Source organism: Heloderma suspectum, chromosome 5, assembly GCF_057233095.1.
Source record: "Heloderma suspectum isolate Gila_16-S chromosome 5, 16-S_ref, whole genome shotgun sequence".
Classification (NCBI taxonomy): Eukaryota; Metazoa; Chordata; class Lepidosauria; order Squamata; family Helodermatidae; genus Heloderma; species Heloderma suspectum.
The window spans coordinates 59,505,009-59,649,187 of NC_139462.1; the positions used below are offsets into that span (position 1 = coordinate 59,505,009).

Here is a 144,179-nt window from a genome sequence, read left to right on the forward strand (position 1 = left end):
TAGGACAAGACAGATACATTTTCCTACAAGTTCTTTCAAACGCCACCATAGAAAAACAGAAGCCTAATAATCTCCAGTTGCTCAAACACTCTGATGCCTGCATAAAATAATCCAATAGAAAAATGACATCAGTCAAAGCCATGTCCCATGTGGACAGAATGCAAACATTCACAATGACACAAGATAAAAAAAGCACACCAAATAATTATGGAATTCATGAGGTGGGTTTCTAACAGGCTTGACACCCAGCACGCTCAAGTTAGCTGTCCTAGGATCCATGCATCAGGAGTTACATCTGGGAAGTCTCCATTTTAAATTTCCCACAACACTCCAAAGTGATACTACATCAGGCGCTCCAGGGGACTGTGGGAAAAATAAAATAATGGTTTCCTTGCTGTATGCCACTGCTTCAACTTAAGCCCATGGCCAGGGCGGCAACCGCTGTAGGAGGGTACCCACCACATGGCACTTTGCCATGAGCCCCCACAATCCTGGAGCTGGCCCGATTCTTAAGGAGGAAAGCCAGAGACCCAACACGCCATGATACTGCACATGATGCATATTACAAAGAAATGCCATGTGGAAACAGAGAACTATATGTGGTAAGTGTAATGTCTAGATCAGACAGGAGCCATCAGAGATGAAGCATCACACACAGGGTGGGTTCACACAATAATTTTCGGCCACAGTAGCTTAAATAAGCCACTGTTGTTTGCAGCATGTGCTGGGTACCTCTGGGCACCCATTCCATAGCCCAAACCCCACTCATAGGTTGTTGCGTTATCTGAACCTGGTGAGGGTGGTTTGTTGGTGGGGTTAACAAACCACCCAGAACTTCTGGGCTGTTTAGGGTTGTGGGTGGTTTGTTAATGACGTCAACAACCACTCCTCACAGGTTTGGACAACACAACAACCTACAATCATGCGTTGGGTTATGGAATGGGCATCTATGGGTGCCTGCAAACCACAGTGGCTTATTTAAGCCACTGTGGCGGAAAATGATCATGTGAACCAGGTCACAGAAGTTTCATACCACCTCACATCACCTCAAACACAATGCTTTCCAATGGTGTCAGTTCACAAATATAACTGTGATAAGAAAACAAAAGATGTTAATCCATATGTGAATTAGCCACAGCTTTTCATGTCATAATTGTTATGAGGAGGATTACATAAAATAATTTGCTCTAATACAGCACAACACAAAACCTGTAAATCTCTCTACACATAACTCAAATGTTCTCTCAATGAGAATTATTTCCAAGTGAATGTGCTAAGGATCATATTAGAATTGTTGCATCACTAAATAAAATTATGCAAATTTCAAAGTATGCTTGGATAGAGCTTCTAATGTTAAGTTTCTGTATATGATAACTGCAAATTTCCTGAGCTGAATGGCAACTGACCCTGGTAAAATACAATACCAAACTCAAACAATGGTGATTACTCAGCACCTATCGGTGTAAGCTGTTGTAACTATTTAACTTTGTGGTATAACAATTTCCGGGTGGCAGCTCAAGGTTGAAGAGATTGTTCTGTAAACAAGTGTGTCGTTGTTAGTGAGAACAAGAAGTGTGCCATTTTTAGTGGAAGGATCAAGTAGCCTTTGGTGGGTGAGTGGAATCATTAAAAATTTAACAAAAGGAAAACAGGATATACTGCTTTCTATTTAATGCATCTCTGAAATTTAAAAAAAAAAACCTTGCTGAAACAAAATGGAAGGATCCCTGGAAGAGGAGGACGATAGCTTTACTAACGTTTCCTTGGCTGATGACTCAGGTAAGAAGACATAGCTAGCTTGTTTGTTATAAAAAATATAAAATATTAGGGCTAAAACTGTATTAAGCAATACAACATGTAACTTCTGTTGTCCGACTGAGTGTGCATGCATGAAAATACAGATCTCTTGTTCTTCATTAGTAGATATTTCTGCAAAGCACTTGGAGTAAACTTTGCTGATAGGTAAAGACTTGGGATCATCATGATCATTTACTTATTTGAGGCATTTATATACCATATCCTCAACTATGAAATTCTCAGAGTGGTTTACAACTGAGATTCAATATATATGTGGTGAGGCAGTGTCTGAACTGAATTTGATGGAGTGCACTAAAAATATGATAATGCTATTTATAAAAACTCAGTTGTTTGTCTTGAATTAAAAACTCCACCCCTGTTGCCCATGAATACAGACCAGCACTATGATATATAATGTAATAATAAATTAGTCACTAATATGAATTAGTCACTAGCCAGAATTAACTGACCCAGTTAAATTACAGGGATCAACATTTTAATAAATTTTAATGAAAAGGGTAAGCATAACATTCTGTGCTGTCTTTCCTGCCTCCTAAAAGTTTAGCAATAAAGAATGCTTGACTGCAACAAGTGTATGTTGTTGCCATGCTAACTGGTGATGATGGGCATTGAAGTCCGACACATACATAGGAACATAGGAAGCTGCCTTATACCGAGTCAGACCATTGGACTATCTAGCTCATTCCTGTTGACGCTGACTGGCAGTCTCTGACTAAGGGTTCAGGCACGAGTTTCTCCAGCCCTGTCTGGAGACACTAGAGACTGAACCTGTGACCTTCTGCATGCAAAGCATGTGCTCTACCACTAAGCTACAGCCCCTTCCCACATCCGGGGATTGAACCTGAGACCTTTTGCCTGCAAAGCATGTGCTCTTCCACTGAGCTATAGTCCCTCCCCACATCTGGAGGGCACCACCAAGTTCGAGAGAGCTCTTGTATACTGTTAATAAATTGATTCCAGCTGCTATAAGTCTGGTACAAACTGGGAGTTGCTGAAATGATGTGCAGAGCAATCCAATGCATGTAACTCTGAAATATGTCCCACTGTGTTCAAGTGAGTGTACTCTCTACTAAAGGCTGTTCTACATGAGGCTTTTAACCCACCACTTTACCAAGGCTTCTGCGTCTGGATTCTTTGTGGGATTAAGATCAGCTTCTTTACACATTTTTTTTCTGGGCTTTTTCCTTCTCTGTCTTTCTATATGTTCCATTATACAACCACTAGATGGCAACGTGGTATAGTGGAATTATGCAACTACACTAGGGTTTCATGCCACCATTCACAGATATACCAGCCTTTCCTTGTTAGAACCAGAGGCCACCTGATATATCTGAAAATAAAAAGACTAGAGATTCAGGGCTCTTTGAATATGGAAACATTACAGTCTAGATAGCAATGCATAACCACAGGTGCCTAGCAAAACAAGTAGACACTCTTGCCCATGAAAATGCACTATGCATAATGGCATATAGTTATGATTTGGATACCTCTTATGCCTGCACCACAGCAAAAAAAAAAAAAAAAAGGGGGAAATAGTTATTGGTTCAGAATGCACATGGTGGAAAACTGCACAATGCAGATAAATGTGCTTGAAATAAAACCCCTAAAAGTACCACCACTTTTCTACATGAGGCTGTTAATTGCTGTATCTACTTTTGGTTTCATCGCAGAATTGAGATCCACGCTCTACACAAATAGCTTTTCCTTTACTGCTTTTCCACTACATAACCTCTAGGTGGAGCTGTGCTATAACAGAATAGTGGAAATACACCACTAAAAACAGCACTTTCAGAAATCATACCCCATTTTCCCCATTCTAAAAAAACCCAGGGAAGTGCTCTGAAAAAACAGAAGTGAAACTGGAGGATCGCGACTTAGTCTAAAGAACCTGTAAACAACCATGTGTAAGGAATTATGAGCACACAATAAATGCCTCATGTAGAAAAACTCCAAGAAGTGACAGGTTACTAGCTATTACTATTTGCCAGTTTTGTGAGGGGGCAGCATCATGCAGAGCTTCTGTCGACAAAATATGGTATCATTGTAAAGATGACAGTACGTACATGTACTGATGATGCTTCTCACACTAGTGAGTGTATTGGTATTACATGAAAAAAGAACCTATTCCATGCAATTGAATAAATTAATTTCTATTGAAAGCAATGACAGCTGGGTTTTAGGAAATCTTAATTAGAACTTGGAATATGTTTAACTACGGATAATTAGTGCTGTACTGTGAAAACCTGCTGTTTCTGTAGGTAGAAGATAATACAGAGTTATGACACCATGAATACCTGGTCTGGCAAAAATGCTTAGAGAATGTAAGAAAAGAATTTACAGGAAAATAAATGGATTAGCACTGGTTCTCAGTTACATTAAAGTCAGCTTTGACTTCAGGGTCACTGCTGTCTTGCTCTAAAAAGAACCCACTCTCTTTGTAAACTGCAGTATGAAAATCTATATAGCTGAAGTAAATTATCTAATTATATAATGTGTTAATGAACAAAGAAGAACAGTAAAACATTACTGATGGCAATTTTTAAGTTATTCCAGAAACAGAATGAATTTTCTTAATTTTCTTTAAGCATCACTGAGTGGGTATTAATCTCTTGATGGGCTGCCTCAGAAAATACTACACTCAATGTACAGCACATGCAATTAGTACTACATTAGACTGAATTTTCCCTATGGAAAAAAAAATCCTAATGACAAAGGTCACCATATTTTTAGCTAGTCCTGCACCTGTGCTTTTAACAGCAACCTAACACAGAGCAACAGAGCAAGTGAAACTTCTAATGGTATAAAGAAATCTGGTCTGAAAGTCTTCTGCTAATTAATGTCTCTGTTAGGATACTGTTAAAGCTACAGCAGCCCTGCCAGAAAAAAGAGATTTTGATTTAATATCTGTATGCTGGTTTTGTACAAACAAATGTATGCCTCTCAGTCCCCGCCCTCCCTGAACTGGTGGGCCTAAATGCATTTTCGTTCTTGCCATGTTCCAGCCCTGTGCCTAATAAGAAGGGGAGCCTTTTCCCTAGGAGAAGATAGAGACAGGGAGATACCATTGCATTCATACCTCAAGGATTAGGCCTCAGTGGTGTTGTTTGGCTTTTGTCATACTCCAGTGCTGCAGCAAGGGAAAGAGGGAGACTTAGACCTCTAATGTTTCTCCAAAATACCTGCCTTTGGGAGGCACTGAAGGGGAAAGCAGCTGGGAGCAACCATACTGCAGGGAACAGTGCTGAGGTTAAAAAGGTGGGAAAACAGGGAGAGGAATCATGGAACCCTTTTGAGGCATCACTTAAAGACTGAGCGGGGATGTGCAGAACGTAGACAGGGATCCATTGGTAGATCTCTGGGTGATTTGGAATAGATCACCAAGGATTTCTGATTCCCAATGGTTTAAAAATAGGGAAAACAAAAAAGCCCTTTTCTTTCCTAAATTAGGCTACTAAAAGCAAGAAAATGGGGAAAATAATATATTTTTGGTGTGAAAATATTTGTGTGTGAGTTCCAAGTCTGGTACTAAAAAAAAATCGTGGGCTGATCATATGCTCAAAGGCACTTTGTTCCGTAATTCTATGTCTGCTTTTCCTGAGCCACTATTTTGCACCGGCTGGTGGACCTCAGAGTTCTAGTGAAAAACAAAGTAGATCCTGTAAGCCTAAAATCTGCCCGCTCCTGACTTACAGAACCTTCGCTACTCTCTTGGTGCTGGATGACATTTTGTGGCGGATAATGGCACATGGGTCATTTTTTGTTATTTATTTATCACCTTGTATATCCTGCCTTTCCTTCAAGAAACTCAAAGTGGCAAACAGGGTCCTTCCCCTCATAACACTCACCCGGTTTGCAAGTAACAGCAAATCTTGGGTTCATTTACCCACGATTTGCTGGCCACAAGTGAGAGCACGCCACCTCCAGTGCGCTCCTTACTTCTGCTTTCATTTTACAACCTATGATTGCCCCAGTTGTAGGTTTATCTCATGAGGTCTAAACCCGGGCACCCTGGGCTGTTTACGGGTTAAACAACCCAGTGTTAACCCAAAAACAAATCGTAGGATGTAACTGGTTGCCTAACAAAACTTCAAGTAGCACTATCTAATCCAATTAAATTGCATTACAATAAGTAGAATTAAATAACAATTCATTTCAATAATGCAAGTAATGGAATTGTAATAACATTTCAAATTAATTTCAAATACTCTGTGTCAGTTACTAAAAATAGGATAATCTCAATCAACTTTCAAAATAACAAAACCATGTAAATCTACCCAGCAGGAAAACAACAGCAAGACAACAAAATGTAGATAAATCAAGATGCCAATTTACCACAGACACCATCAGCATCAATCATCTCAGTAGGGAATTCTCAAAACCTGCAAGAGCTGGTCTGACAAACTCAGCTCTCACCTGAGGCAATAGATCTCAATCCCAGGCTATATGATATGCTGCCCTCACCCTCATCATAACCCTCAAAGGTGCAGCACCCCAAAATGGCAAATATTTTGAAGAGCAAATGCACATTTAAAAACTAACTAGAAACCCATGTACAAAAATTATGCCACATCCCACAGTATATGGACTAAACTTTAGAGGTAATATCTGCAGAGCAATTTATAGTGGTTTTAACTGGGGTTCCCAGTCCACCTGCAAAGATTCCTGGGAGCGGCATGTTCCCTTCCCAACATCACACTTACTCACGCTTTGATCTTAATTTTTTGTCAGCACTTCTGAAAGCTAGAGCTAGTGCTTGCAAGGGAAAGCCTACTCTTATATTTGCCCAGGCCCTAGGATCCGTGGAAGCTTTGTTTCCTGGGCCATTATGCAAATATAAGTTAACCAGCCAATGAGAGCTGGCCTTAGAACCTTGTTCTTCACTGACTTGAGAGAAAGCCTGGTAGCTTCTTGTGCTCAGCCGCTGAAGATGTACTGAAAATGGGCTCCCACAGATTTCAGTGGAAATGATGGGCCGATGATATCAAGTACTGAGTGATCACTGGGAAGCAGAGCCCTTAGGAAACAATCTGTTAGACGTGTGGCATTTCTCTTTTCTCAAGCAGAAGCTCAACTGAAAGAGTGTATACTGCTTAATGTGTTGGACAAAGACTGTGGGGGGAGGACACAAGAGACTGGGTTCAAATCCCCACACAACCATGAAGTTCTCTCAGTGATATTGGGCTGGTCACTACCTCTCTCTCAGCGTAATGTACTTCACAAGATTGTTGGGAGGATAAAATGGAGGAGGGAAATCTTTTTCTTGAAAAGCTGGGAAACAGGTATTATCTCTGGACCTAAACTGCATTGATAGGAGAGGCATTTATCGAAAGAAGACAGCTGTGGGCTGCTTCTGATGGTACATTTCCCTACTTGTGGTTTTAAAACTGCTGTGGTCAATTTGGCTCTGCATGCTAATTCTCAAGGGGGTTAAAGGATATTGCATCTTGTTCAGTCAAATGAAACCACTAAGCTGATTATTAAATTGTGTCACTGACAAACTTCAGAGCAATTTAAACATCATTCCATTCAAAACAGAGGATATGCAGGACATAGAAAGTGCAGGGTTGATGAGGTCCACCTCAGCAGACAAAAGGAAAAGAGGGAAGAAACCCCCAAAGAAACTGCTTTTGTCATATTTTTGTGTATCTACACATGCAGTGTAATTGCTGTGTTTTCCTTAAGCATTGAATTAAATCAACTGGAACTGGGAACTGGTGTGCTCTGACAATATCAATGAAGCAATGCAATGCCAAAGGCCTAAAATGACCTCTTGGTTGCTAGACTGGTGTTGCAACCAGGAGAGAAGGGCATTTTGTAGGGGGAGACATAGCTTTCCTTCATCCTAGCAGTATTTCACTAGACAATAGGAGAGTGTCACTGGCAAATTCCAAAGTCACAGCTATAGTACTGGATCCCTATTTGCAGGGATTAAAAAGGATTATATGGGTTTAAAAGGGCCTTTTCTGAAGGCAAACAGTTTTCAGCAGCTCTAATTATATAATCTGTATGACAGAAAGGGCGAAGATCAACTATAAATCCCTTCATATACAGAGTTACTTGTTCATTTTTATATAAACTACTGGATGGAGGATAATACAAAACCCCCAAACTTAATTTTCATGGGCATAGTTTTTGAGAAGTATCCACGACACCAGTGCAATACTTCTTGTGTGTAATATAGTGGGCAATAATATTTTGCAGAGGTTAAGTGCAAAATTTGACAGGAGTATTGTGGTGCCCTTAGCGCTCCTCCAGCCGGAACCATTCACACGGCAGGCTAAATGAGGCTCGAGATTGTTTCGTGCCACACGTATGTCATGGCAGATGCTTCTGGAGGGAAATGCTTATTTGGTTAGACCAGGAAATAATCCCTCTAATCCAGGGGCAGCTCCACCTTTTCTTTTGTCATTACTTCAGTGGCAGGCTGGCAGCTCTTCTTCACACGACACGTATTTCAACTATGGAATTCACGTCCACAAAATGTGGTGACAGTCACCAATCTATATGGTTTTAAAAGGGAGTTAGTCCAATTAATGGAGGATAAGGCTATCAGTGACTACAAGTCATGATAGCTGTTTGCTGCCTCTGCAGAATCACATGGCTTTGAATACCAGTTGCTAGTGAACAGTTATGGGAGAGCCCTTATGTCCTACTTATGGGCTTCCCAGAGGCATCTGTTTGGCCACTGTGGGGAACAGGGTGCTCACTAAATAGGCCTTTGATTCAGTAGGGCTCTTCTTAAGTTCTTAACTGATGCAACTGGCTCCTCAAGACTAAACTAAATTATATATATAGCATGCAGATGATCCTAACTTGCTTTTCTACCATCAAGTAAGCATGTGGGCCCTGATCCAGATCAGGACCAGCACAAGTGGGTGGAGAAAATTTAAACCTTCCCAGCCAGCCGCTCCCCCCCAAATTTGCTTCCTACCCTCAGCGTGCAGGGGCTAAAAAGAGGGGGAAATCCTCTATTGGCACCAGGAACCACACTGCCAATATAATGTATGAAGAATGTCACAGTATACTAAGCTAAATACTCATATGGCTCCTGTATCTCTCTGAGACCCATGATGAATAAATGTGACATCGTGAGAGTAACTGCCCAATTTTAAAGTAGCGCAATGTACTCTGGGGCTATCCTTGTGCCTAGTTCAAAAGCTGCAGCTGGGGCAAAATGAAGCAGCTAGGATGTTCTGTGGAGCACCTAGCTATACACACGTTACACTTGTATTAAAAGAACTCTTTTTATTGTTTCTCTTAATCTAACATTTGTTGTTGAAAGTTAAAATGTTTTAGTGCTGTACTATATATGCATTTTTATCTGTGTTTTTTAATTTTTGAATGTAAACTGCTTGGAGATTTTACTATATTAAGTGGTATATAAGTATTAATAATAAATAGTAAATAAAATTAATTAATTAATGTAATTAGTCATGCCCAAGCACATTGAAATCAATAGCCATAGGTGTAGGTGTGCTACTTGCATAGGATTGTGTTGCACCGCATGAGTACTTCTGCATTGGTTATTGTGGAAAACTGGATCTGTGCTGCATACGCTACAATGTAGACCATTCGCTATTATCCACAGTACATCTCTCTTCATGTCCAGTCACAATGCAGATGTGGGCATTTGTGGGACTAGCATGGTGTGCTCAGTCTATTTACTGGTAGCTGCAGTCTTAGGGTTCTCACAAGATGCTTAAGTGCTACTCCTAGAGCTACAACTTCTAAATAAGTAAGTGGAAAGAAGTTGCTGGACACCATAAATAAGTGCAAAACACCATAAATAACATGAGATGCAGGTCTTATAATTAAAGGAAACCTTGTAGAAACTGCATCACTTACATTCTACATTAGATTCTCTAATAGTGTGCACAATTCCCATGAAGAGGCTGATATAAATGTTCAGTTGGCCAAGGCTTCAATCTTAGACACATTCATCTGGAACCATGTTCCACTGAAACCAGTGCAAACCTAGTTCCAAGCAATGCCTGGGTCTCAAAAAGAGATTTTAAAAATTTGAATAACGGACCATCATCCCATATCACAAATGCACCCCATTTTCACAAGTGGTTTGCTGTCTGGCAGAGGGAAATGCTGTTAAGGTCTCCTAGAAATGTGGAACTAATTTAGCATGTCTTTTTAAAAACAAAACAAAAAACAAGTCTGGCTAATTAATTTAAGATTGGGGGTGTAAGGAATTGTATTACTACAGGATTTATGTTTTTACATACTAGGTACAACTGAAATTGTTTACCAGCCAATGCATTTGTGCCTCCCGTATCTAGACAGCAGAGGTCTCCCTCACTCTTATCTTTTTGGCACACTTCTTCTCAGTATATTTGCAGCATCTCTTCCATTCCGACACCAGGGAAGGATGCCTATGGTACAACAATATACTCCTTAAAAAAAATAGAGATTTATTTATCCTGATAACCATTGATATTTCTGACAGATAGTTTGCAAGTATATTTGGAATACAAACTAAAATAATAGCTAAATTGTGGGTTTGGGGAGAGCAGCATGGTTGAATGTTGGCGACAATAACAGGAGCAGCAAATGGAGCAGCAAATAATTAATTACAAGCCAGAGAAAGCCTGGGAGAACAAATGCATTTTCAGAAGGGGTTTGAAACATACCACATGTCCTGCCGCCCAAACTGCATGGGGGAGGGCTTTCCAGAGGGTGGGTGCCGCCACCAAGAAGGCCCACCTGAGATATTTCATGGCAACATTCTATTGGTCACAGAACAACTCCTCTGAAGATCTTAAAGCTCGGCTGGGTGTATATAGGGGAAGTTGGTCTGCTAGATAACCTGGTCCCAAGTTGTTTAGGGCTTTGTATGTCAACAACATAACCTTGAACATGGCTCTGTAGTTAATTGGCAGCCAGTGCTGTTCTTTTAAGAACATAAGAAGTTCCGTGCTGGATCAGACCAAGGGTCCATCTAGTCCAGCATTCTTTTCACAGTGGCCAGCCAGGTGTTATGTGAACACAGCTGGGTGTCCCAGTGAGCACCCTAGCTGCTGTATTTTGCACTAGCTGCAGCTTCCAAACCAGACACAAGGGCAGCCCCACATAGAGTGCATTTCAGTAGTCTAATTGTGGGGTTACCAGTGCATGGATCACCATACCTAGGCTGGCCCTATCCAGGAATAGGTGTACTTGCATCAACCAAAGTTGGTAATGGGTGCTCCAGGCCACTGAGGTTATCTGGGCCTCCAGTGACAAAGATGGATCCAGGACACCCCTGAACTTTGTATCTGTTTCTTCAGAGGGAGTGCAACCCCATCCAGAACAGGCAGATAGCCCAATTCCTGGACCTGGGAACTGCCCACCCATAGGATTTTTTATTTTTATTATTTATTATTGCATTTATATCCCGCCTTTTTTCCTCTTGCAAGGAACCCAAGGCGGCTTACATTATCCTCCTCCTCTCCATTGTATCCTCACAACAACAACCCTGTGAGGTAGGTATTGGGCTGAGAGTGTGTGACTGGCCCAAAGTCACCCAGGGAGCTTCCATGGCCGAGTGGGGACTAGAACCCGGATCTCGCAGCTCCCAGTCAACACCCTTGCCACTACACCACACTGGCTCTCTATCTTACCCAGGATTCAGATTCAGTTTATTAGTCCTCATCCAAGCCATAACTGTATCCAGATGTTTCCCAAATATGCTTTTGTTTTCCTGGATTATTTGTTTTCCCTTGTCCGTGTGTGGCGCAAAATGCTGACATGTTATTATATCTCAAACATATGTTTTCAAAAAACCAGATAACACTATACTGGTTACTTCTGAAGCAGTCTCAAAACAGCTTTTCACACAAGCTTCTTGGGGCAGCCAGCATTGGCTGAGATTTTTGCTTTGCAGTCAGTCCTAGGCCCCATCTACGTGGGGCTTTTACTCCAGTTCTACTCCACCTCCAAATTGATAGCGTCAGATGACGCACTGTTCTCCGTAGCTAGCCCTGCATTTCTTGCCCTAAATCTGGGGTTTTTTCAAACTCATTTTGTGTCAGATTTTCCTGTCAGAATGGCTTTTTGGGAGTCTGTGTGACCTCAGCTGGCTTTGGAGTGGGCTGGTGGAAGCGGCGCTGATTGGTGGAAGGGAATGTAGCGTGGGGTGGGGGGAGAGCAGAGGGGTAAACATGTCTACCTGGAATTAACTCATTGCCTTCAATTCCACTTTGCCAGCCCTGCTGTTTTAAAACTGTGCAGCTACGAAGGAGCACAACTGAGAAACGGTGGATGCCTGTTGATTCAAAGCTGTGCAGCTAAGAAAGGGTGATTGCCAAGATGGATGATTTTCATGAGCATGTACTCAGAAGCACTTAACTGAGCCCATGTTTGTTTGCAAGGGGGGTGGGGAGCCCATTGATTGGGCAGTTAATATACAGTCAAGGCCAGAAATATTGGAACAAGGATAACTGTTTTGGCAGTTGGCCTCTGTACACCACCACATTGAAGATGAAAGGAAACACACCCAGATGGGAGCGAAGTCAGGACTTTCAGCTGTAATTCAAGGGGTTTGACAAAAGTGGGGTACTAACCATTCAGGAAGGACAGCCAGTGGCATACACACACCCCCATCGTTGGTGGCTCATAAGCAATGGAACAAACCAACATCATTTCAAAATTCAGGATCGCGTTTAATACCTGTATGAAAATCCTTTGCAGTCAATGATTGCCTGAAGTCTAGAACCCATGGACATGACCCAATGCTGAGTTTCCTCCCTCAAGATGCTTTGCCAGGCCTTTACTGCAGCTGCCTTCAGCTGCTGCTTGCGTATGGGTCTTTCTGCCTTCGGTCTTGTCTTCAGGAAATGAAAAGCATGCTCTATTGGGTTGAGATCAGGTGACTGACTTGGCCATTGAAGAACATCCCACTTCTTTGCCTTCAGAAACTCTTGGGTAGCTTTTGCTGTATGTTTTGGGTCATGATCCATCTGCAATATGAAGCGGCATCCTCTCAGTTTGGCAGCATTTGGCTGAACCTGAGCAGAAAGTATAGCCCTATACACTTCAGAATTCATCCTGCTGCTTTTATCAGCAGTCAGGTCATCAGTAAACACCAGTGACCCAGTTCCATTAGCAGCCATAAATGCCCATGCCATAACACTGCCTCCACTGTGTTTGGCAGATGATGTGGTATGCTTTGGATCATGAGCTGTTCCTTTCCTTCTCCATACTTTTCTCTTCCCATCATTCTGGTACAAGTTGATCTTGGTTTCATTAGTCCAAAGAATCTTATTCCAGAACTGGGCAGGCTTTTTTAGGTGCTTGCTGGCAAAGGCTAATCTGGCCTGTCTGTTCTTGAGCGTTACGTGGTTTGCAGCTTCTTGTGAAGCTTCTGTATTTACATTCATAAGGCCGTCTCTTGACTGTAGATGTCGACAATGACATGCCTACCTCCGCAAGAGCGTTCTTGACCTGGCTATATGTTGTGAAAGGGTTCCTCTTCGCCATGAGCAGAATTCTGTGGTCATCCACTTCAGTTGTCTTCTGTTGTCTTCCAGGCCTTTTGCTGTTGCTGAGTTTGCCAGTTAATTCCTTCTTTTTCAGGATGTTCCATACTGTTGTGTTGGCCACTCCCTCTGTTTTTGCAATCTCTCTGATGGGTTTATGTTGTTTCCTCAGCCTAATGATGGCCTCCTTCACTTGCATGGACACCTCTTTGGACCTCATGTTGGGAGTTCCAGTGAACAGCTACCAAATGCAAATGTAACACTCAGAACCACCTCCAGGCCTTTTCTCTGCTTGATTGGTCATGGGATACCCAGGAAACAGGCCACACCTGGCCATGCAGCTCCTTGTCAGCCATTCGTTCCATTACTTACGAGCCCCCAACGATGGGAGTGTGTATACGCCACTGGCTGTCCTTCCTGAATGGTTAGTGTCCCACTTTTGTCAAACCCCTTGAATTATAGCTGAAAGTCCTGACTTCACTCCCATCTGGGTGTGTTTCCTTTCAACTTCAATGTGGTGGTGTACAGAGGCCAACTGCCAAAACAGTTATCCTTGCTCCAATATTTCTGGCCCTGACTGTATATCAAAGACAACCTGCTAGTCACTCTCCCTCCTCGCTGGGTCTGCACTTTGCTCTCAGTGCCTCTTGCATTCCTGCTTAGTCTCTGAGCGGCAGCAGCTACCTGCTTCATTGTCCGCCTCATAAATGTGGGTATGTGGGGTTTTGTGTATATGTGGAATTTGTCATGGACATTACTCATAAGCAAATCCTCCACTGCACTTGGTTGAACACATGAGGGAGGGGGAGCAAGCCTCTACTCATTGGCTGCCCTGTTCTTCAGTCGTGTCCGACTCTTCGTGACCCCATGGACCATAGCACGCCAGGCCTTCCTGTCCTCCGCTCTCTCCCTGAGTGTGCTCAAGTTCATATTCATTGCATCGGTGATGCTATCTAGCCATCTCATCCTCTGCCGTCCCCTTCTCCTTTTGCCTTCAATCTTTCCCAGCATCAGGGTCTTTTCCAGGGAGTTTTCTCTTCGCATTAGGTGGCCAAAATATTTGAGCTTCAGCTTCAGTATCTGTCCTTCCAATGAGCAGTGAGGGTTGATTTCCTTTAGGATGGACTGATTTGACCTCCTTGCAGTCCAGGGGACTTGTAAGAGTCTTCTCCAGCACCACAGTTCGAAAGCATCAATTCTTCGGCACTCAGCCTTCCATATAGTCCAGCTCTCATGGCCATACATTACTACTGGGAAAAACCATAGCTTTGATTATACGAATCTTTGTCGGCAAAATGATGTCTCTGCTTCTTACTATGCTGTCTAGGTGTGCCATAGCTTTCCTCCCAAGGAGCAAGTGTCTTTTAATTTCATGGCTACAGTCACCGTCTGCGTAGCCCAAGAAAATAAAATCTGTCACTGCTTCCATTTCTTCCCCTTCTATATGCCAGGAAGTGATGGGGCCAGATGCCATGATCTTCGTTTTTTTCATGTTGTTTCAAACCAGCTTTTGCACTCTCCTCTTTCACCCTCAAGAGGCTCTTTAGATCCTCTTCGCTTTCTGCCATTAGGGTGGTATCGTCTGCGTATCTGAGGTTGTTGATAATTCTCCCAGCAATCTTAATTCCGACCTGTGATTCATCCAGCCCGGCATTTCTCATGATGTACTCTGCATATAAATTAAATAAGCAGGGCGACTGTCAAGGGCTCCTTGGAGGCCTCTCTCAGTCTAATCCAGTAGCTAAGTCCAGACACAGACAAATTGATTCTTTTCAAAGCTTTATTCGTCTTTTACAACTTAACAACTCTACTGTTAGCAACTAGATATGAGCAGCAGAGTACTTATGCCCTACATTGGAACAGTTTGAAAGGGAATTACTGGCAGATCCCTGAACTTAAGGACTAGGGAGAGTCCCTCCCCTTTTCCCTTGGATCTTCTGGGTGCAGCCGTTGTTTGCGCGCCAACCGGGCACTACGCCTCCCTTCTGCGCCCTCCGTTTGGCGCCACTCTCTGCGTCGGCGTCGCGCATCCATTAAGTCTGCTTCCCACGCTCTGTCACTCCCAGGACCGCTATCTAAGCTAGGAATGCTGGTGGGAGGAATCTCCATCAGCTGTTGGCCCTGGGAAAGAGGAGCGCGCTCCTCTCCCAGGAGCGACCCCTCTTCCTCAGAATCAGAACTACTCTGGGATTCTATGGGCTCAGTGTCCACCCTGACAGCGACAATATGCAGCCTTGTCGTACTCCTTTCCCAATTTTGAACCAATCGGTTGTTCCATGTCTGGTTCTTACTGTTGCTTCTTGACCCTCGTACAGGTTTCTCAGGAGACAGGTAAGGTGGTCTGGTACTCCCATCTCTTTAAGAATTTGCCACAGTTTGTTGTGATCCACACAATCAAAGGCTTTAGCGTAGTCAATGAAGCAGAAATAGACGTTTTTCTGGAATTATCTTGCTTCCTCCGTGATCCAGCAAATGTTGGCAATTTAATCTCTAGTTCCTCTGCCTCTTCGAAACCCCGCTTGTACTTCCGGTAGTTCTCGGTTCACATGCTGCTGAAGCCTAGCTTGTAGGATTTTGAGCATAACCTTGCTGGCATGTGAAATGAGTGCAATTGTGCGGTAATTTGAACACTCTTTGGCGTTGCCCTTCTTTGGAATTGGAATGTAAACTGACCTTTTCCAGTCTTGTGGCCATTGTTGAGTGTTCCAAATGTGTTGGCATATTGAGTGCAGCACTTTAACAGCATCATCTTTTAGGATTTTAAATAGCTCAGCTGGAATACTGTCATCTCCGCTAGCTTTGTTGTTAGTAATGCTTCCTAAGGCCCACTTGACTTCACTTTCGAGGATGTCCGGCTCAAGTTCAGTGAGCGCACTATCATGGCTATCAGGGACATTCGGATCTTTCCTGTATAGTTCTTCTGTGTATTCTTTCCACATCTTCTTAATCTCATCTGCTTCTGTTAGGTCCCTGCCTTCTTTGTGCTTTATCGTGCCCGTCTTTGCACAAAATGTTCCCTTGATATCTCCGATTTTCTTGAAAAGATCTCTAGTCTTTCCCATTCTGTTGTTTTCCTTGATTTCTTTGCATTGTTCATTTAAGAAGGCCTTCTTGTCTTTCCTTGCTATTCTCTGGAACTCTGCATTCAGTTGGGTATATCTTCCCCTTTCTCCCTTGCTTTTCGCTTCCCTTCTTTCGTGAGCTACTTGTAAAGCCTCATCAGACAGCCACTTTGCTTTCTTGCATTTCTTTTTCTTTGGGATGGATTGAGTTGCTGCCTCCTGAACAGTGTTACAGACCTCCGTCCATAGTTCCTCAGGCACTCTGTCTATCAGGTCTAATTCCTGAAATCTATTCCTCACCTCCACTGTATATTCATAAGGGATATGATTTAGGTCATACCTGAATGGTTTAGTGGTTTTCCCTACGTTCTTCAATTTAAGCCAAAATTTTGCAATAAGAAGCTCATGATCTGAGCCACAATCAGCTCCAGGTCTTGTTTTTACTGACTGTACAGAGCTTCTCCATCTTTGGCTGCAAAGGACATAATCAATCTGGTTTCGATATTGTCCATCTGGTGATGTCCATGTGTAGAGTCGCCTCTTGTGCTTTTGGAAAAGACTGTTTGCTATGATCAGCGTGTTCTCTTGGCAAAACTCTATTAGCCTTTGTCCTGCTTCATTTTGTACACCAAGGCCATGCTTGCCTGTTATCCTGGTGATTTCTGGACTTCCTACTTTAGCATTCCAATCCCCTATGATGAAGAGGACATCTTTTTTTGGTGTTAGTTCTAGAAGGTGTTGTAGGTCTTCACAGAACCGATCAACCTCAGCTTCTTTGGCCTCAGTGGTTGGGGCATAGACTTGAATTACTGTGATGTTGAATGGTTTGCCTTGGATTCCTACTGAGATCATTCTATCGTTTTTGAGATTGTACCCCAGTACTGCTTTTCCCACCCTTTTGTTGACTGAGTGCTACTCCATTTCTTCTAAGGGATTCTTGCCCACAGTAGTAGATATGATGGTCACCTGAATTAAATTCGCCCATGCTTGTCCATTTGAGTTCACTGATTCCCAAGATGTCGATGTTCAATCTTGCCATCTCATGTTTGACTACCTCCAGCTTACCTTGATTCATTGATCTTACATTCCAGGTTCCTAAACAATATTGTTCTTTACAGCATCGGACTTTCTTTTTCACCACCAGACACACCCACAGCTGAGTGTCCTTTCGGCTTTGGCCCAGCCGCTTCACTCTTTCTGGCGCTACTTGGAAATTCCCTCTGCTCTTCCCCAGTTGGACACCTTCCGACCTGAGAGGCTCATCTTCCGGCATCATATCTTTTAGCCTTGTGATACGTTCCATGGGGTTTTCTTGGCAAGAATACTGGAGTGGGTTGCCATTTCCTTCTCCAGTGGACCACATTTTGTCAGAACTCTCCACCATGACGTGTCCATCTTGGGTGGCCCTGCATGGCATAGCTTATGGCTTCATTGAGTTATGCAAGCCCCTTCGCCACAAGGCAGTGATCCATGAAGGGGATTGGCTGCCCTGCACCTACACAATTGCTGACGTTCATTTCTACTTGCGGTTGGACTTGCCCACCCCACCCCAATGCAGCTTCAGTTCCCGTATACACCACAAAAGCGGGGGAATACAGCACTGTGTGCAACAGGGAAAAAGCCAATTCGAATCTGTGAAAGTGTAGATTTTGCCCAAATCGCTTCACAAACTGTTTCCATTTACTCAGCACTGGTTAGGCCTCATCTGGAGTACTGTGCCCAGTTCTGGGCACCACACTTGAAGAAGGATACAGACAAGCTGGAGAGGGTTCACAGGAGGACAACGAAGATGGTGAGAGAACTGGGAACAAAGCCCTATGAAGAGAGACTGAAAGAACTGGACATGTTTAGCCTTGACTGAACACTGAGGGGAGATATGATAGCGCTGTTCAAGTACTTGAAAGGTTGTCACAGAGAGGAAGGCCAGGATCTCTCCTCGATCATCCCAGGATGCAGGACACGGAATAATGGGCTCAAGTTACAAGAAGCCCGATTCCGGCTGAACATCAGGGGAAACTTCCTGTTAGAGCAGTACGACAATGGAACCAGTTCCCTAGGGAGGTGGTGGGCTCTCCCACACTGGAGGCATTCAAGCTGAGGCTGGACAGCCATCTGTCAAGGATGCTCTGACTTGGGATTCCTGCATTGAGCAGGGGGTTGGAGTCGATGGCCTTTTAGGCCCCTTCCAATCCTACTATTCTATGATTCTATGAGATTGGCCCCTAATCTACTCTCTAAATCTAGGTCTTACATGCTGCACAATTCCATGTTTACTCAAAAGTAAGTCCTACTGTGTTCAGTGAGGCTTACTACCACATAAGTATGTAAATGATTGCGTCCTTATTGGTTTTATTTAAAAGATGTCTCTACTGCCCATTAGGAGAGCTTCTAGGGCCGTTTACAAAAACAATACAAATAATACATAATATATAAAAATTAATACATATAAATTTTATTTATTACATTTTTAACCTGCCAAATAATCAAAGCTCTCTGGGAGGTATATAGATAAAAGCAAAATAAAACCGTCAGCAGCACAAAATAAAACCAAAAGGAAAATCAGCGGCAGAGAAAAAATAGTGCAAAAATCTAAAAGCACTACAACAGTTCTTAACGTTCCTGGGTAAGTGGAACTTCCAAAATCCAGGTAAACAAGATATTATATATATTTGGGATGCATCTATGGGAAAACTGAAGCATCTTTGCCCGATGCCCTACGAGCCTAATCCTGGCGCCCGACGGACCAAAGCAGGCCCCCGTCTCCTGGAGGACGCACGGCCGGAGAGAGGGAAAGGCTGCTGTTTACTCGCTCTCCTCCACTCGCAGCAGCGCGGGCGAGCCGGCAAAGACCAGGAATGCAGCCCGCAGCCAGTAGAATGACGACAAGGAAGCGTCGGCTGATGTCTCCCTTAGCTCATTGGCTGTTTCGCGAAGAGCCGTTGTCGCGAATGGTGGCTCTTTGAGTCGCCTCCCCTTGCGTTGTTTTCATGGAGCAAGGCGCGTGCGCTGCCGGCTGGGCAAAGAGAAAGCCGCGCAGGCGTAGTGGCCGCTTTTGAACTAGGCTAGGGCCGGGGTCCGAGGGTAACCGGCGCAGGTGGGGAGCGGTGAGTACGCGCGTGCACTCGCGCCGTGCAGGGGAGCAGGAGGGGAGAGGCCGGGCCGGGCGCGCGCGCGCGCTCCCCTCGCTGGCGGATTCCCGTGGGAGCTGGGCGGCTGCTTGCGGGCGGGAGGGGAGCCGGCCGGCCGGCGGCCGCGTGAGGGGAGAGCTTCCCCCGGACCTCATTTTCGAGGGTGTGTGTAAAATCGTATCTCTGTCGGGGGGTCGGCTTGGAGGCGCTTTCTTCTTGGGGTAGGCAAGGAAGGCTCTGGAGGGATCGCTTCTCCGCCTTTCTAGCCTCAGCGGTAGCCACACACTTGCCTCATCAGGCGGCTTTGTGGGTGGAATGAAAATGAGCAAACATGATCGCACGTATACAGCATTGCATATTGGGGGGGCCCAAACGGCCTGACATAAGTACTCGTCCTCCGTTTTTTGTAAGGGGCCTTTTTCCGTGGACCCGTGTATGTTCAAGGAAGGATCTCGCTCATTCCTCCTCTCTACCTGTCAGGTAGTAGGAAATACATCCCTTTAGAGCAGACACGTACTGAATTTGAAACCATGAATAATTTTGAAGATGCGAGTGTGAAATGTTACGCTACTACATTAATGTTATGTTTAGTGTATGTGAGTGTGATGTATAGAAATATATTACACTTATGATGTTGCAGTTCCAGGGCACCTTTTGAAATTAGCATGAAACAAGCTTAAGATGGGACCTAAAAACCACCGTATTTTTCACAAAGCCAGCTATTAACTTTGGGATTTACTGCTGCTGCCCATATTTAGCTAGAAATATCTAAAATAATGGAAATTTAAGAATATCGATTGTTTTTAACAAAGGTGTTCAAAGCATATAATACCTTGTAAGGCATGTCCCAGAAATGTTGAAAGAGGCCCTTGGGAAGTGGATATTATTGTTCTGTGCAGAATGAAGATGGATTTTGCTTCTGTCAGAAAGAGGACAGTCAGTTGTGTGGTCTGTTTCTAATTTATACTTTATGAATATAGTTTCATTTCTGGAAAATGACAATTTACTACTATTCCTTGAAATAGCAGCTAAATCTACAAAACCAGCATTTTCACAGCAACATTTTCAAGGCTTGGTGGCTGTTCAGTTTTTTATGTTGTATATGGTTCTCTGTATGTGCATACCATTAATACTGTTTTCTCCCCTTAAAGCAGAACACATCTCTGAAGAACAGAGCTCAAGAGTGGATAGGATCTATTCAACAATGATGAATGCGGATATGGATGGTAGAGGGCATTTTTACTACCTTTCTGTTTTCACTCTTGTGTATTGTAATATTTAGCTGTTCTAAAAATTATCTGTTTCTTAACAGCTGTTGAGGCTGAAAACCAAGTGGAATTGGAAGAAAAAACACGACTTATTAATCAGGTTTTGGAACTGCAGCATACACTTGAAGGTTAGTTTCTGAACTCAGAAAGGTAACTTAGGGCGCAATCCTATCTAGATAGGCGGCCGCCTCCAAACTTGGAGGCGGCCGCCTATCCAAAGCAGGGCAGGAGAAGTGCGGAGGGGTTTGTTCCCTCCGCACTTCTCCTGCCCTACATGTTCAGGTAGACCGCTGATTGCAGCTGTCTAGCCACAGGAGCATGGAGCGGGGAAGGACACATTAGATGTGTCGTACAGGCAGCCACGATCCCCCCTCCCCGGAACGCCCCCCGCCAAACCCCTTTCCATCCCTTCTGCGCTCCTTTTGTGAACGCGGAGGACAGGGATGCAGCGTGGAACTGTGGGGAGGTCAGTACCCGGAAAACAGCATATCCTATGGCCGTCTAACCGCTGTATAGCTGCCATAGGCTTGCTCCCTTATATACATGCAGAATTACTTTAAGGAATATTATTAATACAGACTGCAGACTAAAGATTTTAAAAAATCTGTTTTAATCTGATGGGACATACAAGCAGGCAAGAGGCTTCAGGATTGTGGCTGTGGGTTGTAGTCCAGAAACTGCATTAACTACAGATTCCATTGCTTTTAAGGAACATGGAGCAATACGCTACATTGGTGTGTGTCTGTTGTCTAAACCAGTGTTATGGGATGAAGATGGACAAGGTACTTGGAGCCTGCTATTTGTCTTCTCAATCCTTGTCCCTCTTGGCTCATAACATTGAGCAAGAAAGGGTTGACTGGCTGGATCCAGCAAGAAATAAATGCCCCCTTGCAATAGCAGGTAGTCCTGGCTGCCCTGCGAGAGGCAGTCATGAGACCGCTTCTAATCCTCCCACAAAAGAAACATTGGAACCCCCAGGATTACTCCAAATATTGGCTGGTATATAATATACCCTTCCTGGGAAAGGTGCTGAAACAGGTGATTGCTCTGCTACTCCAGACACTTTGGGATGACACTGATTTTTCTGGATCCATTTCAATCCATTTTCTGGCCTGGTTTTAGCCCAGAAACAACACTGGCTATCCTCATGGATGACCTGTACCGGTAAAAGGACAAGGAAGTGTGAAATCTGGATTGCTAAGCAGCTTTTAATAATATCAACCATGGTATCCTTAGAGCGGCTGTCTAATGTGGCAGTTGGGGGCACTTGACTCCCGTTGTTCTGCTCTTACTTGGATGGAAGTTTCCAGAAGTTGGTGCTGAAGGCCTATTGCTCTGCTGCAGATATTTCTAGTGCACCTCAGGGTTCCATTTTTGTCCCACCAGTGCTGTTCAGCATTTACATCGAGGGTGGGCACCCTACAGCCCTTAACATTAGCCCTCTGCAAACTATCAGTTCAGACCTCTGGCAAGATCAGTCTGTTATTTGGCAGCCTGCTGGGTAAGGATGGAGAGATTGAGAGGGAAAGAAGGGGATGGCAAAAAGAGAGGGAGAGAAGTAGCTGCACTCACTTTTGGCTCTGGACCTACCTACCGCTGGCTTCAGTGTCATCCACCACTAGCTTGCAGCCCCCAGCAGATTACTCCCCAAGGGAACGCAGCCCTTGAGACAGAAAAAAAGGTTTTCCACTCCTGATCTACGTGATACCACTGAGTGAGGTTATCTGGGTTTTTAGAGTGCGGTGTCATCAGTAGGCTGATGCCACCTAGCTCTTTCTCCTTCTCAACAAATTTAGATGAAGCTGTCGAGGTGCTGAATGTGTCTGGGGTCAGTAATGGGCTTGATGAGAGCCATTCCTGATAAGATGGAGATGCTGTTGGTATGTGGTTCAGCAGTGGTAGCCGATGCTGCTTTGCCTGTTTTGAACCATGTTCATCAGTGTCTGGGATCAGTAATGGGCTTGATGAGAGCCATTCCTGATAAGATGGAGATGCTGTTGGTAGGTGGTTCAGCAAGCCGATGCTGCTTTGCCTGTTTTGAACCATGTTCATCAGTGTCTGGGATCAGTAATGGGCTTGATGAGAGCCATTCCTGATAAGATGGAGATGCTGTTGGTAGGTGGTTCAGCAAGCCAATGCTGCTTTGCCTGTTTTGAACCATGTTCATCAGTGTCTGGGATCAGTAATGGGCTTGATGAGAGCCATTCCTGATAAGATGGAGATGCTGTTGGTAGGTGGTTCAGCAGTGGTAGCCAATGCTGCTTTGCCTGTTTTGAACCATGTTCATAGCCTGGGGCTGCTATTAGATCCAGCCCCGGGGGGCGGGGAGTGGTGTGCGTGGCATGAAGCTCCTTTCATCTGCTAAGAGTAGTGTGCTGGCTATGGCCTTTCCTGGATGGAGTTAGGCTGGTTACAGTTATTCACACTCTCATTATGTTCCATTTTGGTTAGTTGTGATGTGTAGAGCTTACAGATGTGAAGGACCAGAAAAAAATAGAAAGATTTGGGAGCGAAACCTTTTTCTCCAAAGGCCTTTCTTGTTTTTCTCTGAAAAATTAAACACTTGTGGATTATGAAATATTTTGTTTTAGAATTACAAATTAAAATATTTAAGGCAATGTGTTTATATATTGCTATCCAGCCTTTACTCTCCCCAAATGATTTCTAAAAACTATGTAATAAACTGTATATAGAAAGATTGCAGATGTAAAATTTTGGAAATAATGAAGCCATTGGTAGAAATGGGTTTGTTTTCAATCCTCTCTGTAAGATTCCCAGCATAATTATTTCTTCCATTCCTTATTGAAATTATTGATCTAATGTATCTTTTACTGATAGATATTTAGGGATCCTCCAAGTTACGTTCAGTTTCCCAGTGTGTGAGTAAAGTCACCATATCATAATATGGAAGAAAATGTACATTCTTGACAGTTTGGGTTTTGCTCTATAGAGTCCTGTGTTTCTGGGCTTCTTCTGGTTAGATGCGGTAACAGTCAATGTAGTTCTAATCTAAAACCCATATGTGAAAGAAAGAGTTTATCCCACTACTAGATGCTACAGAACAGCATGTGTGTTATCCCACCACTGTTGCTTGTTTAAAAATTAACTTTGAGGTCTGTGGAACTCACTACTGCAGTTTTTAATAAAGTTTTCAATTAGACTTCACCGCTAAGGAATGTTGCCTCAGCTGTAAAACCTTAAACTGCTGCCACTGGAATAAAAAGAAACTCGGAAGCCTGATTGCTATAGCATAGGCATGGAATTGACACTACCGCTGGCGGCAACCTTCCAAAATGAACAAAAAATAAGATATTTATGAACAGAAATTATTTACAAATGAGAATAAAATGTCACTTTTCAAACAGTTGATTGAGATTGCTTTAAGGTTCTAAATATGGCTGTTTACCATTCGTAAAAGATGAGAACAGGGGTCCCCAACATGGTGCCCACGGACACCTCTAATGGCACCTGTGAATGGGTTCCCAGCATGGTAGCTGCAGGCATCTCTCATTCCATTTTTAATATGTATATATGGATTTGTATGAAATGCATACAGCTTTATAACAATTATATATGGGCTTCAACAAAAGTGGATCAAACATCCAAATAAGTATCCATTTGAAGGTGGCGTCTATATGCCACCTTTTCAGATCCTGAAAATGTTGTAAGGTCTTCAGTCCATTGTATTATAAGAGGTGAATGTTTATCCTTCCAGTGTTATAATATCAGGCTTTTAAGAGTGCAGAGAATCCATTTTCGCTGACCATTTGTTAATTTCCATGGAGCAGATAAATAATTTAAAAGAGCATGTACATCAGTGAATATTAAAGACTGCTCCAGTACAAAAATTTTCTGTGTAATAACCTCCCCGCAAAAAGGAGCAACCACTGGACATTGCCAAAATATATGTTTTAAAGAAGCATTAGCTGTCTTGCGCTGCCTGCAGTTAGTTGAATTAGACAATCCCTTATTAAAGAGATGTTGCAGAGTCCAATAGACATGAAGCAAACGTTTTTGCTGAATAAGATGCAGCCTAAGATGCGAAAGGCAGATGCTAAAGCAGCGATCCACTGGTTAGGCTTTTTGTGGTAGTGCTTGCAGCATTATCTCAAATTCCCAACCATCCCCACAGATCCAAAAAGGTTGGGGACCCCTGGGGAGAGAGTCTTTCCCAGCTAAATAACGTATCATTTTTCCTTCAGACCAGATTTGCCTAAAGACGATCCCACAAAGAAGAACAAGTTTAGGAATTTCCCTTACAACTTCCTTACAAACTGCAACAGATGCTTACACTAGTCTTCTTCTGCCTCCAGTTCTTCTGACTTCTAGGATGATTTGATGTTTCAGAGGCTACTTGCTGAAGCTCCCTTTGGTCAGACATAAAATAGGAACTTAACATATATTTTATATAACTTGGTTTGCTCATAAAGTTGATCACGTTTGGTATATTAAATATAACTGTATAGTTTATTCAGGCAATAATTACAAATTTACTGAGTTTACTTTGAAACATTTTTAATTTTAATGATAATTTTATGAGGAAACCGAGCTATACATAGTGACCCGGGTTGCATGATCAAAACAAGTCACTGTGGTGTGCGCTGAGTGCCATTAGCCTAATTACCCGCCCAGTCTTGTTGTTGTGTCATCCAAACCAGGTGGCATGGCTTGTTTGAGGGGGAAACAGCCCTCAAATAATTCATGGCCAATATATTTTATGTTCCTAAAGCGGCCTTCCCCAACTTGGTGTCATCCAGATATTTTGGACTATAACTCCTGGCATTCCTGACTACTGGCCATGCTGCCTGGGGCTGATGAGAGCTGAGGTCCAAAACATCTTGAGGGCACCAGGTTGAGAAAGGCTGTCCTAAAGCAACAAAATGTCTTTGAACTGTAAAGAGTGTTCAAAAATAGGTATTGCATATTTTTCCAATTTCCCAATTTTCCTTTTTTCCACCCCCCCCCCCCCTCGGGTTTTCCATGGCTTCAACATTTCTGGAAATTTTGCTTCTCTAGTAGTGCTGGCGTTGAAGTTAGTTTGGAAATGGCAGTTAACACAAAATATGACAGCTAGATTTCTGACTGGGAGTATGGAACACATTTTGCTGGTCTTAAAACAACTGCACTGGCTTCTGGTCTATTTCCAGATACCATTCAAGGTGCTTGTCTTAATGTTTACAGCCCTATGGGATCAGGGTACCTTAAGGGTCACCTGCACTGCTACAGAGATTTTCTTCAAAGACTCTTCTCTGGATCCTCTCACTTTCTGAAATGAGATGGGCGGTGACCTGTGATGGGACCTTTTCAGTTGTGGCAGCTTGACTCTGGAATGCTCTCTCTGGCACCAAGTCTAATGTCTTTTTGGAACTAGATTACTGTGCCTGTTTTAAATAACATGTGTTGGATCCACTGGCTAAACATTTACTATACAGATGCCGTTAGAGTGTGTTTTCATGTGACTCAAAAAAAAATTCTTTTTAGTTAACTCCTAGAACAGATGCAGTGGTTTGTGTCTAGAGGTCAACTACTGAAGGCCTTAATTTGCCCTTACAGATCTGTCTGCGAGAGTAGATGCTGTTAAAGAAGAAAACCTGAAACTGAAATCAGAAAATCAAGTTCTTGGACAATATATAGAAAATCTCATGTCTGCCTCTAGTGTTTTTCAGACTACTGACACAAAAAGCAAACGAAAGTAAGGTGTTGATAACCAAACTATAACATTGTATTGCTGCTGCTTTTGTTTAAATTTTAAATTGCATAAGGCTACATGACTTAATACCCCAGTTTGTAGCATCATTGAGTATTTGAAGATTTAATGGCAGTTCTAGACTACTTTAAAGTTTTTAATGAACAACTGGACAGTGCAAGTCTGTAGTGTTAGTTTTAACAATGTGCAAAGGTAGTGTAGAGGAAATATTTATTACACAGTCTAAAGACAAGTAGAAACTCTGCTTTTTTGTTTGATTATCATATCACACACTGCCAAGAACTTTAAATATTGCGATTTTTACAGTGGTACTATTCACTTGCAAAATAATACAGTGTTGTGTAGAGTGGTGTGAAATCCTTGTTTGGAATGCATTATTTGCATGTCTTCTTGGTTCCAAAAGAGTTTGAATACATCCCCTTTCTCCTCTCCACCCTTCTCAATGCTGCTCTGAATTCTTACAAATGAAGGCAAATAGCTTAGCTTTTTTGTTAATACTATAAAGCAGATTAAGGGTTTAGTAACATGATTGCTTGCAAAATTGTAAAGGGGAAAAAACTGCTGCAACACCTGACACACTCTTTCAAATGGAGAAGTAACTTTTCAAAAGCAAACCTGCTTTAGAGCATATTGCACAGAAAGAGAGCAATTACCAGCCTTTTACAGTGCTGCTGTCTTTTGAGTGTCTTCTCCAGTTTACAGAAAGTGACCTGCATGGCAATACTTCTTTGCCATTTGTAACGGTCATTAATGGTAGAAATTTATCAGAAATAACCTTATGAACAATTAGTAGGTATCTTACAAGAATTGTTGCTAAAGGTGGATGCGTTCGTTATATATTCTGCATAATTCCCATCAATTGTCAGTAGGCTTTAGCTGCCAAGGATGTTTTGTCTTCCTGGATCAGAATAAAGTTAGGGTTTTCAGAGCATGAGGCATGCATCTAAAGTAGTATTAGCAGTTGTTAGAGAGGATGCCAAATGCCTTTCAACCCATTTGATGTCATTCAGTCAGTTTAGCCTCAACATGACGTATGAGATGTGTGAGTATACAAGGACGAGCAAGCCAAGTAATTACATGCATGTATAGTCCGCAGCCTCATGTCTGTGAATATATAAATTATGTGAACCAGATATGTGGGCAGACATTTCATGTTTGCAGCTTAGGTAGGTAAGCGGTTAGGAGACTGGACTGTAAAATGAAATAACTTCTCATTTGGTCTCTTCTAGCTTTGTTTGGGCTCTTCTTGTGGCTGCACCCTTACTATTGGTTTAAGGGGGATTATTTGATTTCTGTCCTAAGCAACAGGTTACTCTCCTCGTGGGCAGGTTGGTACACCTTTTTTTGAGATTGCATGCCCAGTAGGTCGAGAGCTCACCACAAAACAGTATTACAGTCATCAGTATTCACTCTTATGTAGCACACGTCAGTGGTTCCAAGGGTTCAAGCTGTCAGTATTATAAGTAATGAAACTGCCCTGTCTCTGCAGGTGGAAGAAAAACAATCATTTGAGGTGCAAGATGGTAGCTAAAACATTCCCATTACTGGCAATTAATAGATAACAAGCAAATTCAAGTCTTCTCTGCCGTTGCAGAGGTTTAGTTAATAAAAAGAATTGCAGCATCAAGGCAAGATGCATTTAAACAGACCAGTGTGATGAGCACTCCGGGGAATTGGCTTTCCAGCTTTCTACCTTCAGGGAGCGATTTACCCATGGACTTGTTTCCCAAAGAGCCTTTGTGCATCCAAGATACGAACTATGTTTTGGAGAGGATTATGGGGCATGCTTTGGAGTACAGGCTCGGTGTGGAGAGTAAGCCTGACTGGTGCCTTGTGTCAATTATCACTCTGTATGAACTGTGTGTAATATAGACCACATGCAACACCCTGCCCTTTCTAGTTGTGCATTGCAGGGGAATGCTGGCAGAGGTGGGTATGCTATCCACATGACTGCTCTTAATAATTGAGGAACCACAGTATCCATCAGACTAAGAGTGGGCAAACTAGTGCGCTCCAGATGTGTTGGACTACAACTCCAATAATCCCTGTCCATTGGCCATGCTCGCTGGGGCTTCTGAGAGTTGTAGCCCAGCACATCTGGAGGGTACTGGGATGCCTATCTTTGCATTAGAACATTGCCTGGAACACTGCTCTAGAGTCCTGCTTACATGGAGAACTCTTCAGGTGTTATGTGCCACTAGTTAGTCTTTCGGAGACTGTGAATCCTTGCTACTGAATTTTGAAAACAGGGTTAAAAGATGGAGTTGGAAACAAACTCTTCCAATGTAGAAATCCCCCATTTCCAATTTAAGCTGAGTTTGCGGTGGCTCTGCACTAGCCTGCCACCTAGCAGTTTCTCTTCTTTCTCTCCCCCCACTATCCCGCTTTCCTGGCTTATCAAGTTGCAAGGGAAGTGGAAGGGAATACAGCTAGAGTTGTTTCCTTGCTCAGCAGTGAAGGCTTTTGAGCATGCTTAGAGCCTCTGTTGCGAACACGCATTTTGGGAAGTGTATCCCCACCCCCACCCAAGCTGCTGAATGAGTAAAGAAGCATGAAAACCACCCACATCCATCTTTTGCTCTCCTCCCCTTCCCCACAACCTGGAAAACTTGGGAAGGGTCGTTGACAAAATGAGGAAAACCAGTCATAAGCAGATTGCCCCTTATCTAGAATTAGTCCAGAAAGAAAACTCTTCAGTCACGATTTGTTAGAATTGATTTCAAAGGCTTTGAATAATTCTTGTGTGGAGGGAGAGGAACAATCTGGCTTTTCTCAGAATCCTCAAGAGGGTGAGTTTTGCACATAACTAATCTCTGCAGGTCCAGTAGCAGCTGAGGGTTAGTAAAGGCTAGCAGTATACTATATACAAGAGATTGTTTGGCAAACACCAACCTGTCTTTCCATAGGAGCGGCTTCCCACACTTCCAGTATAGCCTTGAATAGTGCAACCAGCAGTGTAGGAAGGTGCTATCTAGATACGATTGGGTGGATTGTTAGTGTAATACTGAATTTTGGTGTCCTAGATATAGTTGGTACTGTGAAGGATCTCACTGTTGTGGCCTTTGTTCAACTAATTGTGCTGTTACTTCAAAACTTAACACTAAATAAAAAGCTTTCAAGTTTATCTCATTTGGTCTGTTTCTTTACAACCATGACTTTTAAAAAGATGCTAAAGTAGGAAATGACACTTATGGCTAAAGTAGGGTATGCTGCAAGTACTGCCCTTCTTTCTGTGCAGTTTGCATTAAGTAGGGTCCTCTTGTCCTTTCTTCATGTATGTACTTGTTTATGATCTCCCTACACTATACTCGCGTTCCTCAACCTGCTTTATATACTAGTCACCATAAGGGACCACTTTGACTTACCATTAAAATATGTAGAGCCAGTTCATATTCTTGTGTGTGCAGGGCGTTAAAATGGAATATCCCATTGCGAGTTGAAAATATGATGTAGGCAAACATCGCTGCCATAGGAATGTAAGTAGAATTCATGCTGATCAGAACTGCTGTATCACTTAAACTTCTACCCATTCTTAAGTAAGATCTCTTCCTCCTGTGGGGTAATGACACCATGTTTGAGATACACAAGGATAATCCTCTTCACAGCTCATCTAAAGGATCCAGACAAGCATTGTAAATTTATATATTCCAGCTTTGCTTGCAGCTTCCACTGGTCTCCTATTCAGGGAATTGATCCAAACATTGCAACATCGAATACTAAAATCATTCACTGAGCCCAGACAAGTATTATTCTGAGCAATAGAGAACAGACTAGCCCCCGCAAGACCCATAGGTGACTGGCCCCTACTTGACCAGTAACAGAAAGACTGCATTGTAGATTTGCAGCTAGTCATCAACCCACAGCTACCCTAACATTTTGTGAGTAGGCTGTCCATAATGGAGCAGGGAAGAGGGGTTTTTTTTAGCAGCAGCAGGCTAGGATTACATGTTTCAGGCACACAGACTTTAGTGATAGCATGGTTCTCTGAAATTACTTTGATGGGTAAGGAAGAAGGCCAGAACAGCTGCGTTCACACAACACACCCCACACTCAAGGTTGATTATGGGTTGTTGAACCATGGATTGTTGAATTGTGAGAACTCCATCATGCTAAAACACCATGGTTTAACCACAAACAACTGACAAAGAGAACCCATGTGAACTGTGGGTTGTTTGTGGTTAACTATTGTTTGTTAACACAGCTGGGAATATACAACACAGCTGGGAATATACAACACAGCAACCCACAGTTCAACAACAACCCACACTCAACCTTGTGTGTGGGTTGTTACATTGTGTGAACCCAGTCAATGACTTCTCACATGTCAGAGTTGACATCTATCCAGCATAGTACGTGCATGATACCTTCTCACTCTGTAGCAGAATAAGCCTTGTGTCATCTGAAAAATCAGAACAGTGCTATAAGAGTGGAATAAGCTGTTCTTTGTAAGCCACTATGGGAGCTATAAACAAAAAAATGAGCAAACTACTTGCCTATAAAGCTCAGGACTCAGCTAAGGGCAGTGTTATAAGACACACTGGCCTATTTAAATGGAGCGCTCTCACAAAGTACCATCTTCCAACAGGACTAGACAAGTTGATAGTAAATGCACTTACATGAAAGTAGAGAGGCTAAACCCATTTTCATACACAGCTGCTACCTCCAGTAGCAAGTAGGGAGACTTGCTAGCTGACCTTGCTTTTGAGGTAAAATAAACAAGCGTTTCTGCACAACCTGTAGTCTACTTCAGCTCACATGAGCTCCTTTTGTAGCCTGAATGCTCCTCACTTCTATTTACTGGAATGCACGCCAAGCTTCTTTTTTAAAAATGGAGGGGAAAGAGCATGACAGCAGAGTTCTATTGAAGCCGAATCTTCCAGCAGCAAAGTTATGCCCCCCACCTCATCTTTTACCTGTTCACTGGCTCTTGTGCTAATGCCATTACAGCAGAATCATCCTGCAAAGGCTAAAATGCAGCAGGAACTCCCAAACAGCTGACTGGCTCGATAAACCTGTCATGATGAGAATCCTCAGTGCCAACTACTTTGATGGTGAAATGTGTCAACAATGGAGCAACAGCATACAACCCAGTAAGATAGCCATGATGTCTGTTCCATGATTCTTTTACTTTCCGTTATATACAGTCTAAGGTTATATAGAATGTGTACCTTCTAAACATTTTTGAAGATAAAAATCCCAGAATTGAAAACTTTGGAGACACCATAAAATCAACGATTTATAGAAGCTGGAGTGCTGTTCTGGCCCTTAACTGACCTGTACTATTCTGGCACGTTGCTTTCACTATGCACAGTGAAGTTTGACAACTGTACTGGCTGTATTGCAGTACAACTAGTTTATTGTGAGAGGGAGTCCTTTCAATAATATAGAGGTTAGTAAGTTTTAACTTATGCAGAACAGATTATATTAAATATTTTTATTTAGGAGGCAATATACACTTTGCAAATATTTTGTAAACGGGTTATGCCATTCTGGCTTGAAACATGAAACTATAAAAATTGTGAAAAAGTCCCCTGTACATTATTTTACTTGAATATAGTTAACATTTCTGCATTTAAATGTAAAAACATGCTGTTTGATCAACTATAATGACAATGTGGTTCTCTGTAAAACAAAAACAGCAGCGACCATAACAAATGTCAAACTAACACGACAAATGAGTCCTAGGTAGACATTACAGTACAAATGGTTACTGTAATAAATAGGTAAAACGCAGTTATTGCATTCAGCTCATCAGAGTTGGTTGTCAACTGGTTCTACGAAAGCATCCTTGAGTTGATGTCGCAACTGTTTATTCCTTTTATTCTAAGGTGTAAAAACAATATATTTGTGCTAGAGCTGGAAAAAATATAACCCCATTTACATGAGCATTTAAAAAGGTAATATTTTGAAGCAAAAATTATTTCCAAACAATGTTTATCATCTAAATAACTTCAAACAATATTTAAAGTAAATCAGTCATATCACCATTTTTCTTTTATTCTATTAAGTAAATAAATAGTTAACTTCACAAGTAGGAGTGTTTCTTCAAAATAAAGGAAAACTCTGACAAGATTAAGAGGGGCTGAAAAGTGGTAACAATAAGTTGAGTTCAGTCTTTCAAGACTCAACAACCTGCATGCTGTCAGGCAACCAAAATAGCATGTCTGTGTTCTGTATCCAGGAACTGTCAATACTAGCTGGAAATAAGTTAGTCCTTGCGTACTCTTCTTTTGCGTACTGATTTTGCTGGCCCATCACCAGACCCTGTGCTTTCATCTGCTTCTTTCATCTGTGGGGGAAAATATGCAAAGTAGTTGTTCAAAATACAATATGATTCATATTCTCTACCTAAGTGTTAAAGTTTGCTTCTCAAAGTATTGCTTTTTTAAAGCTTCCCCCTCCCCCTGAAAGGAATGTACGAAAGTCACTTACATTTTCGCAGGGGTGATTTGTGGTGGGGGGGAGGTGCGCTGCACCTCCCCCCGAAATGCTAACCTGGCCAGCTCCACTCCGCAGCAACTCCACGGAGCCGCCGGCCAGGTGTATTTGCATGCGTCTGGAGCCTGCAGACGAAAATGGCGGCGGCTACAGCGGCCGCCATTTGCGATAATATATTTTGCCGTGATAGGCTACATAAATATTTACGTAGCCTATCACGGCCTCCGCAGGGACACAAATGGCATCCCTGCTTTAGCCGTGATAGGCTATGTAAGTATTTACGTAGCGTATCATGGCAATAATGAAGAAGCGAATGGCGGCTGCAGATGCGGCCACCATTCGCAAAGCAGCACAAACGGCACCAGGTAAGTGATCCGTTTCGTGCACCTTTCAGGGGTGGGGTGGGGTGGGGCAGGGGGCTTTGTTCCGCCATGGATTTCGGGGGGCTGAATGCACTGGCATTCGGCTTCACTGAGATCTGTGGCGGAATTCTCTGACATCCCTAGAACCTGATAATAAGGGAAGACACAGGGTGCTCTTGAACAGAAGGGGTCCCAAGCACTAATATTCAGAAGGCATTGTGCAACTATTCCATCATTTCTTCCTTACCAGATTTTCTGTGGTAAAAAATTCAGAAGTGGTGGATAGGGATGTTGTGAGCGTTCATGTAGGGGGTGGAGTCTGACAGCCCCCCCCCCCAGCTCCCCAGATGTCGCTTGCTGAGCCCGATGGGCGGTGATGATCCTTTCTCCCCCTCCCATTCCAGCTACCATGAAGGCAGTATCTTGACAGGAGGAGGGTGAGAGGGAAGCCCCTCTTGTTGTTCTCCTCCCATCAAGCTGCTGCCCTTGCCGTAGCTGGCCCAGGATGAGAGGGGGAGAAAGGATCAATACTTTCTCTCCCTCCCATCCCGGCTACTGCAAAGGCAGCACCTTGACGGCGGGGACGGGGACAAGAGGGGCTTCCCTCTTGTCATCCTCCCATCAAGGCCCTGCTTTCACTGTAGCTGGGGTGGGGAGAAAGCATTGATCCTTTCCGGCCACCGTTGTACGTAACAGTAAATATATGAAAATATAGAGCACCTTCTATGCAAGATGGGGCTTGTGTAAAATGGAAAAGGGCCATTTCCACAACATTAAAGGCCTCTAATGTTGTGGAAATGGCGCTTTTCGGCCACTGTTCTGCGCAGCAATAAATATACAAAAATATAGAGCCCCATCTTGCATAAAAGATGGTGGCTCACATGGAGGAGTGGACAGCTGCCGAGCCCTCCAGAGGTTCATTCAGCCTGGCTTGTGTGGGTGAGCGGCAGCTGCTTGAGCACCTGCCAAACACAAACTCCAGTGAGTCCGTCCATCCCTAGTGGTGGAAAGACATGGGAAGGCTACGAGTGGATGATGTCATCTAGACCCCCTCATAAAATTCCATGAATACTGCAGTACAACTGCACAATAAAATACTTTTCTGGAAGCACTCTAAGTCAAAAATTAGTCTGCTTTTATGAATATAGTTTCCTGAAGGCTTATAATCCTAAACACTGATTTTTTGAATGCAACCATGGGCAGTGGGGGGAGGATAAGGGTTGGGATACCTCCACAGCCCAACAGTTTTTGCCTGCATGAGACCCTTTCTGTATTATCATCTGCTGAGGAACTCCTCATATCTGCCATAGAATGCTTGCACACCACAGACAATTCTGGAAATGTTCTAGAACACCCACAACACTAGTGAGGCTTGCTAGGGGTGTTGGGATTCAGTTTCCTCACATGAGCCAAATGTTAGCCCCATTTTACATCCAACATTTTCCTGCAGCTGCTTATTTTAGGGAAGATAGGCAGTGGTTGGCCAACTGTTGTTCAGGGAAACTCATCTGCCATTGCTGACCTTCTCACTGAGGAACCCCTGATAGGGAACACTAGGATTCCTTGGAAGCAGAACCTAAATTTGAAACTATTGCCCTAACCCAATTCCTGACTTGAACAGACTATGCCAAGTAGAAGTACAACAAAACTGAGGTCTCCAAGTAAGAGCAACAGTAAATTGCTTTTATCAAAAGCCTGCAAAATTACTAGACACACAAATCTTGAGTAAAGCAATATAGGGTGGTTTAAATATAAAGGAAAATATCCAGATTTCAGCATAGAAATGGCAGCTATGTATCTCAAAAGCCAGCACAATTCTGTCTTCCGCTGTGTATTTTTATTAGTACCTTGGAGGAAAAATTGCCATTATACATATTGTTTGACAAGGCTGCAACACTTCACATCTCTCTCTGATCATTTTTGTAGATAGAACATCTGGTTCTAGGAAACTCACCTCATCCTCTTCTGAGAGAGATTTATTGCCCTCTTCTTCCAGACTTCCTTCAGCAGTTTCATTTTCTTCTTCATAATCTTCATCTTCACCACCTTCATACTCTAGGACACAAATCAGTAATTAGTAGGCTTGGCTGTGTGAATACAAACAACTGACTGGTTGGATAAACCCTTAATGATAAGAAGAAACCTCAATGCTAAGTATTGTGGTGGTGAAGCTTGTCAACAATGGAGCCACACAGATGTGCAATCTCAGATCCAGACTGGTAAAATATTGCAATAGATGCCTATTAGAATTCACACTGATTTCAAAATTTCTCATGATGACCCAGGTAAAATAGTGACTTTCACTTACAAATATATTTTCTGATCAAGTACCTATCTTACTATTAACTGGATAACATTCTGAATTCACAAACAGTTACAGCAACCAATCGTTTAAAAAGGCTAAGACCAAATCGTCTTGCTAATTTGTGGTAAATATTTAGAGAGCAATCTTTGTACATTCTTGTTGTGGGCTAAAGATATTGCAGTTATCTTAAGTTGTTTCTGCTGGGATGTCTTACTACTGCAACCCTTCATCCTTTCCTGTATGGATTTCCATTTGGTGGCAACACGAAGATAGGCCTTGTGGAATGATATCCTCTCTGTAGAAGGTCAGGCCTCAACACTGGCGAGTTTTAAGAGTTTATTGAAAATGTATATTTTCACTTCAGCTTCTCCCCAGCCATGACCTGTTTTTGAATACATTTCTAATATAGTACTATGGAGGGAGCAATCCTATGGCTGCTAGTCAGTGGCTAGATGGCCATAGAATATCTGGTTTTCTGGGAACCGACCTTCCCCCCTTCTGCACAGCCCCAGCTGTACGCTCACAAGAGGAGTGCCGAGCAGCCAAAACGGGGCGTGCTAGGGGGAGTTTCGGGATGGGGAGGGCAGAAATGCTGGTACAACACATCTTATGTGTCACCCAGCAGCCTCCTCCCTCACTCTGCCCTCCCGTGACTAGACAGCCGAAATTGGCTGTCTAGCCGCAAATGCAGGGCAGGAGAAGCATGGAGGGAACGATCCCCTCCGTGCTTCTCCTGCCCTGCATTGGATAGGCGGTTGCCTCCAAGTTTGGAGGTGGCCGCCTATCTGCATAGGATTGCACCCTTATTGTATTATATTCTTTTGAAAGCAACTTTGGGACTTGTGCACTTTTTTGCCCAGCCTCATCCGAGTCTGGGCGCTTAGGTTCTCAGCTCCCCACAAGCCGAGATCCACTGCAACCCCTTTATTAAAAGGACATATTTTTCCTTCAACCTCTGAGACTCGGGAGTTTCAACATGCCTCAAAGTTCAGCTACAAGAACAGTTTTCAAAGACCCAGGCAGAAGTATCTTTGCAATTCTATACTATTTTTCAGGACGTTTATGTACAAATCGTAGCCTCCCACTCTGCACCCTCTTTTTGATGGGGTGTGTGTGTGTGTGTGTGTGTGTGCACACATGTACAAATTGGATCTGATTTCAGGCTATATTTGGCCAGAGCCCCAGCCATTTAGTGTAACGTCCCTGGTCAACTAGTGGAAAGGATTATGGCTGGACCTCCTTTTGTTTGCTTCCTCTAGTTTCCTCTTTATTTCTGCCTCAGTTGGTCATGTCCTCCAGAGGATTTGGCCAAGCTGTGTTCCTTTGGAAAAGGGAGCAAAGAAGTTTGGAGACAGAGTGGACAACATGGTAGAAATTGGAGTGAATGTGCTTTGAGCTTTAGGTAACCTCCTTCCCCAGTCCCCTTTTGTTACTGTGACTGTACATCAGGATTATCCTGAGAACACTACCCCTCTTAAGGATAAACCTCAAACTCAGTCTTCCAGCACTTACCCCAAACCTTTCTTTTCTTTCTTCTGAAAAGTGTTACTTAACTTGTTACCTATTTACTTGATCTCCACCTCTCAACCACTTTGCACTCACAAGCCCATCCCAGATCAGCCAGGACCCTTCACATATCTCCATGGCCTAGCTTTAAGCACTGAAGCCACTGAGATAACTGGATACAGCACAGATTTTAATAAGTATATTCAAAAGCTCTTACCACCTTCACCAGCGTTTTCATTTGGTTTTTTAAGTTCTTCATCCTTTCCTTGCATCTCTTGTTCTAGTTCTCCTTTTGTAAGTGGCTTGGCTAAATCCGTTTTTTTGTAGTCCATATCTTCATCTGTTTTCTGAAACAGAAGGACAACTGTGCGAAAAGCTGATACTCAGCCTTAAGTTTTAAAATAAGATTTACAAAACGGTTGCGGTCAGTGAAGCATGCCAGCCAACTTCCTTCTTCTTTCTCCCACTACAATGGATTCTTAAATTGAAGACTTCTGGACAGAGAGTATGCAAGTATCCAGCAAATTACTCACTCTACATAAAAGGTAATTAAGATATCAAATGAGATTCTCATATACCTTGGATGGCCAGCAGAATAATATGCCCAATCCTACAGGCAGTGCTAAAGTGAAGATGTAAATAATCCAAAGCCATGGGCGTTCTTCTGCAGCAGTCACCAACTGACTAAACATACCAGGCTACAGATGAGGGAGGAAAAGAAAATACACATTTACAGAGCTTGCCCATGCTATGAAGTATTTTTGATTAATACACTGTCTTTTGAGAAAGTTTAGATCAATGAACAGATTAAACACTTTAACAGTTTTGAGCAAAAGTGTCAATGTAACAGAAACATCAGAACAGCCACATATCAAAGAAGCCACTATTTATATTATACCTCCTTGTACCTCCCTAAACCAAACCAATAAAGAACACCCAGAGCACACGGGCAAGAAGAGGACAATGGTAGTTTCCTCACATCTAGGGCTTTTTAGAAGGGTCTGCCCAAGTGCTACACCATCTGTGGGACTGCACAGAGAGTAAGAAAAGAAGGAATAATGACCAGCGTCTTAAGATAACTGCAAGGGCCAATGACTGAAGTATTTTTTATACAAAATTAAGAAATGGTATTTTGAAACAGAATTCACCATAACTTGGGACAGACTTCATGTGAACTTTGAAGCAGTCCTTAATACAATAATACATTTAAAAGCATCCCCTGTACTGAGAATTCCTTTCTTGCCATTTCTCTACATTCTTCAACCAAATTTTAGTAACATTTTTAAAAGTAGGCTGAAAATAAAGCTTGAAGACAATAGCACTGAAAGGAAAGGCATGCATTATGGTAAGAAAGCAATAGAGAAGGGCAAGGAAAACAGAAGCTGTTCAGGGCACTGAGGGAGGCCTAGACATGCACTAGAAAACCTGCTGAAAAATTTTTAGTTTATGAATCTTGAAGTGCCACAACTTTCACATTTCCAATCTTTTCTTCAAAAGCACAGAAAAGATAAAAAATGGCAAATATTTACCACCACCGAGTTTGCACTACTGCAGTAAAAACTGCAAGAATAAGGAACACAAATAGTTCTAGGTGACAGCACTGCTCAGAAGGGCTTTAACTGCAAGTGGCCAGACTAATTGTCATACAGTTACCATAAAATGCAACACCTTCCCCCCCAAACACACACACCTGTGGTCACCACATTATACTTGTATCTTTCCAGTGTTTAAATGCAGGCCATGTCTGCACAATGTTTCTTCCAGAAGAAAATTCGTAGTGCACAGTAGTGGCAGGTCTGCCACCAAATGAAGACCAGACTTTCTATATTCACAGATGATATAGCGAAGCCTTATAAAGGAAGACACGACGCAATATGGACAAGTTGCTTACACTGTTATATGAATCAAAAGAGAGCTAACCAAGCTAATGACACACAAAACACATAAAAGTAAACAAAGCATGCGAGCAGGGTTCTAGAATTGCTATCTTCACAGTTCTGTTGTGTTTCCTAGAAATTTCGGGCTTCATATTTCTCATACAATGGCTTTCAGTATGATTTATTAAACCAGCAATAATTTTCATCAGATGTACACAAAATATTCAGAACTAAGAAGTGCTAACCCAAGATAGCAAGAATTAAACATTAACTATATATGACTGGAGTTTTGAAAATGTTAGAACAGAAAATTTCTTGCAGCAAATGTTGTTTTGGGCAAAAGAGAAGACACTAAATCCTTACTTCATTAGCACTTGCAACCAATTTTTTGAAGCCCCAACCATCTGCTGCCCATCGATCAGCAACTTCTTTTTCTGAACAGATGATAAAGTTATCAAAGTAGATATCGGATGTCATAGACCAAAGCTCTAAGCCAATAGCACCAACAACAGTCATCTGAAAAGGATGAGAATCTTCAAAATAATCAGGATTACGGATTTTTTGAGGACTCCATATCCCCTGTAACAGAAAAAGCAAAAATACCACATGAAAATGGACATTTATTAAATATGCTAGCATGACAGGTTGAGTCAATTCTTCAGGAAAACTAAATAAATAAGTACAGTTATTTTATAAGTACAGATGCCACTTCTCTCAAAATCCCCCCCGCAAACCTGTCACAAAATTAAGTCTTTGATTATATACGGTCTATACATAACCAGCAAAAATAGTAAGAGAAACAAGATGAAATATTTTATAAATGCACATGCTTCTCTTTGTCTCTCCCACACCTACATAGTAGAGACAAGTTGTCAGCTGTTCAACTGAGCTATAAGACTCAATATCCAAAAATAAGATCATACTGATCTTACCCAAGCATACTGATGCTGAAGCCTTCTGGTCCAACTAGGGGCACCATGCATAGTTTCTCTCTTCAACCCAACAGCCAGGCTAGGGTTGAGTACCCACAATACTTAAACCCAAAACGTTACATCCTGGTGATTGGCTGTTTGGGGACAGGAAGCTGGATTCAGTAACCCTACTACTTCCCAAACAGCTGATTTCAGATTTTAAGAAGGGGCTCTGCAGAGCAACCCCAATTGTGCATTATCCATTCAACTGAGATATATATGTATAAAACTGAAAACACAAATCCGCTAGCTCATTCTGATTTACTTCCATAATTTTTTAGACAACAGCTTAGCCATTTATTTTTTTGCTACTGCAAAAAGGCCATTCTTTTAAGAATTAGAAGCTCTCATGTTACTTCAATAGGGTTCTTATAAACTAGGGCAGTCTGTCTTGGATAAGGATACTATGTGCTCGGGGCAGAAGAAAAGAAGCAGAACAGAATCCGTGATTACTGAACATTTGGGCTAAAGGTTAGAAGATGGTGGAAGTTGACTTTATCTATCCTCACACAGCCATTCCTACACCAGTGCTGTACTGGGAAGGGAGTACCAAGAAACACTTGGACTAGAGCACCCAAAACTCTATAAGGCATCATGTAGGCTGATGACAAACTGCCTATTTGGACCTTTTGGCCTGTAGTTCATCGAACATGCTAGTAATTGTTATGATCTGGAATTACATTTTCAGTGGCCACATTTGGATCATCATATCTCAACTTAATAAGCCAGGATATGAATGAGCATTTTGCCCAAGCACTCAGTGCTTTCGCTCCTCTGTACCATGAACAAACTAGGAAATCTCTAACTATAGCTTCCCATTTTGTCCAAACCAGGAAACTATGGTTACCAGCTTCAGAACAAGCCATTATATTAACCCAACTTCAAACTGTGGCTTAATGGTAACTATAAATGAAATAAAAGCTATGGTTAATTAGAGACTTCCTGTTTGATTGCTTGCACTGTAAAGGAAGAAGCGAAGGGACTGTGTGCGCGCAGGTAAAAGGCTCATTCATATCACTACTTATTAAGCTGAGATATGATCATCCGAATCGGCCAATGCTGATATAGCTAGTTTAATGAAAAGAAGAAATAACATTTACCTAAATAGTATTTGAATTAAACATTTCTAGTTATATTGGGTTGGACCTAGAGATATAAAATTTCTGGAAATTTTGAAGCAATGGAAAAAACCCAGGGCTTTTTTTTTTTTAAGGAAAAAATGTGGAAAACGGAAATATAAGCAATACTTATTTTTAAGTACTCCTTACAGAACTGAAGTCACTTTGTTGTTTTAGGACAGCCTTCCCCAACTTGGGTGTCCCCCAGATATTTTGGATTTTAGCTCCCATCAGCCTCAGGCAGCATGGCCAATGGTCAAAAATGTTGGGCATTGTAATACAAAACTTCTGGAAGGCACCACGTTGGGGAAGACTTTTTTGGGAACATAAAACAGCTTTTACATTCTTAAAGTTATATTATATATAACTTGGTTTGCTCATAAAATTACCATTATATTTACTGAGTTCACTTTTAAAAGTTTTTAAAGTTGTAATTACTGTCTTAATAAACTGTACTTTTAAATTTAATATACCAAACATGATAATATTATGAGCAAACCAAGTTATACATAACATACTATAGGTTCTTATTTTATGACCTGGTTCACACATAATGAGAAGCCACCATTGGTGAATTTCCCCAAGGGGCTTCTTCTTGTGGTGGCAGACAACATTTTGAATATTTGAGCTACAGTGGGGGTGCTCTGTGTAGCTTGTTGTTACGTGCGAACCTGGTGAGGGTGGGTTGTTGGGGTGGTTGACAAACCACACAGAACCCTAAAACAACCCATACGTTCTGGGTGGCTTGTCAATCAGCCCAAGAACCAACCCCCACCGGCTCTGCATGTAATAACAAGCTATGGCACATGCCCGCTGCAGCTCAATTATTCAGAATGGTGGTGGCTGCCGCAATGAGAACGCCCATGGGAAAATTCACCAATGGTGGCTTCTCATTATGTGCAAACTGGGCCTATGTCTGACCAGAGGGAACTTCAGCAAGTAGTCCCTGAAACATCTGAATCATCCTAGAATGCAGAAAGAGGAGGAAGAACTGGAGTCAGAGGAAGACTGGTGAACATCATCCATAGTTTGTAAGGAAGTTTAGGGAAATTCCTAAGCCTATTTCTGTTTGTGGGGTGGAGCTTAGAGAAAACTTATCCGAAGGAAAAGCTATTGAGATTTTATGTAGCTGGGAAAGACTCAGCTTAGGAATGGTAAGCAACCATATTTAATTTAAGAACCTTCAAGCAATCTCAGCCTATTATTTGAAGAGTAACATTTTATCTACTTTTGTAAATAATTTCCATTAATGAACATCTTATTTTTTGTTCATTTTGAAAGGTTGTCTCTAACAGTAGAGGCACTCCTATGCCTAAGGTAGAGAGGGTTTATTCTAGTGGCATCAGTTAAAAGGTTTTATAGCTGAGGCAGCATTCCCCAGTGGTGAGGTCTAATTGAGAACTTCATTAAAAACTGTGACAGTGAGTTCCATAGTCCCAAGCCTAAACATTAATTAAAAAAAAGAAGGAAGAAATACAGGTGGGACAACCCACATGCTGGTAACAGTGGCGGGATAACCTACAGTGTTGTTTTTTTTCCACCTATGATTTTTAGATTAGAATTACATTGACCACTACAGTACATAACCAGAAGAAGCCCAGAAACACAGGACTCTGTAGAACAAAACCCAAATTGTCAAAAATGCATATTTTCTTCCATATTATATTATGACTCTACTCACGTGTTGGGAAACTGAGCATGGTTTGGAGCATCTCTAAATGTCTATCAGTAAAAGATAATTAGATCAAGAATTTTAATAAGGAATGGAAGAAATAACTATACTGGGAATCTTACAGAGGATTAAAAAACTTTTTCCCTCATGGTTTCATTATTTCCAGATATTTTACATCTCTGGTCTTTCTAGTCTTATTACATAGTTTTTAGAAATCATCTGCGGGATGTAAAGGCTACTAACCACCAGATGTTTTCCTGCCTCCTGGAAAAGGTCGTCATACAAATATAAATATAAATATATATATTAAAAAGGTACAAGATGACCTTCATTCTATATTTTGATCACAAACTCAAGTTTTGGAGCACCAGTCCTTATGTAGCCAAAATGACACCATTCATACAGAAGAGGAAGATATTAACAAGTTTGGAGGAACCCCAAGTTTTGTAGAAGTATAATACACTTCATAAATAAACCTAAGCTGGGGGGAGGAGGATCCGAAACAACCTAATGAGGACTGGAGGAGGGCATAGCTGACTGGAAGACTGGACAGAAGCAATCCACACTTGTAGATAAGTGACCCCTATCCACATATACAATTCATTCTGCCCCTAAAGTTCCAACCTAGGTAGCATTCGTTATAGTCAAATCCAGTCGCTTAGTCACCTTAAGCTTTGGTTTCCCCCACCGCACAGAGTGGAGGGAAAAATTTGGTTTCTACTGTAGCTAATCGATCTGGTAAAGCAGCCCATAAGACTCTTAACAAAGTAGGTGGAACTCAACAGGATATATAACCTTTCGCTATTACCTGATAATTAGGGTTCTCTATCATAGGCGGCTTCCATTTCCCTTTATAATTTGGATTGCTTATCATGGGGCGTACCCAGGCTCCACAACCAGGTGCAGTCTCACACTTTGGGTTAGGAATCTGTGGAGCTTCCCATTCACCATCCATTTCCTCATCCCTGTTAGAATGATAAACACATCTGTTCAAACTCCTTTGTTAATTTGTAGATACACATTTAAATGATTTTCAAACTGCTCCCACTAGCTTAAAACAACAAAAACAAACCATCTCTTAGATTTCAGGACAACCTTGAAATGTTTCTGAAAGATGTGGCTACGAAGCAGCAAAATAATCCCCTTCTTACAGGTTCAAATAGCTTGAGATATAGTTCCAAAATAAAGCTGGTACATTAACCAAAAACCATGACATTTTATCTGCCAAGACCTTCAACTTTTAACACACTACTATGCACTGTCATTCAATGTGACATTCAACAATACTATACATTGAAGGAGATAATGAAGAAATAAACATTTGTGTCCCTAACCTTTGCTTTAGTAAAATCCACTGCACATTTATTAGCTTCTCCAATTAAATATGGGCTTTGAATAGTCAAACCAAATGCTGCCAGAATACTTTTGAGATCTAGGCCTGGAGTTCCTAGTTAGGAAACAATCTGGTAAAATAGCACTTACTGGCTAAGGATTACCATAATGTATTAATTATCACATTTTAAGAAATATATTTATTTTAAAATGTCTATCCCATTTTTCCAGTTAGTCTTCAAAGCAGCTTATATAGATATTTAGAAAAAGTACAAATATATTTTGTACTGTTTCCTGCCTCCCAGCTGAGCAGAGCAGAGCAAGCTGCTCCAGCTGGTCCAGGGACTATAGAAGCAAGCAAGCTCCCAGAGAGCGAGTGAACAGGGGTAGCGAACAGGAGTTGGCCAGGGGAGTTGCAGTGGTAGACAAGACAAAGGAGACAGAGGCTAAGAGGTAAGTGGGCTGCAGGAAGCCCAGGGGGCTGCCCTTTATCCTTCTGAGTGGCTGTGAGCTCACCAGGTGCTTCTGAGAGCTCCAAGTGAATTGGGGGTGTGTGGCCTGAGTGCTCCCAGCAGCTGAGTGGGCAGGAAGCTTCAGTCTGTTTCCTGCCTCCCAGCAGAGCAGAGCAAAGCAAGCTGCTCCAGCTGGTCCAGGGACCACAGAAGCAAGCAAGCTCCCAGAGAGCGAGCGAACAGGGGGAGCAAACAGGAGTTGGCCAGGGGAGTTGCAGTGGTAGATGAGACAAAGGAGACAGAGGCTAAGAGGTAAGTGGGCTGCAGGAAGCCCAGGGGGCTGCCCTTTATCCTTCTGAGTGGCTGTGAGCTCACCAGGTGCTTCTGAGAGCTCCAACTGAATTTGGGGGGGGGGGGTGGCCTGAGTACTCCCAGCAGCTGAGTGGGCGGGAAACTTCAGTCTGTTTTCCGCCTCCCAGCTGAGCAGAGCAGAGCAGAGCAAGCTGCTCCAGGGACTACAGAAGCAAGCAAGCTCCCAGAGAGAGAGCAACCAGAGCGAGTGAACAGGGAGAGCGAACAGGAGTTGGCCAGGGGAGTTCAGCAGGGGAGGTCAAGGGGGAGGCCCCTAACATTTTTTTTTATTTTTTTTCATTGTTTTATTTTTTTTCATTTTTTAACTAACTTTTTTTCATTTATTTGTCTTGTAACACACACTTCCACACCAGTGGGACTCGAAAAAGTAAGTGGACTGGAGCGGTGACTGTTAACCCTCCGGGGAATAAGAAAACATGAAGAGTTCTTGGACAGAATGGGGGAACTACAGCAGCAAAGGGAAGACCAGAAGCTTGAAGAGCAACAGCAAGATGAGGCAGTGGGAAATGCTGAGGTGAAGAAAAATGGAGTAGAGGATAATCCTTGGAAAAGGGTGACAGTTAGGAGAAGAAGAACTAGACGCCACTCTGCACCAGTGGAAGCAGTGGAGCTGTCACTTGCGGATGAGACTGGAGGACAGCCTGCAGAGGAAGAATCACAGGGGAACCTATATGAGAGTGAGCAAGAGGCTGAAGGTCAGTCAAACAGAAGCGATGAAACCCAGGCCTACAACAAGAAAAGAGAGGTAGTAGTAGGAGACTCCTTGCTGCGTGGGATTGAGACCCAAGTATGTCGCGAAGACCCGTGGACTCGCCAGGTATGTTGTCTCCCGGGAGGACGGATTAGAGATGTGACTGAAAAGTTGCCTGCACTCATAAAGCCCACTGACAGGTATCCCTTTCTTCTCATCCATGTGGGAACAAATGATACCACCAAGCGGAGCTACGAAGAAATCACGTCAGACTTTGAAGCTTTGGGGAGGAAACTCAAGAACTTTGGGGCCCAGATAGTTTTCTCATCCATCCTTCCAGTAGTTAGAAGAGGGATAGAAAGGGAACGAAAAATATTCTGGGTGAATGACTGGCTATGAAGGTGGTGCCGATGAGAGAGAGATTTGGATTCTGGGACCACGGGCTAAACTTCCTGGAAGATGGGCTGTTGGCAAGGGACGGGTTGCACCTCACAAAGGATGGGAAGAATGTGCAGGGAATGCTGATCAAATCTGCAGATGACAAAATTGGGCGGGATAGCTAATACTCTGGAAGACAGAAACAAAATTCAAAGTGATCTGGATAGACTGGAGCGCTGGGCAGAAAACAACAGAATGACATTTAATATGGATAAATGCCAAGTTCTGCACCTAGGAAAAAGAAACCAAATGCACAGTTACAAGATGGGGGATACATGGCTCAACAATACTACAAGCGAGAAGGATCTTGGAATTGTTGTCGATCACAAGCTGAATATGAGCCAACAATGTGATGTGGCTGCAAAAAAGGCAAATGCTCTTTTGGGCTGCATTAATAGACGCATAGCTTCCAAATCCCGGGAAGTACTAGTTCCCCTCTACTCAGCACTGGTTAGGCCTCATCTGGAGTACTGTGTCCAGTTCTGGGCACCATACTTTAAGAAGGATGCAGACAAACTGGAGAGGGTTCAGAGGAGGGCAACAAAGATGATCAGGGGACTGGGAACAAAGCCCTATGAAGAGAGACTGAAAGAACTGGGCATGTTTAGCCTTGAGAAGAGACGACTGAGGGGAGATATGATAGCGCTCTTCAAGTACTTGAAAGGTTGTCACAGAGAGGAAGGCCAGGGTCTCTTCTCGATCATCCCAGAGTGCAGGACACGGAATAATGGGCTCAAGTTACAGGAAGCCAGATTCTGGCTGAACATCAGGAAAAACGTCCTGACTGTTAGAGCAGTACGAACCAATTCCCTAGGGAGGTGGTGGGCTCTCCCACACTGGAGGCATTCAAGCCGAGGCTGGACAGCCATCTGTCAGGGATGCTCTGACTTGGATTCCTGGATTGAGCAGGGGGTTGGACTTGATGGCCTTGTGGGCCCCTTCCAATCCTACTATTCTATGATTCTATGATATAAAATAATTAAAGCCACTCAACAAACCAAAAGACAGAACATAACAAGACAGACAATACAATCATAAATAAAATCATATCTGGACCCTTCAGTCCAATTTGCCACAGACTCAAAGTTGGTGGGTTCCACAACAGACAGACAGTCTTACCAATCCTCTGGTTTTTCTGCATTAGGATCTGGAATATATTCTGGTTCATCATCAAGCCAGCCTTCAGGCTTAACAGCATCAGGATCTTCTATTTTGGGAGGTTCATCTTCATTCCTTTAAATTACAGATAAATTTTACCAGAAGATGGACAATACAGCAACAGGCTAGATGAAGCACAATAAAGTTCTTCTCAACCTTGAACTAAAGGGTTTATTTTTTCAGAGACACTAAGGTCATAATCCTACACATGTTTAGACAGAAAAAAGTTCTACAGCATGGCTGGCTGGGGAATGCTGGGAGCTGTAGGATTTTTTTCTGCCTAAACATACATAGGATTATGCCCCAAGTCTTTTATGCCTTTGAAAGTCTAAAAAATATAGTTGTGTAAGGTGACATACTACTGCATATTTGCATCACTAAAATGCTCTTGAGGCTCCTCAAGAGAACAATGCTATACTAGTATATCAGCTACAAGTCTTTACAGCTTGAAGCATTCTTCAATGGTCAATTCCATACAGTCAAAATGCAAACCAAAGAAAATCTGCTTACTATATAATAATGGTTACTTTACCTAAATAAAAGGAAGTGTTTGTATGTCCTTGATGGATTTGAAAACTGTACATCTGATTGTTTTGAAACTTTTAGGATTTGTTATACCTCTATCTGGGATGGTTTTAGGCACAGTGAAAATTTTGTCGCCATCTTGAAACAAAATGGCAGCCAAACCTTTAAAAGATTTACTGCTTCAATGGAAGTGACTGTTTCTATGTCCTCCATGATTGTGAAACCTAGATACCTGAAGCTCCAAGACTGTGAAACCTAGACACCTGAAACTTGGCATGCAGACTAAGGGGACCTACGTGTGTACACCTCAGGGTTGTTTTTTTAAAAAAGCATTAGTTATAATTAATTTAAATGTGTCTGTATGGTTGAAGCCTGCAGTACCATATTCAGCCACTACATGGCAGACTTTCTTAACCAGGACACAGTTATGCAGTTCATTCAGTTTGAAGACATGAGGAAGTAGTCTAAGGCAAAGAGTTATACGGCTGCCCCCTCCCCAATTCTAGGCAAACCCTCAGGGGAATGAAGTGGGCAGACCGCACCCTCAAGGGGCTATGGAGGTCACCATGGCAGGGGCTGTGCCTAGGGGCCAGGACAGGCATAATGTGTCCGACTCTGGCAGCTGTCTGTCTAAGTTTGCTTGAAGGCTTTGCTGTATCAAACTAAGGGCTGTTTCAGCTTGTGTGACGCCAGGCCCATGTGCTAGTTTGGCATAAAATGGAAGAGAAACAGCATAGGTTTCCTTTACCAGTCATCTGGTTTAACAGCATCAGGATCAGGAATTTTAGCTCTCTCATCCCAGTCCTCAGGCTTCTTATCATTGGGATCTTCTATTTCTTTTGGGGGATTCACAGGTGGAACCATGTCTTCCAGGAGACTTCCCTTGCTGACAACAGCTTGGTCAATTAACACTTCAAATGTGTCATCAGGTTTCAGCACTAAAATATAGGTTAATATTTTAATGAAGGGGAAATTATGTAAACATTAAAAAATTGCTTTTAGCATTTACAACAGTTATCCCCTAGAAATTGTTTTCACTTGCATGTTTATTCAGAAGTTCTATCCCACTGGGTTCAACGAGGTTTACTCCCTAGGAAGCATGTTTAGGATTGCAGCCCTATCTAGGAATTGCAAAGAGCTCCTGTACTTTATAATCAGGCATGATCCTCAAATGCTTCTCAGTTTTCTGTAACTGCCATCAGCATCTTTGTTTCTATATAAGACTTTGCTTTTCATAACTAGACTATCATTCAAAATGATCTAATTTACAGTTACTGTTAGAATATTACACAGGATAAGTTTCAATTCATTTTAAAAGAAATTTTAGCTACCTTAAACATGACTGTTGTCTCATTTAAAGTGAACACTGAAAGCTATTTAGTCAAACAGCATCAGTACTGCTGAACATAGAGTGCTTTCCAGAAGATCTGATGCATAAGATCTGATGTATCTTATACTATGTTTTATGGTTTGAATTGTTGGGAGCTGCCCAAAGAGCTCCAGCTATTGGGTGGTATAGAGATGTAATATCATTTCAAATGCCTTAAAAGGTACCCAGTGCATTTCAATCCTAAGCATACTTACTAACTTTTCCACTGAAGTCAGTGGGATTTAGTTCTAATAAGATGAAGTTGAATCCTGAAGAGAGAAAATGGGTGGGCGCTCCCCGGTCCAAGACTTGGGGTGTGTACCTCTTCTGGATGGAATTGCATTTCCTCTGAAGGAGTACGTATGTACCTTGAGCGTGCTCCTGGATCCAGCCTTGCCACTGGCATCCCAGGTGACCTTAGTGGCCCAGAGTGCCCATTACCAACTGTGCATGGTGTACCAACTATGCCTGTTTCTGGACAGGGATATCCTAGTCACAGTGATTAATGCACTGCTAACTTCATTAGACTCCTCTCATGTGCTCTATGTGAGGCTGCCCTTGCACCTGGTTCTGCAGCAGCTAGTGCAGAAGGAAGCAACTATGATGCTCATTGGAGCACATAGCTATACACATATTACACCCACATTAAAAGAACTGCACTGACTGCCTACTAGCTACTGAGCCACGTTCAAGCTTTTGTTGCTGACATTCAAAGCCCTAAACAACTTAAGACCAGAATACCGAGCTGACTGCTTTCTTCTATCCAAGATCTTCTGAGACAGCTTTACTGGTTAAGGCTATGTTTCCAGGTAATGGCATGTAAGCATTCTCTGAAGTGGCACCTACCCTCTGGAATGCTCTCCCATGTATGGTTCGGGAGGTGGAAACTGTGGTGAGGTGTACCTGCCTCTTGAAGGGGTATGTTTGTCTTTCCCTGACTTGTAATAGGTTATGTTACTGCCCTGTTCTACAGTTCTTGATGTAATGTTTTTAATGTATTTATTATTTTATATTATCTAAACATTGGATGTTGTATTGTATTGTATGTATTTTTGATGCAAACTGCTCAAGGTCTTAGGATACCAAGCAGTACAGAAGTAGCTTAAATAAATAAAATGGTTAGGACTCGGTTGTAGGTCTCTGACGACACAGCCCTATTGAGCTAACTGACGTTAGCGGCAATAGCTTTGACAAATTAATTCAAGCTGCACTATGAAAAGAAAAAGTGTGAATTTGATAGTTTATTTTCATAGTTAAAAGGTTGAAGCCTCTTCCTACCTACTTTAGTGCATCTTCACAATGGAGCATTTCAAATTAGGATTGACATTTGACTAAGAAGAACCCTGGTCAATTAATCAGTCAAATATTTAAGGCATGTAATTTTAATGGCTGTAACTGTTTAATAGAACAGAGAGGATTATGGTAAACACAGCATAATGCCTTCTGATAGTAGTGCTAAAAACCTTCCGTCCAGAAGTGCCCCCACTGTTCCATAGCTTCTGAGCATTCTCGGTCTTCATTGAGGATTATGGGGGGTGTTGCCCCCATAGTTTTTAAAGACTTGGGGGGGGGTACTTCTAGACTCCATGAGGTTCCCCAAAGCATGTTAAAACCTCCCTCTTTTGTGTGGCTATTGCCATTGGGCTACATAAGCAATGGCATTCTCTCCTCCAGATTAGAAATAGAAATATATAGAATATATGACTAGGCTCAAATAATAGGCCCTCAATTGATAATATCTGGCCATTCAGTTGACCACTGTCCCATCCATTAAGATTAAATGTTTATAGGGCTAGAGCCAAACTACAGATTCTGCTTTGACAGAATATAAACCTCACTGTGTTCACGACTAAATAAAAAAAGCTTATTGTAAAGGTTCAAAAGTTATCTTCAATTTCTGCAGTGAAACTGATGCAAAGATTTTTTTTCTGGAACTTTCCTGCTTTATACTATAGTTGGGCAAGTCCCACCCTTCATACAAATCTGCCTCTCAGTATGTCACTGGATGCTCCCTACACCAGGGGTATAGAACTGATCTTCGGGGGTGGGGGCAGAACTGTCCTCCACAGACCAGAAAACATCAGTCGGCAGCCTCTGAGTGCTGGCTGAGTTCCTTGCTTCACGCAAAGTGAGACTGCAGATAACAGCCAAGCTTGGAGGAATCCAAGGAGACTACAGAGGGTATGTTTCTTCCCCAAATCCTGAGACCTGTTTCAGATGAAAAGATTCTTCAAAGAGTGTAAGGGTGGGTCTGGGATGGTAATATCAGGTGGACAGGCACCACCATGGAGATGGGGCAACTTCTCTTCCACATTAGTATTCCTAGAACTGACAAAAATCTACTTGTACACCCCTAAGTATCTCAGAACTATGGATATAATTTGCCCTATCTTATTTTTTCTAAACTTAAAAATGTAAGAGTACCAAGAGTATACAGATGGGTCTTCCTGTCAGAGTAGATTTTTTTTAGGTCTACATCGGGGCGCTTGGCATGTTTTTCCTCATACTCTCCAGTTTTAAGATGCTTATGCCTGAAGATAAAATGTAGTTTGTAATCTTCTCCACACTTATCTGGTCCAAACATAATTGTGTATGATGTTTTGTCATAGAAGTATTCCTGTAGGATGAAAATGAGCATAGCATTTAGCCTATATACAGGAAAGCCCATTTTACTCCCCATTACTTTGGCACTAGTAGCAGCCTGATTATTTCCCTACTTTATGACAAATGACAACATGTGACAGAGTTACTGCTCTCAGCAATTATGAGATATGCCTCAGTTCCCTCTCAAAATGATGGGAACAATGTGGCAAAGGATACATAAAGGACAAACCAACAATTTTCAGGATGAGATCTAAGAAGATTAACATTTTAAGTATACTAAATTTATTTTAAAGTCTCCATCATGAAGACACCATCACTAATACGTCTTGTTTCTATGGTCTTTTGCGGTTTCCTCTCCCTCAATAAGTTACAATTTGTGAAAGTAGAGGAAGATAGCTGTCGAAAAGGCACATATATGCTACACACCTATGCATGTAACGGAGTACCAACATAATGTTTGAGTGAAAAGCAGCATATCTTCTTTAGAATCTTTGGAATGGAGATAGATGGAAGTAGCTATGAGGTGAAATTTTTAGCAGAAAAGGCTTTTCAGCACCCTTGCCCTGCTGTTTCCCCAGCCTAAAGTACCTTTTTCTAAAGTTACTTTTCACTTTAAAAATGTGTTATTGAGGAACAGTTTGTATGTAACACGCATTACTCCTAAATTAATCAATTATGTACACTGGTGTCAGAATTGTCATATTATTAGATATCCCGTTTTTTATCTCTGTACTTAACCTTTAGACCTTAATCCTCATTTTCTGGAAATGAATGTTCAGAAAGACTGTCACTAATGACAGTAATCATACACATGGATGTAAAGATAAGAAAATCCTGGGGAAAAAGTTGTTCTACCTGTAGCTGCCTTTAAAACTAAACTTTATTTATATATTACAGTATATACTACACAATGTGAAGTCTCCATCAACTTGATCTAACACATGCCTCAATTTCCACTGGAACTTCCAAATGTACTTAACATTGCAGGCTTTGTTAAAAAGAGTGTACATTAATAAAAATATTTTAATTGTATTCAAATAATGACAATGAAATCTCTAATATTTGTATTAGGTATGATATGGAGAAGCTATTAAACACCTGAGGCATAATCCAGTTGATCTGCCATCTATTCCACCTGCTATATGGGAGTTTCCCGCTGCCAATCTCCTCTCTCCACCAGCAGTTTTTTTGCAAGCAAAGAGTTGTGCTTGCAGGACAGCTGTGTGCACTTAGTGGCATGCATAAGGGAATGACTGGGTCTAATCCTAAGGATTTAAAACTAGTCATCCAAGCAGCCAAATCAATACCATATGATACTTCAAATTCTTGAAATGCCAGTCCAAACTTTTCTTGTACAATTAGGAAAGATTTGAATAATCAAAATCTTGACTCAACTTGCATGATTATTAAACAAAAACAAGATCAACATAAGCGAAAGTGAACTTACTGTTTGGGCACAATCCTATTGGGATTCTCATCACCCTCCTAACTAGGAGGCTGATGGGGATCCTATGGAGAGTGGGAGTAGTGGCTCAGGGCTCCCCCACTCTGCATTTTAGCTAGACGGGTGCTTTTGCCCGCCGAGCTGAGGTGTGGGGGAGGGAAGGAGGCTGCGGAGGTGTCTGGATACAGTGTAAGCTGGCCTCCCCAGTTTTCTCCCCTTACCCAGGAACACCCCTTTTCTGTCCTCTCTGAGGTCACCTTTGTGACTTTGGAGAGGCAGCCAGCGTGGTTCTCTCTGCACCAGCTATGAGTGGGAGCGGTGCTTGAACTCCTGGGTCTGAGCGCTATCTCTGACCTCAGATCCAAAAATCTGAACTATCCTTTGGGCACCAGATGCTGTCTAGGGGTCATATAATTGCTCTCTTAATATATTAACGGGTTTTTTAATGTTCCAATATTTTCAAACACTAACCAAATTTCAGGGTGGATTGATTGAAATCAGCAAGAAAAAAGTTTGCTTTAAAAATGTTCAATAAAGTTTCTCACTGAAACTTTTCCATATATTTCCTGAACAATAGTGCAAATCTGACCAATAAGCCACATTAATTTACAACTAAATAGATTATTATTTATACTGTTTCATTCTTACAAGCAGACTTTGCATCTCTTCATCTCACTGTGTATATTTTACATGCTTTCCTTTTTACCTATAGAGGGAGCATCTTTAAAAAATCCCCATGTATAGGGTTTTTCTTGTTTCCAGCACCCATAACATTTGAGGTTAAGAACACAATCCTATACAAATTTCCTCACAAATAAGTTCCATTGAGTTCAATGGGGCTTGCTCCCAGATAAGTGGGTACACGATTTAGGGATGTGTAAGAATTTTGTTCCTGTTCGCAAATCACACAAACATATCCCATTTGTAACCCCAAATGCGAATGCAAGCAGGAATGCAATTCTTGGGAAATGTTTCCAATTTCCCGAACTTGCGTTTGTGTTCCAAAGTGGCAATTCCGAAAACGTGCATGTGCTCATGCACATCCCCCCCCAAACCTGCATTTTTACGCTTTAGCCTATAGTGCACTTAAAAAAAAAAAGATGCTTGCTTTGAGGAACACAAATGAGGTAAACTGCGCTTGAAGGAGGAACACAGAAAACCTCAATAACCTTGAACATCACATGTTCGCCCATCTCTAATAGGACCGCAGCGTTAATATAAGAATGCAGGAAAATGCAGGCTGGACAATTTTGTGTTGCTCCTTTCTGTTTCATTCTGTCTTGGTTCACTCTTGCCCTCACAAAAAACAAAGTAGCAAACAAAAACAAAATGCCCATGACTTCAAAGCAAGGTTTGATAATTACTGGACTGAAAAAAAATCCAATGTACTTTTTTTTTTAATCCAACTAATTGGATTTTTTTAAAGCAGTTTTTAAATCCATGCTATAATATCTTTCTGCCCTAACTTCTCTGCCTTGCTCAGCCCAACTCCACTACCACATAAGCACAGAACAACAATTAGGGATGTCAGAGAATTTCGCCACGAATCTCGGGGAGGCCGAATGCCAGCGCATTCGGCCCACCGAAATCGGTGGCGGAACGGTCTGCCACCCCCCGTCCCTCCCCCGGGACGGGACTTACCTTGGGCGAATCTTCCTGGCAGCGGCGGCGGTTCGGCAGCAGCTGGTCTTCTGACTGGTTGCCACCGCCGCCATTTCCAGTAAAAAAAAAAAAAAAACGTGATAGGCTACGTAAAGATTTACATAGCCCATCACGGCTAGATTTTTAAAAAATACCGTGATAGGCTACATAAATATTTACGTAGCCTATCACGGCTGATTTAAAAGAAACCCCCCCCCGCGTGTACGCAAATGGCGGCGCCCATGGGCGCTGCCATTTGCGTTCCTTATTTTGACACGTCTTAGTCTATGTAAACATTTACACAGACTAAGACGACGAAAATAAGGGGAATGCAAATAGCGTAGCGTCTACGCTATTTGCGTTCCCCTTATTTTCGTCGTCTTAGTCTATGTAAATGTTTACGTGGACTAAGACATGTCAAAATAAGGAACGTAAATGTTTTTTTTCTTATAAATCAGCTGTGATGGGCTACGTAAACATTTACGTAGCCTATCATGGCTGACTGCAGAGAGGCAAACGGTGGCGGCTATGGCCGCCGCCATTTGTGGAGCCGGCCGGCCAGGATTCGGGGGGGGGAGGGATGGAGCAACTCTCCCCCCCCCCGGCCAGAATTTCGCCAATCACACTGGCGAAAAGGTAAGTGACTTTCATACATCCCTAATGACAATGCTATCTAGCCTGTGTCTTTGCACATACTACTTTAGTCAGAGAGAATGAAAGCCCAGAACTTTCAAGAAGCACAAGCTGTTAGGTTGGACAGAACCATTCTCATGAGACGAAAAACTGAAATTAATGCCCATGTTCAACTGGTACATAACTTTATTTTTATGAGACTGTTAGGGTTGGCGGAGAATTTCTCCCCGAAACTTCGGGGGGCCGAGCGCCAACGTGTTCGGCCCCCCGAACAAGTTTCGGGGAGAAATCCTCTGAACCTCCTCGCCCCCCCCCCGGGACGGGACTTACCTTCGCCGAATGTCCCTCCCGGCGGCGGGTCCGGTCGGCGGTTCAGCGGGTGTTCGAGCGGGCCTGCCGCCGCCGCCATTGCAATAAAAGAAAAAAAAAACGCCCCCTGATAGGCTACGTGACGATTAACGTAGCCTATCACGGCTAGATTTGCAAAGTCAGCCGTGATAGGCTACGTCAATCGTCACGTAGCCTATCACGGGTGACTTTAAAAAAAAAAAAAAAAGTGTGTACGGATAATGGCGGCCCCCATAGGGAGCCGCCATTCCCGTTCCTTATTTGGTCGCTGTAGTCTACGTAAATCTTTACGTAGACTACGGCGAAAATAAGGGCAACGCTATTTGCTGACTTTGCAGATCTAGCCGTGATAGGCTACGTTAATCGTCATGTAGCCTATCAGGGGGCGTTTTTTGGTTTGTTTTTTTTAACTTTCGCGTTCGCGGCCGGGTGAGGCGGGAAGCCTCCCCCCCGGCCTGAATTTCGGTCGGGGCGAGGCAGGAAGCCTCCCCCCCGGCCTGAATTTCGGCCGGGACGAGGCGGGAAGCCTCCCCCCCCGGCCTGAACTTCGCGGGGGGAGCAGCAAAGCGCCTCCCCCCCACCGCGAACGTCCTTCGAGGACAGGTAAGGGACTTTCGTCCACCCCTAGAGATTGTAAGTGTAGGTTTAGCATGTTTATGTTAAGATTTAATTGTTACTATTTTTATGTAAGAGAGAAATTTAATATTTTATTTGTGATGTTTAAAAATAAAAATAAAACTATCATTGACATTTTAAAAATCCATTTTTAAGCATCAATTTTTATCCACCCGGCCAAGTCCTAACTCTACTTTTGGAATGAGATCAGCAGACTGAGACAAGTAGTATTGGTTAGTATTAGACTGGGGATACCCAGGTTCAAATCCTCATTCAACTGTGAAGATCACTGAGTGACCTCTCCTATTTTATTGCCTTTTCGGTGCCAGGCAAAGACGGTTTAATTCTTAATTTTAATTCTGCTTTTTTAAATTGCTTTTGCAATTTTGTGGAGTTTTAGAGTTTTTTTGTAGTTACATTTCAAGTGTTTTATTCTTTCTTGTAAACTACAAGAAGGGCAGTAGAAAAAAATGTTTAAGTAGTAAATATAACAATTCAAGAAATGTATGATGACCATCCCACTAGTTATCAGGATAACCCGCTGAGTGCATGTATGTATGGGTTTACTACATAATATTAGCATGTTACATACAAAGACTGAAAACACCTAGTATTTATGAGCTCGTACCTTAGGGAGGAAGCACCTACTCGCGAATTCCATCATCTGGGACCAGGTGCAGACTTCACTAGTTTTCCTTTAAGTTCTGAGGCACAGCCAAGCAACAATAGCTAGTGCAAGTACACAAGGATTTGGGAGCTCTCTTTCCCCACACTGATACATGTCTAATCATACCCCTCTCCCAATTACTACATACCAGATTCAAGTCATCACTTTTGGAAAGAAGTTTAACATATGCACCACCACAATCAATGCCATCTTGAAAATTGACTTCATACCTGCACAACAGAAATACAAGAAAACTCTTCTGGATATAAGTGCTAATTAGATATACTCTTAGCTACTAGCTTCCAGTTACTTCAGCCATTGTGTACAACTCAGTATTACATTTTTAGTGGTCTCCTCCCCATTTGTTCCTATAAGGGCACAATCCTATGGGGATAGGCGGCTGCCTCTGAACTCGGAGGTGACCGTCTATCCAATGCAGGGCAGGAGAAGCACCGAGGGGATCGTCCCCTCCGCGCTTCAGCCATCCTGCATTCCAGTTTCGGCTATCTAGCCGCAGGAAGGCAGAGCGGGGCAAGCCGGACAACATGTTGGATGTGCCGTAGCAGCATTTCTACCCTCCCTGCCCCGGAACGCCCCCCGGAACACCCCGTCTTTGCTGCTCGGCACTCCTCTTTCAAGCACAGGGCTGTTCCGAGCTGCCTGTGAAGCAGCGTGCGTGCCGGGGGGGGGGGGGGGGGGTCGGTTCACCAGGAACCGACCTCAGAGCACGGGTTACGAGGTTGGTTCCCGGAAGCTGACATATCCTATGGCTCTCTAGCTGCTGACTAGCGGCCATAGGATTGCTCTCCCTGACCTAAAGAACAGTTTGCTTTTAAAGTTTGAAAGCTACACACAATTCCTACAGTGCGTTCACATGACGCAGAATCCTAATACAAAAGTTTATTTTGAAAGCCATTACAAGTGTGAAGCTATACTTACTGAATAATCAGGGGCTTACTATCAAAAATAAATGGCTGTGTTAACATAGCTGATATTGCATGATGCTTTGCTATTGATTTCAGTACCAATCCTCTGTCACCAGGCACCATGTTTTCCTTTAATGTTTCTATTTCCCATCTTCCTAAATAAGACAGAAAGAGAAATATAAGCAAAGAGCACAATTATGATGCAGTGAAAGTAATTCCTACATACAGTTAGGGCCAGAAATACTGGAACAAGAATAACTGTTTTGACAGTTGGCCTCTGTACACCACCACATTGAAGTTGAAAGGAAACACACCCAGATGGGAGCGAAGGCAGGACTTTCAGCTGTAATTCAAGGGATTTGACATAAGTGGGGCACTAACCATTCAGGAAGGACAGCCAGTGGCATACACACACACCCATCGTTGGTGGCTCATAAATAATGGAACAAATGGCTGACAAGCAGCTGCATGGCCTGTTTCCTGGGTACCCCATGACCAATCAAGCAGAGAAAAGGCCTGGAGGTGATTCTGAGAGTTACATTTGCATTTGGTAGCTGTTCACTGGAACTCCCAACATGAGGTCCAAAGAGGTGTCCATGCAAGTGAAGGAGGCCATCATTAGGCTGAGGAAACATAAACCCATCAGAGAGATGGCAAAAACAGTGGGAGTGGCCAACACAACAGTTTGGAACATCCTGAAAAAGAAGGAATTAACTGGCAAACTCAGCAACAGCAAAAGGCCTGGCAGACCATGGAAGACAACTGAAGTGGATGACCACAGAATTCTGTTAATGTTGAAGAGGAACCCTTTCACAACATCTAGCCAGGTTAAGAACGCTCTTGTGGAGGTAGGCATGTCATTGTCAACATCTACAGTCAAGAGACAGCTTTATGAATGCAAATACAGAGGCTTCACAACAAGGTGCATACCATTGGTAATGCTCAAGAACCAAAAGGCCAGATTAGCCTTTGCCAGCAAGCACCTAAAAAAGCCTGCCCAGTTCTGGAATAAGATTCTTTGGACTGATGAAACCAAGATCAACTTGTACCAGAATGATGGGAAGAGAAAAGTATGGAGAAGGAAAAGAACAGCTCATGATCCAAAGCATACCACATCATCTGTCAAACATGGTGGAGGCAGTGTTATGGCATGGGCATGTATGGCTGCTAATGGAACTGGGTCACTGGTGTTTATTGATGACCTGACTGCTGATAAAAGCAGCAGGATGAATTCTGAAGTGTATAGGGCTATACTTTCTAGTCAGATTCAGCCAAATGCTGCCAAACTGAGAGGATGCCGCTTCATATTGCAGATGGATCATGACCCAAAACATACAGCAAAAGCTAGCCAAGCATTTCTCAGGGCAAATAAGTGGGATGTTCTTCAATGGCCAAGTCAGTTACCTGATCTCAAACCAATAGAGCACGCTTTTCACTTCCTGAAGACAAGACTGAAGGCAGAAAGATCCACAAAGAAGCAGCAGCTGAAGGCAGCTGCAGTAAAGACCTGGCAAAGCATTGCACAAGGGAGGAAACTCAGCATTTGGTCATGTCCATGGGTTCCAGACTTCAGGCAATTATTGACTGCAAAGGATTTTCATCCAGGTATTAAAGGCGATCTTTAAGTTTGAAATGATGTTGGTTTGTTCCATTACTTATGAGCCACCAATGATGGGTGTGTGTGTATGCCACTGGCTGTCCTTCCTGAATGGTTAGTGCCCCACTTTTGTTGAATCCCTTGAATTACAGCTGAAAGTCCTGACTTTGCTCCCATCTGGGTGTGTTTCCTTTCAACTTCAATGTGGTGGTGTACAGAGGCCAGCTGTCAAAACAGTTATCCTTGTTCCAATATTTCTGGCCCTGACTGTATTTTGTCCAATTAATTCTTACTTGATCAACCTAGTTCTTTGGAGCCTTAATTTCCAACTAAAAACTTTACCTGGGGTCACACATATAACCAACATTTAGTGGAAGGATCACAGTTCAGTGAGAACACATGCTTTGCATACAAAAGGTTCCAGGTCCAATTTCTGGCATTTCCAATAGGGGCTGGGAAAGACTTCTGACTGAAACTTTGCCAGTCAATATAAAAAAATACTGAGCTAAATGGTCCAATTGTCTGACTCAATGGCCTGTTGTGAGCCACGGCGCATGCTATCCATGAAGTGTATAATCACTGCCCAATCATGACTTGTCATGCTGCCCAGGTTCAGACATGACAACCTGCAGCCGGGCAGTGATTATGTAAATGGGGCCTGGCAAGTGTCACGGCTTGCAAAAGCCACAGGGATCCTCTCTCTCCATGGAGAAAGCAACTCAGCCAAGTCGGGCACCTCCTTCCCACGCCGCTAGGCATTCCCCTTTGTGCCACTCACCCTCCCAGTGGAGGGTGAGAGCATGTAGGAGAATTCCCTAGTTATCTCTGATCAGATATCAGATACTTTTATTCATTCATTCAATCATTCAAAGCATTTCTATCCCACTCTTCAGTCAAAAGACTCCGAGAGTGGCTTACAAGAATCAATTATCAGAAAGTCTCTGTTCTCAGGTTCACAATCTAAAAAGACTTAAGACAGAAAGAAAGGGACTTGGGGGGGGGGGGGAAGCATGGAGGTAATGCTTGATTCAGTTGCCCAGATGGATGGGAATATATCAGTTGAACTCAGGTTTGCACTGCATCAGTTGTCCTTCTGGGCTGGCCTGTTCCTCTTTTCTTCTCTTCTGCAGTTTCTCTTCTTTTTAGTTCAAGCCTAATCTGTTTTTTCTCCCATCCCTTCAGGGCAAAATGTTAACTTAGACCGATTACTACGTAAATCTTTACGTAGCCGATTACTGCAAAGAATAGGGACGCAAATGGCGTCTGCTACGTCGACGCCATTTGCATCCCAGCGGCTGGAAGTCCGCCAGCAACCCTCCCCCCCCGGTCCATGGATAAATTGTCTTCCCCAAGACCGGTCCCTGGTGCCAAAAGGTTGGGGACCACTGTCTTAGACACCTTCTGGTGGCAGTTGGGGGAGGAAGGAGCCACCACTGGGAGCTAGATGGTGGCAGCTCACCAAGCTGTATTTACTTCTTCAGGCAAAATGTTCAACAGAACCCCTTCTGACTGCATCGCAATCAGGGCATGAGCAGCATGGAAAGGGACTTGGTGAGAGCTTGCAGGAAACTATGAACAGAACTCAATGAATGGCAATTGATTTCACTGGGGAGAATATCCCATGTACAGGAATCATGCTCAAGGCTACTAAAGAAAATGCTTTTGAGGAGGATGAGTATTTCAGGAATTCTGATTTCTTTCCCTTACTCAGTAGTATGTACAGATACACAATTCTGACAGACTTCCATACTGCTGACTAATTATCTCATGTAGGAGAACATACAAAGGCTTCTTAGATAGGCTTTCAAAGCATTAAGCTTAGAAATGAAAAGGCAATATAGATTATTCTTCCTTGTTACTTCTCCTTTCAATTTAAGTCCTACCATATTAGGTATTTTTATACCACTTTCCAGACAATTGTCATCACAGCTCACATCAGGCTTAAAAACAGAAAAGACATGGCACACAAGTGAAGGGGAGTGAACTGAAAATGTGAAGGTGATCAGTTCTTCAAGGCCAGAATGAAGTGGTGAGCTATAAGTGAACATTTATATCCAGTTCAGGCCAGGTTGATCTTCCCTTGCTAGTATTCTTGACTGAATAGCAACTGGTGGCCTTGCTCCTTTAGTGAATGGATGGAACCAGAGTATTCTTTCCTCTAGCTGCTGCAGTCCAAGGCCAACAGGCATCTGGAGTAGAGTGTTCTCTCTGGCACAGAAAGTGGAAGAGAGCTCCCTGCAGCAGCTCTCTCTTTGGTCATTGGAAAGGCCCTGGTTGGTCTCCCCCCTGACTTGATGTTATTCCTGGGAGGCAAGGAATGAGTCTCCAAGTAGCCCGTAATCCCTTGGCTGATGGCAGAAGCAGAGTGAATTCACTACTAATGCTTACAGCAATCCAAACATTCTGTTTACATTGCTGGTCAAAATATAAACCTCATGTTTTTGATAACATAGGGCCCAATAGTGACATGAAATGGGATACAGTGAACACTATCTGATTTGTCCAATTATCTAAGTTAACATGCCAGAGAATTTTTTGATCATCAGTGAATAACTTGATCAGTGAGCAACTTCATAAGTGGAATTCTTACAAGGAACAAACATAGTTTTACTAACAATATTAAAGATAATTCACCAGAAAGCTCTGAAAGCAGACACCCCAAAAGAATTTATACAAGGCACTCACTTATGAATTATGGTTTATGCCTTACCATCATATTTAGCAATATCTTCATCTGTATCCTCTTTTTTGGTCTGAGACAGAACCCATCTATTAAGAAAACAGCAAGATAAGGATCGTTTCTGCAAAGCAGAACAGGTTTGCTTAATGGTTAATTATTTTAATGTTTAAGTTAGATAGTAAATCAAGCTATTAATACAACTGTCACTCATTTAAGAAATCTTTGTCCTGGACTGTAAATGCAGCAGGTTTGGTGTGACAGAATTCTGAGGTAGAAGAATGGTCCATACCACTTCAGACTACAGTGGAGAGGAGATGCCATTTTTGAATGTTCCTCAATTTAAAAATCTTAAAAACTAGCAGGTCAGAGAGGACTGGGCCAGAATTTTCTGGTTGCGTTTAGTTCCTCCTCTCCTTCAACTGTCATCTACTAGCAACAATTCCATCTAGCTATAACTGAAGGAGAGGACCAATTTGGCTGAAAGACCAGATGACTTTTGATTCCTCCTCTCCCTGAATTGTTTCCATTCAAGCTGGCCACTTTAAGAACTATGTAACTTTAAGAACTAGTGCCTGAATTTGCTTAGTTTCCTCTTCCCTCCCAATTCCTTTTGGGTGATGTCTTTTAGATTGTAAACCTATGGGCAGGGATGGTCTTGTTTTAATCTGTGCACAGTACTTAGTACATTTCAGGCACTTTATAAATGATAAATAGTAATAATCCAAAATAAAGAATATCTGGACAAAGGATTAGAAGGATCACTTGCTGAGATGTAGTTGCCAGTCGAGTGTGATGTATGACAGCTAAGCTAAAACCATTCTATTTTCCTGGACTTTTAATGGAACTTTTTATATCAACTTCTAATTGATATTGATTATAAAAATATAGTTTCTATGATGTGATGAAATAAACTTTATATGCATTATATTGGTCAAGGCTAGAATATATTTCCCTTTTTAAGAACTAATGAAACAAAAGCAGTTCAAATCAGATATGACAAAACTATACCCAAAAGTTTATATTGCTTCCCAACATAGTAAAAAACACCTTAAATAATGAGATCCTGAATAGATATTTTGTGTCAAGACAAAACTAGCATTTTCCATTTCCTGTTTTGTATATTTAGTGGATTTCCCATTGGGTAAGAAATGGTTTATTTGCATTATAACACAATTCTCCCTCAAAGCAAGAACTGTGAACCCCTCAAAAAAAAAAACACACACTTTATTTCCTCCACAGTGTACAGTTTAAGGGAAGTATCGCTAAGAATGATATTGCACTAGTGCAGGGATGGACAACTGCAGGTGATTTAGAGACCATTTCTGGCCCTCAGACCTCCCCATGGACCACACTGGGAGAGGAGAAAAATATATATATATTTTAAATTGCCTGTTTGCAACTAAAATTCGGCAACAAGCCACCACATAGCACTCAGTAGTACTAAAAAGTTGTAATTTAACTTTCTAAGATTTAGCAAGCCAAATCAAGTGAAGTTTGACCTTTTTAGTGCTCCATAGCTTTTAACTGGCATCACCCCTTTAGTTCCTTTTTGAACTGCCAGTTTTATCTTTGCTGCTGTTTTATCTCGGATAAAGATATAAAGGGTCAGAATAGACCAATTTAGCTTCCCAGCAAGCTGAATTTTTTTTCCTTTCAATACTCCATAGCCACTATGGAGTACCATTTTGTTTCTATTTTTTTTTTCTACAGGGCATGTTGGGGGCAGCACGGGCTGCATGTGGCCCACATGTTGCCCACCCCTGTGCTAATGTAAACCAATGCTTGTGCAACATAACATCAATGCTTGTGCAAAGTCATTAGCACTACCGCCAGGACACCATTGGATACTACTCCTGTGCCGTCTTATTTCCACTGAACACCTTATTTGCCAAAAGCAACCAATTACAAGGATTCAGATTTACGGTCTCTTCTTGTTTATCTAAACTGCAAACATTCATGGATTTAATGCTTCCTTTTAGATGCTCTTACCCAGACAACATTGCATCATCAAAAGTTTCAGTAAAATACACTTCTCCAGTAGGCTTCGGTGTCTTGTACACAACCTACCAAATATTTATAAAAATACATTCAGAAGCAGAACTACCACCTTTAAGTGAAATGTATTAAGAGTTTTAGAGGCAAATTAAATTTTTGCACTTATTGTCATCAAAGAATATGTGACTGAAGTTTAGGTAAGAAAATCAGATGATAAACTTAAATCCCATTTGAAGTAAATCATAACTAACTTATTCCATTGATTTCAGTGGACCTACCTTAAGCATAACTAAGTCTGGATACAAAATATTAATTTTACTTTTATAGTTTCATTGTTGTAACCTGTAAACCTAGTTAGCCCAACTTCTTTATAATTGTGTATTCTGCACATGATGGATTGTATCCCATGTTAGTCTAACTTAAGCCCCATTTCAATGGGTCTACTCAAAGTAGGACTAACACTGGACACAACCTTAGATACAACCTCATGAACCGAGTATTTTGCAGTTAATTTATTAGCTTTAATGGTAGTCAAGCCCTGACTGATTATGTCAGAAGCTAGACTAGCTAAGAGGACAGAAATTCTAAATTCTACAAATGGGCAAAATACAATTTGCCTCTGCATGAATTTTCATTCTTCCAATACCTGATAGTTAATAATTCTACTAATGGAATGGTTGTTTTAAACAGCCAACTAATCCTTTAGCAACACACATTCAGGTGTGGTCCAAGACATTTTGCAGCCTGAAGCAGAGCAGCAAATGGCACCCCCACCTCCTAGCTCAATGAGCACAGTACTCAAAGCCAGTCAAATCATTTTGGCACCTGAGGCAGAAAATCCCACACGTACCCCTCCCTTTTCCTGGCAGCAAAAAAATTATAATAGCAAACCTATTAACTAACAATTTTCTGCCCTTTCATCACACTCAAAATGTTGAGCGTTGAGCAAGGGGTTGGACTCGATGGCCTTGTGGGCCCCTTCCAGCCCTACTATTCTATGATTCTGCCTGAGGCAGCCACCTCACTCTGCCTCATGGGAGGTAAAATTTACATTTCCTAGGTAAAATCAGAGTAGTCTAATATATCCTAGTAAGTGAAGCATTGTGCTCCTGATTGCCACACTATTTGATCATAAAATGCTCCCAACACTGTCTAAATTCAATCTACCATTCTCATCCTCACGTATTCAACTGCCCTTCTACATTACCTCTATTGCCAAGTACAACTGTCAGCAAAATGGAAAAATCAATGTTATTAAAAATGTGATAGTGGCATAAAGATCCATAAGTTGGACTGGTTCCTAAACATCTGATGCTGGTGCCAAAAAAACTGCGAATTTGATGGGGGGGGGGGTTAACCCTAACATATAGTAATTACCCAGCACTGCAGTTTTCCACTACCCTGTTCAAGTTGCTCCCAAGTAAGCAGCTAAATGCAAAACCCTGCCTATCAGCTCAAACCATTCTTGACTGCTGTACTACGTTTCCCAACCCAGGAAAAAAAAAGAGCTTTCTGGATTTTCTCATTTTCATATATTAAAGGGAGTGTGCACAATCCAAAGCTTTCCAGCAGTCACAGTACTCTGCTGTATATCCCTGTTGGGTTTCTGAAAGATGTACTCTAATACAAGAATAAGACAGCAGCTGCATGCAAGCGCAAAGAAAGTAATATGCCAGTATTATTGTACTGGTGTTACAACTCCTGTATATTTGTAACAGGCCTATGAATACTAGAACAACCCAATGGTCATAACTATGAAATACTATTAATTCTTAAAGCTTGCTAAATCTATGAAGCCAAGGACTACTATGGTACTTCAGAAGCTAATTAATTAAAGTGTGAACTTTCATAAGCAGTCTAATTCATAAAAAGCACAAAATAAACTAAGGGCACAATCCTATGGCTGCTAGTCAGCAACTAGACGGCCATAGGATAGGTCGGTTTCCTGGAACCAACCTCAGAGCCCACGCTCCAAGGTTGGTTTCCAGAGAACTAACCCTCACCCCCTCCCGCACTGCCTCATAGGCAGCACGGAATGGCCCTGCACTCCACTCTCGGAAGAGGAGCGCAGAGTGGCGAAAATGGGGTGTTCTTGAGGGTGTGCCAAGGCAGAGAAGTCGGAAATCAAGTATGACACATCCATGTCATCCAGCCACCCCTTTCCATGCTCCAACTTCCCACAGCTAGACAGCCGAAATGAGATGTCTAGCCGCAACTGCAGGGTGGCTGAAGCGCGGAGGGGACAATCCCCTCCGTGCTTCTCCTGCCCTTCATTGGATAGGTAGTCACCTCTGAGTTCGGAGGTGGCCGCCTATCCTGGTAGGATTGCTCCTGAAGAAGCATCCCATATGTTGCTACACTTTGGATCTACAGAAACAACACATATGATGTACGGTTGCTTTTGGAATATTAATCTCTTTTTAAGGCAGCAAGTGTGTCCTAAGAATGTGACAGACTTGAATGTACAGTAGATAAAACATGTTATATTTATACCTTTTTAAAATGGGCCAATGAGTTTTAGATTCTTCCCTCATAATCTAGTTTTTGAACATTACAAATACTATGGACCAGGACTTTATTGTTATGTTAAGAGCCAGATTAGGGCTCTGATCTTAAGGGTTCATCTCAGTTTGACTAAAATTCACCATGTGGTTTTGCTTCTCAAGAGAAGGTAGGGGGCACAAGCATGATGGATATTATCTTCTTTAAGCTAAAAGCAGGACTACTTTACCGCTAAACAGTATTTTCAAATAATCTGCTTGTCACAGGAGTGTGCATACACAAAGGAGAGAGTTAAGTACAAAAACAAGGTACCTCATCACTACCTTCTTATTATATTCTCTACAACCAAGATGACTACAATCAAGGTTGGTGGTGGTATATGATTTCTGAAAGTCAAAATAAACTGAATTACATAAGTTCATGGGCAAACCTCTATTCCATATTTAAAATATAGCATATAATCTTAGATCTTACCTCCTGGGATGACCTGCCTTTGTCAACATTAGTATCTTCTGAATTCTTGTCGAAGTTCTCCACCTCAACTTCTGAATCTTCAGATTCTGCACTTACTGAACCGAACAATAAGACACTCAAGCACAGCCAATACCACTGAAATTGCATTCTGGCTACCTGGAAAATAGAATTATTCAAACACATTCTGTCATTACTTCTAGTCAACTATCCAGACCCTTCTATTTATCTACATGTGCGCGCGCACGCACACACAAACACACACACAGAGCAACTGAAGGCAATATATGGTTGTTGTTTTTTAAAAAAACTTGTCTTTCTAAGTTATTAAAACAAACGATGCAATGGAAGCTAAACAGATAGCTGCCACATTCTGCTCTTATCTTTCTAGACAGCTACAAAATAATATACTGTCTATCTAAGGGTGGAACTACGCTTTGTGCAGCGTTGCAATTCTTTAGAAACCATTTTTGTTTGTATAAAATACAGCTTCTGAGGCTGCAGTATTGGAGACAAGCATGTGGGGAGAGGGGCTTCATAACCCAAAAACCAGTTGCTGTCACCCCTGGTAGGGAAAAGATACAAGTACCTGTACCTTTTTTCAGGACTGGTATAATAACCATTTATTTGACAAAACAAAAAGCACAACATTTGTATTTGGAAAGTGATTATATCCCTTGATTTATTGAGCAGGATATTTTTATCTTCTGACAATTAATTTCATTGCTGTTCTCCTCTCACACCAACATCCACTTACTTTTTTGGTGTCCTTCAGTACAGTTAACTGCTCATTGTTTCTAACATTTTTCACAGATGAGATTACTAGTGGTATCAGAAAGCAATATTTATCATTTTTCTTTCACAAAGACTAAACTAAAGCCTCACTGAGAGGCTCACTAGTATTCTCATACATCTCAACTCATACACCTCCTACACTGAATCTGTTACCACTCAATTCTTGTGCCCTTTCCCTATCCCTCTGGCAGGCTTCTACATACATTTCACTATTCCTTCCTGCTAAAATTCCCTCTTCAAATGCCACTTTATATCTTGCTGGAAACCACTGTAAGTGCAGCAAGACCTTACCCCCTCCTCTCTTTCAACTATTTCAGTGGGGTCATAAGATACATTTAGGAAATTCTAGGCCAGCCTTTCCCAGCCTGGTACCCTTCCAGATGTGTTGGGCTACAATTCCCAATGTCCCCAACTAACATGGTCAAACACATCTGGAATGGATACCAGTATAGGCAAGGCTGGTCTAGGTTTAAAACACACAGCCATACCTAGTTATAGAGCTTTCTCCCATATACAAGAGCCACACTCTCAGTTAAAGCAGTTTACATACAATATTTCATACTCAAGTGCTGATAACCCCAGCACTGTCCTGCCTTCTGAAGTCCACAGATTGGACATAACACACAATCAAGGCTATGCACATGAAATCCAAAAAACATACCCCCAAACCGTGTAATCATTGACATGTACCACTTGCGCAAAACAAAATTCTGAGCAGAAACCTAGATACAACAAGTATTTTTATTCAATATCAATACGCCTTGGGCCAGACCTTAACAGTATTAAAACCTAACATTCACACTGCAACACCTAGTTTCCAGAATTTCCTAATGCTTTTGATAACTGCCGTTTTCTTGGGGCCCTATCCTGTAATTTTATTAAAATTAAGCTCACTGAGATCACAAAGTCATCTGATCAATATAGAAGACCTATACATCTGAAACAAATGTTGCACTGTAGAGCGTTCTGGTTCAGGGTTCCAGCCAACCAGCCATGCCCTCTCCCAGGATACTCAATTCCATCCCCTTCCCCCACTAGTTTTCCATTTCCACTCTGTAGCAGAAAACCAGCCCCGTGGCCACTGAGCATGCTTAGTCCTCACTGCGCTGTGTTTGGGGTGGTACCCCCTTCAGTTTTTTTCCCTAAAGTTTTTTATACATCTGGAACCTTGGGGTGCCTCCAAGCCTGCTAACCCTCTTGTGCATGGATGGTGACATTTTGGCTACATAGCAAATTTAATTCTTGAAATGTTAGCTATTACTATATATTTTTAAAATTAAATTCCTATCCCACCCTTCCTCAGGGCATCAGACATGGCTCCTACTCTATTTTATCTTCACAACATTTTGGTGATGGAGATTAGGCTGATAAAGAATGGGCCAAGGTCACCCAGTGAACGTCATGGCCAAGCGGGAACTTGAATCCAACACACCAACTACTGCATTTATCACACTGACACCAAACCAACACTGAACCACAAGAGACTATACTCTTCATGGAGGGTGTTTCCAGACAGAGGGCTCCTAGTGCTACCAGTCAGAAGGCATTCTGTAGCCATCCCATATTTCCCTAATTAACTGATTTGGCGGGTGCTTCCCAACATGCCTTTTATTCTGCAGTCAGCACTGCCTCATTCTCAAAATTTTATGACAGGTCCAGAAGTTGTCATCTTCAATTTGTAGCCCTCCCATGTTTTCCCATTGCCATTTCTCAATGGAAGATGATGTTGTCTGGACCTCGGTATAATTCTGTTTAGGAAGCAGGGCAGCTGCACAATAAAAGCCTTGTCTGGAAGCACCCAGATAATGTATTTAATCTATTTAGGCATAAAGTTTGTTTTTTAACGCAGATCTCCTATCCGTGAACCTGTCTCCACCATTCGTTTAGAATCAAACCAACTTCACGTTCGCTTGATGATGCAAAACAAACAAGCAGAAATGAGACCATTAGCCACAATTAGCCACAACTTCGCCCGCTCCAGGCAGGTAATTATGGAGACCTCTGATCGCCCTGGGTCGGCACCGCCGCCGCAGCAACACCCGCCGCCACGCGGGCGTCCCTCTCCTCGGATACGAAGGCTAATTGGTGTTGATCGCTGCGTCTCTCCCCCTACCCCCAGGGCCAACTCCCCATGGAGGAGTAGCGCTGCCGCCGAGAAGGGGGTGACTCCGCACCGCCCTGTGGCAATGGGGCTGGCTGGGATGCGAGCCGAGGCCGAGCCGCCAGACGCGTCGCCTCTGCTCGCGGCCGGGAATGGAAGAACGGAGGGCAGACCCGGCTCGCGCCAAAGCTTCACAGCCTTCGAGCTCCAACGGCAGAGCAACGGCTGCGCCCGAACGCGGGAAACAGAGAGCGAGAGAAGGATGGAGGACGCCGCTTCCGTGCGAAGTGGAGGGCTTAGGGTAGGGAACCGCTCGCCGCCCGCCCGCCCATCTCTCCCGCCCCCGGTGCCGCTCAGCCAGCCTCATTTCTCCTCACCCACCCATAACGTCCAGACCCGTTAGCAGGACGCCCCCACCTATGGTCTCTGGGATGCCACAGCCGTTACCCTCCGCGGTCCAGTCAGCGTCTCCCCGGCAAAATCCCGTCGGCTTTCCAGCGCGCATCACCTCAACTACCACACGCGCGCATGCGCCACTCGCCCGAAACGGCAGGCGTCAAGGAGCAGGTGCTTCGACACGCGCCGCGCGGCCGCAGCCAATCCCCGCCGCGCGCTCATAGAGTTTTAGAGTCACTTGTAGGGAAGGATTTCGTACCCACCGGCTAACTAACCCAACCTCGGATCGGTCCGCCGTTCTCAGAGAACTCAGCACGTGCCGCCTCGTCCAATCAGGAGCAGCCTTTTCTTACACTTGATGAAGGGTCTGGAAGCGCGCGGTCAGGGCCGACTGCAGCTCGGTCATAGAGAGCGAGCAGCAGTTGGAGGCCGGGGCGGGAAGATACGTTGCTGCGCTGTTGTGCGGCCCGCTGCTTTGTTTATTCCCCTTCCTTTTGAGGAGATACGTGTGAACTCGAGGCTGGTTACTAGTGTCCAGCCCAAAGCTGATTTGGGGCTGAAAAAGACCAAGAATGGCTTTGCTTCCCGTGTCTCCCGCTGCTGCAGCCAGGCTGCAGTAGCCCAAAGGTTATTTTGGGGGTGCAGAAACGTATAACTTCAGTTCCTTATTCAGGCAAGGGATGCAGCTCTGTTTGGAACAGGGCATGAGAAACCAGCTTCCGCCTCATGTAAACTTAGTTTGCGATCTCAGCAAGGGAGACATCGCGTTGGAAGGACTGATTTTCAAGGGAGTGAGATTTTGGAGCTCAACGTGTTAACCGTGAGCACGTTATGGGCTTGTCATAGGGATGTGAGCTAAAAATTTCTTCCTCCCTCAGCTTTAGGCTGCAATATACACATCTATCTGGGAGCAAAGGCCACTGAACTCAATGAGGCTTCTGAGTGCCTTCAGATTTTCGTTTGAATATTTGGAACTCTTTATAATTTCTCTTATCAAAGGCCAAGGTTTGGCTATTAATTCATCCTGGCACCATAAGAACTGCTAAAGTGCCACTCCTTCCCCCACACAGTTTGGATATCACTGTTATCACTCTGAATTAAAATATCTACCTGCTTCAACATAGATGTGTTGATTTCAACCAGTCCTGGTATTACTATTTTTTTAAAATGCAGCTAGCTGGCCCATTTTGCCAAACAGCTGATGGGTGTATATTCTTCTGTCATATCTCCCTTGTGCTTTTCATTTCTAAACAGCTTTTTCTGCATATAGTTACCATCCTCCCTGCTTCCTTAAAAAAAAAGAAAAAAGATTACTGAAATAACCACATAACCCCAATACCCACTTTACTCAGGGTGCTTCCAGATGAGGCTTTTATTGTGCAATCATCCTGACCCATTCACAGAATTTTATGGAGGGGTCCAGATGACATTGTCTTCCATTTGCAATCCGCTTGCATTTCCACACTGCTGCTTGCATCTTTTTTCCTTCCACAAATATATTTGCATATATCATTCCATTAGAAATACTTCTCAATATGAGTTCATGGATGACTTGATGCAGTAGAGAGGAATGGATAAATTTGTTGCTTCCTTAATAATAGTCTTTGCTGCTTCTTATTTTTCCCAGATTAGTTTTTCTGTAGTCAACCTTGACTGAAATTCATAATGACATTTTTAAAAGTTGCTCTTTATGAAGGACTTGCTTACTAACTAGCTGGTCATTCACTTAATGGTAAACCAATTCAAATTTTCCTTCAACAAGAGACAAAGCTAAAAGCAACTAATTTATTTAAAGATTTTAAAAGAGCAATCAATTTGGGGTTTGTTTGTGTTCTTATAAAAGAACAGATTCTAATAAGTCTGAAGACAATGTTAGACCCATTGCAGAGGCATGACTGAGATATAAAGTCAGTTTTATCAATGCCCATTTGTGCTGATATAAATGCAGCAATCCACAAATTGATGGAGTCTAAGTATACCAACTTGACCAAGATGTTGTCAACAGTCAAGAGATTAAATTAAAAAACAACCTTGAAACAATTCTAGGCTACATCGTTGATTTTTGCAGTTGATAGCAATCATGAACTAAGAAACATCACAAACAGAATAAATTGTCATGCTGGTGAAATTGGGGCATCAGTTCTCCAAGAGACTTTTGGAAAGCATGTTGACAATTGTTGTTGTTGTTGTTGTTCAGTCGTTAAGTCGTGTCCGACTCTTCGTGACCCTATGGACCATAGCACGCCAGGCCTTCCTGTCCTCCGCTCTCTCCCGGAGTATGCTCAAGTTCATGTTGACAATTATACACTTAGATAAAATGTTGCGGCAGTCAGTGAGAAATGGTTAATACTAATCCATCTTTGCTTTTCAAGCAGCTATCAGACACAGTCCCTCTATCTGGTTTGCGTGATGTGACAGAATTATTTCCTTTTGCATTACATAGCTACTCACCTCTGTAGATTACTTTGTCTCCCTTTGCTCCACACCGGCTGCTATCCCTTAGGGATAGGATCTACACTGTACCCTCTTTTATGCAGACCAGGAGAGAGGCACAGCCCATAACCAGCAGCAGTGATAAGGATGCTCCCAGCTGTTCCTCCGTGAGGCTGTTACCCTACTTGCTCTAGGTAGGCTCCTGTACCCTTGCAAGCTTCATGGCAGACAGTGATGCAACAGCGGAAGGTGTTCCTAACATGGAGCTGGTGTCACCATGGAAAGTACACATGCTACCTTACTGTCTGTCAAGCCACTGTCCACTGTGGGGGTAGAGAAAAGGGAGGGAAGAGAAATGGCCCATGATGTGTAGGAGCATTGTCTGCTGCTGTGACTGAGTGGTTTGAGAACTGACCTGTGGTGTTTGTAGTGTGTTCAAGTCCCAGAAACCATGACTGTTGCTGGCCAAACATGCAGCAGGTGGGTGGGGCCCTATCCCCTCCTTTCTCTGAGTGTGGAAAAAGGGGGGCAATACTCTTTTCCTCAATCTTCTGCTTTCCAACCCATGCCCCATGCAGTGACGCACTGGACGTTACTGCTGTCAGTGTGTGGCTTCCCTTGTTCTGCGTTCTGGCCTCTCCCCTTGACTGCTTGTCGAAACAGTATTTTCCTCCCCAGGTGGGTCTTGAACCTTTGCGCTCAGGGAACTATGTGGGTGCTCTGCTGGGTGTTTTCTCCTTCCTCCTCTTTGGGTGTGTTGTGCTTATGAAACAATGGTTGTGAGCAGCATAACCCCTGCCTGTAGATTGCCTAGGAACATGCAATAGCAAGGTCATTGCTAGCGATGTCACTGGGGTTGATAGAGTGGGGGTACTGTTGCGTGTCACCTTGTGTTTTGTGAGGGAGGTGATGCAGGGGTGTGGGGGGGCATGTCCCCATCATTAAATGTTCATGTGTGGATGGCATGCGGGTATGGCACAGATCCTGACTGGTAGGCACTCAAGCTCATAGCTGGGGGGAGGGCTAGGGGGCCTCTTCCCCCTTAAATTTTCTCTGCCCCCCTAAATTTGCTACAAAAAACAATTAAACGTATTATGGAAATTTTTAGAAAACCAACAGGGAAGCCTTTGTTTTTCTTCTTAAAGGTACAGATGCTATTAATTTGGGGTGGTGCTGCAGTGGAATCTGCCCACATATTCCTAAGAGTACATGCAGTTGAGGCTATATACCTGAGATGACGGAATATTTTGACTTATGTGAACAGTTATACGTATTTTTTTAAGAAGGGGTGTGTTGCTCAGAGTTATAAAGGCAGTTCTTTAAAACGCCTGTTGGCTCAATGATGGATTGGACACTTGCAGGCAGTTATGGTTATACAAGCAGACAAAGAATTCATTCTTTCCACACTCAAGTAATCAGTGCATTTTCCCCTTGTGAAAAATTTTGTCATCTAAAAACTGAAGCTATTGGGTTGCTTAATCAAATCAATACTCTTTCTCTCCCTTTCTTGCTGAAATTACACTAAAAGTACTGTGATATCTTACACCTGTCACATCATTGCTGTAGCAGAGGAATCTGGATACTGAGGCAGCATTGAAACTTATTGACTGTGTTGGGAGGCAGTTGCAAGAAACACAAAGTGATGCTATTTTCAACAACACTTTTGGAGCACTCAAGAAAGCATATGAATCTGCTGACAATTAACCACCATGAAAACGCCTTCGTAAACTCCCTTGGACTTCAGGAAAGCTGATTTGAATAAATTCAGAGCACCAGTAAGTAGGTTTCCATGGCAGGAAAACCAAAAAGAAAGAAGTGTTCAAGAGGTGAGGGGAATGCTTATCAAATCTGCAGATAACACAAAATTAGGTGGGACAGCTAATACCGTAGAAGACAGAAACAAAATTCAAAATGTTCTCGAAAGGTTAGAAGGCTGGGGAGAAAATAAGAGATTGAAATTTAACAGAAACAAGTGCAAAGAAAAAAATGCACAGGTATAAGATGGGGGATACCTGGCTTGACAATAGTACATGTGAAAAGGAACTTGGAATTGTAGTCAGTCACAAGCTGAATATGAGTCAGCATTGTGATGTGGCTGCAAAAGCAAATACAATTTTAGGTTGCATCAATATAAGTATAGTTTCAAAATCATGAGATGCAATAGTTCTACTCTATTCTGTGCTGGTCAGACCTTACCTCAAATACTGTGTTCCATTCTGGACACCACACTTTAAGAACGATTCAGATAAATTGGAACGAGTTCAGAGAATGATCAGGGGACTAGAAACTAAGTCCTCTGAGAAAAGATTGAAGGAAATGGGTATTTTTAACCTTGTCAAGAGAAGATTGAGGGGGGAGTATGATAGCTCTTTTCAAGTACCTAAAGGGTTGTCACACAGAAGGTGGCTGCAACCTGTTCTCTGTCATCCAAGATTGGGCACAAAACAATGGGCTTAAGTTACACGAAAGCAGATTTTGGTCGAACATCAAGAAAAACTTCCTAATGGTCAGAACAGTCAAACAATGTTACCAACATCCTAGGGAGGTGGTGGGATCTCTGTGGCTGGAGAGCTTCAAGCAGAGACTGGACAGCCATCAATCAGGGATGCTTTAAACTGTATTTCTGGACTGAGTAGGGGTGTGTACTCGATGGCCTAAATGGCCCCTTCAAACTCTATGATTCTGTGCTACGAATATTCTTCTTACGGCTTATTCTTGATTTTATACTAGTGGGTTATTCTTAATTTTTTACCTTTTTTGTCAATTGGTGGCAAGAATTGTAAGAATTGTTGAGGTTTCTTAGTGAATTTTTTTTTGAATGTACATAAATTGCTATGGCTACAAAATTAAGGGTTAAATAAAATCAGTTTACAATTTTGTCTTAAAAAGGCCTGCAGATCAGATAAACTGCCCCCCCTTTTTGGGCAGCCCCCCTCCAAAACGTTTAGGCTGGCTATGGGCCTGTTAAAGCGCTGGCAATGTTCCTGCCATTTTCAAGCTGTTTTCCTATTTTCTAGCTGTGCTTTTCCCCCTTCCCCACCTGGGCTGAGCGTGCATTGGATACAGAAGTTGTAACCTGTAACCTGGGGAGGAAAATACTGTTTCGACAAGCAGTCAAGGGGAGAGGCCAAAACGCAGAACAAGGGAAGCCACACACTGACAGCAGTAACGTCCAGTGCGTCACTGCATGGGGCATGGGTTGGAGAGAAGAAGTTGTTCTGTTGGTGTAGTAGCAGCAGCACATCTCCTGTGCTGGTGTAATGTAAGCATAGGATTGCTCTGTTAATTTGAAATTATATAATCATCTACCAGAAGAAGTTGCACACTCATATAAGACTGCTGCTTGATTTTTTCCCCAGGAAATGTTACAGCTAGGATTATGCACCGAAACATGCATAATAGTGTATTCTAAAATGTGTGTATGTGTGTTTGTTTTTTACAATGTGGTCTCTAAAATTTCTCAATGGAAAAGTATTAGTGCTTGGACTTTGATTTCATAATTTTAAAAATAAAATTTCAACTTATTTTGACCATGATACTCCTTAAATAGTTTTTAAATTCAATGAATTATATATTGATTTGAAGTTTGAGATGAATTTTTTCTATTGGGTTTTAATTCATTCTTCTGCCTCAATAATTTTGAAAGTATGGATAAGCACCGTATCAGTGGAGAGTAGGGAAGTTTCCAGGGTGCCATTTTGGGATGCTTTTCATATGATATTTCAGTACTGGGAATGACATTTCTTTGAGGTTAAAGTGTTTCCTAAGCCAGATTGTCTAGTCTATAAGACATCAAAAACTGGTGAGGACAGGGTCTACATAAGATCCTAAAAAACATGGTGGTACAGAAACAAAACCCCTTCATGGATCACTGCCTTGTTGTGGCGAAGGGGCTTGCGTAACTCAGTGAAGCCATAAGCTATGCCGTGCAGGGCCACCCAAGACGGACAGGTCATGGCAGAGAGTTCTGACAAAATGTGGTCCACTGGAGAAGGAAATGGCAACCCACTCCAGTATTCTTGCCAAGAAAACCCCATGGAACGTATCACAAGGCTAAAAGAGATGACGCCGGAAGATGAGCCCCTCAGGTCGGAAGGTGTCCAATATGCTACTGGGGAAGAGCAGAGGGTATTTCCAAGTAGCGCCAGAAAGAGTGAAGCGGCTGGGCCAAACCCGAAAGGACACTCAGCTGTGGATGTGTCTGGTGGTGAAAAGAAAATCCGATGCTGTAAAGAACAATATTGTTTAGGAACCTGGAATGTCAGATCAATGAATCAAGGTAAGCTGGAGGTGGTCAAACATGAGATGGCAAGATTGAACATCGACATCTTGGGAATCAGCGAACTAAAATGGACAGGCATGGGCGAATTTAATTCAGGTGACCATCATATCTACTATTGTGGGCAAGAATCCCTTAGAAGAAATGGAGTAGCACTCATAGTCAACAAAAGGGTGGGAAAAGCAGTACTGGGGTACAATCTTAAAAATGATAGAATGATCTCAGTACGAATCCAAGGCAAACCATTCAACATCACAGTAATTCAAGTCTATGCCCCAACCACTGAGGCCGAAGAAGCTGAGGTTGATCGGTTCTATGAAGACCTACAACACCTTCTAGAACTAACACCAAAAAAAGATGTCCTCTTCATCATAGGGGATTGGAATGCTAAAGTAGGAAGTCAAGAAATCACCGGGATAACAGGCAGGCATGGCCTTGGTGTACAAAATGAAGCAGGACAAAAGCTAATAGAGTTTTGCCAAGAGAACATGCTGATCATAGCAAACACTCTTTTCCAACAGCACAAGAGGCGACTCTACACATGGACGTCACCAGATGGTCAATATCGAAATCAGATTGATTATGTCCTTTGCAACCAAAGATGGAGAAGCTCCATACAGTCAGTAAAAACAAGACCTGGAGCTGACTGTGGCTCAGATCATGAGCTGCTTGTTGCAAAATTTCGGCTGAAATTGAAGAACCTAGGGAAAACCACTAAACCATTCAGGTATGACCTCAATCATATCCCTGATGAATATACAGTGGAGGTGAGGAATAGATTTCAGGGATTAGACCTGATAGACAGAGTGCCTGAGGAACTATGGACGGAGGTCCGTAACATTGTTCAGGAGGCAGCAACGAAATCCATCCCAAAGAAAAAGAAATGCAAGAAAGCAAAGTGGCTGTCTGATGAGGCTTTACAAGTAGCTCACGAAAGAAGGGAAGCGAAAAACAAGGGAGAAAGGGGAAGATATACCCAGCTGAATGCAGAGTTCCAGAGAATAGCAAGGAGAGACAAGAAGGCCTTCTTAAATGAACAATGCAAAGAAATCGAGGAAAACAACAGAATGGGAAAGACTAGAGATCTCTTCAAGAAAATTGGAGATCTCAAGGGAACGTTTTGTGCAAAGACGGGCATGATAAAGGACAAAGAAGGCAGGGACCTAACAGAAGCAGATGAGATTAAGAAGAGGTGGCAAGAATACACAGAAGAACTATACAGGAAAGATCTGAATGTCCCTGATAGCCATGATAGTGCAGTCACTGAACTTGAGCCGGACATCCTAGAGAGTGAAGTCAAGTGGGCCTTAGGAAGCATTAGTAACAACAAAGCTAGCGGAGATGACAGTATTCCAGCCGAGCTATTTAAAATCCTAAAAGATGATGCTGTTAAAGTGCTGCATTCAATATGCCAACAAATCTGGAACACTCAACAGTGGCCACAAGACTGGAAAAGGTCAGTTTACATTCCAATTCCAAAGAAGGGCAATGCCAAAGAGTGTTCAAACTACCGCACAATTGCGCTCATTTCACATGCCAGCAAGGTGATGCTCAAAATCCTACAAGCTAGGCTTCAGCAGTATGCGAACCGAGAACTACCGGAAGTACAAGCTGGGTTTAGAAGAGGCAGAGGAACTAGAGATCAAATCGCCAACTTTCGCTGCATCATGGAGAAAGCAAGAGAATTCCAGAAAAACGTTTATTTCTGCTTCATTGACTACGCTAAAGCCTTTGATTGTGTGGATCACAACAAACTGTGGCAAATTCTGAAAGTGATGGGAGTACCAGACCACCTTACCTGTCTCCTGAGAAACCTGTAGGAGGGTCAAAAAGCACCAGTAAGAACCAGACATGGAACAACCGATTGGTTCAAAATTGGGAAAGGAGTATGACAAGGCTGCATATTGTCACCCTGCTTATTTAACTTATATGTAGAGTACATCATGAGAAATGCCGGGATGGATGAATCAGAGGTCGGAATTAAGATTGCTGGGAGAATTATCAACAACCTCCGATATGCAGACGATACCACCCTAATGGCAGAAAGCGAAGAGGATCTAAAGAGCCTCTTGTTGAGGGTGAAAGAGGAGAGTGCAAAAGCTGGTTTGAAACTCAACATTAAAAAAACAAAGATCATGGCATCTGGCCCCATCACTTCCTGGCATATAGAAGGGGAAGAAATGGAAGCAGTGACAGATTTTACTTTCTTGGGCTCCAAGATCACCGCAGACGGTGACTGTAGCCATGAAATTAAAAGACGCTTGCTCCTTGGGAGGAAAGCTATGGCCAACCTAGACAGCATAGTAAGAAGCAGAGACATCACCTTGCCGACAAAGGTCCGTCTAATCAAAGCTATGGTTTTCCCAGTAGTAATGTATGGCTATGAGAGCTGGACTATAAGGAAGGCTGAGCGCCGAAGAATTGATGCTTTCGAACTGTGGTGCTGGAGAAGACTCTTACGAGTCCCCTGGACTGCAAGGAGGTCAAATCAGTCCATCCTAAAGGAAATCAACCCTGTGTGCTCATTGGAAGGACAGATAATGAAGCTGAAGCTCCAATATTTTGGCCACCTAATGCGAAGAGAAAACTCCCTGGAAAAGACCCTGATGCTGGGAAAGACGGAAGGCAAAAGGAGAAGGGGACGGCAGAGGATGAGATGGCTAGATAGCATCACGGATGCAATGAATATGAACTTGAGCACGCTCCGGGAGAGAGCGCAGGACAGGAAGGCCTGGCGTGCTATGGTCCATGGGGTCACGAAGAGTCGGACACGACTGAACGACTGAACAACAACAACAACAGAAACAAAAGGTGTTAGCTGGTGTAGAGAACTACATCTTATATACATATTTTATTGCATTGGTATATTATCATACCTGTATTATGAGTTCTATAATACAACATTTAGTCTGGGAGTACTCCTGGATCCGCCTTCATGGATCACTGCCTTGTTGTGGCGAAAGGGCTTGCGTAACTCAGTGAAGCCATAAGCTATGCTGTGCAGGGCCACCCAAGACGGACAGGTCATGGCGGAGAGTTCTGACAAAATGTGGTCCGCTGGAGAAGGAAATGGCAACCCACCCCAGTATTCTTGCCAAGAAAACCCCATGGAACGTATCACAAGGCTAAAAGGTATGACACCGGAAGATGAGCCCCTCAGGTTGGAAGGTGTCCAATATACTACTGGGGAAGAGCAGAGGGAATTTCCAAGTCGCGCCAGAAAGAGTGAAGTGGCTGGGCCAAAGCCGAAAGGACACTCAGCTGTGGATGTGTCTGGTGGTGAAAATCCGATGCTGTAAAGAACAATATTGTTTAGGAACCTGGAATGTAAGAACAATGAATCAAGGCAAGCTGGAGGTGGTCAAACATGAGATGGCAAGATTGAACATCGACATCTTGGGAATCAGCAAACTAAAATGGAGAGGCATGGGCGAATTTAATTCAGGTGACCATTATATCTACTACTGTGAGCAAGAATCCCTTAGAAGAAATGGAGTAGCACTCATAGTCAATAAAAGGGTGGGAAAAGCAGTACTGGGGTACAATCTCACAAATGACAGAATGATCTCAGTACGAATCCAAGGCAAACCATTCAACATCACAGTAATTCAAATCTATGCCCCAACCACTGAGGCCGAAGAAGCTGAGGTTGATCGGTTCTATGAAGACCTACAACACCTTCTAGAACTAACACCAAAAAAGATGTCCTCTTCATCACAGGGGATTGGAATGCTAAAGTAGGAAGTCAAGAAATCACCAGGATAACAGGCAAGCATGGCCTTGGTGTACAAAATTAAGCAGGACAAAAGCTAATAGAGTTTTGCCAAGAGAACACACTGATCCTAGCAAGCAGTCTTTTCCAACAGCACAAGAGGCGACTCTACACATGGACATCACCAGATGGTCAATATCGAATTCAGATTGATTATGTACTTTGCAGCCAAAGAAAGGAGAAGCTCTATACAGTCAGTAAAAACAAGACCTGGAGCTGACTGTGACTCAGATCATGAGCTTCTTATTGCAAAATTTCGGCTTAAATTGAAGAACGTAGGGAAAACCACTAAACCATTCAGGTATGACCTAAAACATATCCCTTATGAATATACAGTGGAGGTGAGGAATAGTTTTCAGGGATTAGACCTGATAGACAGAGTGCCTGAGGAACTATGGACGGAAGTCCGTAGCATTGTTCAGGAGGCAGCAACCAGGGATGGCGGAGAATTTCTCCCCGAAACTTCGGGGGGCTGAGCGCCAATGTGTTCGGCCCCCCGAACAAGTTTCGGGGAGAAATTCTCCGCACCCCGCCCGGGACAGGACTTACCTTTGGCGACTGTCCCTCCTGGCGGCGGGTCCGGCCGGCGGTTCGTCGGGTCTTCGTCCGGGGTGGGAGCGGCAGCCGGTCTTTCGACCGGCTGCCGCCGCCGCCATTCCAATAAAAGAAAAAAAAACGCCCCCGTGATAGGCTACATGACGATTAACGTAGCCTATCATGGCTAGATTTGCAAAGTCAGCCGTGATAGGCTACGTAAATCGTCACGTAGCCTATCACGGTTGACTTTAAAAAAAACAAACGCGTACGGATAATGGTGGCCCCCATAGGGAGCCGCCATTCCCATTCCTTATTTGGTCGCTGTAGTCTACGTAAAGATTACGTAGACTACGGCGAAAATAAGGGCAACGCTATTTGCGTTACCCTTATTTTCGCCGTAGTCTACGTAAAGATTTACGTAGACTACAGCGACCAAATAAGGAACGCGAATGGCGGCTCCCTATGGGGGCCGCAATTTGCGTACGCGCTTTTTTTTTTTTAAAGTCACCCGTGATAGGCTACGTGACGATTTACGTAGCCTATCACGGCTGACTTTGCAGATCTAGCCATGATAGGCTACGTTAATCGTCACATAGCCTATCACGGGGGCGTTGTTTTTGTTTTTTTTTACTTTTAATTTCGCGGCGAGGCGAGGCGCCTCCTCCCCGGCCTGAATTTTGGCCAGGCGAGGCGGGAAGCCTCCCCCCCCCAGCCTGAACTTCGCGGGGGGAGCAGTGAAGCACCTCCCCCCCACCGCGAAAAGCTGCGAGACCAGGTAAGTGACTTTCGTGCACCCCTAGCAGCAACTCAATCCATTCCAAAGAAAAAGAAATGCAAGAAAACAAAGTGGCTGTCTGATGAGGCTTTACAAGTAGCTGAGGAAAGAAGGGAAGCAAAAAGCAAGAGAGAAAGGGGAAGATATATCCAACTGAATTCAGATTTCCAGAGAATAGCAAGGAGAGACAAGAAGGCCTTCTTAAATGAACAATGCAAAGAAATCGAGGAAAACAATAGAATGGGAAAGACTAGCGATCTCTTCAAGAAAGTCAGAGATATCAAGGGAACGTTTTGTGCAAAGATGGGCATGATAAAGCACAAAGAAGGCAGGGACCTAACAGAAGCAGAAGAGATTAAGAAGAGGTGGAAAGAATACACAGAAGAACTATACAGGAAAGATCTTAATGTCCCTGATAGCCATGATAGTGCGGTCACTGAACTTGAGCTGGACATCCTAGAGAGTGAAGTCAAATGGGCCTTAGGAAGCATTACTAACAACAAAGCTAGCAGAGATGACAGTATTCCAGCTGAGCTATTTAAAATCCTAAAAGATGATGCTGTTAAAGTGCTGCACTCAATATGCCAACACATTTGGAACACTCAACAGTGGCCACAAGACTGGAAAAGGTCAGTTTACATTCCAGTTCCAAAGAAGGGCAATGCCAAAGAGTGTTCAAACTACTGTACAATTGCGCTCATTTCACATGCCAGCAAGGTTATGCTCAAAATCCTACAAGCTAGGCTTCAGCAGTATGCGAACCGAGAACTACCGGAAGTACAAGCTGGGTTTAGAAGAGGCAGAGGAACTAGAGATCAAATCGCCAACATTCGCTGCATCATGGAGAAAGCAAGAGAATTCCAGAAAAACGTCTATTTCTGCTTCATTGACTATGCTAAAGCCTTTGTGTGGATCACAACAAACTGTGGCAAATTCTGAAAGAGATGGGAGTACCAGACCACCTTACCTGTCTCCTGAGAAACCTGTAGGAGGGTCAAGAAGCAACAGTAAGAACCGGATATGGAACAACCGATTGGTTTAAAATTGGGAATGGAGTATGACAAGGCTGTATATTGTCGCCCTGCTTATTTAACTTATATGCAGAGTACATCATGAGAAACGCCGGGTTGGATGAATCACAGGTCGGAATTAAGATTGCTGGGAGAATTATCAACAACCTCCGATATGCAGATGATACCACCCTAATGGCAGAAAGTGAAGAGGATCTAAAGAGCCTCTTGTTAAGGGTGAAATTGGAGAGCGCAAAAGCTGGTTTGAAGCTCAACATTAAAAAAACGAAGATCATCGCTTCTGGCCCCATCACATCCTGGCATATAGAAGGGGAAGAAATGGAAGCAGTGACAGATTTTACTTTCTTGGGCTCCAAGATCACCGCAGACGGTGACTGTAGCCATGAAATTAAAAGACACTTGCTCCTTGGGAGGAAAGCTATGGCAAACCTAGACAGCATAGTAAGAAGCAGAGACATCAACCTGCCGACAAAGGTCCATCTAATCAAAGCTATGGTTTTCCTAGTAGTAACATATGGCTGTGAGAGCTGGACTATAAGGAAGGCTGAGCGCCGAAGAATTGATGCTTTCAAACTGTGGTGCTGGAGAAGACTCTTACGAGTCCCCTGGACTGCAAGGAGGTCAAATCAGTCCATCCTAAAGGAAATCAACCCTGAGTGCTCATTGGAAGGACAGATACTGAAGCTGAAGCTCCAATATTTTGGCCACCTAATGCGAAGAGAAAACTCCCTGGAAAAGATCCTGATGCTGGGAAAGATCAAAGGCAAAAGGAGAAGGGGACGGCAGAGGATGAGATGGCTAGATAGCATCACCAATGCAATGAATATGACTTTGAGCACACTCTGGGAGAGAGCGGAGGACAGGAAGGCCTGGCGTGCTATGGTCCATGGGGTCACGAAGAGTCGGACACGCCTTAACGACTGAACAACAATACTACTGGATCAGTCTTTGTTGCTGGAGGCCCAAATGGCCTCGGCACCTTGGAGTGCCTTCTACCAGCTTCAACTGGTACACCAGCTATGGCCTCTCCTGGACAGAGATAGCTTGGCCACAGTGGTATAGGTGGTAGTAACCTCAAGACTGGATTACTGTAGTGTGCTCTATATGGGGTTGACCTTAAGTTTTGTCCAGAAACGTAGCTAGTGCAGAATGCAGCAGCTCAACTGTTGTTGGGAGCAGCCCCTTTTCAGCATGTAACACCTCTAGTGAGGGAACTACACTGACTGCCTATTTGCTTCTGGGCCAAATTTAAGGTTTTGTTGTTTGTGTATAAAGCTCTAAACAACTTGGTACAAGGATACTTGAGAGAGTGCCTTCTCCCTTACCAGCCTGCCCACTCACTGAGGTCATCAGATGAGGCACTCCTGGTGGTTCCGCATGGACCTACAATTTGTTTGGAGTCCACTCAGAGTACAGCCTTAAATATATTGGCTCCCTGTCTATGGAATTCCCTGTCTATTGGTGTCAGGCAGGCACCAATATGGTTTCATTTTCGGCACCTGCTGAAGGCATTTTAATTTAAACAAGCCTTCCCTGACTAACCAGACACGGTTTTATAGGCACAATCTGATTTTAAAAGTTTTAATTCTGAATAATAATAATAATAATAAATATTATTTCCCTTTTATTGTTAACCTTTTGGATATTTTATTGATGTAGACTGATATATAAATAAATATTTAAGAGCTGGGATTTTAATATGAAATCTACATAATCAAATTTGCAGGGCCCCACAAAGCCTTCCTCCTATATCTCCATAATATAAGGTTGTTAGTTTCAGCTGTCTTGATTAGGGTTAATTGTTCTGTTCTGTGATTTTGCCTAAAGTGTTACTTGATGGGGATCAAGGATTTGGAAAAAGAACCTTAATGTTTCTTTGAAACTGTAGCTTTTGTAATATGATATCAGAGCTTTGTGGGAGGGCCAAACAGACAACTAGAATCTAGAAACAGTTTTGGATTGTGTTGTGTGAGTGTTGAAGCACAGTGGGAATGCAGTTGCTCTCTTTCGAGATCTGATGTAGGATTAGCAGTTGTGCTGTCTGCTTATAGGAGTGCATTTGCCTCCACTATGTTCTGCTTGTGTATTGGTAGTTAAAGTAAATATCACAAAAGCACCATATGTTTCCAGTGCTGTCATCCAAAGGAAATTAAATTCTGTAGTGCTCCCTCTTGAACTTTTCATCAGAAGTATGGACTGCATAATAATATAGTATGTACGAGCTCAGAGGGAATGGAATCTTCCCTAGTGGTCCATGGAGCACCAATGAAATGTACTTCCCTTCTTTCTAGCTAGTGTACCGTTCCATTCAAAACACTAACAGTTTCAGCCCTATCCATATGGCACTATAGAGTAACCATGGAGCAAGTTGCTATGGAACACCACTTGCTTGCCACTGTGCAAAGAGAAAGAAACATCCCCATGCAGCTTCCTTGTAGCAAGCATCTCTTTCTCCCCATTTACTTACGGACTTAGTTTCATGACCTTCTTTGCTTTCTATGCTGCATTTTCATCTTAACTGCATGACAATGTAATGACAATTTATTATGCTCTGCCAAACTATATGTTAAGGGGTAGATCTTTTTGCATTAATTGCTTATAATATTTTGCTACTGGATTCCTCCTTTAAACAAAACAGCTTTCAGAAATCAGAGATTTTTATATATCTTTCCATTATGAAAGGCTTGGGATCTGCAGCTGTGTATTGATAAAGAGGGTAAGGAAGGAACTATAGGAAATTGTGTGTTACACATTGAACATGTCTCTCCAATAAAGTTTGGAAGTAATCTTAGAAACAGTGTGCAAATACTAGGCAATTCACTTGTGCTGGGTCATTATGCATTTTGGATTTCTCCAGGTGAATTTGGCATATCATCTTGTCTGGGCTGTTTTTATTATTGGGGTTTGTTGATGTTATTAATTTTTGCTTCTTTATCACTGTATGCGACTTTATTATGTAAGCTGCCATGGAAGGGCTTTGCCTTTTATGGTGTCCTAGATATATTCTAAATAAAATAAAATATCAGACATAAAAGGCAGGCCAGATTTTGTCCATTCTTGGGGAACTGTGCTTATGAAATCCTGAACCACAGCCCAAGGGAGTAAGTTTGGCAAAATGCACAACAGCCTGTTATATAGGGTGGTGTCCTTGCTGTAGAATGCTTTGTCTAATGATGCTTGACTGGTACCTTCTTGTCATTTTGGTGTCAGGTGAAGACAGTCTTATTTTCTCATGCTTTTAACGGATGATTTACTTGCCTTCTTTGTCTGGCTCTTTTGATTGCTACTTTTATTGTTGTACTTGCTGCTGTTTAGATTTTTAATATCTTGTTAATATTTTATTGTGCCAGTGTTAAGTGGTTGTGCTTTAAACATTCCTTTTTTTAGGGCGCAATCCTATTGGGATTCCCATCAGCCTTCAAACTCAAAGGCTGTCAGGAATCCTATGTAGTGTGGGAGGAGCGCGGAGGCGATCTCCGCTGTCCTACTGCTCTGTAATTGTAGCTAGACAGGCGTTTTCGCACATCTAGGTGGGGCTGTGGAAAGGGGGAGGGAAGGAGGCTGGGGCGGCCAGAGGATTCTTCGTAAGCCGGCCACCCCAGCCACTTCCCCTCCCCGCCCACAGAGCTGTCCTCTTTCCATCCTCTACGAGCTGGCAGAGGCAGCCACCGTGGTTCTCTCTGCACCGGCTGCAAGGGGGAGGGGGCAGGAGGTTCGATTCCTAGCTCTGAGGTTGTAGCACTATCTACAACCTTGGTGCTGGGAATCTGAACAATCCTCTGGCCCTCCAGAGTCTATCTAGAGGCCATAGGATTGCTCTCCTCACTGCCTTGAAAACCTTGTTGAAAGGTAGGTCAGATTCTGAAAACAAACAAACAAACAAATGCACTGCGGGAACTGTTCTTGGATAAGAACTATATTAACTTTTGCATATGTATTGTATAAAAAGTGTCATCCAGGAAGTTATTTCTGAATACTATATTCAGAATTAAATTAAACTCATTGCAGAATGCATGTACTTGGTTTTACATAATTTTTTTCCAGTTTTTCATTTTATTTTAAATTTTTCTATTTGGCTGTAGCTCTCTGAGAATTGGACATATAACTCCTCACAGATACAAAAAGGCATAATAATGAATGGATCTCACCTTTGCCCCTTTGCATCCAACCACAGTAAGAACACTCTCAAGTTCTAGTTCAAACTTAATTTGAAAGAAAAACATTGATTAAAAAAACGGTTTAGTACTTTAAGGCTGCAATCTTATGCATATTTGTAAGCCGCATTGGATAAAATGGGACTTGATTCTGAGTAAACACGCTAAGAATTGCCCTGTAAATCTCACTTATTTCAATAGAAGGCTATGACTGTACTTGTGCAGTGCAGTGGCTACAGCAGGTTTCCCCAAACTGGTGACCTGAAGATGTGTTGGGCTGTAACTCCTGTAATACCCAGCCAGCATTCCCACATCTGCAGGGCACCAGGTTGGGAAAGGCTGGGTTAGATTGCTGGATTCATATTAATAAAACTTGGGCTCAAATCTGTATTCTGTCATGCCCCCACTGGATGAGTCTTCTTCAGAGGAAGACCCAGAGCCTCCAGCAGATGCTGAGGCTCAGGACTCACCAGGGCCAGAAGGCCTGGAGGAGCCTGGGCCCTCAGTAATGCCCACCCAGGACCTACCCCTGCAGAATGGGGGGGGGGAATCTCCTTTGGAGTCAGAAGAGAACAGACCCCCAAGCCCCCAGGTGCAAAGGAGACTTAAGAGGCAGGCCGGTCTCCTTCAACCCAGGAGAAGTGCCCTGCTGTAGCAGAGGACTCTTCAGGAGTAAGGGCACTCCTGAAATAGACACTTTCTAGACACTACTCTTTCTAGAAGCCTCAGCTGGATCCTGGTGGGGTTCTGACAGCCTCTGCTTAAGAACTTCACTTGGAAGCTGGAAGACTTGCTGCAAACGACATCTGTTCTACTGTTTGGATCCCTAGCTCTCCATCAGACTGAACCCCCCATGAATACCTCCAGACTGCCTTTTGACTATGCTTCCTAGCTGAACCTTGTCAGCTGTGGTGCCTTACCTAATTCCCCCCTGGACTGAATCTTTTACGGGTATCTTGTGGACTGCCCATTGACCATTCTTCCTGACTGAACCCTGTTTGCTGCAGTGCCTTGGTCCTCTTGCCAGCTGCCTTGCCTCGGCTCTGTAATCTGTGTGGAACTCCCAAGGATCTCCTGGTTATTGTCCTTGGTCTGCTAGTGAAGCCTGAGCCTTAGGAAAGCAGGACACACTCTGGCTCAAACATGTGATCTCCCAATGCATGTATTTTTAATCTAAAATCAGCCATTGGAAGCTCCAAATTGGACTGGAGCAGTAGTGTTGGGTGGGAAGTGCTTATAACCTTTACCCTTCCTGTGTCATTTTCCCGATCTAAATTCCACCCCCATTGGTATAGTAGTAACTTTTGAAGTGCAGGTGCTCCTCATAATAGTCCCCATAGCCATGCCCTGAATGAGAGTCCAAAAATTCAGACAGCAGTGTTGATCCATATTAAAAAAAAACACACCCATTTCTAGCAATGTTCATCTCCACCAGGAGAAGATCTCTTGTAAATCTAAAGGGCCGGAATTTCTCATTCAAAACAAGCCACCCCCAAATACTTTGCATTACAACAGCAAACAATATTTTGTTCCTGGGAAAATTTATTTTCCCCCAAGCAACTGTAAGGATTGCAGCTAAGCTTAGAGGAAACACAGGATTCTGAGCGGGTGGCAGATGACATCAGCATCCCTTCTCATCAAAACATGCCTGCATCCCTGTGAGCCCCGGCTCCACTAAATCACTGTTCAATGCCCTAAAGCTACTGTGTGCCCCACTGAGGGAAAATACAGCTACCCCAAAATGCTGTCAGGCTTTTAAGTAAAAATGTCAGGAGATCTCGTTGTGTAATTCTCATGTCATATAAAGTTCAGTCTTTAGCCAAGAAGCATACTGGATGGCCTTGGGCTGATCTCCACCTCTCTCAGCCAGGTCTACCACCCAAGTTATTTATAAAGGAATGGTAGGATAAATATTTGATCAAATAAATAATGATAAAATAATATAACATTCTCCAGCTGTTAGGATATTTGAGGGCACAATCCTATCGGGATAGGTGGCCGCCTCCGAACTTGGAGTCCGCCTATCCAATGCAGGGCAGGAGCAGTGCGGAGGGGATCTTTTCCTCCACGCTTCACCTGCCCTGCATTCGCAGCTAGACAGCTGATCTAGCCATGGGAAGTTGGAGTGGGGGGGCAGAGGCCAGGCAATACATAGGAAGCGTTGGAAAGGCGCTTCTGCCTCCCCCAAGAATGCCCCATTTTCACTGCTCCGCACTGCTTTTTTGAGCGAGGGGCTGATCTGTGCTGCCTACAAGGCAGCGTGGAGGGGGTGAAGGTTGGTTCTCAGGGAACTGACCTTGGAAAGTGGGCTCCGAGGTCAGTTCCCAGGAACCGACCTATCCTATGGCCATCTAGCTGCTGACTAGCCACAATAGGATTGCACCCTAAATGTGTGTAATCTTGGCAAGGTCATATCTTATAGTTTTAAAAATAATACTTTAAAAGATGTATTGCTAATCTACTGTACACTAGTAAACATGTGACATTTACAGCACAATCCTATGCATATTTAAATTCTAGTGTCTACAGTGAGGTTGACTCCCTAGTAAGTGTGCATAGGATTATAGCCTTATTTATTCAAACTATTAAAAGTTTTATTTTATTGACAAATGGTTTGTTGACAATATATTATAATTTCAAATATTTAAAAATTAATAAAAGTTAACATTCAATATACAGAATGTACAAATGTTCTCCTTCCTACTACATAGTATTAGGAAGGAAATTAATTTGTATTGTTGACCATTTTGTTGCTACCACTAGATGGCCTTGCTTCCATGCAGTCTTTAAATCTTCCACCATATTCTCAAAGAAGTCTGTTTTCTAATTCTTTTATTTTTCACAATAGCTTTATAAATATCTGCATTAAAAAGGAGAGAGGTTATTTGTTAACATTTGCAAATACTAAGTGAATACATTTATTCTGCTTCAATCTCTTTTAATATCTTTAGAACTCAACCTTATGGATTGTGGTCCCAATAGAAAGATATCAGAGCCCTCTATCTACCCTAGCCCTGCCAGCCACAGCCAGGCAGGGTGGGAGGAATGATGGAGGCAATTTGGCCCCCTGTTCCTCCTCCTCCTCCAAAAATAAAGGCAGCTACATGGGCCTCCGAGCCCATCTAGCTCACTTTCCAGAAATGGATGGGGATGGGCAATGGAGATGGGGATGTAGATCCTAGCCTCTTCCCACCCACCAGAACACCCCCTTTCTGTGGTGGCTGTGATGGAACAAGGGCAGGGGAATAATCCAATCTCAGATTCCCCTTCCTATGGCCTCAGGAGAAGAGTCCAATATATCGTATGGTCCCTGAGATGCTCTTGGAGGGACCATAGGACTGCTCTGTTAGGTAACTTTTAATATTTTAATGTCTTAAAAGTTTTGTCCAAATCTCTCAACATATTTTAGAGGTCTTCAAAAGAATATGCATAGAAAAAATAATGTAGAATGTTATGGAGTAATTGGTATTAATATATTAACAATTACCGTAACAATAAAACTATTCCAAAAGTGACTTAAAATCAAAGCTTAGAAAGTGCTGCTTATTAATGTGCTTAATAGTATCTTGAATCAATTAAACAGCACAACGGTACTCTCTCCATGAACAAGTTTAGAATGCCTCTGAATGGGAGGAACAGGACTCCCCCAAGCCAACTGCAAAGGCTATTTTCCTATAAACACAACTATGCAAATGCCTTCTTACATATTAGTGCAGCTGAACTGAAGGACAAGAGAATGGAGGGAGCAATTCTATGGCCGCTAGTCAGCAGCTAGATGGCCATAGGATATGTCGGTTTCTGGGAACCAACCTCAGAGCCCGCACTCTGAGGTCGGTTCCCGGAGAACCAACCCCTCCCCACATGCTGCCTCGCAGGCAGCTTGGAACGGCCCCGCGCTAGAAGAGGAGTACGGGGCGATGAAAACGGCACTCCAGGAAACATTCCAGGGAGGGGAAGGCGGAAATACCGGTATGACACATCCTATGTGTCATCCGTCAGCCACTTCCCCCACCCCGCCTTCCCGCGGCTAGACAGCCGAAATAGGCAGGGTGGCTGAAGCACAGAGGGGATGATCCCATAGGATTGTGCCCTAATTAATTATCTTTTGACGGGCTCCTGTGTCTACATACTTACCTCACTCAGTAATACCCACATGGGAGAACTAGAATGGATAGATAAACGAAGAGCTTGTATTCTTCCTAAAAATGGGTTGATGGTACCATCTGCTATTCCATTTTCAAATGCACCTATATATAAATGAAACCAATGCTTTTGGCATATTCTGTAATAAAAATATTTTTCAAGAATAGTCAACAAAAATAGCCTATGATATATTGCTTCAAGGAAGGGGCAGAATTAAAGGGAAGATTACACTCTTTAAATCTTAATAAGAGTATTCCAGGTGAGAAATAAGAATTCATTTCTTTAGAAAAAGGTATTATAAACTGACATAGACTATGATCCAACTAAGGAGAAACAGTGTCACAGAAACACAGAATTCATTCAATGCTTTTAGCAATAGTGTAGGGGAAAAAGTCGACATAATTAAAATGGTCGTGCTATAATATTCAAATAGAACCTTGGTGCACTTCATTAAGTATAACGATAGAATTGTATAATGCAAACATACTACTTTTCGCTAAAAAGGTAAAGGTGTCCCCAACCAGTCGTGTCCGACTCTAGGGTGTGGTGCTCATCTCCATTTCTAAGCCGAAGAGCCAGTGCTGTCCGAAGACACTTCCGTGGTCAAGTGGCCGGCATGACTGAACACCGAGGTGCACGGAGCGCTGTTACATTTCCCGCCGAAGCGGTACCTATTTATCTACTTGCAATTTCTTGCTTTCGAACTGCTAGGTTGGCAGAAGCTGGGACTGAAGACAGGAGCTCACTCCATCATGCAGCACTCGGGTCTCGAACTGCTGTCCTGCTGACCTCCCGGTCTGCAATTCAGCATCTTAACTACTAAGCCACCGCGACCCCTTACTTTTCACTAGACAGTAGTAAGAAACATGGCGCTATTTCCTTTCTCTGCCCACAGAAGACTGTCTTTACCATCGAAACTAGGTAGCTCGGACTGAGCCTGCGCACTTTTGTTTTCTAGGCATTACCAGCCTTGGCAAGCCTTCCCCAAGTTAGTGCCCTCCAGATGACCAGGACTAACTCTTGCCATCCCAGGCCACGCTGGAATTGTAGTCCACAAAACCATGAGTGGAAGGAAGATAACTGTTATTGCTGCTCCACAGACTCTTTCACAAGAGTTTGCACCAGAGTTCATGCAATGCTATAATAATAGGCACATTTGATAGCAATTATCCTACTTCTACTTCCATGAGCTCATGTGCAAGTGCAGAACATCTTTAGATTTCATTTCACCTTTCTCATCAAACATTCCATAGCAAGAAATAAAATGGACCTTCTGTGAGTAGAAGGGAACCTTTGGATTCAACACTCCCCCCCGCCCCAGTATTGCTAAAATATTAGCTATTCTACAATTTAGAGGACTATATAAATCAAGTTAGATCCATCTTAGAAATATTGCTGTACCTATTTGAAAATATCCATCCTGAGTTTGTACGTTTAAGTTCTGTGCATTTCCTCCTGCAGACTTTAAGTCTATCTCCTGTAGCAAACAAACAAAAGAAAGAACACAGTTTTCAGAAATAAAGGTAGGTCTTATTGTTCACATTTCCCTTTTGCCAATTTAAGTAGAGCTTGACCGAAAATGCCCCCCTACCCCCAAACCCCTTCACTGGCCAGTGGGAGCAGCCATCTCTTCCTTAAAAAAAGAAGCAACAACCATGAATGCCCCTAGGAACAAAGCTGTGTCATAACTTAGCATGATTCCCATAGGGCCACTCTCAGCAAGGAACGTTGCCAGGATGCTGTTGTTTGTTGCAGCTCTGCCACTGCTTAAAGTGGTGGCAAAGCATTTTTACCAATAAAAGGACAGCAACCATCTACTGCCTGATATCTGTCAGGATTAGCCAGCCCCCCTCCCCAATGTGAGAAATTTCTCTCAACCCCTGAAGATCACAAAAATGTTTGAGGCCATTTTTGCCCTCGGTGGTCTACTTAGGGCTGGACCTTGGGGCCAAAGACCAGGGCCTGGCCAGCAGCCCAGCCCCACCCCCAATAACCACCCAGAGAACAGCAGGTGATCGGGCACTGACAAAAAAGACTGGCATCAGCATCTGAGCTGGCATGGGTATGGCTGCGGCCCACTGCAGCTGATGTTGCTCACTGCAGCATCCTTTCTTCTTATTTTAATACACATACACACACTCAGAGGGTGGCCAGCCAGAGTATGTACATGGTTACAGACGATCATATTATTTTCACTGTAATCATCCTTTCCTACAACAACATGGTACTTATTTCCAAGTAAATGTGTTTAGCATCAGGGCAGAGGAAGCAAAATTAATTTTATTCCTGTAATCATGATGATGCTATGATTTCGCCCTCCCTCTGAAAGATCTGGGTCAAATATTTTGGCCCAGCACTAGTCCTAACTCCTAAATATGTGGGAGTTTCCACCTCTCTGGAGGCAGGCATAGCGACATTCCGATAGGCCAAAGCTGGGGACTGCCTTTACCTGTCTCCAGTTGGTCACTTCCAAAGATGGATTTTAAAAATTAATTTGTAGCAACTATGTGCTGTTAATATATTTTAACTTTCTCTGAGCAGAATTCTTGGCTATCAAGCACATGCTTGTGGTTGTATTGTTCTTTCTTTCTTTCTTTCTTTCTTTCTTTCAGTTTTTAAATGTTTAAGGACAGTTTTCAAAATACAGAAACAATGTGACGTTCAGCTTTACTGTTAGGATTGATGGTATTCCAGTTATTAATCAATGGATCCTAAGTTACGTAAAGGTTCTTATTCACTTATAAGGACAGCTCCCGGCTTACCAAGGAGCCATAGGTTGTGGGAGGGGCGCTGGGCACGGGAAGAGGCAAGGAGAATCTGGGCCAAGTGGCGCTGCAATGTTTCCTGCAGCTGGCATGAGGTGGGAAGGCTGAGCCGATCAGGGGTCCGATTGGCCAGCTGGGGGTAGGACTTCTGGGGCAGATTGGAGGGAAGACTTTCTCCCTCTGGACTGCCCTGAACCTATATATGCAGGTCCAAGTTGCAACACCAGCACTGCTGCTGCGGATATCCACATTCACTTCCCCACACCAGAATAAATGGGTTTTCTTTTGTATCTTTCTAGGGATGTAGATTAGCCACCTGTTAACAGGGCTGGGAAGGAATTTTACTGCACATGCAATTGGCTCAGCTATGTTGTGTTTTTGCCTTCCTTGTAGCAAGATTATGTTTGTATATATGTTAATGCAGCTATGCCTGATGTCGGTTAAAAGGTTTATTATAATTCATTTGTCACAGCTTTGTAGCACGGAAATCCACTGGGTAGGATCCATTTTGTTGGGGTGGAGCAAGATTGGGCTCCCCATTCCCCACAGTGGGAACCCCCTGAAGGGGTTTCAAGAGGTGGGGCTTAAACACCCAACTCAGCAAGGGGGCTGGTTAGCTTGCCACACCTGGGCTGCCGGAAGGGTTCACATGAGTGGTTTGTGTCACCATGAGCCCTGACACCTGAATTCCCCAACACTCACCCAGCACACGGGCCGTACTGGGTGGGGATACTTGCCAGCAGGCGAGCTGTTTGATGCTGGATCTATGTGCTCTGCCCCCTCCAAATTTGCTATTCTTGCTGTAACCAATAAAGCTGTGGGCTGTGGTGAGTTTGTTCTCCCACATCAGTCTCTGTCACTCTCCTCACACTTCCTCCCTTGTCCTGCTAGGTGCTACCAACACAATAGACCAATGGCTTCGTTATCATTTCAAACGGCATAGTATTATTCAAGCATTAACATAATTTCTTTGCTTGTTCTTTCATGGTGCTTGCAGACGAGGCTCTTATTGTGCAATTCCCTTGCCTCATTCACAGAATGTTGCAGGAAGTCCAGCATAGCCAATAATTCCTTAAAATATAGGTGCGAATGATCAGGTCTGCCTGCAAGAGACACACACGCTCTCCTAAAGCCTGCTCGCTGCACCAGTATCAGATTCACTAGATCTTTGCCCTATGGTAATTACGGTTTTCAGTCAATCTAAGCTAGCTGTTGCTGTGATACAGCAGGCCATGCTAATCATGTGCATGTTGCCCAGGGCCAGCGCAAGACCTCCTACCAGCTGAGGTGGAAGGAGATGCCGTCACTGCCGAGGAGAGTGCAGGCGGAGCATGAGCTGCCAACTGCCACCATCAACGCTGCTGGGGGGAGAGGAAGCACAAGCTATTACCACCTTCCCCTTCCCACCTGCCACTCACTGCTGCCATCTGCCTTCCCCTCAATACCATACTGTTAAGGGTCCTTCCTCAGAGTATAGCACTGGCAGGGAGGTGGCCCTGGAGAGCACTTGTGTAAAGTCAGCACAGGCAACCTCCAGGGCCACTTCCCTGCTGATGCCTCGTTCTGAGGAAGGACCCCTCACTGTGAGGTGTTTGACCCAGGCAGGCTCTGTGGAGAACCACACTAGCCACTTGGGAACCAGCTGGCAGGACACTCCAGAGAGCCCACAGTGAGGTATTGTCCTGCCACACTGGAGAGCCATGCCGAGCACTCTCTTGCTGCAGCCTTTGCCACAGCAGGAGAGCAACTGGCAAGGCTCTCTAGAATGGCCACCTACGTATGCCTTACTCAGCCTGAGAGCTGCAGTGACTGCTTGCCTGATGCAGTATTTGCTGTAGTAGGACAGTGACTAGTGGGGCTTTCCAGAGTGATTGATCATTCTATACCTTGCTTTGAGAGGCATAGGGCATCAGGCCCCACAGCCCTCCTAGTGACAGGCTGTGTGAGATCCACCACCGTTTCAGATCTGCCACCTAACATGGGGGATTCACCTCACCACATAGGAGGGCTGGCCCTGATGTTTCCACCACATGCTGAAGTCAGACTGGAGACAGACAATGAACTGAAGAAAATAGGAAAGGGAGATTCTTAGCTGTAATCAGAATTTTGACAAAATTATCCCCTATTACCTTGAGATGGTAACAGACTCATAGGTTAGGGCTGTTGGCCAGGAATATTAAGAAGAGAACAATTCCTCTCTCTAATTTTAATAATAAATCGTAAAAGTATATTCATGTGAGCTGAGATACTTACACCATTAGGTAAAACCTCTACAGTAGTATTAAAGAGTTTGTCTCCAGGATGCTCCAGATTTCCACTTCTAAAAAAGTACCTGCAAAATGCATAATTTACATGCATTACTAAATTTGTCCTTAATATTTAGCTTGAAGGCCATTATTTTAAAGCATTTTTACCCTGTTCTTCAGCCAAAAAGAATTCCAGAGAAATAGTTTACCAATCAATAAAAACCCCAAGACAGTTAAGATAAGTCTAGCATTTATTATTACTAGGCATATTTTAGGGATGAAGCAAAAAGCAGACTGAGGATGAAACTAGACATTATATATCACAAATATGTAAGTCTCCCAGTGTGTGTGTGTGGGGGGTGTTAAAATGAAAAACAGCTGTGGAGGGCTGTGAATTTGATGAGAAGAGCAATGGAAGAGTGGGTTGCTAAATCCTTCCCCTACAAGCCATTTTCTCCATCAAAATTGCCCTCCTGAAGTGGCTTCTCTACCCACTGGAGATATTAAGATATTTAGGCAGAGCAATTTTAAAGGGAAAAATAATTAAATTAGGGGAAATATTTTTGCATCATGTAATACCTACCTTTCTATGCTCAATGGCTGCCAAAAGTTGAACAGGATATAATCTCCAGCCACAGGAGCAAAAGCCCAGAAACATTCTACTCCTTTATAAGCATTTTCTAGAGTAAAGTGCTGGAATACTTTTAGGCTTGTAGTCACTTCTGCAGGAGGGTTGACATGTACTTTAAATAATGAGCTTTTGACAAAATCTTTATCCTGTAAGACATAAATGTATATTCCTATGTAAAGAGACTATAATATGAAGTTATTGCCAAAATGAATGGTATATAGAGAACCCATAATCTTGATACACTAAGTTACAAGATGGGGGATACTTGGCTCAACAACACTACAAGTGAGAAGGATCTTGGAATTGTTGTCGATCACAAACTGAATATGAGCTAACAATGTGATGTGGCTGTAAAAAAGGCAAATGCTATTTTGGGCTGCATTAATAGAAGCATAGCTTCCAAATCCCGGGAAGTACTACTTCCCCTCTACTCAGCACTGGTTAGGCCTCATCTGGATTACTGTGTCCATTTCTAGGCACCGCATTTTAAGAAGGATGCAGACAAGCTGGAGAGGGTTCAGAGGAGGGCAACAAAGATGATCAGGGGACTGGAAACAAAGCCCTATGAAGAGACTGAAAGAACTGGGCGTGTTTAGCCTTGAGAAGAGAAGACTGAGGGGAGATATGATAGCACTTTTCAAGTACTTGAAAGGTTGTCACAGAGAGGAAGGCCAGGATCTCTTCTTGATCATTCCAGAATGCAGGACACGGAGTACTGGGCTCAAGTTACAGGAAGCCAGATTCCGGCTGAACATCAGGAAAAACATCCTGACTGTTAGAGCAATACGACAATGGAACCCATTACCTAGGGAGGTGGTGGGTTCTCCCACACTGCAGGCATTCAAGACGAGGCTGGCCAGCCACCTGTCAGGGATGCTCTGACCTGGATTCCTGCATTGAGCAGCGGGTTGGACTCAATGGTCTTATAGGCCCCTTCCAACCCTGCTATTCTATGATTCTACTAAGTATATGCACCTAGGCTTGTCCATGTGATTGGACACCCTGAAAAAAGTATGGTTGAAGACAAGACCTTCTGTTGGACCATCTCTGGGAGTCGGATTGCTCATGTCATTACATGTTAATGTCTGGTATTTGAAGGTATGTTAAAATACAATTAATAGAAGAAGAAACATTCCTCAGATGTGGTCTAAGTAAAGTTGCCAGTTTTCAACAACTAAGGGCACAGTCCTATGCTCCCTGGAGAGCATCCTAGGAACCACAGGATTGTTTGGATTCCCTCTCTTGAAGCTATAGACACTGCTATGACTTGAGGAGGGGGTTCTCAAAATCTGATCCCTCCCCCACCCCCTCTTCCTCACAGCTGCTGCAGAAAGAATGGTGGCTCCTGCTTTCTGAGGTCACAAAAGCGACCTTGGATGACATCAGGCGTTCCAGTGGGTGGGGAGGGGAGAGGTTAGGATACACAAAATCCTATAGACTCTCCAGCCCTGGTCCTGGATGAAGAGGCGAAAATAGCCTCTGTCACTCCTCCTATAATGCTGGCAGCAGCCTGGATGGGGATAGGATACTTGGAAGCCTCCAAGATCAGGGATTTTCTTCTAATGGGTGGCAATCTGATAGGTCTGCACCTAAGAAAACAGGAGACAATTCAGCCATGGCTTTTCCTGCTTCTGTTCTGATTTAAATCGTATGCTCTTAATCACTTTACATTGTTGATTTATTTATGTAAATATTATACTTCTATATGCATTTTGTCTTTTTGAAGTTAGATTGGGTTCCACAATGCAGAAAGAAAAGCAGTAGAAAAAACTGGATAAATTATATTTACAAGAAGCTGGGTCATCTCAACTACACAATGGGTTTGGGGTTTTTTTAATCACTAAGTAAGAAATGTTCTGTGCTTGTTGGCATTCCATCATCCCAGGTGGTTTCTCTGGAATAGTACATCATAAACGAAGAGTTGCTACCTTTAAAAAAAATGGGGGGGAGGGCTCCTGGTCCTTTATCAGCTATATGATAGGCAGACTTTCTACAATTAAATCTTTACCTTTCACTGCATCTGCATACAGAGAAGAGCTTCACTTGGATTGCAATCTTACACACACTTACCTGGAAGTAAGTCCCACTGAACTCAATAGGATCTAGTTCTGAGTAGACAATATTATTATTATTATTATTATTATTATTATTATTATTATTATTTAATTACATTTCTATACCGCCCCATAGCCAAAGCTCTCTGGGAGGTTTACAGAAGTTAAAGCATTAAATACAATATAAAAAGTTTAAAAACCATTTACATAAAAGCACACAGACAATATACACAAACAGTATATAACTAAAAACAACTTTGAACTGTCAGCCATAACTAAAGATGCATCCAGGACCGATTAAAACTCATCATGTGCTGCCAAATGCCTGGGAAAAGAGATAGGTCTTAACCTGGCACTGAAAAGATAATAATGTTGGCGCCAGGCAGACCTCATCAGGGAGCTTGTTCCACAGATGGGGGGCTACCACTGAGAAGGCCCTCGCCCTCACTGCTGCCTTGGAGGAAGCACTCAGAGGACCTTAGATGCTGAACTTCTGGATCAAACAAAAGCCTATCTAGTACAGCATTCAGTTTCCCACAGTGAGCTACCGAATGCCTATGTAATGCCAACAAACAGGACATGAGGGTAATAGCTCTTGCCTGCTACTGTTCCCAGTGACTAATATATCTTCCATGAATTTGCCCAATCCCCCTTTATAGCTAAATTGGTGGCCATTACTACATCCTGTAGAAGTGAATTCCATATTTTATCTATGTACTAAGTTGTTATTAAATTTATTCTTGTTATAAACACAGGAACCCTATTAGGGGAAAAAGGCGGAAAACCACTGATTACACTGCCCAATATTAATATTTAATATCTGGACATTAAAAGGTGGCATCTGCTGTCTCTGCCAAAAACTCAATTCTTTATGCAGGGATTTTTCAAAATTGTACTGGAGGACTTAAAATCCAAATCCCCATGAATACCACTTGGAAACTAGATCTGCAAGTAATTTTGCAAAGAGATAGCTGTGTTACACAGCATGTTTAGTCAGAAGTAACTACTGAGTTCAGTGAGGTTTACGCTCCCTAATGTGTATAGGATTGCAGCCTAACTCGGCTGACAACAGGAAAAAAACAGCTGCATAGCTCAGTAGGATATTTACTGAACTGATTCCTTGTGCCACCACCCCATCTCCCTAATTGTCATATTACATAAAAACCTGTTCAAAGACTGACCCCCAGGTGAAAAACAAACAGCAAAGACATTTTGTTAGTTTTTACCTGCTTGCTGCTAAAGAGATAAGAGAGAGAAGTGATTCCTCAATCCACCGCCTCCTCCCTGCCCCCACTGGTTTTCCTCTCCGTTTCAGAAGTTTTAAACGAAGTTGTTGTTTTGTTTTGCTGTGATAAACAAAAGCATGAGCGGGGGACCTGAGGAGAGCAGCTCAGGCTTCTTTCGGGCTCCACTCTCCACTGAAGAGCTCAGCTGCGCCTGCACTGCTCCTGCTGCTTCCCAGGAACTCACACGCTTGCTCTTTTGCTCACTCAGCTTTTGCACCAGACAGAAGGAGAAAGAAATGGCACTCTGCTGGTGCCTAATGATAGCTTTCTTGGACGCAAGCAGGGAGCAACATGGACTAAGGATGGGAGGAAGAGCTGGAGCACAATCTGCCACCTTTCCCAATCTGCTGCCCGAGCAAACTGTCTCACTTTGCCTAATGAGAGGGCCAGCCCCATGTGAGGCCAGCACCAACTGCAAATTTTAAGTTTGTGCAGCCCATGAATGACCCTATGGAGCCACTACTGGGCTGCACAGAGCTGTCATTTGCAGCTGAGGGGTATGGAGCTGGCAGGCCCCACATTCTGTAGCTGGAAGTGCTGGAGATCTGGTATGAGCACCTATTTGAGTCTGAGCAAGTTCAAAGGGGCTTGTGAGCACCTTAAATTAAGGTCACTCTCATTCAAACAGGAGTTCTTGCATTCTTGATCAATAAAGTGTCTTGTGACACCTTGGGAATAACAAATTTATTATGGCATAAGACAGTGTTCCCTCTGTGCATTGGATGAAGTGGACTGTGGGCTTCTCCACATGGAGTTTTTATCTGCTATTGAGATTCCTCACTCACGGAAGTTTGCAGGCGCTTTAGATGATGTCATTAACCTCCAGGGTGTCTCCTGCACTAAATGACCTTTATTCTATTGTTAAAAAGATTGGAGATAATCTATCCCTCCATGAAAAAGGAAAAGCTGCAATAAGAGGAGCTAGACCAATGAAACATATGGAAGACTCAGATAAGGAGGAAAAGGAGGGGGAAAGGGGCGGGGGGAGGAAATACGTGTAAAGGGAGTCCGTAGTGATCCTGCATTTAAAATGGAAGCAAAAAGCCCTGTTTTAAATGCAGGATTTTAGGCTGGTGTAGAGATGCTGAGTGTCCACGAAAGCTTATGCCAAATAAATTTGTTAGTCTTTAAGGAGTCACAAGACTTGTTTTTGCTGCAACAGACTAATACAGCTACCCCTCTGGAAACTGCATTATTGAGTATCCCCACTATGAATAATCATCCCAGCTCTTATGGCAATAGGGGATTGGGATTTTTTTTTAAATAACATGACCCTTGTAAAGCAGTTGACTAGATCTGGTATGTGTTCACTGTCTTTTCAGAGTGGCTCTCCAGCACGGGTAACTAGTTGCTGACCAGGGCTTCAGTGCTTAATTTCCTTTCTGTTTGAACTGGGTGCAGTTATATGAGCATTCTAACAAAAACAACTATTTCCCTATTATCTGCATCCAGATCATGAGTTTAGGGAAAGAAAGAAACTAAAAAGGGATCTTACTTTCAAATGCTGTAGTTTTCCTGCTAAAGATGAATACATTCCCACATGCTGAAAGAGAGATGGTTTATAACGGATGCGCAAAGAGGCCTTTTGCCTTCCACAGTGTTTCTGGAAAGGAAACAATTCTGTGTTGTAAGTAGCAGAAAAACACATTCAGCTGAATATTTATAACTTTGTCTTGCAAAACATATTCAGTCACAGGTGAACAAACCATCTATATTGGATTGTGCTGTGGCAGTGAAGCCTCTGTCACGGATGAGCTGAGTTGGTGTAATACCACGGAATATTCACAAGCATTCCTAGAGTTGCTGGGCGAAGGCAAGGGGTGGAGGGGAATGACCCAAAGTTTTCAGCCTCTGTGAGGGAAAGGAAAGTTATCTGGCTTGGATTAAAGCCTTAATCAGACGCTGGGCAGAGGAATAGCTGCATGGAGCAGGTTTAGGACTGGGAAGGAAGGGATTGAGAGAGACAAACCTGAGGGAAAGGTAAGTGGAAGAGAAGAAGGCTTGAGCAAAAGCGTAGAGGAGGGAAGGAACCAGTGAGGCAAGTAGGGGGCTAACGAGAATGGAAACTTTGAAGAAATTTCCTAGTGCTTAAGGACTGGAGAGATTGAGGCTACTAGCACTGCAGTATTGTGAACAGGCAACCGAATGGGGCAAAGTGCCAAGCAATATCAACCAGGGTGAGGTAGGGGAAACAGGAAAGGAATTTCACATATTGATTTGAACTAACCAGGCAAACATTTGGATGTAGGAGTCTAGCTGATTTTACAGATATTTGCTGGAAGAGTAAAGACTTCTTGTTGTTCAGTCATTAAGTCATGTCCGACTCTTCATGACCCTATGGACCATAGCACGCCAGGCCTTCCTGTCCTCCGCTCTCTCCCAGAGTGTGCTCAAGTTCATATTCATTGCATCAGTGATGCTATCTAGCCATCTCATCCTCTGCCGTCCCCTTCTCCTTTTGCCTTCAATCTTTCCCAGAGTCAGGGTCTTTTCCAGAGAGTTTTCTCTTCGCATTAGGTGGCCAAAATATTTGAGCTTCAGCTTCAGTATCTGTCCTTCCAATGAGCAGTCAGGGTTGACTTCCTTTAGGATAGACTGATTTGACCTTCTTGCAGTCCAGGGGACTCCAGCATCACAGTTCGAAAGCATCAACTCTTCGGCACTCAGCCTCCAGCTCTCACAGCCATACGTTACTACTGGGAAAACCATAGCTTTGATTAGACGGACCTTTGTTGACAAGGTGATGTCTCTGCTTCTTACTATGCTGTCTAGGTTTGCCATAGCTTTCCTCCCAAGGAGCAAGTGTCTTTTAATTTCATGGCTACAGTCACCGTCTGCGGTGATCTTGGAGCCCAAGAAAGTAAAATCTGTCACTGCTTCCATTTCTTCCCCTTCTATATGCCAGGATGTGATGGGGCCAGATGCCATGATCTTCGTTTTTTTAATGTTGAGTTTCAAACCAGCTTTTGCGCTCTCCAATTTCACCCTTAACAAGAGGCTCTTTAGATCCTCTTCGCTTTCTGCCATTAGGGTGGTATCGTCTGCGTATCAGAGGTTGTTGATAATTCTCCCGGCAATCTTAATTCCAACCTGTGATTCATCCAACCTGGCGTTTCTCATGAGGTACTCTGCATATAAGTTAAATAAGCAGGGTGACAATATACAGCCTTGTCATACTCCTTTCCCAATTTTGAACCAATTGGTTGTTCCATGTCCGGTTGTTACTGTTGCTTTTTGACCCTCCTACAGGTTTCTCAGGAGACAGGTAAGGTGGTCTGGTACCCCCATCTCTTTCAGAATTTGCCACAGTTTGTTGTGATCCACACAATCAAAGGCTTTAGCGTAGTCAATGAAGCAGAAATAGACGTTTTTCTGGAATTCTCTTGCTTTCTCCATGATCCAGCGAATGTTGGCGATTTGATCTCTAGTTCCTCTGCCTCTTCGAAACCCAGCTTGTACTTCCGGTAGTTCTCGGTTCACATACTGCTGAAGCCTAGCTTGTAAGATTTTGAGCATAACCTTGCTGGCATGTGAAATGAGCGCAATTGTACGGTAGTTTGAACATTCTTTGGCATTGCCCTTCTTTGGAACTGGAATGTAAACTGACCTTTTCCAGTCTTGTGGCCACTGTTGAGTGTTCCAAATGTGTTGGCATATTGAGTGCAGCACTTTAACAGCATCATCTTTTAGGATTTTAAATAGCTCAGCTGGAATACTGTCATCTCCGCTGGTTTTGTTGTTAGTAATGCTTCCTAAGGCCCACTTGACTTCACTCTCTAGGATGTCCGGCTCAAGTTCAGTGACCGCACTATCATGGCTATCAGGGACATTCAGATCTTTCCTGTATAGTTCTTCTGTGTATTCTTTCCACGTCTCCTTAATCTCTTCTGATTCTGTTAGGTCCCTGCCTTCTTTGTCCTTTATCATGCCCGTCTTTGCACAGAACGTTCCCTTGAGATCTCCGATTTTCTTGAAAAGATCTCTAGTCTTTCCCATTCTGTTGTTTTCCTCGATTTCTTTGCATTGTTCATTTAAGAAGGCCTTCTTGTCTGTCCTTGCTATTCCCTGGAAATCTGCATTCAGTTGGATATATCTTCCCCTTTCTCCCTTCCTTTCGCTTCCCTTCTTTCCTCAGCTACTTGTAAAGCCTCATCAGACAGCCACTTTGCTTTCTTGCATTTCTTTTTCTTTGGGATGGATTGAGTTGCTGCCTCCTGAACAATGTTACGGACCTCCATCCATAGTTCCTCAGGCACTCTGTCTATCAGGTCTAATCCCTTCAATCTATTTGTCACCTCCACTGTATATTCATAAGGGATATGATTTAGGTCATATCTGCATGGTTTAGTGGTTTTCCCTACATTCTTCAATTTAAGCCGAAACTTTGCAATAAGAAGCTCATGATCTGAGCCACAGTCAGCTCCAGGTCTTGTTTTTACTGACTGTATAGAGCTTCTCCATCTTTGGCTGCAAAGTACATAATCAATCTGATTTCGATATTGACCATCTGGTGATGTCCATGTGTAGAGTCGCCTCTTGTGCTGTTGGAAGAGAGTGTTTGCTATGATCAGCTTGTTCTCTTGGCAAAACTCTATTAGCTTTTGTCCTGCTTCATTCACGGCCATGCTTGCCTGTTATCCCGGTGATTTCTTGACTCTCTACTTTAGCATTCCAATCCCCTATGATGAAAAGGACATTTTTTTTGGTGTTAGTTCTAGAAGGTGTTGTAGGTCTTCATAGAACCGATCAATCTCAGCTTCTTCGGCCTCAGTGGTTGGGGCATAGACTTGAATTACTGTGATGCTGAATGGTTTGCCTTGGATTCGTACTGAGATCATTCTATCGTTTTTGAGATTGTACCCCAGTACTGCCTTTCCCACCCTTTTGTTAACTATGAGTGCTTCTCCATTTCTTCTAAGGGATTCTTGCCCACAGTACTAGATATAATGGTCACCTGAATTAAATTCGCTCATGCTTGTCCATTTTAGTTTGCTGATTCCCAAGATATCAATGTTCATTCTTGCCATCTCATGTTTGACCACCTCCAGCTTACCTTGATCCATTGATCTTACATTCCAAGTTCCTAAACAATATTGTTCTTTACAGCATCGGACTTTCTTTTCACCACCAGACACATCCACAGCTGAGTGTCCTTTCGGCTTTGTCCCAGCTGCTTCACTCTTTCTGGTGCGACTTGGAAATTCCCTCTGCTCTTCCCCAGTAGTGTATTGGACACCTTCCGACCTGAGGGGCTCATCTTCCGGCGTCATATCTTTTAGCCTTGTGATACGTTCCATGGGGTTTTCTTGGCAAGAATACTGGAGTGGGTTGCCATTTCCTTCTCCAGCGGACCACATCTTGTCAGAACTCTCCGCCATGACCTGTCCATCTTGGGTGGCCCTGCACAGCATAGCTTATGGCTTCACTGAGTTACGCAAGCCCCTTCGCCACAACAAGGCAATGATCCATGAAGGGGAGAGTAAAGACTAATCAAACACATTTTTTCTCATTTCTGTTTCTATTACATCACAGTATACATTCATATGTACAGCATGAAAGACTATATATTTTTCATTGTAAGGTGACATAATTGTTGACACTAGTATTTCTGGAAACTGGTTCAGTTAATTATTTTAAACTCTTGTACATTTTGGTAAATTCCAGTTGCGTACACATTTTCTTCTAAAATGCAATCGTTTTGTAGCTCGGCTTCTCTGTCCCCACACCCCCTCACCAAATGCAACTTATTTGTTGTTAATAAATGTAGTACTTACTCCATCTTTCTCTGGATGGCATACTTTAACCCAAAGTAAGTGGTCTAGAAGCCAGTCAATTGGCTTATCTTTGTAGAACATTAAGAAAAATTCTACTATCAGTGGTAAGTCTCTGCATCGGAACAACTTTCCTGAAAATGCATATTTTTTAAAGGGAGAAGAAAATCACAACTTTACTTACAACACAGAGAGTAAATCACAAAGAAGTTATTAACTTTACTTTCTCAATACCTATCTACTGCTAGTGGATTGCATCAGACTTAGTCATACTTAGAGGAGACCCATTGAAATCAATGGGTCTTACATTAGCACGACTAACCTAAGTCCCATTTACTTCAATGGGTCTACTCTAAGTATGCATGAGTCTAGATCCAACCCTTTATCTATAGAAAATACATCTTGGCTAAATTAGGAACAAAGGCCATGATTCTACTGTAGCAAAACATGTGCAGGCACCCTGCTGCACCCTGCAAAAATTAGTGCAACAGAACAGTTTGCGAGTGCTGCTGGATCCTCTAGCACTGACTGTGCTGTGCTGCTCCTGGTCTCATTTCCCATTTCATTTTTTAGGACTTCTTCTTCCTTTGTGCATGCCCATATGTGTGTGATGCTCAAGGATGGGAATAGTGGGGGAGGTGCTGCTAGTTTTGGTGGCTAGCTTGTTTGGGCCCTCCTTGCACATGATTTGCGAGTGCAGTATCATGAATGGCCAAAGTGCTTTTTTATTATATTCGCTATCTCATTTTGGCCAGATTTAGGGCACAATCCAGCACACATTTTTTAGTCCAACTGATTTCAATGCTGAGCTCTTAAATGAAATCACCATGGGACGTTAAAGCATTCAGCTTTGACTAAATGGCATCCGCAGTTAAAAACACGGTTGCTTACAAACTATAATCCTGCCTTAACTTAATAGGGTGAATCCTGAAGGAAGAACAAAACATGCAAAACTAGTTAATGGTGTTTCAAGCAGTCACTTATGCTAGCGTTTGCACTGTTTTAAGTGCACGTTCTAGATATTATATATAATCTAAACCATGAACCTGCTATTTTACTTTGGCCATGTGTTGCTTTCATTGTTTGAACAATATGATCAATGGAGGAAGTCAAAATCCTGCATAGATCTACAGCTACTCTATTTTGGCCTGACACAGGTATTGTTTCCTTGTGCAAGTGTGTAAGGGACTTCTGCTTGGGCAAGGGGTGGGGATGGGGATTGCCAAACTTCTCCAATTTCTTTCTCTCATGCTTTTCTGGAAGGTTCCTTGGCTGTGAAGAGAAGGCTTTGGGGAGTGTAAAGGGCTCCAGAGGGAAGATGGAGATGGGAAAGCAGAACTGGGCGAGGCGTTTCCACTTGCTGTTCCCTAGATTCTGCCCCATATGTTTTGAAATCATTACGCTGTTTTACAGATCACACATATGAAGGCTCCAATCTTATACCCACTTACATGGGAGCAAGCCACATTGAGACCCTAATGCTGGGAAAGATCAAAGGCAAAAGGAGAAGGGGACGGCAGAGGATGAGATGGCTAGATAGCATCACCGATGCAATGAATATGAATTTGAGCACACTCCAGGAGAGAGCGGAGGACAGGAAGGCCTGGGGTGCTATGGTCCATGGGGTCACGAAGAGTCGGACATGACTTAACAACTGAACAACAACAACAACAAGCCACATTGAACTCAATGGGACTTATGTCTGAGTATACGATTGCACTGTAACAATGATTAAAGCGCAACAATTCAAAACTTTGGAGCAAAGCCATAATCCAGTGCTGAGAGTGCTTCCAGATGGAGGGCTCCTAGCACTAATAATCAGAAGCCATGGTATAGTAATTCCATCTTTTTTTCCCCTGATTTTCCAAGGTAAGGAAAAAACTGAAGTACTGGTGTGAAAACAAAGGAGGAAGACATCTGGACACGCCAGTAAAATTTTATGAATGAGGCAGGCAATAGCACCATAAAACCCTTGTCTGGAAGCACCCAAAGTTACAATTTTTTTAAAAAAGTAAGCCATTTATTATCACCCACTCTTCATTTGTGCTTAAACTGGCCCCTTGTAGTCTTGACAGTGTTGGTGTACTTACCAATAAACCCAAGCTGAGAAAATTCTAGGATCATCCAGTCCTTTGATTCCTGTTGTGCAGCAAAGTCTTCTATTATCTGCATATATTCAGGCTTGGCTACAATATCATCTTCTAGCTAGAAAAGAAATTAACTCATTTCAGTAGCAGTGGCCATAGATCCTGGGATCCTTTACAGATATTTTTTTCTTCCGGAAAAAAAGAAATAAAGGGAAAAGAGATGAGAATAGGGCACCAATATAAATATAAGCCAATTACATACTGCATGAGCATATGAACAGAAATTGAGGAACAGATGGGGCATAATTGTATATTGGGAAATGGATCTGCAAGGGTGTAACTCTACCACCAGCGGTGTTTTCACTGGTGGTAGGCCCTGAAATGGGGTGATTCAGGGGTGGGGCAGGGTGGACCTAGTGTAACTAACTCCCCCCACCCCAGTGCTTTCAATGCAATGGATTTTTTTTTTTTTAAAGATCCACTGGGTTGAAAAGTCTGGCAAAGCCGTTGTTGTTGTTGTTCAGTCGTTAAGTCGTATCTGACTCTTCATGACCCCATGGACCATAGCGCGCCAGGCCTTCTTGTCCTCCACTCTCTCCCGGAGTGTGCTCAAGTTCATATTCATTGTATCCATGATGCTATCTAGCCATCTCATTCTCTGCTTTTAGCCTTGTGATACGTTCCATGGGGTTTTCTTGGCAAGAATACTGGAGTGGGTTGCCATTTCCTTCTCCAGTGGACCACATTTTGTCAGCATGACCGGTCCGTCTTGGGTGGCCCTGCACGGCATAGCTTATGGCTTCACTGAGTTACGCAAGACCCTTTGCCACAACAAGGCAATGATCCATGAAGGGGCTGGCAAAGTCATACCCTACCACAACTCCTGCCCTAGCCAGTGCAAGCTGACAGGGCTTCGGAAGTGGTGGAGGATCTGCTCCTTCACTCCCCTGCCTGACCTCACTTAGGACTGCTCAGTTAAGCAATAGCATTTTTCCTCATTAAAATCAGTTATACCAGGTCCACCCCTGAAAACCCCATTTTAGGGCCTACCACCAATGGGAACACTGCTGGTGGTAGAGTTACACCCTTGCAGATCCATTCCCCAATATACAATTATGTCCTTCTGTGCCTCGAGTGCTGTTCACATGCTCATGCAGTATGGAAGTGGCTTATATTTATATTGGTGCTTTATTCACATTTCAATTTTTGTGAACTACTCAGAGAGCTTCAGCTATTAGGCAGTATAGAAATAAATAAATACATGTATTTTTCCTTTGCTTCTTTCTTTTTCTGGAAGAAAAAAAGTATCTGTAAAGTTGGCATATTAAATTGCCTGATTGTATAATTCTCTCACTGAAACTGCTCTTCTTTGTTACCTTTAACAACTTGATCTGCTCTACATCTCTTGAATAAATATGAAATTAAAATAAACCCACTTCCTCTGCACTACTACACATTTTTTTAAAGCCAGTTAATTGCAACAAATAAGAACACCATTTTGTGAAATGGTGTGAGTGCCAAGGTAACTACTGAAGTGAAACAGTACTCCCAATAACTGTTCCTTATTTTTGGCATGAGTTCTGAATCAAGATGCTAAAAGCTGCTGTAGTTTTTTTTAATGTTTTCATTTCAACTCCCTTGAGTACTGATAAAAAGCACTTTCTAACAGCTACTGGAACAGAGCTTCTCAAAGATGCTTTCAGCTTTAGAAATGCATAATTATCTCAGGATGAAGCAGGGCTAAATGGACACAGAGAATAATTACACTTCACCCCAGGTGAAGAGGGATTTGACTGCCTGCTCTTATCGTTCCCATACAACCATTATCTGTTCCCTGGCATGACTAAAAGTATCTCAAGAGCCCCCCGTGGACTGCAGAAATCATGAACAATTGCATGCACTGAAAATATTGACACAATTTTCTCTAAACCTCCCTCAATCTTTTATTGATTAATAAAGACATTGCCCTATTAAAATAGAGAGAAAATGATAGCTTCCATAGGGGAAAAGATGAGCTAGGGTGGCCACTTACACACTGCCAAAAAGGAGGAAATGCATTCCCAGAAAAGAGGACACAGGTTTATGTAAAATGTACATAAGCTAATTTATATGTGCATAAGCTAATTTTCACATTTAGAAATAATTATAATTTAAATAGAAAAACAATACATATCACCATAGTGGGGAAGATAGTGACCTGTGTTCGTGCTCAGTCTGCTGTACCAGGTGCTAACTATTGATGGGCAACTTCAAGGCCCCTCTTCTCCCTTCTTATGGTACTTAACTTGAAACCAGACTTGGACAGGACAGTCCTTGAAACAGAGGCCTGTCCTTATCTTATCTTATCTTATCTTATCCTCTAAGGTAAGACACATGGCCCATCCTGCTTCTAGCACAACTAGAAGGAAAGGAAGCAGCAAGTAGGTCAGTTAGCCCTTCTCAGCTGCTACACATAAGAAGAGGGCTTCTTACTCAGATGTACCTCCCAGATCTAAGGAATATGAAGCATTTGAAATTCAGTCCCCTTCCACTTTTCTCCCTACCGAAAGGAAAAATAGTGAGCAAACCATATGCAGTGAACCTCTTATCTGGGTCATCTCTTCACTTTCCCATATGCAGTATATTTCATGTGCCATTTTGGCCTGGGTTTTATGCAGGGATGAAGCTGGACTGCATGTTTTTCCAGAATTCCATAATCTCTTGTCATCCTGGTATTCTATTTCTGCCTCTTCTTCCTCAGTTTCACCACTGGCTTTTAAAAATGTGGCTATTAATTACAGTCACTGTGAAACTTCCTTCTCTTTTTATAGAGAAATATTAGCGACATTTCCTGTTGCTAATATTTTTGATATTTCAGTTGTTTTTTCTCAGAGCCTTTTTCCAAGGATCTGTCTACAGGTGGCAGCTACAGTGGTCAGTTAGCCAGTGCTAGCTATTAAATGTGCTGCTACAAATGAGCAGAAGAAGTCAGCAAGGACTGGGTTTTGCACTTGCTTGTTACTGCAGCTTTGGGCGGTGTGGGGGGTGTTCTCTGAATGTTAGTCAAGCAACACTGCGATTTGGATTTTATGGTAAACTTCTCAGAAATTCATTAACAACACATTCTGGGTCCATTAAGAGCCCAGCTGTCATGGCCAGTACTTCTTACATGTCCAGAGTGGTGTGGTTGGCACTTCCACATTGTTGCATGTCCTATGCTGTTCCAGTACTGTTTGAAAAGCAGAAACCATGTGGGAGAGAATGTGATGCGATTATACCTCACCCCAGCTGACCTTCCCTGAGAGTGAATACCACTGACATTCAGTCATTCATTTACTACATTTCTATATTGCCCCAAAGTTAAAGGTCTCTGAGTGGTTCACAGCATGATAAAACATAATATAAAACCTTTAATATTCAAGAATTTTTAACAGTTTAAAAAATAAGTTAAAACCATTAACAATAAAACTACCAGGACCTGATAAAATATTAAGCGCCCATTATATGCTATCAAGTGCCTGGGAGTAGAGGAGAGTCTTAACTTGGTGCCAAAAACACAAAGTTGGCACCAGATGGACCTCACGGGAGAGAGCCTTCCACAGTCGGGGGGGCACCACTGAGAAGGCCCTCTCCCTTGTTGCCATCCTCTGAACCTCCCTTGGAGGAGACACATGGAGGAATGACCATATCATACCCCCTTCCACATGTTTTCCAAATTTCATATGTTGCCAGGACAGTGTGGGGGGCACGACCACACAGAAGCAGCAACCATGCTGCTAAGACAGTAGGAGAGCAATCCTATGGCCTGCTAGACACTGTCTAGCAGGCCATAGGATATGCTCATTTCCGGGAACCAATGGTTCCTGGAAAACTGACTGCCCCTCTCGTCCACGCTGCCTTGGAGGTAGGACAGAGAAGCCCTATCCTTCACACTCTCAAGAGGAGTGCGGAGGGACTGAAAAGGGGCAGGGCTGGGGGGCGTTCCGGGGAGGGGATTGCGGAGCTGCGCGTACAACACATCCAATGTCGTATGTGCAGTCGGCAGCTTCCAATGTTGGCAGCTTCCTCTCCCAGTCAGCCCCCCCACCTCTAGACAGCTGAAAACAAATAATAGCAAGGCAGGAGAGGAGCAGAGGGAACGATTCCCGCCCCCCGCCCCCTGTGCCTTTCCTGCCTTGCTTTGGATAGGCAGTCACCTCCGAGGTCGGAGGCGGCCACCTATCTAGTTAGGCACCCTAAACCTACATAATAAATAAGAACTGTCCCTTCATAGTAAATATGAACCATTATAAGCACTGAAATACCTATTAAAGAAAACATGGGCTGATCATGACTAACTTAAGACAGGGCCAGCTCCAGGTTAGAGTGGGCCCTCGGCAAAGTGTCCTCTGATGGCACTCCTCCTCCATAGATCAGTCCTGGCAGACCTATCTGGCAGTGGCAGTAGCACCTTGCTCCAGCAGCACTGGGTCCAGCTTTTATTTACATATTCTATTATGCCCCAGAGTGATGGTGTTGTGGGGAATTTAAATGGTGGCTAGACAACAATGGCCTCAACAATGGGCCCTGTCAGGTGCCCGAGGATGCTAAGTGCTGACAGCAGCCTTGGCTGACGTTATGCGGTTCACTGAATACCTTATCCCACCAAGTGCCACATTCCAGTGAAACGTCCATGATGAATTTAATCAGGCCATACAGCTGTCTGCTCCTGTGTTCCACTATAACCAGTGAGCCTTTATTTACTTCCACGCAATGCATTTAGGACTGGGCTCTTAGATATGCAATCCCTTATTTATCACTCATGTGAATGATGAAACAACATTACAAAGCTAGTAATAGGCTATTCTGAGATGTGTATAATTGTGAAATAATATAGCAAGTAAGGCCTAAAGATTAGCAAGACACAGATGTCCTCAAAAGTGAGAGAGATGTGTGTCTGGATTCTGATTCGAGGCAAAACCCGGCACAATTTAATCAGTGTAGCCATGTAGGTAGCACGTGAACATACCTGTAAATAAAACGTTCCTCTTGGTTGGGCATACAGCATTAAGAAGCTATAATCCAAATTCTGTTTTGTTCTCCACCTAAATGTAAGCAAGAAGTTCTGTTTTTAAAGAAGAGCTTGCTTTTATACTTTATTTTCTTTCTCTTTAGAGAAACTAAAACTCTTATCTAGAGCCACTTCAATCTGGCTTTCTGGCTGGGGTTCAAGATGGAAATTGCCTTGGTGGCTGGCTCTGGTTGATGACATGCCCTGAAAGAGAGATGATGGGGAGTGTAACCCTGCTGATTTGTCTGGATATACCATTAACCATAGTATCTACTGCACCAACAACATGGGTAGAAGGTTGGAGGCATTGCGTTACGCTGGTTCTGCTTCTAACTTTCTGGGAAGTTTTAGAAGGTGGTGGTGGAATACTAGTTTTCAGACCCATAGTAATTAGCCTGTGGGGTTTTGAAGGAATCTATCATGTCTCCCCTGCTTTTAAACACCTACATGAAACTGCTGGGAGAGGTGGTCTGGAGTGAGGTGTCAATTGTATGTAAATGGCACCCAACTCTTTCCACCTCAACAAGGTGTAAATGGTGTCAGCTTGGAATATCTGCCTGAAATCGGTGATGGACTTGATAACAAATCAACTAAAACTCTGTTCATACAAGACAGTTATGGTTGGCCACTGCCTGAAGAGGTAGTTCCTCTGAAAGCAACTGCTGCACTGCTTGCAGGTGCTCCTGGTTCCCGGCTTCTTCGTCTGTCAGTTGTAGCCAGGAGCGCCTTTTGCAAGCCTTGGCTGGTATGGGACCTGCACCCTCTCCTGGAAAATAAAAATCTATCTAGTTACAGTTTTTTATGCTCTAGTAACTTCTTGACTTGGGATGTTTCCAAAAGTACGGTTCCTATTGCTAATAATCAGAGGCACTGTGCAGCTACTCTGGCTTTTCTTCTTTAATGGGGCTAAAGGAAAACACTGGAGGACTACAAACTAGACTGTAATGTCTGGACCACACTGTAAAATTCTGTGGATGAGGCAGTGTGACTGACTGCACAATAAAAGACTTGTCTGCAAGTAGCCTTAGTTACTGTAATCCGCTGTATGTGCTATGGGGCTGTCCTTGAAGGCAGACTGGAAAGTGCAATTGGTCCAATACGAAGCAAAATGACTTCCATTTCGTCCAGCTGTATAAAACATATTACACTTGTGCTACAAGCACGCTCCCAGTTCTCTTTGTTTCTGGGCTAAAATTAGGATGCTGCTTTTTAACCTTTATAGCCTTACACAGCTTGAGTCTAGGATGCCTGACGGAACTCCTCCTCCCATGTGTATCTCCCCAACTGCTGGGATCAGGAAATGATGACCTCTTGCAGGAATTATTAGATTTGAGGTTGGATCTGACCAGCACTCGACAGCTGGTTGGCCACCGTGTGGACAGAATGCTGGACTAGATGGACCCTTGGTCTGATCCAGCATGTGGCTCTTCATACGTTCTTATGTTCAGAAGGGTTCCCCGCTCCCAGCAGTGACCTCTCAATACTAGATTTCTCCCCTGTTAAAAGTCTGTCAGATTTGTGGATTGGTCCTTTCAGAGAGGCCATAAAGGCCTTTTTATTTAGACAGGCCTTGATTCCTATAGCTTGCTGGGAGCTGTTGTGAGATGTTTACCATCTCTTTGCAGCTGTGGTGTTCGTTAATTAAAAAATACATAAAGCGAAGTTTTATTGTGATATTGTCTTATAATGTTTTGTTGTGAGCTGCTTTGAGGACATGTTCAAAAAATGAGTTCTACATTTTGAAATAAATAATGACCCTCATCATTTAAAAATGCTTAATAAAGTGCAGTTTGAGATGTTCTTCATATTGTCTGTCATACCTTACTCTCTCCTTAGAGTCCCCAAAGGTTTCCTTGAGATTGGAGAGCTCAGGATAATAGGAAGCAGGGGGAGAAATAACCTCCAGAACTCCAGAGAGTACCTCATCCCGGAAGCTAAACAAAGAAAAATAGAACACAGTATTCTCTTCCAGTGAACTTCTATACCAGGGTACAGACAGCTCACAGGAACAATGGCTTATTCACATATATTTATGAGCAATAGAGGGACTTACATATTTTCTTAACAAAAACGTTTATTTTTCCTTTGTATGTGTATTGTAGATTTGGACAGAGCAATCCTGTTCTGCAATTAGAGGCCAAAGATATGCTGCTGCCACACCACATCCAGTATAAGCTTAAGCCCAGGGAAACATGGCAGAAAGAAAAAAATGCTGCAAAGATGCCAGCCCCGCCCCAGCATCCTTGGCAACACTGCTACTGCTGACTGATCTCAGGATGTGGTGGAGATATCCCCATGCTTCCAAGAAATGGAGGGAGTCATGCTGGCTGATTTGGGAACATGGCCATGTACCCTCAACAGGCACAACGCACACATACACACACAATGCTATGGCACCCCAACATGTGAACCCTGGTAGCGAGGGCAACAAAACATGTAATAAAGCCAATTCATTTCTTTGTAATGCCAAGCAGTGTGGAATAGTTGGCCTTTGAAAGGCATAAGTTTAAATGTGACTAAAGCTTTACTCAACTCCCATCATCCCTCACCATTGGCTATGCTGGCTAGGGCTGATGGGAGTTGCAGTCCAACAACACATTGCCTACCTCTGATCTTAAGACATAGGCAGGGTAGTATACAGCAGAGGTGCAGAACCTTTTTTCTGCCTGAGGGCCGGATTCCATTTTGGATAAGCTTTCAGGAGCCACAGTGGTGAGCAGGGCTGAAGGCAAAAGGAGTGGGGCTAAATTTAAAAAAATCCCACTAACATATTTTAGTGTAATGCTCTTACTACTAGTAACTAAGCCTTAGGGGAGGCATTGGAGAAAAAAACTGCACAAAGGCTGTAAAACCATCAAATGGTCAGCAGTAAGGGAGTGGGGCCAGGGGAAGGCAATGTAGTCATCTGGGGAACTCCAGAGGGCCAGATTTGGCCCCTGAGCCTGAGGTTCCAAAGCCCTGATATAGGGAGAGATGCTTCTTTAGGTATTTGGGTTGCGAGTCATTTAGGGTTTTAAAGGTAAGCTCCAGCACACTGAATTAGATTGAGAAGTGAATAGTCACCTGCAACTCTTCAAGAATTGGTGTAATATGATCACATCTGGCTGAACCAGTTAAAATTCTGTACTAGTCTTCCTAATTGTTACATATGTTAATATCTAGTTTATTACATATTACATCACATTAACCCAAGTTACTGATCACTAAAATTTACAACTAGAGAGTATTTTTTTAAAAATGGCATAGCATTATTTATTTTTAGATTGTCATAAACTGACACATTATGAAAGACTTACCTGCTTCTGATGCTTTCTGCAATGTTATTAACATATTCTGAATCCACCTAAAAGGGTTACAGAAAACTTCAACATCTCTGCTGTTTTCTGAAAACAGAAGTTGTACTGACCACTAGTATGGGAAATGTATATGTTCATTTATCTTCTTTATTGTTTCTCCCCACCCCAGACAATTAACATAACAGAACCCATTTTATTATGTGCATGTTAAATGTTCCATAAAAATTCCAGCTGCTTCACTCTTGTTTGTATTAGAAATATGGATTAAATCAATCAATCAAATAAATAAAATTAAACTGCATGTATTTTCTTATATAGTTATTTATAAAAAGTCCTGCTTTTGAAAAAAAATCTGGCTATAGCTCTTCACAGATGGCAATGAACTATGTACTCTGTCCTGATTAGTTCTCAGTAATGAGAGGGCAGCTGAGTTAATCACAAACTTTTTCCTTACCTATTGGTGAGAAAATTCACCCAAGCAGTTTCCTTGCCTCAGGATATCCATTACAGACAGCTTCCAACAGTTTATTCCTAGTTTTTCATGTATATGAGAAATTGCATTGACAGACTTAGGGCACATTCCCACGACATAACCATGCAGGGAATTGATGGCATCACATTCCACTAGAAATGCTAACGCTTGCTATGATCACACACTATATCTTGACACTGGTACATTTATGTAGCAACGTCAACAGGCGTACCCACCAAGTATTCCAAAATTGAAATGGCAGACAGGCTAATGTTTCATTGCAATCAGCAGAATAAGAAAGAATGAACTCTTGCGTCCAGCTTTAGACCTTTTAGGGCAGCCACACAATATGCATAGCAGCTTGTGCTGTATGTACAATCATACTACTTTTTTGGAGGCAGGGTGGGGGATGGTTATCCTCTACTTTTGAAACAGAAGTATATGTGAAATGTGTTCTTAGATCCTTAGTACTGTCTCAGAATATTTGTTTGTTTGTTTATTTTCCAATATTTATATACCACTCCACATCAAAAGATTTTGGTGTGATTTTAACACTATGTTAAAACAATTAAAACATTTTAAAAGAAACAAATTTTGAATTTAATAAACCCTGGCTGGTCACTCAAGGAAGGCCTCTTGAAACAACAATGTCTTCAGGAGGCGCCGGAAGCAACACAATGTTGGCGCCTGCCTGACCTCCAAAGGCAGGGAGTTCCACAGGAAGGGGGCCACCACACTGAAGGCTCTTCTCCCAACTGGACCATGGATCCATGTGGAACCTCCAGGCACATGGCCTCTGATGACCTCTGGTTGGTAAGGAAGAAGGCACTCTCACAGATATCCTGGTCCCAAGTTGTTTAGGGCTTTGTACACTAGTACTAATACCTTAAACCTGGTAGAGAATAGGCAGCCATTGCAATACCCTTAGCAAAGGAGTTACATGCTGAAAAGGGGCAGCTCCTGACAACAGCTGAGCTGCTGCATTCTGTACTAGCTCCAGCTTCCGGGCCAGCCTTAAAGGGCAGCCCCAAATAGAGCACATTGCAGTAATCTAGTCTTGAGCTTACTAATGCCTGTACCACTGTGTCCAAGCTATCCCTGTCCAGGAGAGGCTGTAGCTGGCGAGCCAGCTGAAGCTGGTAAAAGGTACTCTGAGCCGCCGTGGCCACTTGGGCCTCCAGTGACAGTGATGGATCTAGGAGTACCCCCAGACTACGAACCTGATCTTTCAGGGGGAGTGCAACCCCATCTATGACAGGCAATGAGCCTATCTCCTGGACCCAGGAACCACGCACCCACAGGCTTCCGTCTCGCCAAGATTCAGCTTCAGTTTATTGGCCCTTATCCAGCCTATTACTGAGCATAAGAATATCATCACTTGAACAGATTCTATCTGTGCTCTCTGCACTGACATTATATGGTGTTGTTGTGCCAGAAACAACTGTTTTTCTCCAAGGTCATATACCCATAGCACTGTCAGTTTAAAACCAATGAGCAGGGGGGGTTGCCTGAACGTTGAAGACAGAAGAAGCCAATGGAAGCGCTGTATTCTATTACTTCTGCCCCTATAGCTTTTGTTATTATATAGCTGGGCATTCTGGACCAGGCAGTAGAACTGGCAGTGAAGAGTTCTAGCATCTGACACTGCATATTTTTAAAAGGGAGATTTGCCAGCCAATTATTCCATTAAAATGTAACCCCAACACACTTCAATAACAAGCTCAAAGTAGGCAAAGCTGACTGGAACTCAATAGCAAAGAGCAATGTGATGGGAAAGAGGTGATGAAGATCAAGCAGTCCTGGAAGGTGTAAATGAGGGCTTTGTGGTGACCTGCTTTCAACTATCAAGTTAAATGGCAAATGGGGAGGCAGCAGGATTCGAGCTCTCCCACTCTATAACACAACACCCAAACCCCATGAGCTCTCCCTAAGCCACAAGAACAGATGGAAGAGAGGCTCACGCTGGGGCTTTTGTACACTCCCAGGAGCCTAAAACATGACATGTCCCCTTCTCCCCGCCTTCTCCGTGCATCACACCCAGGACTTTCAGCCAGTTCTGAAGGAGCCCTATGTGGAGTCGCAGCTCAGTGGAGCAGTCCAGGCTCAGCAGGCAAGAGGTCCCGGGTTCAATCCCTGGCTACGGAATCCAGAACAAAGTGCCTGGAAAAGCCACACATACACATACTTGAGACAGGGTAGTGAGATAGCCAATTAGAGTGACTGGCGTATGGACCAAGTGCTACATTCAGGTAGTTGTAGGATATAATCCACATCTCCCTCACATTCATTGGGTTGACTGCCAGTGTCTTCTGTTCATTTTTTCTCAGCACTTCTTGTAATCTCTCTCTCTCTCTGTGCTGCCAACGCAGAAGCCCTGGGTAGGGATGTGATGGGCTTGGGGGCACAAGTGGTGTTTCAGAGCAAGGGGGGCCTTGATCACATGTACTGACAACCCATCAGTTTAAAAACCAATGGTCTGTCATGCACAGGTGGATGCACTGCCTGCAGCAAGCCTGCCCCTTCTGCTTTACAGCATAATCCACGATCAGCTCTTTCGCAGGCTGAGCAGCGTGACATGCAAACCTGGACCACTGGGTTGTTTAGGGGCTAAACAACCCAGAAGTTAACCCAACAACAAATCCCAGTCTCTCTCGCATGCTCTCTCCCTCTCATCCCCTATAGCCCAGGCTTTCTGCTTCCATTTTAAATGCAGGATTACGACTCCCTTTTTCACTCACTTCCTTTCCCCCCTCCCCTTTCCCCCTCCTTCTCCCCATATCCAAGTCTTCCATTATCTTGCATTGATCTCGCTCCTCTTCTTGCCGCTTTTCACGGCGGGAACTCAAGCAGAACAAAACAGGGGTAATTTGATAGCTCATTATCTGTGATCTATTTAAAAATGGAACAAAGGGCATTTAGTGCAGGAGATGCCTTGGAGGGGCATGGCACCATGTAAAGAGCCCGTAAACTTCCATGAAAGAGCAACCTCAATCACAGGATAAAAGCTCCATGTGAAAAAAGCCCAGGTCTGGGAATGAATAGCTGGTTGCACAGATGATGTAATCAGGAAAGGTTTGCTTTCTTGGCCATGGCCTGTGCTACCAAACTGAAGGACTCTTGACAGGAGACGCAGTTACCTCACGCAGACTGCAAGCAACATGTTTGGCAGGAGCCTCAAGACTAATCAAGGGCATCTCTACACCAGCCTAAAATCCTGCATTTAAAATGGGGCTTTCTGCTTCCGTTTTAAATGCAGGATCACGACGACTCCCCTTTTGTCGTGCTTCCTTTCCCCCTCCCCTTCCCCCTCCTTCTCCCTGTATCTGAGTCTTCCATTATCTTTCATTGATCTCACTTCTCTTCTTGCTGCTTTTCCTCTTTTCAGGGAGGAAACTGAAGCTGAACACAACACGGTAATTTGATAGCTCATTATCTGCAAACTATTTAAAAACGGAACAAAAGGCATTTAGTGCAGGAGACGCCTTGAATGATCACGGCGTCATGTAAAGACCCTGCAAACTTCCCTGAAGGAGCAATCTCAATGTAGGATAAAAGCTCCATGTGAAGTTGCCCCAAGAGGACTCCTGCACTGAAAGATGGCCTAGAAATATTTTAAATAAAAGATTAAAAAAAAACTAAATTCTTTGCAGACAGAGGAAAAGCCCAGAGCTAAATATTGAGCCAAGTATTAGGGACAAGAATATGTGTGACAAAAGAGGAAGCAAGGCAGTGGAGGTGGTGCCTAGCAGGTAAATTCAGCGGGGAAACCAGGAAGGTGCAAGGCCCATGACCTCTCATGACTATGTACTAATGCACAGACTATGCAAAACAATCAGGATGAACTTGAATTACTAATATGAGAAGGTAATAGCGTCTGATAGGTATCACTGAAACGTGATGGAATAAGACTTATGATTAGAGTATTGTTTTACAATAGATTATGTTGTGAAACTCAAAATCCACAGTTAGGAAAGGAACTCAGTTTCTCTCTCTCTCTTTATGCATAATGAGAATGCCAATGAGAATTGTGTGAGCATAGTTTGGTAACATAATCTTCTGGAGAAAGGGCCAAAATTAACTACTACTTAAAATCTACTCAATTAATAACTTTATAGCAATTATGTGTCTATCCTATCACATTTGTTTCTGGTCTTTAATTAAACAGAGTCTCTTTACAGGTTTCACCTTTGACCAAAGTTCACTTTCCACAGAGAACAAGATTAGGTTTTCATAAGCTGACAGAGAATGCACAAAGAAATTCTTCCATGAGCTATATGAACAATAAATAGCAGAGGTTGATAAATTTTATACATAAATACAAGTGGTTACATTATTGTTAACATAAATGTATTATTTCATGCTATCTTACCTCTGCTACAAAAACAACTATCACACAATTGTTCTTCTGTTGTTCAGACATTCCATAGAAAAGGGAATCTAGTGTTTTCATCAAATAATCTTTCTTTTCTCTTCGTACGGTTGGAATACCCATTACCAGGGACACTAACATAAAAATAAATTTTAGGCACTTGGTTGGACAAATTGTTATCAGTATAAAGAACAATTTATTTTAATTATCACAATGACACAAGCACAGAGATTATGCATTAACTTGACAATATTCTTGTTAACATGATATTACTTGAAATCAGTAAATGAGTTTAAATCCATTATTCATTAAAAGGGGAAAGAGTCTAAATTACATGTTGGTCATAATCCAACAACAAGTTACACATACTTAAGACCACTGAAGCACTTAAGCCTGACTCCTATACACACTTACCTGGGAGTAAGTCCCATGGAATTTAATAGGGGTAACTTCTGAATAGGCATGCATAGGATGCACTGCATGTGTGCCCATCTGTGTATTTGATTATGGTTGTAATTATCTAATCTGGATCCTTCCTTATTTTGGAAATGTATTAAACCTTCAACTAGCTGTCCACTTTATTAAACTCTAATATTTATTTCACATTACATTGAGATTTTAATTTTATTTATAGTAAACATCACATCCTATATACATCTTCATATTTACATTCATCCATCATTCTATTTCAAAGGAAAAAATAACATACAAACAATGTGACAATAATAAGAAAACAAAGATGAAATAATTGTTTTATATTTCCTGACCTTACTGTATAGGATATAATGTAAAGAAATGAAAATAGAGATATATACTATCCTGATCATATTTATTCCAATTATTGATAAATAAAATCTAGTTTTCCACAAATCTGTCTGTCGCAGTTCTTTCTTTCATCCTTTAATCACAAGTTAATTTACACAAACAACACTTAAACAAATATAAGTTAATTTATTAACTTACCCATATTTTACTAATCTATTCACATATACAAGGAGGGTTCAGATTTTCCCATTTAGCAACTATACATGCCCTGTTGTTGTTGTTGTTGTTCAGTCGTTCAGTCGTGTCCGACTCTTCGTGACCCCATGGACCATAGCACGCCAGGCCTTCCTGTCCTGCGCTCTCTCCCGGAGCGTGCTCAAGTTCATATTCATTGCATCCGTGATGCTATCTAGCCATCTCATCCTCTGCCGTCCCCTTCTCCTTTTGCCTTCAGTCTTTCCCAGCATCAGGGTCTTTTCCAGGGAGTTTTCTCTTCGCATTAGGTGGCCAAAATATTGGAGCTTCAGCTTCATTATCTGTCCTTCCAATGAGCACTCAGGGTTGATTTCCTTTAGGATGGACTGATTTGACCTCCTTGCAGTCCAGGGCACTCGTAAGAGTCTTCTCCAGCACCACAGTTCGAAAGCATCAATTCTTCGGCGCTCAGCCTTCCTTATAGTCCAGCTCTCACAGCCATACATTACTACTGGGAAAACCATAGCTTTGATTTGACGGACCTTTGTCGGCAAGGTGATGTCTCTGCTTCTTACTATGCTGTCTAGGTTGGCCATAGCTTTCCTCCCAAGGAGCAAGCGTCTTTTAATTTCATGGCTACAGTCACCGTCTGCGGTGATCTTGGAACCCAAGAAAGTAAAATCTGTCACTGCTTCCATTTCTTCCCCTTCCATATGCCAGGAAGTGATGGGGCCAGATGCCATGATCTTCGTTTTTTTAATGTTGAGTTTCAAACCAGCTTTTGCACTCTCCTCTTTCACCCTCAACAAGAGGCTCTTTAGATCCTCTTCGCTTTCTGCCATTAGGGTGGTATCGTCTGCATATCGGAGGTTGTTGATAATTCTCCCAGCAATCTTAATTCCGACTTCTGATTCATCCAACCCGGCCTTTCTCATGATGTACTCTGCATATAAGTTAAATAAGCAGGGTGACAATATGCAGCCTTGTCGTACTCCTTTCCCAATTTTGAACCAATCGGTTGTTCCATGTCTGGTTCTTACTGTTGCTTCTTGACCCTCGTACAGGTTTCTCAGGAGACAGGTAAGGTGGTCTGGTACTCCCATCACTTTAAGAATTTGCCACAGTTTGTTGTGATCCACACAATCAAAGGCTTTAGCGTAGTCAATGAAGCAGAAATAGACATTTTTCTGGAATTCTCTTGCTTTCTCCATGATGCAGCGAATGTTGGCGATTTGATCTCTAGTTCCTCTGCCTCTTCGAAACCCAGCTTGTACTTCCGGTAATTCTCGGTTCGCATACTGCTGAAGCCTAGCTTGTAGGATTTTGAGCATCACCTTGCTGGCATGTGAAATGAGCGCAATTGTGCGGTAGTTTGAACACTCTTTGGTGTTGCCCTTCTTTGGAATTGGAATGTAAACTGACCTTTTCCAGTCTTGTGGCCACTGTTGAGTGTTCCAGATTTGTTGGCATATTGAATGCAGCACTTTAACAGCATCATCTTTTAGGATTTTAAATAGCTCGGCTGGAATACTGTCATCTCCGCTAGCTTTGTTGTTACTAATGCTTCCTAAGGCCCACTTGACTTCACTCTCTAGGATGTCCGGCTCAAGTTCAGTGACCGCACTATCATGGCTATCAGGGACATTCAGATCTTTCCTGTATAGTTCTTCTGTGTATTCTTGCCACCTCTTCTTAATCTCATCTGCTTCTGTTAGGTCCCTGCCTTCTTTGTCCTTTATCATGCCCGTCTTTGCACAAAACGTTCCCTTGAGATCTCCAATTTTCTTGAAGAGATCTCTAGTCTTTCCCATTCTGTTGTTTTCCTCGATTTCTTTGCATTGTTCATTTAAGAAGGCCTTCTTGTCTCTCCTTGCTATTCTCTGGAACTCTGCATTCAGTTGGGTATATCTTCCCCTTTCTCCCTTGCTTTTCGCTTCCCTTCTTTCGTGAGCTACTTGTAAAGCCTCATCAGACAGCCACTTTGCTTTCTTGCATTTCTTTTTCTTTGGGATGGATTTCGTTGCTGCCTCCTGAACAATGTTACGGACCTCCGTCCATAGTTCCTCAGGCACTCTGTCTATCAGGTCTAATCCCTGAAATCTATTCCTCACCTCCACTGTATATTCATCAGGGATATGATTTAGGTCATACCTGAACGGTTTAGTGGTTTTCCCGACGTTCTTCAATTTAAGCCGAAATTTTGCAAGAAGCAGCTCATGATCTGAGCCACAGTCAGCTCCAGGTCTTGTTTTTACTGACTGTATGGAGCTTCTCCATCTTTGGCTGCAAAGGACATAATCAATCTGATTTCGATATTGACCATCTGGTGATGTCCATGTGTAGAGTCGCCTCTTGTGCTGTTGGAAAAGAGTGTTTGCTATGATCAGCATGTTCTCTTGGCAAAACTCTATTAGCTTTTGTCCTGCTTCAGTTTGTACACCAAGGCCATGCTTGCCTGTTATCCCGGTGATTTCTTGACTTCCTACTTTAGCATTCCAATCCCCTATGATGAAGAGGACATCTTTTTTTGGTGTTAGTTCTAGAAGGTGTTGTAGGTCTTCATAGAACCGATCAACCTCAGCTTCTTCGGCCTCAGTGGTTGGGGCATAGACTTGAATTACTGTGATGTTGAATGGTTTGCCTTGGATTCGTACTGAGATCATTCTATCATTTTTAAGATTGTACCCCAGTACTGCTTTTCCCACCCTTTTGTTGACTATGAGTGCTACTCCATTTCTTCTAAGGGATTCTTGCCCACAATAGTAGGTATGATAGTCACCTGAATTAAATTCGCCCATGCCTGTCCATTTGAGTTCGCTGATTCCCAAGATGTCGATGTTCAATCTTGCCATCTCATGTTTGACCACCTCCAGCTTACCTTGATTCATTGATCTGACATTCCAGGTTCCTAAACAATATTGTTCTTTACAGCATCGGATTTTCTTTTCACCACCAGACACATCCACAGCTGAGTGTCCTTTCGGGTTTGGCCCAGCCGCTTCACTCTTTCTGGCGCTACTTGGAAATACCCTCTGCTCTTCCCCAGTAGCATATTGGACACCTTCCGACCTGAGGGGCTCATCTTCCGGCGTCATCTCGTTTAGCCTTGTGATACATTCCATGGGGTTTTCTTGGCAAGAATACTGGAGTGGGTTGCCATTTCCTTCTCCAGTGGACCACATTTTGTCAGAACTCTCTGCCATGACCTGTCCGTCTTGGGTGGCCCTTCACGGCATAGCTTATGGCTTCATTGAGTTACGCAAGCCCCTTCGCCACAACAAGGCAGTGATCCATGAAGGGGATACATGCCCTAGTAGCTGCTATAAACCAGGTTACCGAGTTGCCTTTATTTTGGACTACTTTGCTGTGAACAAATCAATCCCATAGTTAACGAGTGCAGATGAATATGCAACAGTACAGCTACTGAACCATATCAAGCTATACGTTAGGCACAGAATTTGATCTTAGTGTGCTTTATGCTTAAATTATTGTTCTAAGAAAAAAACCCTGCAAAAATGTCATAATTATAATGAGATTTTCAAGGAAAAAACAAATACTGCTAATCACTGTCACAATTTGAACTCCAAGGATTTCGTCTTAAGTGTGTGGGAACTGTTATTCATACCCAAAGGACTTCGCATTTACTTCATTGTCAGTAGCTAGCAGCAAGTGTTCATCCTCACTACCATGTTTCCAGAGGTGGCTCAACATTGATGTCAACAGGGAATCCCAAGAGATCTGTGTGGGCAACGAAGTACAACGTGCACTGAGACGCGAACACAGATATCTTGTGCTTGCAGGGCAATACATGCAGATCAATGGATAGGGCCAATGCACACACACGAATGAGTAGACACAGACAAAAGCTGCCTTCATTGAAATTAATGGGGAAAGCTATTCCAGGAAAGGGTGCTTTATGCATAGATCAAAGCTCTAATGCCAGGAACAGAACCAGGAAGAACGAATTAATTTTCTCAAATAAATAAACAGAACATTAAATTTCCTTCTCACCCCCAGTCCTTGCTTGTCCAATTACAACATTTGGATTAATCCCGTCTTCATGCTCCTGGAGATGAGGCAGATAGTACTGGATATTTGTAAGATGGACTGGGAGTTTGTTTGGAAGATGTACTGGGAGACTTAACACATTCAACTTCATAGTGTCTTAACAAGAAAGAAAGGAGAGAGACTGATACTTCAAATCTAAACACTTAAGTAACTGTCCATAATGCCAGCATGCTTTATACATATCACTCATATTGTGAAACCATTTGTCTTGCAATGTGGTTATCGTTTTAAGGCTGTCATCCTACCAGAGAGTAAATCCCACTGAACTCAGTGGGTCTTACTTCTGAATAAACATGCTTTAGATTTATCTCTAGATTATTTAATGAGCTATATATAAGATTTATTTTAAAAGTTAGTTTATGAGTTGTCTTTTAATCAGTCATTGCAAAACATGTTAATTTCCAGTCATTTCAAAACATGTTAATTTCCAGTCATTCCACACAAAATAACCCACAGCCCTTCTCCCACAATACTTTTCACCAATCTAAGGTTCCTCCCAGTGTTGAAACTCAGCTGGAGAGAAAAGCTTTAAGGGGGAGAACCAACCTGCTAGGAAGTAAACTGGAGGTGGCAAGTTCTCACAATTCTTGCCCATGCACTTTCCCGTTTTTATGTGATTGGACAGTTCCACATTTAATCACTGGACTGCTGCTGTTATATATATTTTGGCCCTCAGCCGTATCATATGCAAAGCTGTATCTGTCTCCAGAATGCATACTTATTTCCCATGCTAGCACTGTGCTTGTATTTGGGGCCACGGGCGCTAGACTGGGAATATATCCATTACACACAGAGAAAGAGAACAACATAGCAATGCCTGGCAGGCTGATGTCTTAACCTTTAGCTCTAGCAGGGCTGATATTACAAAAATATGGCTGCGCTTTGATCAGCAGTAATACCAACATTAACATTCAGAACAACATATATAATCTCTAGAGTATGATGGGAAAATGTTGTCAGTGCTTTCACTGATCCTATATTTCCTGTGGCTGCCCCAAACATCACTGCAACGAAGAGGATAAATCAGTTAAAGTTTGAAAGTTTTAAGGTGTACCTCAGCAGGAAAGAAGATTTAAACTCAGAAGAAGAATATGATCTTGCATGTATTCTATTTGTGTGAATACATCAATTTTGTTTAATATCTTAAGTGTTGCTTTTAAAGTTAATTTTAAGGACAGTATTCAGTACTGCCAGTTGAGAGTACTGGCTCAGCCTCTGCCAGTTGTGTTGTGCTTGCAGGACCCACTGCTTGCATAACGGGGAATTTGTGGTTCTAAAAGTAGTCCCAGAAACTAGCAAAAAAAGCTAGTTTCTAGAACGGAACTAGTGAGCAGAGGTCCCTTCTGCGAACTCTTTTGGATTACTTCAGGAACTGCCAGGTTCCCACCGCACTAGCGGTAGGTCTCGCTAGTGTGCGGGCAGTATCTGATACTGCTCTAAAGCTTGTTTATTGTTTTGGCAGATGAAACTTTAATGCAACACTGATGATGGGACAGGGTGTATGCATGGGGGGAGGACAGAGCAGGCTGCATGACACATACACCGCTCTGTCCTCAAACCCCGTGCTATTGGTTCTCCTGGAGGTCAAATGTCAGGTAGAACACAGGACTAACGGTATGCCTTGACATAAGGCAGCCTTTTATGGTGTGTGGGATGTGGTGTTTCATGATAACATTCCAATGGCTGGAGGCGATGCCATTATAACGATGATAGGCAGGACGAATTCATACTGTTGTACAGTTGGGGTTTGGACAGAAGAGGGTTAATGGAGCCAGAAGTACTGCTAGAGACTCCTTTAACACCCAGTGGATCTTTCTTGAGTCTTCTGAATAAGGCAAAGAAGTTCTTCTCCCTAAGGATGGTGTAATCTGGGTCTGCTTGCATGTCTGGTGCTAGAAATTAAGACAGACTGAGAAAGGCTCAGAGAAACATTAAGCGCAGATCTGAACACTCTGGAAGTATTTTTATTTGGGCGGAGATGAGGGTGGCTGCCTTTCTCTGCAGACTTGATGTGGGAAAGGGGATTTGGTTGTCTTTTGGAATGTTAAACTGTGCCTCTATCCATGCTCAACAGGAATATTTGTGAATAAACTCAAATATTACAAAACCCCATAAGCCTCCAGAAATCTCCTTCCAAAGGAAACTGAACCCAGGAGGCATTGCACCCTTGGAACTTCTCACCATTTGGGGAAGTTGGAGCAAGCATCAAAATATATACAGGCTTTTCACTTGTATACATTTTGCAGAAGCAACAAATATTTTTCAGACTTTGATAAAGTGATACTTTGACGGGGTGAGGGGAAGAGAATCACATTTTTCATATCATATCCAAAGAACTAAAAAAGAGGCTATCACTGAATTTTATCTTGGAAGATGAGTATCAAAACCTAAACATAATTCCACTGTATTATATTCTGTAGATCTGGCTTCTCTTCTAATTTCATGAGAAATGTTTCTCCATTCCATTTTCTTTTAAAGAAACCATTAACCTCGTTAGCCTTAGAGGGTATTTTTCTCATGAGGTTTTCCCAGCTGCACTCAAATGGTTACACTGTGATGGATGAGGAAGTTAGATCTTCACCATGTGAGAGCTGGGATTCCTTCTATAGCTCCTACTGACATTAGCAGATGTAGTCAAATACCTTACTTGGTCTGGAGGGAACAGGGAGTAGAAGAAAGTGCCATCTGAGGCTGGTGGAAAAAGTGACAGGTTGTGGTCAATGTATATAACTCTTCTATGTAGAGATTTTAAAGCATGGATTGATTTAACCAGAAACACGAATCTGCATATTTCTTTCTTGTTATGACTTCATGTGAGCATTACCATATCTTTTTTCCTGCATTTGTATTTCTACTTGCTTCCCCCCCCCCCCTTGTTTGGAGCCACAGGAGCTAGAACTGGAAACCTATGATCTGTGCTCTGCTACCCCTTGTAGTGAACCGCTCACTGACAGTGGTGTCACAGAGCCAGGGTTTGCAGGGACGCAACACCAGCGTGTTTTTATTAGCAGGGATGCTGACATCACCTGCCACCCCCGTCAGAATTCCTTGTTCCCTCTGAGCTTAGCTGCAGTCCTCACAGTAGCTGGGGAAAATGAATTTTCCCAGCAAGAATATGTTGTTCCCTGTTGTAATGCAAAGTGTTAGGAGATGACTTGGTCTGGAATGGGCAACAAAGACCCATTAACTTTACAAAAGACCTACTCCCATTGGAGATGAAAACTGCTAGTTGTGGATCAACACCACAGCCTGGATTTTTGGAATCTCTTTGGGGGCATGGCTATGGGGACTGTCATTTTGAGTGCCTGCACTTCAAAATCTAACACTAAACCACTGCTCAAGGATGCACAGAATTCCCACAGCTATGATGTCCCCACAGACTCCTGGGTAACTCTGTTCTCCCCCCATCCCAGACAGACAGCTGGTCTCACCTGACCTGGAAGAGCTATAGAAGCTTCCAAGTTAGGCTTGGGCTTTGCCCAGGCAATATTCAGCTTGGTCTTGTCTGTCTGCTTTTCCTGGCTCTTATTTCCCTGGCTGTTGCATTCCCCTGAGGCACAAGTCTAGGGGTCAAACATACGTTATGTTAACCTTAGGGCTGTAATTTTTCCTTCTCAAACAGACCATCCTTGCAGGGCAATCCAGAGTGGGGAGACTAAGCTATCTGAAAAAGAAAACCATGCAAAAACAGAGAGGGCAACTATGTGATTAAGAACAGGTGTAGTTTGATGCATGCCCCCTGCTCCCTACCCATGGTTTTCTAGGCTGCCTGCTGCCCAGCATCACATCACATACTCCTACGGTGGCCATATGCCCTACTTTACAGAGGAATGTCCTCTGTTTGAAGGCATCCTCTGTTGGAAGGGCTGTCCAGTCCAAGTACAGCTTAAAGATAAACCATAAGAAGGCACAGCACTACCCATCTACAGGTAGCACCTAGACAGTGGACTAAGCAGACACACAGGTCACCTGGTGAGTCTTCCCCACCCCCGCCATGGTGAGATGTGGTGTATTTCTATTTATAGTAATCATTTCTCTCTGTATACACACACACACAATCAAAATGTATGCAAATCTGTAAGCTTGTCATGCCCCTGCTGGAAGACTCCTCCTCGGGAGAAGAGCTGGAGGACCAGGAAACACCTGCCACCAGCAATGCTCACCATCTGCCAGTAGACCAGGAGGAGCCTGGGCCCTCAGGGCTGACTACCATGAGGGCATCACCTGTGGAAGACAAGGGCTCTGCCTCAGAGGTGAAGGCAGAGAAACCCGCAAACCCCTGGGAGAAACACCGCCTGCCATAGGCCGCCTCGTGAAAAAAAGTCTACTCACATGTAGGAGTCTTGCTCACAAAGAGAACCTTTTCAGCTAACACTCTACAGCTGAAGCTTGGGTGTAGCTCTGACAGCCTCTTCCTAAAAGAAGCAATGTAAGGCTGAGAGCGTTGCTGGAAACGGTGTTGCAAAGACTATCCTGAATCCAGCTTCCCTTCCTTCCTGACTATTGCCTTGATTGGTTCCTGGTGTGAGTACTTCTGGACTGAACTCTTCCTTCTGCCTGTTCCTTGTCTGCTGTGTAGCCTTGGAATCTGTTTGCCTGTGACCTGGGGGGTGTTTCCACCAGCGATTTACTCCAAGCTGGCTGCATGTTGAGGTTGTTAGGGATACATGATGTTGTGGCCATCCAGCAGCCACCCTGGAGCTTATCAGGGAAATACCAGATTTCCTGAGACTGCTTCAAGTCCGATTATTTTCCTTAAGTCGGATTCTCCCCAGTTTAGTTGCTGTAAGCCTGAACCCCCGTATTTTCCTCAGGTATGCTAGCCCTGCCCAGGGGTGTGCCTTTCACCATGACCCCAGTCAAGGGGTGTTTCCTCCCATTGTGCTGAATGAAGCTTGCCCTCTCAATGATCACAGAAATAACAGAGAAGCCCCTCAATTGACACAGGACATCTTAAAGCCCAATTCCTGAAGTGCAATTAAGTGTGATCTCAAGGCTCCAATTAATTGCCTTAGGAAGTAACTACGTCATAGCTTCCTCATAGAGATCCTGTGTGTTAAAATGGGGGCTGATTTCTATCTCTTTCTTACAACAAACCCATTAGTGTCTCCTCAGAAGGAACTCCATTGTGGTCAATGAGGTCCTACAGGTTAAAATGGGGGCTGGTTTCCACCGTTGTATTCTCCCCTCGCTTCCCAGCACAAGCATGCGTATGTCTCCTCGGAAGTAACTCCCATCATGCTCAATGAGGCTTGCTCTGAAATGTAGGTGCACCTAGGCTTTCAGGGGAAAGGAGAAAGCAGGGGAGAGGGGGGAGCCTCTCTTATTGGCTGAGCAGCCCCTGCCAGTCAGATGACGTTCCCTCCAACCCTCATCCCCACCAGGAAGTATGTTCTGTGAAGCGATTTTTACTGCTGTGGAAAATCTGCTCAACAGCAAAGCTGATTCCTTTTTAAAAATCTGGTACTCCTCCATTAGCTTCACCTTCCGTTGTCATGGAAACACGGCCCTGGACAGTTGAGACCTCACCTTTTGCCTGATCCCTGTTTGTGCTGACCATCTTGGAATTCTTGGACCCTTGAACCTGCAACTGCTAAGCTCAGACTCTGGAAATGTGTCAATCCTTTCTTGTCCTCTTTTTGTGTGATGCATTTCTTTTTCTTTTTTTTTTGTGATGTGTAAGTGGCCACTCCAGTGGTGCAGCTAGGTAATGTTAGACCCAGGACAACGATGGCGGGAGGGCAGCTTTAGATGGCTGTGTGTATTACATCAGTTGTGAAGCACACAACTAACATTTCTCCTCCCTAACTACCACCATTCCATGCTTTACAACTAACATTCCTGATATGTTAGAATAACAATACTGTTTGCCAACCCCTGATAAAAAAAATAAAACACTCAGAGCATGTTCAGTTTTTCATTTTAAACGCATTTAAATCCTAGCACCATCATGACTAGAGATACATAAAGGAGTTTGCTTCTGCTGCCTTGATGTTCTCACCACCTGCTGCTCTCTGGGTTGTCGTTTGCCAACCCCCAACCTCTGGGGCCCTGGACTACTGGTGCCCTAGCTGCACTACTGAGCCACCCTACCCACTCCAATAAAGTCAATGTGTCTCCTTATATTTTTGAAGAAACAAAAGTTTCTATTTTGAGGAAATTATGAGTTTGTAGTCATAAAGTAAAAAGTCCAACACAAACCTGTAACATTTGCTGAAGTGTTGGTTGGCTCACCAATGACTCGTTTGATTTCGTTCAGGACATCACTCAGCTCATGGGATCTTTTTTTGTTTTCTTTTTCAGCATATAAGAGTCTTTGGCGAAGTTCCAAAAGCTGTCTTTGGTACAAATCTAAACCACTTCCTGCAATTGTAAATGCAAATTATTTTCTTCAGAGGAGAAATTAAATGTGGGACACGACACAGTTCATACAACAAGCAGCAGAACAGAAAAGAAAATGCTCTTTAAAACTACTTTCATGTCTTTCTGGAATAAAGGGTAAGATAGTTTCCTTTAGTAAACAAAAGGATTAATATGCTTCAGAGCGATAATTCAATTTTATAATCTTGCAGTATGGTTTTATAGATCAATACATCCATTATTTTAAGTACAAACATAAGGTACAAACATAAGGTAGTTACACATTCTGATAAAGTTTAGTCCCCTCCCCATCTCCCAAAAGCAGAATGTTTGACCATAACTTGTCTCACCAACAGAGACTAAAAGTAGACTATAGCTTGATGAGCCTATTTTCGTTTTACGTCTCCCTAAGGTGCCTTACAAGGAACCAGTTAAACACAACTATTACAAAGCCTCAATGATCACTGAACAACATGCAATATAGCTAAACCTCATGTGGGTTTCATCCTGAGGAAATTCCACTAATAAGCAGTGAATTACATCAGTAAATAGAGATGAGTTTACATAAGTAACATAGGGCTGGGTCTGATTTTTAATTGTGTGCTGCCATACTGTCATTTTAGCACATCAAAATGGCCTGTCTTCTAGCAGTGGCTCTTTAATATTGCAAACCACTTACTGAATTAATGTATTATTAATGCACTGTATAAGTGTTTACTAACGGAAGCAGTCTCTGCTCTGCCTCTGTCCTCATGGTTACCAGATCCATCAGGTCAATAAAAAGCTGTGACAGGGGACTACCCTAGGATATCCCATCATTGCTTCTTCAGACCCAAGGACTCTATACCCCCATTCCCACCTGGATAACAAAATCTATTCTCTAACTCCTTGGGAACAAGACACCTCTGCTTCCCACTTTCTTTTCCCCATCTGATTCCCCCAGGTCAAAAAGGAGGTGGATAAGGAGCATGTAGTGTGTTTGCTACAGGCAGACAACCAGATGAGAAAGGAGAATTGGCTAAAAGGGGTGGGTGGAAATATCTTGTTCAGCCAGTGATGATAGGCTAGTTCTGAGCCACAGTGATAAGCAAATTATTTCCTTGTACAGAAACTGGCATTACCTGACCATATCAAAGAAATGATCTACCCAGTTGAGAATGACATTGGATCTCTTTTCCTGCCTAAAATACACCCACAATTGTACCCACTTACATGTGCTATTGGTCTATGTCCATGTATTACTGATGTGAGAAAAGTTAACTGAGCTAATTGCCTTATATAAAGCTGAGTATAGAAGGGCTATGCTTCCCTATCCAAATGGAAATCTGAGCTATGCAAAGTGTACAGAAGTGGCCCTTGGTTTTATTGTCAAATCTGAAGGTGAAAGCTATGCACAAAAGCATTAGGTGAGACCTTTGGGCAACAACATCATTATATGAAGCTTTTGCAGCTCTGGGAATATTGTCGTTCTGTTAATTGTACCTGCAAACTACCTGGAGAGAAATATAAATATATATATATATATATACACACACACACACACACACACCCTACAGATAATGGCTAACAGCAATTCTCGGTTGGAGCAATACAGTTTTAAGAAAGAACAAAATCAACCATATTTTGGAAAAAATGATTTTTGGAACATCTTTCTGCAGTCATATAAATAAGATGTTCTATGATTAAAAAAAACACTATTCCGCACAGAAAAACAAGAACCTATCCTACACACACCATTGATCAGCAAAAGCTAGTTCTGAGTCCAACAGAAAGGTTAACTAGATTTGATCCAAAGATGCCCTTCTTCATAAGGAAGGTATCTTCCACCCATGAGTCAGCAGTTTTAAATGTCCCATTAGATTAGAGCATTGCTCTAGAAAAACATTGCTCCACAAAAGTGAAACAAAGCATTGCTCCAAAGTATTCTTCCAGTTGTGCAAGAGGTTGTGGAAGTACTTGCGCAACCACTTGCAGAATCATGTGAAGTGCTGTAGAACCTATTTCTGATTTCACTGCAATAACAATTGTTTATGAGAATTTCAGATGTCCCTCATCAAAATGCTGGACATGGCTTGAGCAGCAGAACACCAGAAAGACATGCTGAGCTGATAGAGCAAAGAAGTCCCCCTCCATGAATAGAAACTGCACATGCTCAAGAAGAGTTTCAACAAGGAAACAGCTGACACATACTAAAAAAAGTGTTAAACCTCCCTACACACAGCAAATGTCCTTGAAGGCAACACGGGTAACTTGCTTCAACTATGGAGGGTTCTATCCCCATAGAAGCAATTGCTTTTCCAGAACCACAATATGCCACAATTGAGGAAAAAGAAATCACTATGCAGGTCTCTGCAGATAACTACATTTTGTGCTAGTGCTGTGCCAGTTTCCCAAAAGTTTTCTTTCTCCATAAAAGAGGCTTCAGTTTTTCTGCCTCATTTTTAGGGTACTTTAGAATTTCTTCCGGTGGTGTTTTTGAGCTTACCTTATCATTGCAAGGTGGCCAATGATGCTTGTGTTTTTCTTTCTATTACACATCTCTCCATCACTCTGCAGCCTCCTTGGCTGCCTGCACTCTCTAATCTGAAAAAGTCCCATGGGGGAAGAGTTATCTCATGACATCTTCCCCTGGGCTTTAATTTAATTTAATTTAAGTGTGAGTAGATTGGGAGGATGCCGGCTCCCAGAGATATGATTGTGCAGTTAAACATCAGACACTCACACAACCCCCTGGGCCACCTCACAAGTAAGGTAAGCATAAGAACCACATGAAGATTTCTCCAAAATTGTCTTCTTTGAACATTTTTTAAAATTTCTTTTCTGTCAAACTGAATGAGAATTGTAAAAAAAATCTGGTACATTGTTTGGGCACCTCACTAGTTTACAATATCCACAAAATCCAAAGTCAAGTAAATACTCTTGAGGCTGACCCTCCAAAGGAAGACAACTCACATATCTACAGTGTTTTCCATGCAAACAGCTGCTTCAAAACAGAACTGTAAGTCATGTTGCCACATTTTCATACAAAGACATAAATACTTTCAAGCAATTAGAAATCTAAAAAGGAAGTAAAACTTCACATTGTTCACTCTGCTCAGCCAGTGGCTCTTCCACATAAACAAGGGATGGGCAAGTTGTGGCCTTCCAAATGTTGTTGGACTACAACTCCCATCATCCCTCACTATTGACTATAATGGCAAGGGCTCATGGGACCTGCAGTCCAACATAAAGATGCCCATATCTGATACAGATGTATTCCATTTCACATCAGAAAATAAGTTAAAGAACACATCCTGAAAAGACTGACATTTTTTCAGCTGCGAAAATGTTTCAGAATACCATCTGTGAAGTTCTAACTGGACTCCTGTGAGTTCTTAATGTAAGTGATGATATCTTGGTATTTGGTACCACATGAGATTTACATGATACTTGACTTGAAGCAGTCCTAAAAAGACTGCACAAAGAGAACCTGACACTAAAGCAAAACAATTGTTTATGCCAAAAGCACATTAAATGCTGGGGAACTATAATAGATCTGCAAAAGAAGATCAGCATTTGTTTGAGATACAAAGGCTATGTGTAACAAACGAGAAACAATGCTTATTAGTGACCCACTAAACTGATTTTGCAGAAAGACTCTTTACCTAATCAGCTGGGGTGTAGGGAAAAGTGAGTGGGGCTCCCTGAGCTTGTGTGGGCCACACAGAAACCACCTGAAAACCACACATGGCCTGTGGTTTGCTCAGCCCTGAGTCAAAAGAACTTGCTTTGCCCTTTTGTGTCAGAAGATGGAATCCTGTCCTCACTGAGAGCAGGTACAAAATCTAGCTTGGTTTAAAGCAGCAATGGAGAATACATGGTCTGTGGGCTGCGTGCAGCTCCCAACTTCTTGTGCAGCCCACACTGACTAGTGGATGACATAACCACAGATTCCCCCACTGTAGGATTTGTGGTGGTGGAAAAAAAGGCAGTGACTTTGCTTTAAAACAAGGCACACAGGGAGTGCATGCCTTCTTTGGAAACAAATTTGCACCCCTGGGAATGTGATTCTGATCCCAAACAAGGTGTGCGCTCCCTGTGCACCTTGTTTTAAAGCAAAATCACTGCTTGATTGCCGCCACAGCAGCAAATGTTGTGGCACTGGTTGGGGATCACTGGAGCCGCACAAACGGTCAGGGGACTTTGGCCCCCCAAAGTCAGTGGGGGCTGCATCAAAGGTTGGGGCCACATGTGGCCCACAGGTTGTATATTGCCCAGCCCTGCTTTAAACCAAGCTAGATTCCTGCTCTCAGTGAGGACAAGATTCCATCTCCTTTCTGACACAAAACGTCAGAGAAAGATCCTTTAACTGAAGGGTGGGTAACCCGTGGGCCACATTGGGTCTTGGATGCTAATATATAATTCTAACTTGAATGTTTAATGTTACCAGTTCAGTCAAATGCCATATTTAAACTAAATAGGCAACTTGCAGTGCAATGCTATGTGTGTCTACTCAGAAGAAAGCAACATTGATTTCAGTGCAATTTACTCCAAGGTAAGCGTGCATAGGACTCAGGACCAGCACCAGACTCCACAGGGCCCTCAGCTTAGTGCTGCCAAAAGCCCTTGTCACCCCCCTGCTGGCAACCCCCTGTCCCACTGCCACTGAGGCCCCCACCCACCCACCTGCCACTGCTGCCATCCTGGAACATCCACCAACCACAGCCCCTTGTCCTATCCATCAGAGCTGCAGCCACCCCCCACTTCGGGGGTAAACACCTGCCTGCAGCAGCCCCCCATCTGCCTGTCCACCCCTGCCCTCCAGCCACCGCAGCCTGCCCACCACCACACACCCACCAAGAGGTGCCACTGCACCTCACCTTCTCACCCTGCAACTGACAAAGCCCCCTACACACCCACCCAGGATTTCTTAACTGGGTGCGGGGGTGGGGTGCTCCTGCTGCTGCTCTGGCCAGAGCTGCTGGAAAACTATGCAGCCTCCTGGAACCATGTATAATTCTAAAACTTTTTTTTTTTTTTTTGACGTTTTGAGTAGAAGCAATCTGAACCAATCAGACATTGCCTTCGGGGGGATTTCGCCAATGAGGGCACAGGAGTGATGAAAAGTCCGCCCTGTGCCCTCACTAGCTGTGTCCCCCACTAAAGACAGTATTTGATTGGTTCAGATTGCTGCTACTACTCAAAATGTAAGTTTTAAAAAATTCTTTTAAAATGGGGGGCTGTGGGCCTGGCCAGGGGAACGATGAGGAGGAGGAGGGTGGTGGTGGCAGCAGCAGCAGTGATAAGGCCAAGGCCAATGGCAGGGGCAGGGATGGACCGTTCCAAGCCCTTGGGCCCTCGGCAGATGCCTACCCATGCTGACACCTGAAAGCACTGCAGGCCCAGTCTCCCAAAGTAGGGCTGATATTTATTCATCTTCTATTGAAAAATTAAATGTTTGCATCTATCTAGAAAATAATTTGCAGTATATTTAGCCCTTGTCTTACTAAACATCCTGTAATGATACCAAATTAGAAGACTGCCTTTCGGTAAAATTAGTTCTTCAACATGCAATTTCATTTTGTTTTTTCTCCTACATCACCATAGTCATTTTCATATAAGACTCTTAAGATTAGCTCAAGGTTATGTTTGTGGAAGATCTACTTTCATGAGGAGAAAGCAATAAAGCATGCAGTGTGTTTTTTAAATGCCTCATACAGCACTTGTCAATTATTACAGATTTACTTGGGAGACTCACGGATTAGCTAGTTTCCTCATTGGCTGACTGCCATTCTATGGGGACATTTGCACACTTACTAATGCCAATTTTGACATTACAGAAATCTGTTGGTAGAGTACTATCTCCTTTTTTGTTTACTATAAATAGTAAGTAATATATTTATATAGTTACCCTATAACTCAAGTTCTCTGGGTGGCTCACAAAACAAAGATAGCATTAAAATACAATATAAAACAATAAAAGCTATTAAAACTGTTTGTTTTCTGAGCCATTCCTGTATGCCACTTTAAAAAATTCTCCCCATTCTAAGCCTGTTTACATGGAAGAAAAACCAGTATGTTTCACTCCAACTTGCTTCTAAGTCTTGGGACAAGCTGCAAAATGCTGTGTGATTGCTATATAAAGATGGAGATTATATTTCTTCAGAGGTTAGAAAGGCAAGCAGGAACAAAGAAAAAGCAAAACACAAAGAAAGGACACGTAGTATTTCTCTCTCATATTTGTTTAAAATGCCCATGTCAACTTGACCCAAAATGTTACAGCCAAACTGACATGTTGGCTAGTGCACCAGGGTAATATGCCTTTGCTTGCTTATGTATTCATATTTTCCGTACTTCTGCCTTCCATCTTTACATTGTCATTGCCTGCCGCATTTCGACTTTTCAACCAAGTTCATGTTAGCTGCACGTGACAGAACCGAGCAGGTTTGATTTCATCTAGATTTCATCTAATCTCCCCCTCCCTCGCCCCTGCTTGTTGTTCATTATCTATGGATCTGGTGCCTTATTTCTAAGAAACCCTACAACGCTGGACTTTCAAAGAGAAAGAACAATCACTCGCTCCCATATCTTATGCCAAGTGTGCAGAAAAAAACTGCTTAAGACCTAAACTATTAATTCCTATTTAGGTTTACTAGATAGTGTTGAGGCAGAAAACTAGATATTAGATGTGGTTGTATTACAGTTCCCCTGATTGTTTTTTTAAACCAAAAAAAAAAATGCCTTGGGAGGTTATGGGTTTAAGCAAAGGAGTGGCAGGAAGAAAGTCTTCTTAATCCTTTCCATTCCAGCTGTTTTTTTGCCTAAATAGCTTCCCAAGCAACTTTTCCACCTGCAGGGGGAAAAGATACAGGTATCTGTGAGCATCTCCACACCGGCCTAAAATCCCGCCTTTAAAACAGGTCTTTCTGCTCCCATTTTAAATGCAGGATCAAAACAGACTCCTTTTACATGCGCTTCCTCCTCTCCCCACCCCCCGCCGCCTTTCCCCATTATCCAAGTCTTCTATAAATTTTATTACACAGCCACTAGATGGTGATGTGGTCTAGCTCCTCTTATTGTGGGTTTTCCTCTTTTCACAAGGGAACTCAAGCAGAACTCCACGCTGTAACTTCATAGCTCATTATCTCCCATCTTTTAAACTATGGAATAAAGGTCATTTAGTGCAGCAGATGCCCTGGAGGTTTTCAGCATCATCTACAGGACCTGCAAATGTCCATGAGTAACCAATCTCAATAGTAGGATAAAAACTCCTTTCCACTATATGGAAAAAAGCACTTTGGAAAGGCAGACTGATTTTGAACAGAAACAGGTCTTGAGAGAAAAGGTGTTAGGCAGTCCCGTTCCACACGATTCCTTGGCTTAAACTTGTGGCCTGCTGTTTTGTTTTTTAAAATGTGGGATACTTATCTTATTTCAGATAAGCATCTCAAACTAAAATAATAAATCTAACACTATCAGCAAAAATACAGGGGTTTGAAATCACTTTAGAAAAGAACATTAACATAGGGTGCTGGGAGATGAGGCTTTTATTGTGCCATCACCCTGCCTCATTCATGGAATTTTACGATGGTCCAGGTGATGATGTTTTCCACTCATAACCCTCCCATGTTTTCCCACCATGTCTTCCATCTTTTTTCTTACTGCAGAAAATCTGTTAAGGAGATAAAGACGGAATCGCTGCACAATGCCTTCGAACTGGTAGTGCTTGGAGCCCTGTCTGGAAGCACCCCAGTTATAAACAAACACAGTGTCTTTGTTATCGTTGTTTAGAGACCTAGACTGATTTATTTGTTTTTTTACTTACAGGCAAAGTGTTAATTTCCCATTTGGTTTCCAACAAATTGATTCTCGTGTTATGGATAGTGAAGGAATCACATGTTGTTGTAAAACCATAAAAATAAAGCCAACAGTTTATTAGTGTGGTGTGAGATAGAGAAAAAATGGCCAGGAAGAAAGTGAGCTATAATAATTATATAGAAACTGAAAAGTATGGTTACTAGGCTATATGAAAGGAAGTGACAAAGATAACATATGCAAACAAAAGACAAGTGGCAGATACCACAGAAAATACAGGCAGCATATATAGAACAGAAAACAAACAAAGTTTGATATGAGTTTCATAACTAAAACTAAATAAGGCTTCAACAGTAAGCCAGACACTGAAAAAGTACTGAAGTTCTCAAATAGAGATTCCTCAGGTCCTATTTTATCTGTCTTTTAATTCCATCTTACTTTTCTTTTTTCAGGAAATGCAGCTCCTGGCTTACCTGGAGAACAATGTGGTGGCGGTGTGTGGTCCTGGTGGGGAGGTGGGGAGTGTTGGGAGGGGGTAGCTGAGCCGTAGCAGCAGCACCAAGGGTGCACCCATGTGGGAGGCAGAGAGCCAATCAGGGCTAGATTGGCTCAGCAGGCACAGGGCTTTGCTGGCAGACTGGAAGGAAAATTTCCCTCCCTCTAGTCCACCAGAGGCTGTTCAGAGCAGGCCCTCCCACGTGTCATCAGCATTGCCGCCAACTCCCCCCCCCCCCCAACTGCAGGGTACCTCATTTCTTGCCATGGATTACAGTTAGTTGCCGGTTAATGAGGCTGGAAAGGAATTTTACCTGCACACAGATTGGCACCCTAATGCAGGTTTTCGGCTTTCCAATTGCAAGAATATCAGTTTGGTGATACTTGTATTTCTTTGGGTTGACAAGTATAACTGTAGGGTCAGTATAAAACTTTCAGTCCTAAGTCACAACTATGTAGGTATGGAAGGCACTGGGCTGGATCCATTGGTAAGGGGAATGGGATTGGGTACCCTATTTTACCTTTCAAGAGGGGGTCCCCTTAAGGAGTAGTAAGGGGAGTAAGGAAAGACATCATAGAAGTGTACAAAATTATGCACGGTGTGGAGAATGTGGATAGGGAGACATGTTTCTCCTTCTCCCATAATAGTAATACTAGAGCCTGGGTCATCCCATGAAGCTGATTGGTGGGAGATTCAGTACAGATAAAAAGAAGCAACTTCTTCATACATCACATACTTGAACTATGGAATTTGCTACCACAAGTCGTAGCGATGGCCACCAATTTGGTTGGCTTTAAAAGGGGGTTAGACAAATTCCTGGAGGAGAAGGCTATCGGCTACTAGTCCTGATGGCTATGTGCTTCCTCCAGTATCAGAGGCAATATGCCTATGTACGCCAGTTGCTGGGGAACATGGCTGGGAGGGCGCTATTGCACTTGTGACCTGGTTGTGTGTTCCCTGTTGACAGGTGGTTGGCCACTGTGTGAACAGAATGCTGGACTAGATGGACCCTTGGTCTGATCCAGCATGGCTCTTCTTATGACCTTGAGATGTGTGTGTGGCATTAAGACCCAGCTCGGCATGGTGCTGCAATCTGGCCACACCCAGGGAGGCAGAAAGGAGCTTACTTCAACAGTCTGTGCTGTGGGGTGTGCCTCTGACTCTTGCCCCCCTCCCCCACCATGAGGCATCTGGCAGGCAGGCCAGGATGGATGGCTTAGACTGCAGGTGGGCAGTCCAATGAACGGATCCATGCCCTATGTCCCCACCAACTCTATTTCAAGCTGAAACCAATGAAGTTGTGGCTGATAATTTAACTCATCCAAGTCTGTCTGAATTTGTTTCCCCACATTCCCATCTTGCCCCAGAGGAATTAGCTACATGCTGCTACACACAACAACTTTTTTCTTTTAAAGTTACTTACAGGAACGAAAATAGTGGGATTAAAAGAATATTAGCAGTGCTACCTAGACATAGCTACTCAGAAGTAAGCCCTATTGAGTTCAATGGGATTTGCTCCCAGGTAAATATAAGACTGCAGCCCTAAAGTCACAAGATTAGTACGTTAGTACCCCTACTTTAATTTTGCACTTAAGCCAAGAATGTTCACATCAGAGGAAAACCTTTCTTCTTCATTTACATAAAGCAAAACCTAACAATAAAGTAGAGCAGAATAGAACAACACCTAATAACGTTCTTACAAATTATGCTCAAATGCTTTGCCTATTTACTGATATTCTCCAAATTTATCTATCTAAAATAAATATAATAGCATAACTTAGCAACATTGAATATAATGGCTTGGATCCTAAAATAAGTTGATGTATGGAAGTTCAATGAAGGAAAAATTTCACTCCCCTCCCTGCCCCCTGCAACCACATCCACACCCAGAGAGCCTCTCCAGAGGGTGGGATAATGTGGGATAAGACACAGAGGGCCTCTGTGAGGGGGAGACAGGAAAATCTCCTTCTGTGCATTTCCTTATATCAACTTATCTTAGGGCACACAATCCTATGGGGATAGGCAGCCACCTCCAAAGTCAGAGGTGACCACCTATCCAATGCAGGACAGGAGAAGCACAGAAGGGATCGTATGAGCATGAAAAAATGCTCATACTTTCATCAATTGTGAATAGTGACACACATTTATTAAACTGCTGCTTTTCTTATCAAAAGATACAGAAATGAATAGCAGTCGCCCTACTTGCCTAAATTTTGCCAAGAAAACTGTTTTAAATGTATGTGTCTCATTCAAAATTGATGAAAGGGGCATGTAGTTTCTAGGCAGCTTACCTACAGTGGTCCACATGGAGAAAAAAAGCAGCCAGTCACATGCAGATCGATAATGTAAATTAGAACTAAAGACTACCTCATATGTTATAGAAGAAGAAAAAGGCCCATGTGTTTTCAGAGTATGTCAACAAAACCTACTGCTTAAAGTGGGACAAAAAAGGGAAGTGGGTGGTTTCAAAGTTTGGAAAAAATGCAGGTAGGATGGTTAGAACTCAATTATGTCCACCTGTAAAGAAGTGGGATGGTATCCTACCTCATACTCCCATCACTTGGATCACCAGCCACATATTTTATGTAATGTTTGAAGGGGAGACACATCTATGCAAATACATTAGAAGCACATGACTATAAGCTGCAATTTGCTGAAGCTCCCAGATGTATTAATGTGTTCACATCTTTCCTTCAAAGATTTCAAAAATGAAATGGCTGACATTGTGGAAATTATATCTATGAGTAATTTATAAACATGGCCCTAAATTCTATTTATTTCAGTGGAAATTTTTTTCCAAATAAATGTGTTTTGGGTTGAAGCCTTACACCCCAAACCTAAATACAATTCCTTGGAAGTATGCTTAGGAGGGTTACTTCCATATGTGTGATTAGGAATTTGGTGTACATAAAATAGGTATTT

At 42.9% G+C, this 144,179-nt stretch overlaps 3 protein-coding genes across 23 annotated transcripts in view; 1 reads left to right on the forward strand and 2 right to left on the reverse strand.

Moving 5' to 3' along the window:
* The first annotated feature begins 1,561 nt into the window (after window positions 1-1,561).
* SCOC (short coiled-coil protein) lies at window positions 1,562-29,598 on the forward strand. Of its 6 annotated transcripts, none has more exons than XM_084856110.1 (4): window positions 1,562-1,779; window positions 20,625-20,699; window positions 20,786-20,869; window positions 26,295-29,598. In XM_084856110.1, the coding sequence occupies exons 1-4, from the start codon at window positions 1,716-1,718 to the stop codon at window positions 26,435-26,437; spliced, it is 366 nt and encodes a 121-aa protein (XP_084712236.1). In that variant the 5' UTR covers window positions 1,562-1,715; the 3' UTR covers window positions 26,438-29,598. The 6 variants fall into 6 exon arrangements, with proteins under 6 accessions (XP_084712236.1, XP_084712239.1, XP_084712243.1 ...); XM_084856113.1 differs by having other exon boundaries at window positions 20,628-20,699; XM_084856117.1 differs by having other exon boundaries at window positions 1,562-1,613.
* Window positions 29,599-31,561: 1,963 nt separating this feature from the next.
* On the reverse strand, window positions 31,562-70,583 carry CLGN (calmegin). 15 transcript variants are annotated; one of them, XM_084856100.1, is made up of 15 exons: window positions 70,471-70,583; window positions 67,161-67,316; window positions 64,179-64,252; window positions 62,220-62,278; window positions 57,926-58,067; window positions 57,135-57,216; window positions 51,459-51,651; window positions 48,414-48,603; window positions 47,102-47,215; window positions 43,506-43,662; window positions 39,300-39,515; window positions 37,638-37,757; window positions 37,280-37,406; window positions 35,203-35,303; window positions 31,562-32,737 (listed from the first exon to the last, which is right to left on the reverse strand). In XM_084856100.1, exons 2-15 carry the CDS (start codon window positions 67,305-67,307, stop codon window positions 32,657-32,659), a joined length of 1,803 nt encoding a protein of 600 aa, XP_084712226.1. In that variant the 5' UTR covers window positions 67,308-67,316; window positions 70,471-70,583; the 3' UTR covers window positions 31,562-32,656. The 15 variants fall into 15 exon arrangements, with proteins under 15 accessions (XP_084712226.1, XP_084712224.1, XP_084712227.1 ...); XM_084856098.1 differs by having other exon boundaries at window positions 37,277-37,406; XM_084856101.1 differs by having other exon boundaries at window positions 70,435-70,583.
* A 16,767-nt stretch (window positions 70,584-87,350) lies between these two features.
* Window positions 87,351-144,179, reverse strand: part of MGAT4D (MGAT4 family member D) — a 59,390-nt gene continuing 2,561 nt past the window's right edge. Inside the window, exons 1-15 of one of the 2 annotated variants that reach the window (XM_084856107.1) lie at window positions 137,827-137,973; window positions 132,809-132,970; window positions 126,551-126,703; window positions 121,580-121,713; window positions 116,739-116,785; window positions 115,263-115,376; window positions 113,401-113,476; window positions 108,417-108,531; window positions 106,330-106,460; window positions 102,051-102,158; window positions 97,168-97,361; window positions 96,592-96,670; window positions 92,975-93,050; window positions 91,565-91,677; window positions 88,962-90,290 (exon numbers count right to left, since the gene is read on the reverse strand). In XM_084856107.1, the coding sequence (XP_084712233.1) occupies window positions 90,270-90,290; window positions 91,565-91,677; window positions 92,975-93,050; window positions 96,592-96,670; window positions 97,168-97,361; window positions 102,051-102,158; window positions 106,330-106,460; window positions 108,417-108,531; window positions 113,401-113,476; window positions 115,263-115,376; window positions 116,739-116,785; window positions 121,580-121,713; window positions 126,551-126,698 (1,356 nt within the window). In that variant the 5' untranslated portion in view covers window positions 126,699-126,703; window positions 132,809-132,970; window positions 137,827-137,973 and the 3' untranslated portion in view covers window positions 88,962-90,269. Of the gene's footprint in view, window positions 90,291-91,564; window positions 91,678-92,974; window positions 93,051-96,591; window positions 96,671-97,167; window positions 97,362-102,050; window positions 102,159-106,329; window positions 106,461-108,416; window positions 108,532-113,400; window positions 113,477-115,262; window positions 115,377-116,738; window positions 116,786-121,579; window positions 121,714-126,550; window positions 126,704-132,808; window positions 132,971-137,826; window positions 137,974-144,179 lie in introns of those variants that run through there. The other variant, XM_084856105.1, reaches the window with a different exon arrangement.

Coding starts and splice junctions, on each gene's coding strand:
- SCOC (XM_084856110.1), top strand. CDS start 1,716: ATGGAAGGATCCCTGGAAGAGGAGGACGATAGCTTTACTAACGTTTCC. Junction 1,780..20,624: donor TTCCTTGGCTGATGACTCAG/GTAAGAAGACAT, acceptor CTCCCCTTAAAG/CAGAACACATCTCTGAAGAA. Junction 20,700..20,785: donor GATGAATGCGGATATGGATG/GTAGAGGGCATT, acceptor GTTTCTTAACAG/CTGTTGAGGCTGAAAACCAA.
- CLGN (XM_084856089.1), bottom strand. CDS start 67,343: ATGTGTTTGAATAATTCTATTTTCCAGGTAGCCAGAATGCAATTTCAG. Junction 58,068..62,219: donor AGATATTGCTAAATATGATG/GTAAGGCATAAA, acceptor TGTCTTATTTAG/GAAGATGGGAAATAGAAACA. Junction 47,216..48,413: donor GCTGTTAAACCAGATGACTG/GTAAAGGAAACC, acceptor TGTAATTTAAAG/GAATGAAGATGAACCTCCCA.